Below are 144,179 nucleotides of genomic sequence, written 5' to 3' on the forward strand. Positions count from 1 at the left end.
GCACTTTAAAATTAGGAATGGAAAGGTTCATTAAGTCTTGTGTTAACAAAACAGACATGGAACTGAAAAAAAAAGAGTCACATTGTTTGTAACAATATGTGAACCAGTGTTGTAATCATCAGACAAATTTGGGGAAATGCAAACAATATGAGCATAGGATAAATGAGGTTGTGAATGAACAAATGGGCATATTGCAGCTGCAGATAATAAATCTCATACAAATGGTAAAGTTCCTTGTTTAATATGAGTTAAAAAACATAAATTTCCTGTTTCTCTAGCGGAGTCATCAAGGTATTTACTGCTGAAGTTAACTGGACTATATCATGTTACATAATAAATATTGTCTTAGTTGTTGATATTGTGTTCAATTTGTGCAAAGTGTTTCCATCGCCAACAGATTTTTTAGTAAAAAAGAAACCTATGTTTTTATGTAACCAGACAAAGAATTTTTCATAACTGTTGGAGCAAAAAGTCAGTATGTAAAGCTGTTGGCTTAACAGTTTAATTGTAAAGAATTAAACAAGAACAAACAGTTGTGCAGAAAAACTTTTCCACTGATATTAACTTTTGAGCAGGAAGAGTGTGAAGCAAAGTTGTCCCTAGTAAGTAAAATTCCAAATGACTGTGTGAAGAGAATATTGTAGCTTTAATTTGACGGTTGAATGTAGTTTCTAAAGAGGACGGACTGACAGTACTATGCAGGTAACAGGCCCCAAATGATGTGCTTATGAAAGGAGTTGGAAAATGTAAAGTGTGTGGCACAAGAGTCTTCATACAGACAGACAAAATTATATATACCACAACAACTAAGGAAGAAATGACAAAACATATAAATTTGGAAAAAGAACTAACATTTCCATGTTAGATTTAGATTTGCCCTTAGACCATATGGTTAGCCAACTCTGTGACTTGAAAGTTGTAGAGGAGAAAGGTTAAATGATTTAAAGAGAACCAGTAAATCGCTGATTTTGTAAAGAATCGAACACCCAAGTACAAAACAGCTCCAAACTTCTGATTATGGTGCTTTACAAATGAGTTAATGTGTTCAATATTTGATGTTAAGCATCTAAGCGAGGAAAAGGTTTGAAAATATTCTTGAAGTCCATCGCAAATTGCTAAGTGTTCTCATTCTTAAATACTAGATAAACGTAGACTGTGTGTGCCATGAGCTACACTGACTCAACGCATATACACATTTTCTAACTATAATACTTGTCCTACTGTGTTAGACTTTTTGCATGTCTTTTAATGGGTAACTAAGAAAGCATTTTCAATTTTTAAATTCGGTCAGTAATTATATGAAACACTTGAAAATCAAATTTTTGTAGTCCCCAGAATCTGTTAGATGGGCAACCTGCATTGGGACCAAATATCACGAACCGTGTTAGCTGCTAAGTAATATAGATGACTCAAAACAGCAGGAGGAGATGACACACTTGAGAAGCTTAACACATTTTTGTTACTACATAAGCAAGTATAACACTGGTTATACTGGTCGTATTCAAATGCTGCTGCAAACAGGGTTAATATTACAAAGATTGTTTTAAGGCAATATGGAACTAATTTGACATTGACTGCTCTGGAAAACATTTTGTTAGATGAAACCAATGTCCAGAAAAATATATTATCAAGACAACCTGTTAATAGAAATACTGGAAGGAGAATACTTTATTAAAGGAGTCCTCAGACTAAGACAAATGAGTATCTTTTAGAAATAGAATTAAATTTCAGAAAAAAAGTACTGTTATCCTGGGAGGGAGTATGTCACTGTGTCCTTTATAGGGACAACATTGTAATTTAAAACACTTACTGATGTAGTAATATATTCATTTGCAAAATAAAAAAAAGTAATCCACAATAAAGAATCAGATGAATCACTTTCTTTATGTGAGGTACCAAGCTGCATGTTTGTTAAGGATACTGTGCCCATCTACCTCAGCTGTTGTTTACATACATTTACTTTATTTAATTTCACATGACTGGTCAATTTTTAACAATGAAAGTGAGCACATGCAGTGCCTAACAACATGACAATAGTTTCTACAGTGGTTATTAGTGTAGTCAGTAAACATTCTACTTTAAATTTGACACTTTTTCACATTTGTGCTTGCTTTCAGAACTACCATGTTCCCTGCTAAATAATTTGATACTACAGCACTTTATAACGGTTTGTAGGTTTGAAATTGGTGAGCTTGTGAAATTAAATAAAATAAATAAGTGCAGACAACAGCCGACATGGATCCTTCAGAATGTCCTTCAAGAACCAGGTTAATTGACACTACTCTGAAGAGTAACGCCTATTTTCCCAAGGAAGGTGGTGGTATGTTCACAATGAAAAGCCAAATCCTGGAAACAATATACATTGAAGTGCCAAAGAAACTGGAATGGGCATGTGTATCCAAATACAGAGATATGTAAACAGGCAGAATATAGTGCTGCAGGCAGCAACACAGTTGTTAGATCACTTACTGCTGCTACAATAGCAGGTTATCAAGATTTAAGTGAGTTTCAACATGGTGCTACAGTCGGCACACGAGCGATCGGACACAGAATCTCCGAGGTAGCGATGAAGTGGGGATTTTCCCTGCATATTGTGAATATCGGGAACTCTGTAAAACATAAAATCTCCAACATCACTGCGGTTGGGAATAGACACTGCAAGAATGGGATCAACGACGACTGATGAGAATTGTTCAACCTGACAGAAGTGCAACGCAACCCTTCCGCAAATTGCTGTAGATTTCAATGCTGGCCATCAACAAATGTCAGCATGTGAAACATCATCAATATGGGCTTTTGCAACCGAAGGCGCAGTACCCTTGATGACTGCACGACAAAGCTTTATGCCTCGCCCAGGCCCTTCAACACCGACATTGGGCTGTTGATGACTGGAAACATGTTGCTTGGTCGGACAAGTCTCGTTTCAAATTGCATCAAACAGATGGGTGTGTACTGATATGGAGATAACCTCATGAATCCATGGACCCTGCATGTCAGCAGAGGACTATTCACACTGGTGGAGTCTCTGTAACGGTGTGTGGCATGTGCAGTTGGAGTGATATTGGACCCCTGATACAGCTAGGTATGACTCTGACAGGTGACAAGTACGTAAGCATCCTGCCTGATAACCTGCATCCATTCACATCCATTGTGAATTCCGACGGACTTAGACAATTCCAGCAGGACAATGTGACACCCCACACACCCAGAATTGCTACAGAGTGGCAGGTGTACCAGTTTCTTTGGCTCTTCAGCGTAGAAAGGAACTAATTTATGTGACATAAATAATCAAGGAAGTTCCTTAAATGATAAAGGAATGAGGAAGGAGACAGAATTAATGAAGTGAGGTACTTAGGCAATGAATAGGTAAGAAATGAAAAAGAACAAAAACCGTAAGAGATAGTGCTTGTGAAGGGTAATACACTAAGCTATTAGATGCCAATGAAGGGCTTAGGACACAGATTGAGACCATACAGGGAAAGGCTTCCCTACCCTCTGCACAGTCTCTTAAAAACAATGCACAAAGATAGGAAATAAGGAGATAAAAACCCTTCAATATTATGCCGCTTCTGCAGCAGGAGGGGTCTGATGGGAAAACTAACAACATTCCGGGACTGAGTGTCCAGAAGAAGTCAGTTACAAGTCAGAGTAGAAGTCTGAGACATTGAAAAGCAATCTTGGACAGATGCAGCCATATTTACAGGCTGGAGGCACTGAGTGACCTGCAAGGCTCTGCTGGTCTTTTATTTCAGTGAGTAGGCAAAAGTGGTAACAGTCACTGTCTCTTTAGAAGGAGAAATAATTCAAAAGCCAAGAACGCTTAAATACTGTTTACTGAATAACCGGCTTCAACACACTAAAGGTACCATCGTCGGATCTGTGAAGATATAACGTGACAGGTTTGAGGGAGGGCTTACATGAGTTACACTATATACATTACTATTAGTACAGCACCACGTACCTGAATGTAGATTAACATTTATAAACTATTTGGATATCACAATACATGAGGCAGACCAGCTGATATAAAATCATTGTCAAAAAAAATAAAAAACAACTGCTCTCATGGTCATTATATTTGGAACTTGACCGCTGCTCGACTAAATAACAACGGTCGGCATCACACTGCCCTATTCCGCGCAGGTTGACCTGTTGCAATTCTAGTGGTTCACAACCTGCTACTAAATAGCGCTGTCCAAGCAGTGCACACACAGTCCCATGGTATAGCCACTCATTACTACTACAATACAACTTTACTATTACTGCTAATCAAATACCTATGCAAAAAACACTTTCGCATACACTTACTGTACATACTATACATGCTGTGCATACTATACATACTAGTGCGTCAATTACAGAGTAAAAACATCTGAAGCACGGGCATTATCCATATTAGTGCCATACAAAACTACATATTATAATTTACCCTTATTCATACATGGAAGTCAGGAACTTACACAAAGTAAGCTGTTCGTAACACAACTTAGATACACTGTGACGAGTGATTAAAACCTATATGCTGGGCTTTACCTTCTGGGCACTTCCTTAATTTCATGTGCCTATGCAGGTTTTCATAGTTGGTCCGTACTACGTTCATAATGAGTGCATAGATGGTGAGAGCCTTTTATAGCACATTAGTACTTTTTTAGCGCTTACAATACCTAAGACCATAGTGCCCAGACAGGTAAAGCCCAGCATATAGGTTTTAATCACTCGTCACAGTGTATCTAAGTTGTGTTATGAACAGCTTACTATGTGTAAATTCCTGACTTCCATATATGAATTATGAATAAGGATAAATTATAATATGTAGTTTTGTATGGCACTAATATGGATAATGCCTGTGCTTCAGATGTTTTTACTCTGTAATTGATGTACTTATCAGTATGTGCAGTAAGTGTATGCAAAAGTGTTTTTTGCATGGGTATTTGATTAGCAGTAATAGTAAAGTTGTATTGCAGTAGTAATGAGGGGGACTGTGTGTGCACTGTTCGGACAGCGCTATCTAGTGGCCAGTTGTGAACCACTGGAATCGCAGCAGGTAAACCTGCGCGGAATAGGGCAGTGTGATGCCAACCGTTATTAGTTGAGCAGCGGTCATGTACCAAATGGTTTTAAATTGTGACTTCAGTTTTACATACCTTATGGAAAAGAATGACCATGAGAGCAGTTGTTTTTTATTTTTTTGTGACTGATTTTATATCAGCTGGTCTGCCACATGTATGGTGTATAAATGTTAATCTACATTCAGATATTTGGTACTGTACTAATAGTAATGTATATAGTGTAACTCATGTAAGCCCTCCCTCAAACCTGTCATGTTATATCTTCACAGATCCGATGATGCACGTTTAGTGTGTTGAAACCAGTTATCCAGTAAACAGTATTTAAGCAATCTTGGCTTTTGAATTATTTCTACAACAGAGTGATCGCCCCGCTACGCACTGTGTGTTCACTGCAAAAAAGTCTGTAGAAGGACTTGGCTACTATTGTGCTAGGGAGGTTAATTCTGTAACTGATATTCTAAATAAATATTGGATGTTAATTTTATTTTTTGAGTTTATTATTCTCCTCATCATCATCCTCCAGTCCACCTTACAGAATGTAAGCCAGCCAAGCAAGTCTCAAGTCTCCCTCTCACTTTGGTCTACCTATAGAATGCCCATTATCATGAATCCCGCTGCTCAATCTCTTGCAAAATCCACACTAGGCACCGCAAACATTCCCCTATGGTAAGTGTGAAGCTAATTGACATCTAATGATTTTGACACTCTTAAGGATGATGTACTAAGTTCTGTCTCCTAAGACCCGCTAATCTGAATCACAGAGCAGGTGTAGTTCTCTATCAGTTTGCATTTTCTCCTCTAGGCAACAGTACAAAACTGTACCAACATGTCTGGAAGTCAAGAAAGATTGCCTGGAAATAACTATTTCGAGACACTGAACTACTTGAACAGTTTCGCTCTATCACCATTTGTAGGATCGGTATCAATTCCTAGAGGTGGTTCAGAATCTCGAAACCAGTCATAACATGTAAGCATAAAATGTCATTGAAGTAAACCTATAGTCAGGAGCATCAATCTGATAATTCTTATTATAAATGGGAATGGCTTGTGTCACCTTGTTGTCACTTGAAACACTATTATTCCAGGAACCTATGACTGGTAGAACAGGAGCAAGTGCATTCATGTTATCTACATAGAATAGAACGATAGAATCTTATCATGCCCAGTCTCCTTTCCTGTGCTGAGCAATTATAGTAGCTTTTCTTATTCCATGAACAAATATCACAATATTTATTATTTCAGCACTTGTACAAAAACTGACACAGGAAATATAATGACTGTGCTATGAGAAAATTACAGAATTTAGTATTTTTGTCTTCTTTTGAGTCATCCTCCTCGGATGCAAGTATGATAGCTGAAGAACTGTTTAGACAATTTATATATGGCAATAACTTCTTAGAATTTTTCAACAGATCAGTAGACAATTCACTTAAAGTTTGTCCCATTTTGGCTTTTTATTTGTCATCAAGGTGTGGTGGTGTAACATCTATGACTGGAGGAAAGGAAGATCACTGGTCCGGACGGCAAGGTGAGTTAGTATACTCTGTATGCTTATAATGATTACATGAATTGTGCATATTATGCTCAGCAATAAATAGTGTGGAAATCATATCTCTGGCGTGTCACTATTCCAATTTCACACCTCTGGTATCCAATTTCCTTCAGCGGTGATTTTCCACATAACACCACGATTTTGCTGTTGGAGCCAAAAATCTGCCACGTCGGTTACACGATTGAGAATGCTGCCATTACTAACAGCACAACCTCACTGTTTCTTCAGCAATGTCGACAACATCTCTCAAGTGCTCATGAATTCCACATGCAAAATTGCTAAATATCCACCAAGGCTTGGACAATACTACAGTGCCAAACAACATAGCAACAATGTCTTCATTCTTCACCACATCTTCGGACCAACCTCGCATCAGCGCAGATGTCAAGCAGCGAACTGTGTCACGACAAGTGTAGAATTTACTGAGTGTGTTTGCAATAAACATTCCAGATTTGACACTGAGTGAGTCTATTCCTAGCACTTTAGACAAAAGTGCTGCAGAGAATCACAATAAACAATAACCGCTCACCTCCATAACATGTTAATCTAAGTGCCTTCGACATTCCACACAGGACAAAACATTGCGTTTTCCAGTGCTAGTGATTATGAGCGTGTATATGAATGTGTCGAGCATATTATCAGAAGAGACCTATCTTTAGATGAATTAATGATTCGATTATATACACAAAATAAAAGGCATAAATATGGCATGAAGATATATATGCTGAACATTCCAGTTGGTTTTATAAACGAGTGTGCTGTGTACAAATTACTTGGCGATATTGGTGGAAAATTTCACACTAAAAATGTTGTTTCACGCTTTTCAGAGAAGCTGCACATTGGCCATCATATTTACATGTACGATTATTACAATAGTCTTGTGTTTGCTGTGTCATTATTAAATCTGAAAATGCACTGCTGTGAAACACTAAAGTTAAATAGGAGGAATGCTCCTTAAGATGCAGTACCTAGAAAACCGAGCCAAGGAAACACAGTTGCTCGCTATCTGCAAGGTTGATCATTCAAAGTGGATGGAAGAGGTGATGTTAGTTTCATTCCACCAAATTTCAGAACAGACCGACACAAGTGATAAATTCGTGGCAGCAAATAATCTCAGAACCACTGCCAATTGTCAAATACATTACAAATATGTCTAGGACTAATAGGAAGGACTAGATGATGTTGACACGTTTCAGTTTGCAATCCCTTTACAACAAATACTTACAGAATAAAAAGAACAAATTTGTGCAAAAGCAGGAATCAACTGAAGGAAAAAAAACAAATCATGAGGAAGAGGTGTAAAATTGTGCCAAACAAGGCAAGTATACTGACAAAACTTATAAGTATAGAGACTGTCCGAGCAATCCTGGATTCTGCCTGGCATAACGTATGATAACATGATTAGTGAGAATATTTTTATAATGGATACTATGAACATTTCTAGAGAGAGCTGTTTCTTGTACGAATAACGTCAAAATGTATTTTGTGTAATATTTTACTGTTCAATGTTTTCAAGGTCAAACTTTTTCCCTTGTTTGTCAAAGATGCAAATTTGCTCATTGTTTGAATTGATACATTGCAGTGACAATAAATCAGAGGTGCTATTGAGATTTATTGAAATAATGTTCATGACACATACAATGTTATTACACAATCTAAGTGCAACTCATGCTTGTGTGTGTTAACTGTCAATTTCTAAAGTGAAGGACAAGAATTGCATAATGTTGCTTGAATAATATTTCAATCCATAGCACACACACAATTACCAGTCTCTGCCTTATAGATTGGTGGCTCATGCCTAACAGTTGTGAGGAGGAGCTGTGTCTCTCACGCATAATGTTTTAATATATTACTTCTTTACTACTAACTCTATTCACACCAAATTTTGCAGACAGTATCCATATACACTATTGAATGTGCCTGCAAGCTTATATCGTTGTTCAACAAATAGTTCAGGATATATGACATCTATGGCAATGGACCAGTACTCTTGTAAGATTCAGGCCCAACCAAAAAGTGTTAAGCCCACAGCAAACTTATTACCTGGTCCAGAACCAAAAGATCTGAAATTGCCCCAAGAAAGTTGCTTCAGGTAATTTAAGAAATTTAGTCAATGAAATTTGATAAACCAGAAAGTAAGTATCAACCTAAGGTGAAGTGCACAGCGTGCCATTTGGAGTAGATACTTTAAGTTTCACATGCAGTCAAAGATGGGCTTCATCACTGATAAGGAGGACTCAATGCACAACTGTTGAAACAGAGAACCACAGTTAAGAACAGCGTTGTGATGTAACAGAAAGCAATTGCAGTCAAATCCACGGCATTACTTCCACTTACCTTCCTAATTTGTGTCAATACATACTTTTTTTTACATTTATTATACACTGGTGTCCAAAATTAAAGCAACAAACAGAAATTTAGCATGGTTGTGTTTATTTTGCCACAAAACAGTATGAACAGGTGATAACAAAAGTAAAAACCAATGTGAAGAACACAAAATGTAAACAACTGCAACAGGCATAGTGGTAGACAAAAATGTTCTTCATTTTTTCCAACTTAATGGATTTGCACACACATTCCACCAACTTGTTAATGTGCTTAATATGGGGTGTGACCCCCTCTGACACCTATACAGGCCTGACAACAAGGGGGCATGCTATGAATTATGTCATCAGCCTCATGTTGAGGCAATAACACCCATCCTTGCTGCAGAGCTGCTCACAGTTTTCGAGAGTGGTTGGTGGATGCTGACTGATGGAAGCTACCTCCCTAGTGCATCCCAGACATGATCTCTGGGATTCAAATCGGGAGAGCGAGCAGGCCATGCCATGTCATGTGTGCAATATGTTCCATTACCAAGTAAACACCAACCACACATGCTCTATGAGGTGGAGCATTGTTGTCCATCAATACAAAGTCTGGACCCACAGCATCTCGTAACAACTGCACATGAGGTCCCAAGATCTTGTCACCATACCTGACAACAGTTGCTGTTTCACCCTTACAATTTCATGAAGGGGGGTTCAAGTGAAAAACATAATCTCTGCCCACATCATTAGGGATCTTCCTTGATATCGGTCTCTTTCTACAATGTTTGGGTCCCAAAATGATGTTCCATGTTCCCTCCAGACCCAAATCCATTGAGAATCACTCTCAAATCGGGACTCATCTGTTAAAACAACATTGGTCCACTGTTCGACCAAAACGGTGACATCTTGGTGACTCCAATCTAGACATTCCCTTCTGTGAAGACATGTCAGAGGTAGACAAGCAGCAGGTCTCCAACAGTAAAGGCCACTCTGCCAAAGTCTCTGCACACCATTTGCCTCGATACATGTCCAGGGTATGCTGCAAACTCCCATGCCACTTGCTGTGCAGTACTAAGGCAGTACTGTCGTGTCATTACAATCAAATAACGGTCCTCTCTTCTGAAGTTACAAGTGCTCAGTTACAGTGTCTTTGGGACACAGTTTCTGACTGTATACACTGTCGCTACATTCAAGAAATAACAATGATTCACACTAAGCCATCGGACCACATCAGTTTGCGAGTGTCCTACTTTCTTTCTCTGGTCCTCCACTGCAGAGAGTCTGTAGCATCATCTCTGTGCCATACTGCACTGTCTGTGACTGTGTACACAGCGACTGTGGATGTCTGGCTACCCAGCAAACACTACCTTGTTTCATAGGTGCCTGACATCATCACTGGCACAGTTGTCTGTTAACCAGAATGCCATCTTCTGTGCAGAACACGATGGTACGGAGGTCTTGTTTACAGTTTGTATGATTATATCGTGAATTAGACACAGGTCAGGAAAATAGCAGTTCATTAATTTTGGATACCAGTGTAGCAATATACTAATGTCACAAGCTGAAACCAAAAAACAGTGTACACTGTTTTGATGCGAGGTATGTGCCATTTTGATGGACAGAATAAGTTCTAAGATTGTGTTTTTTAATAGAAAAATAATTTTGAGAGAATCTTATAAAAATCTTTTATTAAACACTGCGCATATATTTCATAGATTAGCACACATTTATAGATTTTTCAATGTAATACAAATTCTCATGGCAAGAATCTAGTTCACATAGGACATCTTTCCCAAACATTTTTGTATCAGCATAAAGGAAGCACAATATAAATGACACAGTGAAAAAGAGGCACTTCACAAACTAACCTTACATACGTATATTTTCTTCCTGGCAGTGATAATTTTATGTCTTCTTCATGTTATCCATCCTCTCGAAGTTTAGCACCAGTAGTCTTACTATAACTATGTAAGAGATTACATAACTCCAACAAATTAATGGCCTGCAGAAGCGGATAACAGAAGCTGACAGCAGTAAGCTATTAGTGCACCTCAAACAATCATTTTATTAGTAATGATCTGTGAATGAAAAGAATATTGTAAACAAAATCTAATGAAACTAACTGCAATTCTGGCAGACCAGTGAAACAGTGATCACATTGGTAATACCATTTTAGTGGCCAATCATTATCTCATTAAATCATAGTTTTGGGATGCAAAGGGAATGGTCAACAGATGATTAATTATTTCTATATTAATTTGTATTTTAAATAATGGAAGGCAACTGTTATACATAGATTAATTACTTCTACATTAATTTGTATATTAAGTAATGGAAGAAAATTGTCACACATTGATTAATTATTCCACATTAATCTGTATATTAAGTAATGGAAGACAATTGTCACACATTGATTAATTATTCCACATTAATTTGTAATTTAAATAATGGAAGACAATTGTCACACATTGATTAATTACTTATACCTTAATTCATATTTTAAGTAATGGAAGGCACACGTCACACACAAATTACCAAAATCTTGTTTTAAACATAAATAAAAAATTACATGTAATGAAGTTAATTAAAACATATTGAATGTGTCTAACAATGTAGTAAGACAACATCAAACAATCTGAGATCAGAATTATCGGCACAGCAAGTAATTAACTTGCAAAAAGAGTTGTCAAACTCTTATCTAACCTATTAATTCTTATTTTCTATTCTCCTTTTTGTGATCTACTGTACATAAAAGTTGCAGATCAAGGGACTACTAAAACACACTGGTTACTCTACATAGACATATTGAAAAAACACACATTTCTGGAGAACAAAGGCACATAATGACTTAAACTAAGAACAGACATGCACTGTCCGGTTACAGAAGACAAGACACAAGTCAGCAAAAGGTAGGCTGTGGTTCTTTTGCTGATAGCAATGCTCCACAGGTGACATTTTTGTTAAATCTGTGGTGTCAAGCAAATATGAAGTTATGAGTTTTGAAACTGATGAAGACAATACTGTATTTAATGTTCCTGTTATGACAACCATTCATTTTCTGTTTACCGTGATTATAGTTAATCTCAACTAGTAAAGCTCTTGGCTTAACACCTTCGCTGCGGCTGACGCTTATAAGCGTCAAAACAAGCCACAAGCCAGTATGGCTGACGCTTATAAGCGTCCGCGCTCACTGTCTGATTACTCAGTCTAGTTGCAGCGTCTAAGCTAGCATAAGAGCGTGTACACCTTTGTGTGGTCCGTTATCGAACATATATTGTTCGTAATGGTGACTAATAAACAGACACCTGGACCTTCCAATGTGAAAAGGAGCAGGAAAAGTGTTAAACTGACAGAGGAACAGTTACTTAGTGTACTAGACGACATTGATTTTCTGTGTAGGGAGGACGAGGCATACCACGGAGCTTATCATTTAGAGGCTGCAGAAGAATTCCAGAGTGATGATAGCGTGGAAGCACAGCTTTCGAATCCGTTTCATGAAAGTACCTGCCGTTTCAGAGTGTTACCGGCCCACACTCGCACGTTGCCGGGCCGCACTGGAGAGTTGCGCACCTGCACCGATGCCGCAGCGGAAGTGTTAAGCTTATTTCTATGCTAGACAGTGATTGTCTCCAGTCTGCTTAACTTCAGCTCAAGTTTTTGTATTTTGTGAAAAGGTTATATAATACTCTGAGTGTTGATTTCAGATCCAAGTTGACAATATCTGGAAACAAGTTAGATTATTATTGACTTCTTGAAACACCTGACTGTAAAACAGATGAATAATAGACTATTTCTAAACAGGAAGGTTAACTAGTCATGAAAATTATTTCACAAAGAGTTATATGACAATGACTGATCACTGTAAAATAATATATAGCTAAAAAACATGTCGGTTATAAAGAAGTCTACATACCTTCAGGTCGAGCTTTCGGCTTAGCTAATCCCACATCTTGCATAAGTTCAAAGGCGAAGGCAACATTATGAACTTTTTGATCAAAATCTTGTGGTGTTAAATGAAAACTATATAAAGGCACAAAGAAACCTTCCAACAAGCCCATCAAAAGAGTTAGATAAACACCATCATGAAACTGTGTATCAAGATCAGTCACATCAAGATTTACTTTGTTCAGATGCTTGTTGACAAATGTAACCAAAGACTGTAAACAAAAGAATTCACTCAATTTTCTGACATCATTAATATTCAAGGCAAACTTTTAAATTAGTAACATACCTTTTTTACAACTTGCAGTTTGTCCGGTGCGTGGTCAAATAATGTATCGAAGGCATCTCTCTCACAGCGCATCCCGAGGTCATCATAGGTAGTTGTTATTTCTTCTAATACTGTCCGATGGCTCAGTGAACCATCCAGTTTCTAAAGCAATACAAATTCCTCAATACATTGTATGCTGAGTCCCATGAACTTTTTTTTTTAATACACAAAACAGATGATTAATGCTGCATGCTTTCCTTTTGCTAATGGCATTTTTATTTCATCTCGTGAAGTCTCTACATCAACCAGAACTGAATCAGGTATTTCCATACTCACTATATGGCAATACAATTACCTTCATTGAAAGAGTGTGTGTGTGTGTGTGTGTGTGTGTGTGTGTGTGTGTGTGTGTGTGTGTGTGAGCGCGCGCGCGCCCAGTTTCTATATAGATATAAGATTTTACACCGTTAACATTAAATACCACAAACCGATTTGTTCTGTTGGACAGTCTTTCATCGCATACGTACTTTCTCACCTGTCATGTGCAAACTAATCGAAAGAAGTTCAGTGAAGACTGACTGAATGTTATGCTACCTGTTTCAAAATAATAGTTGCGGTTAGTGCCCATTTTATGTAGTAGTTTCAAAACTCCTTTTTTTTGTAAAACAATCTACCTTTTTACATCCTGCAATACAGTACATCTTTATTTTACCCACATAATTTTTGCATTTGTTAAGAAAAAACATGTTCTGCTAGCCTCCTTTAATGCCGAAACTCTTTTTTTCCTCTTATGCATTTTATTACCGGTTTCCCTGCTAGTTTACCAATTTCTAAAGTAAATTATAAAAAAGTTAGCATATTAACTCTTCCAAACGCGCCTGAAGGGGCAAGTGAGGCGAAAGTGTAGCGAGACTGGCAGGAGGGCGAGGGGCAAGAACACATATTATATACATGTTTCAGAGAGAAGTTGTTAGTTATTGAAGGGCAATGCAGATGCCATAGTTGGAAAAAAAAAGCGTGTGTCATAACATTACACTGAACAAAAGGACTGGAATTATCTTGGAAAAGAGCTATTCATATAAGAAGGCACCTCACTCGAACATAATCCAAACAGAATGCTAGACAGTGATTGTAGCAAGATAACTGTAATGTCTGACTGCTTTTGAAGATAATGGTATGTGTGATGAGGCAGAAATGGAGTAGACAAGGAAAAGTGAGTGTTGTAATAAAGGAATAATATGTTTATGTAAATTGGACATGGGGCTGAATATTATGTATGAGAAAATAGGGAGAAGGGGGTGAGAGAGACAGTGTTTTAGATCTTGGAGATCTCGGCTAACAGTACTGTCACAGGAATGTAATGGCATGGAAGATTTATTTCTGCATGAAGTGAAAAGAAACATGTTTTCTGGAAATGGTTACTAAATGTTTACATCACACAGGCAGTGTTAGTCACACAAAGGATGTGGAGAAGTAGTCTGTGTGAAAGGCATTGCAGTTGTTTTTATTTGCATACTTACTTGCTGAACACATGGTCTACAATCCATGGCAACAAACAAGGAAAATGTCTGAGAACTGTGAATGCCAGTGCTAAGAAAAGGCTCTTTGGATAAAATATCAAACTACAAACCTGTGTCACAGTTAAATCCCTTCTCAAAAATTCTAGAGAAAATTGTTTTAGGGCATTATTTTATCCGTTTTCTTGTATGACATGCTTTTAAGTTTCATAAATAAATGTTCTCCTCTTGCCGTACAACATGGTTTTAAAAGTCTAAACCTACACAGACAGTGATTTTTGAATTCTTAGACTGTGCTTTAAAATCCCTTGATCAACATATATTTGCTGTAGGTATTTTTCTAGAACTATCAAAAACCTTTGACATCCTGGATCATAACAGTCTGCTCAAAAACTTAAAACGATGGCTAGTAAAGGTGTAGCACATAACTGGTTGTGTTCATATCTAAAAAATCACACGCAGAAGATATCACTTCAGTATAAATTCAACACTAAGAATTAAACAAGAAACAACTCCTTCCTTTCTAGTGGATTGCCAATAAAATATGGCATACTGCAGGGCTCAATCTCAGGTCCACTATTCTTCTTGATTTATGTGTGTGACTTTGTTGAATACATGAGTCCTCAAAAAACTAATCTATTTGCTGAAGACACCAGTATATTGCTTACTTAAAGTCAACAGAAAGCAAAACAACAGTGCTGCAGGCATACTGTGCACAGTTAAACTCATTCCTTCAATATGGAATCAGTTTCTGGCAACACTTAACTCACAGCATAAAGGTTTTTAGAATGCAATGAGCCCTAACAATAATTTGTGGCCATAAAAAGATGCAGTCTTGAAAACCTCATTTTCCGAGCTTGATGTTCTGAATGTTCCAAGTTTATTCATTTATGAAACTATCTTGTTCAACAGAGACTACCTCTTGGAAACAAACTACCACAGAACAAAGATGTACACAACTATTGTACGAGAGGGAAGTGAAATATACACCAAAAATATCACAGAAAAACAGCAAATCAGAGGAGCATAATTAACATTGGCGTAATACTATACAATAAAATATCAGAGGAAATAAAAATTGCTACATGTCCAATAATTTAAGTTAAACTAAACGCATTTCTTATAAAGTACTGTTACTAATCTGTAAAAGAATTTCTGAATATGTAGCAAAAAAGTTACTTAAAAACTAAATTATTTAACTGGATAGATAAAAAATCTACTCACCAAGCCACAGCAGAACACACACATAAAAGATGTGTTGCAATTGGCAAGCTTTTGGAGCCAGTGGCTCCTCCTTCAAGCAAAAGGGTTGATGGGGAAGGAAGAGGGGTGAAGGAAAAGGACTGGAGAGGTCTAGGACAAGGGGTAGATTTTGGGGAAAGTCGCCCAGAACCGTGGTTCAGGGGAGACTTACCTTACGGGATGAGAAGGAAAGACTGATTGTTGGGGTTTGCATCGGACGAGATTTGAACACCTAAGAGCTTAAAGGTGGAAGACAGGGTAATATGCAGATAGAAATTACTGCTTAAATATCATGCATGAGTTAATAAGAGTGAAAAGCTAAGTGCATTCTACATAACAGAGGTGGGAGGGGGTAGTGAAAAATAAATGGGAAAGACAATGAAAGATGTGGGAAACTAAAGTGAATTGAAGCAAATGTAGTTACAGTGAAGAAATGCTGAGTCGGAAGAAACTAACGTAAACTAAGGACAGGTGGGTGGGGAGAACCAAGGACATACTGTGCTACTAGTTAATTGTAAGAGTAGGTTGTTGTTTTTGTTGTTGTTGTTGTTCTTCTTCTTCTTCATGTGGTCTTCAGTCCAAAGACTGGTTTGATGCAGCTCTCCATGCTACTCTATCCTGTGTAAGCCTCTTCATCTCTGAGTAACTGCTGCAACATACATCCTTCTGAATCTACTTAGTGTATTCATCTCCTGGTCTCCTCCTACAGTTTTTATCCTCCATTCTTCCCTCCAATACTAAATTGGTAATCCCTTGATGCCTCAGAATGTGTCCCACCAACCAATCCTTTCTTCTAGTCAAGTTGGGCCACAAATTTCTTTCTCCCCAATCCTATTCAATACTTCCTCATTAGTTGCGTAATCTACCATCCAATATTCAGCATTTGTCTGTAGCACCACATTTCAAAAGCTTCTATTCTCTTGCTGTCTAAAGTGTTATCATCCACATTTTACTTCCATATATCATTACTCTCCAGACAAATACTTTCAAAAAGGACTTCCTGACACTTAAATCTATAACGATGTTAATAATTTCTCTTATTCAGAAACTCTTTTCTTACCATTGCCCATCTACATTTTATATCCTCCCTACTTCAACAATCATCATTTATTTTGCTCTCCAAATAGCAAAACTCTACTACTTCAAGTGTCTCATTTCCTCATCTAATACCCACAGCATCACCTGATTTAATTCGACTACATTCCATCACCTTCGTTTTGCTTTTTTGATGTTCATCTTACATCCTCCTTTTCAAAACACTGTCTATTCCATTCAATTGCTCTTCCAAGTCCTTTGTTGGCTCTGACAGGATTACAATGTCATCGGCAAACCTCAAATGTTTATTTCTCATCCCTGGACTTTAACGCCTACTCCAATTTTTTCTTTTGTTTCCTTTACTGCTTGCTCAATATACAGATTGAATAACATTGGGGGTAGGCTACAACCCTATCACACTCACTTCTCAACCACTGCTTCCCTTTCATGCCCCTTGACTCTTACAACTGCCATCTGGTTTCTGTACAAATTGTATATAGCCTTTTGCTCCCTGTATTTTGCTACTGCCATCTTTAGAATGTGAAAGAGAGTATGCCATTCAACACTGTCAAAAGCTTTCTCTAAGTCTACAAGTACCTATCTTCTATGAGAAGTGGTACAATCAGTATTGCTTCGCATGTTCCTGCTTTTCTCCGGAATCCAAACTGATCTTCCTCGAGGTCGGCTTCTATCAGTTTTTCCATTCTTCTGTAAGGGATTCATGTTAGCATTTTGCATCCGTGACTTATTAAACTGATTGTTTGGTAATTTTCGCGCTTGTCAGCACTTGCTTTCTTAGGAATTGGATTATTACATTCTTCTTGGAGTCTGAGGGTATTTCACCTGTCTCATGCATCTTGCTGGCCAGATGGAAGAGTTTTGTCATGGCTGGCTCTCCCAAGACTATCAGTAGTTCCAACGGAATGTTGTCAACTCCCAGGGCCTTCTTTCAACTTACATCCTTCAGTGCTCTGTCAAATTATTCATGCAGTATCTTATCTCCCATCTCATCTTCGTCTACTAATCTTCCATTTCCATAATGTTGCCCTCAAGTATACTGCACTTGTATAGACCCTGTATATATTCCTTTTATCTTTCTGCTTTCCCTTCTTTGCTCAGGACTGGTTTTCCATCTGAGCTCTTGATATTCATGCAGGTAGTTCTCTTTTCTCCAAAGGTCTCTTTAATTTTCCTACAGGCAGCAACTATCGTTTCCATAGTCTTTCATTTGTCCTGTAGCCATTCCTGCTTAGCCATTTTGCACTTCCCGTCAATCTCATTTTTGAGACATTTGTATTCCTTTTTGCCAGCTTCATTTACTGCATTTTTATATTTTCTCCTTTCATCAATTAAATTCAATATCTCTTGTGTTACCCATGGATTTCTACCAGCCCTTGTCTTTTTACCTACTTGATCCTCTGCTGCCTTCACTATTACATCTTGCAAAACTATCCATTCTTCTTCTACTGTATTCATTTCCCCTGCTCTTGTCAATAGTTCCCTAATGCTCCCTCTGAGACACTCTACAACCTCTGGTTCTTTCAGTTTATCCAGGTCCCATCTCCTTAAATTCCTACTTTTTTTGCGGTTTCTTCAGTTTTAATCTACAGTCCACAACCAATAAATTGTGGTCAGAGTCCACATCTGCCCCTGGAAATGTCTTACAATTTAAAACCTGGTTCGTAAATCTCTGTCTTACCATTATATAATCAACCCGAAACCTTCTGGTGTCTCCATCTCTCTTCCAAGTATACAACCTTCTCTAATGATTGTTAAACCAAGCGTCAGCTATGATTAAATTATGCTCTGAGCAAAATTCTACCAGGCAGCTTCCTCTTTCATTCCTTACTCCCAGTCCATATTCACCTACTGCTTTTCCTAACCTTTTTAATTTGCCTACTACTTGCTTATACTATGTATTATTGAACTTTTCTTTGACTTGTCCAATGTCACTTGTACAATTTGTGCTGTATGATAAAACGGGGCCAATAACACATCAATCAATCAGTCAATCAACAATCTGATCTTTACAAGCAAAGTGGTTGAGAAGGATGATCGTAACAGGCCATACAAGGTCCAATTCTTAATTACGTTTCACAGGATGCTGAAACATGATATCAGGTGCTAATTATGTACACTGATTCTTTATGGCGCAATTGTCTTACAACTAGATAGTACACCAAAGTGATACTGTGAGAAAAAGACAGCACTGGCCATAGAATATAATAGTTCGTGTAGGAGAGAAATGATCATATAAAAATGTTCAAAATGGACACAAGGAAAAAAATTCAATGGGCATCATTAACAATAATAATACTAAAAACAAAGCAGGGTGAAAAGAGAAAAGTGAGAAAAACAGACAAACTTAGGAACACCCACACCTACATTCCGAATTTCCAGCAAGAATTACTCCCTAGCTTATCTTTCTAAATAACATCCAGTATGTTAAACAGATAATGTTGTGAGGATCCCTTATCCTCCCACATAAGAATACCTGTTATATTTCAAGACATTTCTTGAGACCTTGGTGATCACTTTTACCACAGGGTGCGTGTTACATAACTGCAGCTACCACTGGTTTACCACGTCCAGCATTTAAGAATAATCTTTGCCCACTGACAATGCTTTCTGGTATAATGATTGTTGCTTAGTGCATGTGCTTGGCATAGCACTAAGGTGGCAAGTAGATAACTAGAATCTGCCGTCGTCATGTAGCCGCACTCACTACTGTATTCGGGATAATTATCCCCACTCTGTTCAGATGTGCTTACGGTTTCAGTGTTAAATGATTAATGTTGTATTGTGACATACAGAATCCTGCTAAAACAAAGTGTAGTTAAATTGGCTTTGAAGTGAGTAATAATTTTGATAATAAATTGTACAGAATGTGAGCCTGCATTAATTGTTATTAATCAAACCATTCATTGTCCGATTCCTAAAAGATATCAAGAAAATAAAATGCTTCATTAGATCACCGAGTTGAAGAGGAGAGAAGTATCATTGGTTAATACAGCATCACTGAGGGATACTCTTATGTATGGAGACCGGTGACAAGGACTTGACATCCTGCAATGATCTTCTGATCTGGAGCCCCAGCGCAGTGTCAACATATAATAAGTTAATTTGTCATTTTCAGTGGTACCTCCATTTCTCAAGCAACTTTGGACTGGAGGAAAGATGTAGATAGTGAACTGCTCTTCTGATTATAAATAACAGAATCTAGTCAAAGTGAGAAACAAGATGTAATTAATGAGGGCAGTGTTGATTTGGGTAGTTTGGACATGTCACTGATGAATCAGGACTAACTGACAAAATTCAAGTTGTAGAGATAGCTGAATATTACAGTTCAAAGTTGAGAACAGACACAAAATCGAAAGAGGCAGGAATAGGCAACAATCATGCTGATAATGTAGGAAAGCAGAATGTGTTAATGCAATTATTATAAAATCTGGGTGTAGATTTGGACAAGAAAATAGATGATAATAAGCATGAGTTGAAACAAATATGTTCTGTGGTTACTCATCTTTAAGAAAGAAAGTCATCACTGCTCAAAAACCTGCTGCAAGAGTAATATGTGGTGCACACACACAATCATTTTGACTACTGCTTCACACTATATTTGTTCCCTCATTAAATTTGTTATAAACAAAAGGAACAATGATGTACATAATTATAAACAGCAGAACAAAAAATGACATTCATTACTCAACATTAAGGTTGCCTTTACATGTTTGATATCAAGATGATAATTTTTTTCACTCTCATGTAAAACTAAATTTTTTGACAAGCAAGGTTGCTGTTCAACACTGTCGATCCAAAGAAAAAAAACCTCTGTAGATATTCGGCATGTAGCTATAGTTAAAAATTAATTTGTGTGATCCATGGAACATGAAACTCAGTAACTAACTGAAGGCTGATAATCAAAAATTAAGTGCATATGTAAACAAAAAAGCTCTATGAGCAAAATCAAAAATTGAAAATAGATTTGGATGGAATGTTGAATAAAAAAGTTATAAAAAATCATTATGACATGTAAGAGTTATTCAAGGATTTGAAAAATGAACTTATGTGATCAACAAATGCCAAGCAGGACAGTAAACAATGAGAAGAAGAGAGAGAATCCAAGGAGACTGAAGTTCAATCTCACGGCAACTCAGATTGTTGAACCAAATGCAATAGTTATCTATACCAATTTTGGTATGCAAAAATCATGTGACAAAAGCAATTCAGATTGCAAGAAGATTTCTGATGTATGACAACATTCTTCCAATCTTGAAATTAAAGTTAATTAGCTGGATCAATTGGACAAGATCAAAGAAAACTGCAATACTGATACTGGCTGAAGCTGGAAATGACAGGATATTGATTTGCTGATGCAAGAAAGCTCCAATGATAACTGCTACACTAACTTAATAATAACAGTGCTTAGCAATAATATTACTACTCTTAACTTAAGGATCAACTATTTTGCTACCGACGGACAATTTAGCATTTCGTTTTCACAAATTGCTGTTGATGTGCACTCTACTTGTAATGTTTGTGACTACATACGAGGTCAGTTCAAAAAAATTCTGGAACTTTTGAGCACAAAATTTTTCTATGCTTACATTTTACTTATTGTGTATGGTCACTTTCAAAATACTCTCCTCCACAATTGATACACGACTCCCAATGCCATTTGCACTTCTGGAAGCTGTTTTGGTACACCTCTTGCTGGACCGCACAGTGCCCCATCTGCAAATTTTCTTTTATCACATCTATTGCAAATCTTCAACCTTCCAATGGGGTTTTCACTTTGCAAATAAAATAAGTACCCGCAGGGGCTAGGTCTGGAAAGTACGGAGGGTGAGGCAGCACAGTGAATTCATTTTCTGTACAATAGTCACGCACCAACAGGGACGAATATGCAGGTGCATTATCATGATGTACGAGCTACGAAAATACCTCACCTGATTTCAGGCCGTTTCCTTCTCACATTTTCTTGCAGGTATCGCAACACATCCCGATAGCAACATTGATTAATACTTTGTTTTTGTGAATTCACAATGAACCAATTCTTCAAAGTCAAAGAAAACTATCAGCACGGCTTTGACATTTAACCTAACCTTTTCAGTTTTCTTTGGTCTTGGAGAACATCTCCCGACCCATTGTGAAGGCTGAACCCAGGTCTCAACATCATAACCATAGACTCACTTCTCATCACCATTTATGGTTCTCTTAAGGAAGATCTTGTTCTCATTTGCGTGATCCAAAAGCTCTTCACAGATTGTGAGGTGAAGGCCTTTCTTGTGCCATGGGATGAACTTGGCAGCAGCACGATGCATTCCAAGGTGCCACGTCAGGATCTCATGGCATGATCCGACTGAAATGTTACATTCTTCTACAATATCTCAGACAGTCAGTTTTCAATACACACACAATTTCATTGATGTTCCTGACATGAGCATATCAATGGATGTCGAAGGGCTTCCTGAATGAGAGTCATCTTTAAGTTCCGTCCAGTCATTTCTAAATCATATGAACCATTCGTAACACCATGCACAGCTTAAGCACTCATCACCGTAGGCTTCCTGCATCATTTGGTGTGTCTCTGTAAAGGTTTCTCGAGTTTCAAGCAAAATATAATGCAGACACGTTGCTTCTCTAACTACGTCACCTCAAAATTTGCAAACTGTGCGACGCAACGTTCTACTCAATACAGCACTGAACAATAATTAACAGAAATACAACAATGAAACTTCCGGCAGTTATACATCAAACACAGGCATGAGCCGGGATGGCAACTCAATTTCACTCCAACACAACACTGGCATGAAATTACAAATGTTTCAGAATTTTTTGAACATAACTCATATTGTGAGTTAGTGTGGAAAAATTTACAACACCTGCAGAGTTCAAAAGCACTTTCTCAGGTGTATGTTTGTGCAAAGATCAGCAAAACACTGTATATAATTTACTAATCCACGATGAGAACTGCAATTGGAATTTCACAACAAAGGAGAAATTCCACTGGAATGGTAGATCAAAAACAGTGTGAATAAAAAGATGATTGTAAACTAATTTTGGAAATAATAAGAGAAAAAGTAACTGAAAAGGGAAGAAGAAGAAATTTCAAGTTTACTGCTGAGAGATAACATGACGACTTTGACTTGTGTAGAAATTCATTAACAGGGTTTCAAACTGTTTTTTGTGTGTGACTATCATTTACACGTTCAATGGTGTGGGCAGCAAGTGTTTCATTTTTGTTTTCTTTACGTTTGAATGGTGTTGGTGCACAGCACATCATTTGAATGGTGTTGGTGCACAGCACATCACCCCCAAGCAATAAGGTGGCTCGCAGGAGGGGTCTGACATTACTTTGAATGACCCCAGGAGTTGGTGTATCTTCTGCTAAGTGGCACTACCAATCTACATTGGATAGCCCAGGCTGTGCACCAGTCGATCCACTGTGAGCAACATCAAAGCTGTTTGTTTATCAACATTTCCATTTGAGATGCAACAATAACATGAGCCTTTCATTGTGTGTAATGAATTAAATGTTACCCATGTTCTTTACAAAGCGGATACCTGCAAGGGCAGTGAATGACACAAATGAAATAATGTGATATTAAATGCGTTTAGTCTGGACACACAACAACTTTGATGCTAGTTACACGCAAATACATATTTACTTATGTGAACTGTGTGCCACAAATTATCTCTGCCTCTTTCTAATTTTCTTTCTTCATTTCTAAACGGGTTAGATTAACTTTGGAAGATAACACTTTTGTAGATACATTTTATACCTGATATGATTACTCTTGCTGCATGATTGTGTACTTAGTTAATGTTTGTCTACAATGACCGTCTCGTTAGAGGATTATTCTCTCTCAAAATACAATTTTCTGAACATAATGGATTTTGTTTAAAGAAAGACTAGAAGTAACAAAATAGGCTGGTGGAATATGTTGATCTGAACATTATTAATTCTTTCTGTGAAAGATATTTTTAAAAAATCTTTTTGGAGAAAAGACAATTCTTCGCTCTGTTGCAATTAGCAGACAATGGATTAATTTCATATACATCCTTTACTCGTTTTTCTAATTACATTACATAAATAATAACAGTTCTTAAAAGTATAAATAAGGATTTGTTTTATAAACAAGCAGTTCAGATTTTTTGCACTAAAGCATGTCCTCATATTAATTGTTGTAGTTCTAAATGATAGACAAATTCTGTAAATAATAGTATTTTTTCCAGTTTTTCCACTTACACTTCCTTTAATACCATATTTTGAATATTTTTTTCTAATATCTTTTATTTATTTTCTGAAGTTATGTTTTCATGTAATCAAATTCGTTAAGAGTATATAATTCATGTGACCTGTTGGTTTATATTATTTAATATTTAATTATGATTTCTTTGCTATCTGTTTGGGTCTTTCCTTTTTCATTGAATTCATGGTGAATAGAAGGCTACAGTCTGTTGTTGCCAATCGGCGGCCACCAACAATAATGTGTTAGCGCTAATTATCTTTGCACTTGCCCGCAAAAGGCAAAGGTCCAATTTCAAGTCTCGGTCTGGCACACAGTTTTAATTTGCCAGTATGTTTCACATCAGTGCACACTCTACTGCAGAGGGAAAATTTCACTCTGGAAATGTACCCTAGACTGTGGGTAAGCGATGTGTCCGCAATTGTCTTTCTTCCAGCAGTGCTAGTTCTGCAAGGTTCGCAGTAGAGCTTCTGAGAAGTTTGGAAGGTAGGAGATGAGTTACTGGCAGAATTAAAGCTGTGAGGACAGGTCGCGAATCATGTTTGTATAGCTCAGTCGGTAGAGCACTTACCCGCAAAAGGCAAAGGTCCTGAGTTCAAGTCTCAATCTTGCACACAGCTTAAATCTGCCAGGAAGTCTGTTGCTGTCATTTGGTGACCACCATCACTAATGTGTTAGCACTAATTATCTTTGCACTTGCTGGCAAAATGCAAAGGTCCAAGTTTGAGTCTCGGTCTGGCATACAGTTTTAATCTGCCAGGACGTTTCACATCAGTGCACACACCACTGCAGAGTGAAAATTTCATTCTGGAAATATCTGAGTCCCATTGGGACGCACTTAAAATTTCAGTGTGAAGTGATTAATGTCATTCTGTGCCATGTAGATGATGTTAAAACTGAGTGTACTTAAACTGATCTTGAAATGCGTAACAATTTAGATAATGGATTGTAGATTAACTGTTATCAATCGAGCCTTTCATTGTCTGCTTCTTAAAACCTATCAGCAAAAGAAAATATATCATTAGATCACACTTTAAGAGGAGAGAGAGGGGCAGCATAAAGTAATATGGTAGCACTCTACAGTCTGCTTTAGCTTCTCTCTTCAGATGTTTTATAAAGCTAATGATTGATTACATGGCTTCCCTTCTCAGTGGGATATATGTTTGTGCTTGTACTGATAGCAAATACTGTTAAGAGAAGGATTGGACATCTTGTTTTTTCAGCTGCTGTTTAAACACCTCTTCCACGAATGTAACTCCTCTTTGCTGCTTCAATTCTAAATTTTTTGTACACTGCCAAAGGAGGAGATGCTGCTCAGACCAAACTATGCAAAAACTTGAAATAGGAGAAAATTGTTAACCAGTCTCACTCTGTCTATTATATGAAGATTTTGTTGAGAATATGGTTAATCCAATTCTGTGTTAAAGAATAACAACAACAAGATATACATAAAGCACTGCAGAAATGTAACTAAGGAAAGCATCATAATAACTATTCTGAGAAAGGTAGCCACCATGCGTGCATTTTGTCAAACTAATAGTTACATACAAGGAAGAGACGAAATGAGAGTCAGCTACACTTCGCCAAAACACAGTATACAAGCTTTACTACACTCTACGTATATTATTCTTTAAATTATTTTTTTGCCTATCAATGTAACTGACTAAATTATTTACACTTCAATTGGCAAAAGAATGACATAAAACATTTAGTTCATAGTTCATACCTGTACAACAACAACATGGACAGCTACATTTTCAGGTAAGCGAACAGGTGCTCTGAAATGGCGGGCCAGAGCAACAAGCAAATGTAAAATTGCAACAATATTCTTTGAATGAATACTTTCAACACTCCATTTTTGTTGTGACCAACGGGGAAGTCCCAATACCTGCAAAATATTACAAATATATATAGCAACATAGTAAAAGCATGTGAAGTGAGATATTTTAGCAGGCTTTGGCTCATGAAATTCAACCATCTCACTATGATGACATGCTTCAGTGGCTCAGTTTAAAGAAGGTGTAAGTACTCCAAGTTACTGACTAACTTACTGCTTTACATTGCCACAAATGTTCAAAATAATATATTGCAGAACAGAGAAAACAGACTTTAAAGTACAACCCGACAAGACAAAGAGGAAATGCAGCAATAGCACGGACTAACACATTATTTAGTCACACTCCGATTAAAGTAATGTGTATTGTTATACCACAGTGCAGGAAAAGAAGTGAGTTCAAAAAATTCTTTGCAAACAGGCGAGATGGTTTGTGGTTAGCATGATTACATTTGTTGATGATTAGCAGAGAAGGGATTTATCATGCCAGTGGAGAAGGCAATGGAACATGCAGCCAAAACATTAAAGGTGAGCAAGAGGATGGTTTGCAAATTACGGAAGGAATGACACACATCAGAGCAGAGTGGAGTTCACATTCCTGCACCAAGGGAGAGGCAAGGTGTTCACAATAAGTATTACACTGATGATATAGATATATGTACTATCAGATAGCAATTTCAACAGTTATTGCGAACAATATAAAGACATACCAACTTTGCAAAACCTGCACAGCTTTTGTTACACAAAGCTGAACTTCAAGGCTAGCAATGGAACTCTTAGAAGAACTTTTCTGTGTATGAGACTGCGTTCTGAAAGGTGCCGAAATCAATGTGTTATGTGTGAAAGAAGAAGGGCATACTACGTTAGATTTTTTTGAAAGAATGAAGCATCAGAATCTAAGCTGCCAGTGGTTTACTTCTTAGGTGAAATGTGTTTCACACACATTAGCCTGTAAATAAATGTTGACAAAGTGACAGCACACAAGGATTATTGTCGAATAAAAGTGCCAGTCTGTGTTTAATTGTTGTGCATGCAGGCACTGACATGGGTTTCATTACGAGTTAATTTTTCATATGTGACTCAAAAATCAAAATATTTGACTACCACTCAGAAATGGACCATGAAATCTTTTCTTTATTTATTTGAAGAGGGTCATATTTTATCTTTCACAAAACAATACACAAAAAAGCTAAAATGTTTTCTAAATTAACAAAACTAATTGGCAACAACTGTATTATCCTTCATAGCATACAAATTTGAAAATAATTCTATCCACTTTCTCTTACTGGCAAACACTTTCATCTGCAATGCTAGTGACAAAACATTCAGTAACTCACAAGGGGAGGAGTGGGATCAACTTTTGAAAAAAAGTCATCTATTATGTGATGGACATGTAAAAATGTTAATACAATGGTTAAAATAACACGGCAAAGGTTAGAAGTAAAATAAACACAATAAATTTAATGAAACCAATGAATAAAGCCATTAAAGTAAATTTTTATAAATAAAATTTTATAAGCACCTGAAGGGATTCAAATTTACAACCTCTTGCTTGTCATAAATATGTCTTAACCTCTATGCTACACTACTGCTTGGAACAACATTAATAATTTTAAATACTCTAGAACACCATACAAAATACTTTCAGTTGATTACTCGCAATGACTTTATCCATGCGGGTAATACTGGAGTGTACACCAGTATTACTTCCCGCTCCCTATTTCTTTGGCATAAACATGATATTGCTGCCCCTGTGCCTAGATTTATAACTTAACTTTGCTGAGTAATACAGTTCACAGTTCTGCTTTGCAATTATTTCACTTTGGCTTATTAAAAATAAGCATCAGTTTCTTATCTTTTCTTTTCGGTGGGCAGTGTGAAATAAGCAACTGACTTAATACTATATATTATATATTAAGGATGACTCTAAACTTCAGGCAATGAACTCTTCAATTGTCACTATGTCGAGAGTAGATGGTTTGCCGGAAAATTGTTGCTGCCTTAGTCAACCGCCATGGGCAACAATGTGTAGTTTATAGGGGGCACTATCCACTGTCAGGGATTGTAAAAGTAGAAAGGAGGACTACATTACAACATATTTTTTGCCAATTCAATGCTGCATAACAACCACATGTGAGCAACCATACAATGAGAAGTGTCACCGTACTATGAGGTACAGAGGTCAAACATCTCTCCCAGCATACATGCTATGTATTCTAATACCGACAGTCTCTGTCAAGTAAAAACCAAACTGCTCCACAACATGACAATGGGTGCACTATATGTCTTCAACACAGTCGCTAACTCTAATTCAATTGCTATTTATCTTACAATAAATTGTAGAAATTTAAAAAAATACCAGTTTCAGTAGCAAAACAAAGGAGACTAACCTCAGTATTCATGTAGAGTGCAGTGATACAAACTAAAGGTACCAAGTGAACTTACCCTGTTGGTAGCAGCTAGAACAATTCCTAACTTCTGCTTCTGACCCTCTTCTGACTGTGTCACTTCAGGCACATCTAACTTTTCTCCACTAAGTTTCTCTAAAAATAAAAGAGAACAATATGATACAAAATTTTCTGTTCACATTAACAAATACCCAATATTTTCAAACTGATTGCTATCAATAATCAATATTAACTTTTGGACAGAAGGATTTTTTTGTGCAGCTTCCAGTATGTTTGCCTTAGTTACTCTATTTCTAATTACTGTTGAATAACAATATTAGAGAAGGAAAGTTGCTACTCACCATATGGCAGAGATGCTGAGTCGTGATAGGCACAACAAAAAGATTCACACAATTATAGCTTTTGGCCATTAAGGCCTTTGTCAGCAACACACACATAGTGTGTATGCTTTAGTATCTGTGTGCACTCTTACTAGCAAAAGAGCAAGAGCTCGAAAGCTACTGTTAACAGTTTTCTATTACGTGTTTCTGAGTGCCAGGCATCAGGCCTCTATAAGTAAGCAGTTGCTTTTCCCTCATTTTACATATGTTTCCATCCAGGAATTTCCATCATTTTATAACTTTACTCTCATCATTTATTCTGAGCCCCTTAGTCAATTGTCAAACTCTGTCATATGTTACATCTTACTTTGCTTTTACAAAACTTTTTACACCTCTCTGTTATTGATTCCTTGACACACAAACCAGTAACACCCTTCCTAAACACTCACTCACTCAGGCAACAGATGATCATAAAGTCTCACATTATATGTAAAATGAATACAGTAAGAAGGTTCAAATGTATGTAAGCTGCGGAGATCATTTGGAGATGAAAAGGCTTACACAGGATAGACTAGTGTGGAGAGCTGCTTCAACCAGTCATCAGACTGAAGACAACGACATCAACAACGATGATGATGATGACATCATCTCTGGTGTGCTTACTGGTGTGGGCTGAATAAATGCCCAGTGGGCAGGACATTTATAAATGGGTATTTGCCTGGAACAGGTTTAAATGCCCTAAATCTGGGCATTTATATAAATAAGTACTTCATAAAAAGTTTTAACTGTTATAAATATAATGGAAGGAAACATTCCATGTGGTAAAAATTATATATAAAAACAAAGATGAGGTGACTTACCGAACAAAACCGCTGGCAGGTCGATAGACACTAACTGTTATAATATATACTTTATCAAATACAACAAGAGATAGGACAATATTCCTGACATCACACGTTAGGAAATGTTTACACTTAACATATGTATGTTGTCCATTGGCTTTATTATTAAGAATGAAAAGAAAGAAAAGAGAGCCAAGGGTAGTGGTTTTTTATATATATATATATATATATATATATATATAATAGAGGGAAACATTCCACGTGGGAAAAATATATCTAAAAAGAAAGATGATGAAACTTACCAAACAAAAGCGCTGGCAGGTCGATAGGCACACAAACAAACACAAACATACACACAAAATTCTAGCTTTCGCAACCAATGGTTGCCTCGTCAGGAAAGAGGGAAGGAGAAGGAAAGACAAAAGGATATGGGTTTTAAGGGAGAGGGTAAGGAGTCATTCCAATCCCGGGAGCGGAAAGACTTACCTTAGGGGGAAAAAAGGACAGGTATACACTCGCACACACACACACATATCCATCCACACATACACAGACACAAGCAGACATGTCTGCTTGTGTCTGTGTATGTGTGGATGGATATGTGTGTGTGTGTGTGCGAGTGTATACCTGTCCTTTTTTCCCCCTAAGGTAAGTCTTTCCGCTCCCGGGATTGGAATGACTCCTTACCCTCTCCCTTAAAACCCATATCCTTTTGTCTTTCCTTCTCCTTCCCTCTTTCCTGACGAGGCAACCATTGGTTGCGAAAGCTAGAATTTTGTGTGTATGTTTGTGTTTGTTTGTGTGCCTATCGACCTGCCAGCGCTTATATATATATATATATATATATATATATATATATATATATATATATATATAACACACACACACACACACACACACACACACACACACACTTCTTTTACAATTTCCTTTTTCTTCTCCCATGGCTTTGTCAGGTTTGTGCTACACTCTAACCCTATCATCAGTTCTTTCAAACTGAAATCAGACTCATCAAACCAGGCCACAGTTTTACAATCTTCTAGGGGCCAATCGATATGTTTCCAGTAACCTAGGGTCCAATCGATATGTTCACAATTCCAGGGGAGGTGCCGCAGGAAATGTCATGCTGTTAGCAAGGCCCATAATGCCAAATTTTGCCGCACTGTCCTAACAGATATGTTCGTCATACATCCCACATTGATTTCGGCAGTTATTTCATGCAGTGTTACTTGTTTATTAGCACTGACAACTCTATGCATGTAGCTCGAACTATAATTCTGTGTTCAAAGTTTATTAATTCCCTTTGTGTGACCATAAACACATTGGAAATCTTTTCACTGAATCACCTGAGTACAAATGAGAACTCCGCCAATGCACTGCCGTTTTATACCTTGTGTACGCAATACTACCGCCATTTGTATGCGAGTTCATTCCTATCACATGACTTTCATTGTCTCAGTGTATTTAGTTAACTGGGCAACACAGCGGATCTGTGTCGAATGCCTACCAGAAGTTAAGGGACACATCAGCCAGAGTGCTTGCTCCTACTGCCTTCTTGGTATCATGGACAAACAGCGCAAGTGGGGTCTCACACCATCAATGTTTGCTGAATCCTATTAATTCATCAAGGGAATTTTCTGTCTCAAGAAAGCAAATAACATGTTTTTAAATTTGAAGAGACATTGGTATCAGCAATATAGACCTATAGTTATGTCCATCTGATTGACGAATCTGCTGAGCAAGTTTAATGGTGTTTCTATTCTCTAGTCACTCACCTCGATATCTGTCATTCTGGTGTTCATGCGATGACTGAAAGGAGGAAAAACAGTACAAAGTTCTTGAATGAAACAACTTTAGACAAATAAAATAAAGAATTTTGGCCTTCTCTCTGTCATCTTCCATTTCAGTGCCATTTCCTGACTTCAGCTAATAAGGAGAGGTCCCCAGTGGTGGTACTGACTCAGGGTGTATACGTGGACGAGGAAAAAAAAAAAAACTCCCAGATTTTTCCCGGTTAAAAGTACGTGTGTGTGTGTGTGTGTGTGTGTGTGTGTGTGTGTGTGTGTGTGGTTTGAGGTTTTCGGGCACTAAACAGCGTGGTCATCAGCGCCCAAACGCATAGAAACAGTAACACATGCGCTGAAGGGACGAAGACGGACAGCGAACAAGGAGAACGGCTAAAAGACACAGACCTGATGCAGTTCCAAATCCTCACATACAGAGGCAAAACAAGAGAAGAAGAAACACACTAAAAAGGAAAGGAAACACAAGGAAAAGAGAACAGAAATCGAAGTGAAACAAGTAGGTAATCGTGACTGGCGGACCTCTTACCTAAAACCTCGGTGAGCCAGTCACACAGCAGCACATTAAAATCCTCTCCTTAAAATCCGAGGCAACAAATTGGACAGGACACAAAACCGTAAGACCTTAACCACAGTCGTTGCGTCGTCTTGCAAAATAGAGGGCAAATCCGGTGGCAAGGAAACCGCCGCCCTCTGGTCAGAGAATAAAAGACAGTCAAGTAAAATGTGGCGGACAGTTATCTGGACACCACAAGCACTGCAGATTGGGGGGTCCTCCCGCCGGAGTAAAAAATCATGCGCTAAGGGACTGTGCCCGATGCGGAGGCGAGTGAGGAGAACCTCATCCCGCCTGCATGACTGGTAGGACGTACGCCATGGCCGCGTGGTGGCCTTGACCAGACGCAGCTTATTTCCACCGACTGCCAGCCACTCCTCTTCCCATTAACGCACAACACGAAAACACAAAAGGGAGGTAACAGCAGGGAGGGGGACAGTACATTCAACAACACGAGGGAGGGAACGTGCATCTTTGGCAGCCACATCCGCCAGTTCGTTTCCCCTAATACCCATGTGCCCCGGCACCCTGCAGAAAGAAACCTCCTTCCCCTGCCGTTGCAGGTGGAGTAGGACATCATGGATACGTGGGAAGACATCTGACGTGCACCAACATGTACACTGCACATTTTCATATTACAAAAGTATAAATATAATTCCACCAAACACCACATGTTACTTTCCGAAGCATTGAAATCGTCATTGTGATGCGCTTTTGTAAACCAGTCACAGCTCATGTCATGTGATCTCGCCAGCTGATGACAGTGGATATTCAGAACATAGGACACATGATGTAGTCTGCCAAAAGCAACATCACTGTTAGGTAACGCGAACACACAATATGGAAAGTTAATGGTTTAAATTAATATACGTAGTGTTGCTACAAGAAAAGAAAAGCTTCCACATATAATTTTGCCCCTTTTTTGCATGTGTTACACTTTAAGATACATCACACAAATGTGCCAGTAAAATGTCTAAGAACGACATAAATGTTAGATCGTCTGGGCTCGAAATTATTCTAAATCATCGTACTCAAAGAGTTGATTTTTAAATGAAGAGTCAAAAGCTCTGGGATTTATGAAATCCATCGTACATTCTCGCACGTAGTTCATCTTGCATAAAATGAAATTTACTTTGAAAGTAACGGTTTTCAAACCACCATTCACAATATTTTCCAGTGACCTGTTAGAAATAGGTTCATTTCAGTACTTGCCAGAGGGCGCCTGATAACAAGCGTCTTACATAATGTCATAAAAGAAACAAGACATTAGAGGATGCTCTAAAAGCACGGGTATTTTGTGAACCACACTAAAAATGCATAATTCGGCTTGAAGTGCACATTCGTATGTAAATATTCTTAGAGTACCAGTACTGTATTATCTCATGTTTGGTTCTTTATTATGGCATAATACCATACGTTCTAGAAGATGAAAACATGAACAGTTGAAACTAGCCAATAGTGTGGAATTAAACACTCCATTTCAAATAAATTGGCTGGTTCAGCAGAAAAGATTAATAAAAACCAAATTTCTTTAGCAAATCGACAGAAATAACTTCATTGTTCTGCAATGCGATTAATGTTTGACTATCAGAAAGGGGAAATAAAATAAAATCTGAAACTAATAACATATTTTAGCCTTCCGTAATTATGTAATTCACTTGATAGCTCCCTGTCACAGAAACCAGTTTTGTTTCATTTGACGTAAGAGCAATCAACAAAAAGAAAACAGCAAAATCACCAAACGTAAACACGGGTCACGTGAGACTACCCAATTACCCATTACAACTTAAGACTGCTCTGTAGACCTGCACCGGATCTACGATATTTCCGAACCGGGGCAATACTAGATAGTGCCCCCCCCCCCCCCCTCGAGCATTTGAGGTAGGCCACGAAAAAAAAAAAAAAAAAAATCGACTTTTCAAAAAATGTCCATTTTGTAGTGCACATCTTTCTGAAGATGTCTGATACATAAAATATATGTGTTAGAGGAAATGTAAGACATTGTTTGGTCTTAAATGTGCCCAAGTGCAGTCCCACACCTCTTCACACAGCATTCTGTCGTACGTCACTGTATTTCGTTCTGTGGAACTCAAAGATGTAACATTTTGTAATGGATGCCATCAAACTATATTCAGGACAGTGGAAATTAAAATTTCCTGAGGTGCCTCTCCTGCTCTCGATCGGCCAGTTTGACAACCTGCCCCCGTTTCGAAGAAACTCACAATAAATACTGGATGGGATTATTTGTAACCGGGAGAACAGTAACTTTTGAGAAAATTTGCACTCTTTATTGCCTGTTAGCTAATAACTTGAATGTTTTGTGTGACATAAAATTAAATATAGGATAAATGAAACCAGTAAAGACAATAGACAAGCAAGACAGTACACATTTCTTCAATCCTTAAGTCCTTGCATTGTTTTTATCACTAATCTTAGTACAGCTTTACATGGCGTGCTTTCCTTTTGGGTAAGAATCTATTAGCTCAACAAAGTTTGTCAAACGTTTTGCTACATGAAAAAACCAAATGTTGTCTAATACTGAAAATACTATTAATACGAATAGAACCCAAGACTAGCATGGTTTCTCAATCTGATTACGTGTATTTTGTCACGAAATAGGTCTGCCTAATATTGCAGCAATTGTAACAAACACTGAATAAACGACACTGTTTTGGCACAAATGGTCATTTTTATAACACGACAGAATATAATCAATGCCTATTAGGCCTACTACAAGCAAAAAGTTTCATGTTAAGAAATAGTTTCACATTTCATTCATACGCTCTAGCTTCTGAAGCAGTAGTACAAAATTTTTATATAAATTTGGAATCGTCATATTCTTCCAAAATTTGTGTGATGTCCCCGTTTCTTCTCCTTCCTCATTCTAACAATCTTGTCATCACTAATTCTGTGAATATTCCTGCAAGGGTTAAAACTTATTCTCTGGTTAACTTGTCTAATCCTGCCACAATCACCGTTTTAGTTATTCTGCGTTTTTTCTCTGGTTAGGTGTTATTACGTGTTCGCACAACGCGTTTTCCGCGCTGCTCCCACAATAGAACTTCAGCAGCTGCTAGCCGGGGACTGTACAACTGGCCTTTACCACTGTAGCGTTCTGGCAAAAAAGCTGCAGAAGGTACTACTCATACGCGACTCAACTGCGCATGCACATGAGCTTGCTAGCAACTGCTCAAACGAATCTCCTGTAAGCAGTTGTGACGTCACGCTAATCGGAGGCAATTTGCTGTTATGAAGCATTGCATCGTCTTCCTAAAGCCGTCGACACATTTTGCTGTTGGCAGACGCTTGTGTGAGCACTGTGTTTTGTTGCAGTATATGGCGCATTTCCTTGACAACTTTGTTTTATTATAATTTTTTCTCTCTCTCTCTCTCTCTCTCTCTCTCTCTCTCTCTCTCTTTCAAGTTTTACTGCAGCAGTATTATTCTGCAGTAGTGAAATACAGTAATATTCTTTGTTAGAGTATTGGTTCTTACCGGTCAATGTTACAAAAATTTAACTGAAAACTAAAACAATGAAAAATTCCTGGAATTCTAAAAAACTCCCGGGTTTTTCCCAGTTTTCTCCCGGATGAAAAAATTCCCAGGTTTTTCCCGGATCTCCCAGTTGTCCCGGGTCGTATACACCCTGTGACTTTTTGAAACCAAATACATGGGGATGTAGGTTAAGATCCAAGGTATCACAACCAGGAACCGTTCACACTGGTGAAACATTGTTTGTGACTAATTGACAAAAATATTACTGAATTCTGTGTGATCCTCAATAGCATTAAAAAAAGTCGTGTGGCCTACAATGAATAGGGTAAGGGTTTCACTTGCAGGAGGTTGTGGGTTTGAATCTTGTCAGAAGTATCATTTTCATTTTAAAAATCTTTATCGAAATGGTTTTTGATCATTATTTTTATTCGATTAAGTGGTTTACATTTGCTTTTTATTTCTTTACCTTTGTCACATCATTTTAATCACCATTTCTTTATCTCACTCTTTTTCCAGTCAAAATTTTTGTGTATGTGAATTTAATATATATAAAATTGAATTCACATTCACAAAAATTCTGAGTGGAAAAAGAGCAACATAAAGAAATAATGAAACGACGACGGGGAAGGGATAGCAGTATACAGATGGGGGGAGTGCAGTGTCAGGAGGTTTTGGGACAGGGAGGTGGGGAAAAGAGCAGTGAAAAAGGAGAGGAGAGGGGAAAGATGCACAGGCTCACTGGTAAAGGGCATAGAGGGCATCAAACAAAGAGGGTGGGAGACAAGAATGGGGAGGTGGTGATAGGGCATAGGGTTGAAACTGTTGGGTGGAGGGTGTGGGGACAGCATTTTACCGTAGGTTGAGACCGGGATAATTACAGAATCGGAGAATGTGTCTTAACGATAACTCCCATCCATGCAGTTCAGGAAAGCTGGTGGTGGAGGGGAGGATCCAGATGGCTTGGGTGGTGAAGCAGCCATTGAAATCAACCATGTTACATTCCACTGCACGTCGTGCCACAGGGTGGTCTACTTTGCTCTTGGCCATAGTTTGTTGGTGGCCGATCATCCTGGTGGACAGCTGGTTGGTAGTCATACCAATATAAAAAGCTGTGCAATGATTGTAGCAGAGCTGCTTCCACAGGCGACCCGGCCCCTGATTGAGTAGGTTAAACCTGCAACAGGACTGGAATACTAAGTGCTGGGTGGGTGGATTGGACAAATGTTGCACTTGGTCTTAGACACAGGTATGATCCTTGTGGCAAAGGATTGGGATTGGGCTGGTTCTTGGGGTTGGTGGGAAGATTGTGAGTGTGAGGGGAAATGACATGGTACATCTGTTTGCAGATTAAGTGTGAGGTATACCTGTCTGCGAAGGCCTTGGTGAGACCCTCAGCATAGTGAGCAAGGAGTTCTTATCATTCCAGATATGCCATCCCCAGGTGGCCAGACGGTAGGGGAGGAATTTTTTGGTGTGAAGGGGATGGCAGCTGTCGAAATCTGGAGCCAAAACATACTCCTAATTGTCAGCTCCAGAGAAGCCTCAGTCCTATCCAAGGGCCCTACCTTTAGTCCTACACCCAAATTTAACCTACTCTCCTTCCTGCCATAAGGCCTCTGCCAATTATCTGACTACTCTACCTCAGCCAATTATCTGATTACTCTACCTATAAACTTTGCCAGTGTGGTCCCATCCCAGAAGTCCAACACAACCTCCAATCCCTTCTTAGAGCCTTAGGCCTTCCCAGAACCTCTCCCTTGAATCTATTTTCCTCATCGCCCCTATGACACCCTGCACACCCACCTTCCACATGCTCCCCAAAATCCACAAAACCAACAATCCTAGACGCCCTACTGTGGCTGGTTACTGTGTCCCCACTGAAAGAATTCTGTCCCACATGAACCAACACCTTCAACCAATTGCGCATAATCTAGTCTCCCAGATCAAAGACACCAATCACTTTTTTTCACCAACTCCACTTATTTACCCCCTGAATCCCTACTCGTCACTGTTGACACCGGCTCCCTATACACCAACATCCCTCATGCCCATGTTTTTACCGCTATTGAACACTACCTTTCCCAACGTCTTTCAGACTCCAAACCCACTACTTTATTCATCATACACTTACTGACTTCTTCCTAAACCACAATTACTTCTCCTTTGAAGGGGAGGTATACGAACAAATCTGTGGCTCAGCCATGGGCAGCCCCATGGCCCTCTTCTATGCCATCTACACAAGGCCTTCCTAGCCTCCCAAATTGGCTAACCCTAGTCTGGTTCAGGTTCACTGATGATATCTTCATGACTCAGGGCCAAGATACCCTATCTTTGTTCCCTCACAACCTCAGCACCTTCTCTCCCATCCACTTCACCTGGTCCTCCTCAAACTAGCATGCCACCTTCCTAGACACTGACTTTCTCCTCTCTGATGGCTCCATCTGCACCTCTGTTCACATTAAATGCAATTACTAACAGTACCGGCATTTTGACAGCTGGCATCCCTTTCACAACAAAAAATCCCTCCCATACAGCTTGGACAGGACATCTGAGGATAGCATGTTTGCAGTGACAAGAAGTCCTTTGCTTAGTATGCTCTGGATCTCACCAAGGCCTTCTCAGACAGGCACTACCCCAGACCTAGTCTGCAAACAGATCTCCCATGCCATTTCCCCTCATATCCCCAATCCTCCCACCAGCCCCAATAACCAACCACAAAGGAGTGCCCCATTCATCACCCAGTACCACTCCACACTGGAACGAATGAACTACATCCTTCACTAGGGTTTTGATTATATATCATCATGCCCTGAAATGAGGGATATCCTACCAGAGATCCTTCCCAACCTCCTAAAGTGGTGTTCCACCACCCACCCAACCTCCACAACATCCTAGGCCATCCCTATGCCACTCCTAGTCCCAATCCCTTGCCACAAGGATCATATCCCTGTGGATGACCAAATACAAGACCTGCTCAATCGACTCACCCATCACTTACTATTCTATTCCATTTCAGTCACTGATTTATCCTACCCCATCAGGAGATGGGCCACCTGTTGAAGTAGCCATGCCATTTACCAACCCTCCTGCAAACATTACACAGCATTTTTTATTGATATGGCTACCAACCAACTGTCCACCAGGATGAACGGCCACCAACAAACTGTAGCCAAGAGCAAAGTAGACATGCAACGGAACATAACATAATTGATTTTAATGGCTGCTTCACCACCCAAGCCATCTGGATCCTCCCCTCCACACAATCAGCTTTTCTGAACTGCACAGCTGGCTGTTATCTTTACAACACATTCTCCGCTCCCATAATTATCCCAGCCTCAACCCACGGTAACATACTGTCCCCACACCCTCCACGCAATAGTTTCCACCCTCTCTGTAATATCATCTCCTACCAATTCTCATCCCTCACCCTCTTTGTTTGCTGCCCTCTGCCAATTCACCCGTCCATCATTCCCCGCTCCTCTCCTTTTTCTCTCCTTCTTCCCCACCTCCCTACCCCCAAAACCTCCTGACTCTGTGGCTGCTGGCATTCTGCGCACTCCGCGACACAGTGTTTGTCTCTCTCCCCATCCATACACTACTATCCCTTCCCCTTCCCTGTCCCCTCGAGATTGTTGCTTACATCCCAAGTGATAGTTGCATTCTGGCCCATGCCGCCACAGTTGGCGGACATGTGTGCATGAGGTGCGCTTGCCTGTGTGTATGAATGATGTGTTTTTCTCTTTTGCTGATGAAGGCTGTGGCTGAAAGCTGTAAGTAAGAGTCTTTTAATTGTGCTCATATGCAACTTAATGTCTTTTTATAGTAAGTAGCAATCTATATTTTCCTACATTGTTAATACTATATTAACATCTTATTTCTCTCATCTGCAATAATGAATGTTGTAAAAGTAACAGGGCTAATATTTCACCCACTCTGAAATCAGTAAATAATTTATCAGCCCTATGGAGAAGTTTCTCTATCCTAAAAAACCTATACAGGGATGTCAGGTCTCCTCCCCCCCCCCCCCCCCACCCCCCCCCCCCCCCGCACACGCACCCATTCCTATATGTAGTGTGCTCCTGATCTATTAAGGCGGTCCCACAATTCTGCTCCCAGTAGCACAGGTCAATGAATTCACATCTAGGATCACCACAGAATCACCAAGGCCTCTAATTTAGGACATCCACTCTGTTCCAAACCAGATGACTTTTTCAGTTCTGGGAAAAATGATGCAAAATGAAACTCAGCTTCCACTCCGTGTGTGAGGCTAGTTGTTTTCATCAATACATCCAGTTGCCTGTAGGAACCAAAGATCACCTCTGAACCCAGGTAGCAGGTGTCACTCATAACAATATGAACCACAATTCACAGCCATCTGTACCCAGTGCATTCAACTGTCCCTGGCTGAGCCCCTAAGTTCTGACAATTCCATGCAGCAAATATCCATTGGAAATGGGCAATATCGGTTTTTTAGGCCTAAAGGGGCAGCTGTTCCGCATTTATCCACTTTAGTGTTTCACCCAAAATACGCATGATCCCTCCATTGTTGACCGTTCACTCTTAGAAAAGCGTGAACCAGCCGGGTCAGGCAAATCAGAAGGCACTGCAACATCAGGGATTCCAGGTGATACTAAATGTCCACCAGAAGTGCCACATCTTTCATGGCAGGTGTCTAGACGACACCATGGCTTTAGGCAGCAGCTTTCAGTCAGCCGACCACGGCCAACACAGCTTCCAACTATTTACGGACATTGGTGAATTCCCCATCCAACAAAAGACATTGTCTCCATCCCTCTTCCCCTATATTCAACTATACAACAACAAACATACCACTACCCCAAGCAGAAACTAGATACAATCTGAGTACAGCCACACTACTCTTGGCATCACTACTAAAGTAAGTGTTGAACATGAACAAGAGATACTGCTGCTGACTGTGGTGGCTGGTTGCTGCTCCACATCTAAAGTACAACTGTGCCAGTACCTGTGCACATTAGGTAGTTATTAAAATACGTTCCAGAGAGACATCTAATTCCCCAACTTGCAAGAACAGCCAATGGTTTAAGTGTGGCGTAGCTTCATACATAACTATTCAAGAAACTTTTGCCACCATGAAGGAGTCACCAGACATGAATGCAATTTACTACACATAATATTTATAGTTTTACGAAGAAACACATGTATATACTACATTTACTTAAAAACTCATTGTTTGGTGAAGCCATGCTGTGATAATAGCCTGTACATGTCATAGCTTTTATTTAAATCCACAATTTTGATGCACTGATTACTGATGAGTAATTATGATGTAAGATCTCTCAGAACACAGGATTTACTGTCTATCTCTATGCTATTTATTCAAATCAATTGTCTTCCTCTTAAAGGAACAGAAAATGACAAACATGCACTTTAGCTACTATCTGGCTCTGAGCAAAAACAGAGGGCAAGTTTCCAGTCTGCCATAACACAAGACCAAACAAGAGAGTTAGGATCTGCCATTAGACAAAAAACTAGAGAACATAAACCACTGTAATGGAATTTAAAATAATTGTAAGAGAAGCATACTATTTCACTGTCTAACTACGAAAAGACTCAATTATTGACAATATAAATATCTAATCACATTATCAGGGTTGCCATAAGTTTCCCCAAGTGAAATTCCCTGATTTCCAGACAAGTTTTAGCTTTTTTCCCATGACAAATTTGGGATCTCAAGGGTGAGCTAAGACATACGTTGACAATCTGTCTTTGCAGCCATGGTACAAGAAATAATAGCGCAAACAAGGAAATATCCAAAAAACAAAAAAAACAAAAAGAAGAGACTTGCAAGCAGGTGAAGTTTCCTGATGTGAGCAAAAATCTTAAGTACTAACATCAACGTCTTTTGTAAGGAACTGTTTTTAGATGGAGAAAGCAAGACAAATGGTATGTGTTTCATTAAAACCACTGATGTTATTTTATTTCAATGAAGCAAAACACATTTGGTGACAAGAATACGCATTTCCTTAGAGTCGCATGACAGATTTAAAATACCTTCACTGCTTTCAGAAATAATCTCAAAAAAGTAGGCCTCTTGAAAGAAGGATATAAGTGGAAAAGAATTATGTAATCCAACACTGTAGGTGACCACCAATAAAATGTTGGTTCTACTATGTTCATTACTGTCTGTTATTACCCATGTGTTATATCTATTATTTTAGATGTATTATGTGATTTCTCTTTTGAGAAATATATGAGTACATAGTGTACAAACTGCCAGCGACTGACAATTTTCTTCTTCTTATCGTCCATACTCTATAACATATAAACTACTTTTGAAGTGCCAAAATGTACTAGAACAAATAAAATGTCTATAAAATGCCACACTGCACAATATACTTGCAGTGAGATAGTCGCATTTCCTGAAATCCATCGATCATGGCCTCTGGCCTGCTGAGGAGCACCACAGTCCTGGGTCCATGGATAAACCATGAAAGTCTGCTGCATTACACCAAACACAAACAGATCCAGCCTGCAGGTAGATCAGTGAGACTAGACCCAACAGGCAAGGCCTGCACATTAGGGGGAACCAAATGGCTTCAGATCGGCAGGTGCGATCCATTACAGATGCCCACAGAAACGGCCTGTGGTTTTGGCCTGGCATGGAAATTCACAAGCCACAGACAGCATCTTGTTGAAATGAGACCACAGTAATCAATCCATGTAACAGATAACTTGTTCAAATACTCTGAGCATGAATAATAATGAGGATAGGTAGCAACTCACTGTAAAGATGATTGTTGAGCCACAGACAGACACAGACAAGACAATCACACTCTCACAACTAAATTTTCAGCCATGGCTTTTGTCAGAAAATGAGAGCACACACACATTAACACAATTACTCAGACACAACTCATGCACACATGACCGCCATCTCCAGCTGGTGTGTCTACAGTCTCTGGAAATCAGATCCAAACAAACTACTACTCACACTTCCCCAACTCTCAGTGGCAGCTGCTGGGCTAATAGCAAGAAGTGGTAGCCGCTCTGACTGCAAGCTGAGGGAAGTGATAAGGGGAGAAGCAGTAAGAATGAGGGCAGTGCACATACTCAGCTACACCCAGCCAGCAACGATGCACGACACCTCAGTAAACAAACTATTTCATCTACTGAGACAAAAACGAGATCTTCCCTTTTTTTTCCAATTTCCCCTGCTATTTCCCTGACGTGTTTGAAATTCTGATTTCCAGAACCCATGGCAACCCTGATTATACTATTTCATTGGTGTGATGACAAAATAACCAAACATACGTTATTTAAAAACTTACCAGTGTGCTGTAAAGATTGATTAATCATAGTTTTGAGATTTTTGACCCTATTCCTCCATCCTGTATCTATAATTTTATAATATCCTGCTACTGAGTCTCTAAGCAATTTGAGTACAAATATCAAAGATATAACTCATTTAAAGACAGATCTTTACAACAGCCAGATATAATAAAGATTGGAAAAGGAGGATGTAGTATTACACATCCCATGGCATGCTATCCATAACCAGCATACTGTCTACAAGGTGGCCAATACTGAAGCCTGTTCCACTCTTTGACAATGGCCTTCCTGAGGTCATCCTCAAATTATGACAACAGCCCAAAATATGACTGATCCACTTCCTTGGTGAACTTGTCTTGAGACATGCACTGGCACCTGGCTGCTGTTCAACAACCACAAACTAGTGTCAGACAAATCCTGCTCTCATTGGTGACAAGAAACCATTCCAGATTTTCCCCATGCCAACTTTCTTTGAGCACCATGTTTGTTCTGTTGTTCACACTTGATACCTGCAGACTAAAACGGTCATGCAGAGATGATTGTATACCATCTAGGTCTGCAGAGCTCTCCCAGTTGCCTCTAAAAAGACAGTGCACTGTGTTGTTGCATTCTTATTAGAGTATCTGCGTGTCAATTTGCTGGTGGTGGTCAAAGGCTGGTGGTGTTGGGTGCAGGTGATTGTTATAAGGAAGAGCTTCAAAGCCTTGTTTGTCTAGATAGCAGCTGAATGTTTGGAGGAGGTCACTGTGGTGTGTGCCAAATATGGCAGGCAACTTCCTATGCTGACAATCCTTCTTGCCACAAATTGGCAGTGTGGACATGGCCTTAACTTGAAATGACATTTTGAAGCATGTTGACAAACTAAACAGTCCGTACAAGCTGCACCATCACATTCAAGATTAGACACACAGTATGTCTTATTACACTGCAATCAGAATGCAGGTGTATTTTCACCTCTGCTTAACAGGTGGCTATACAAAGGGAAATTTTGTGGTCAAAAACAGAAAATAGTATATAGTTAAGAGGTTTCTGACTGTAATAAACTATGCATATCTTAAGGATAGTGCAAAATCTTTTTTGAAGTGTTTCCTAAGTCAATGGGCAGTTCAGGGAAGACACCATATCCTTAATGCTTTGAAGAGTCTTTAAAAGTCCTTACGTCATACGGAGAAGTTATAAGAAACCAAATGGATACTGCTCTGGGCTCTTCAATCTATTTGATGTAATGGTCACTGCCAAGACCAGGTACACAGCCACAACTTCTTATGATATGCAATGCCACAACAGAATATTAAACCAAGTGTTCGTCTGATATGACACTGAACAATGATCTGGAAGATAATGTTCACTTCCCTACCAACTCCGTTATCACTCTGACTCATGGTAACTTTAACCTCCTCAGGAGTGGAGGAGGGAGAGGGAGACGGATGGAGGGAGAGAGAATTTGTTGCCTATTGACATGCTACTTTGAGAGTGGTACCATACTGTAAGACTATACAACAATTACATATTAGTGGTATAATGTTATATGACATCTTGATATATCAAGTTCTTGCATTCTCTATTAAATTGTGCTACACAAATTTTGAGATTTTCTTTAATTGCTTTATGTTTTCATTATAGGAGTAAAGTTACTATTATTTTAGGAACACTTACCCAATAGCTTCTGCAGTACCTGCCCATCATATAAATCTTCCTCAATATCTTTGACTATTATCCTCTGATCTGCCAGTTCATCATTTATCCATTCAATGAGCACTGCAATGAGTTCTTTCAGCTTTGGATCTTCAAAGGATCTTGGCTCTATCATTGACCGCTCCTCATTTTCCTCTAAGAGTACAAATATTGAGTGTCCATAATTGTTATTTTTGCAAAAAATGTTAGGCCAATTCCATTTCATGATATGGCAAGAAAAACATAATGACGATAATGTTATTATTTACCCAAAACTAATTACAGACATAAGATCACAATGCAGCCTGCAGAGCAACAGGAAGTAAATTGCAAAATAAACAATAATGTTAAACACAATGTGCTAATGCTGACAACTTTGAACAAAGCAACTGTACCACCATTCGAGGTGTCAGAAAACAGAAACAGACAGTTTTGAAATATGGTGAAAATACGCCCACAGTCAACACGAGGCAATACAGGGGAAACTAGTAGCCTCACTGTTTTCTGCATAACTCTGATGGTTTGCTGATTCGACCGACTCCTCTGTTAATATCACATGAATAAGGACATGAGTTAAGCTTCTTGCCTTGAAACACATGCAGAGCAGCCACCTAGACTCTAACTTGACACAATCACTATTATGCCTCTACGGGTGAACCACTGCATAATGGAAATTATGACAAGTTAGTTGCTGCACACACCTGCACATATACACTACAAATTTGTGAAGAACTACACTGTTAGTCGACAAGAAGTGAAAAGCACTTCCATAAATAATAATATGTATGACCGAAAATTAAATAAAGACAGGGATAAATATACTGAATAAGCAGAAAAACAAATAACCCTGATAGTCACAAAGGAAGATATCAATGATGAAAGTACAGGATAAAGCTGAAAGTAAGGTACAAGCAGTTAAAAATAATTGCAAACTATACAGAAGGGAATTATGCACTCGATATCTCTGTAACATCTATCACCATCTTGCAAAACTCAAGAGTTTGTGATAATGGCATTACATCATTTAGTTATGATCACTAAACTGTCACAATTTTTTTGCTTCCATCTGCTGCTTCTATTATTATATTTACCTGTGTAAAAATTCAGTGCTGTAATGCAATAATTATTTATAAGTGATGTCAAGCGGTTATTCTACTTGCTAAAGCACGGCTACAATCACCTATGAATTATCATATGCACCTCAGTGTATTGAACATTTGCATGTTTTATAACAATTTAATGTTAATGAAACTTGTTTAAATTATTTTTAAAAAGAATTTCTATTATTGTAATGAGTAAAAGATGGGAAGTAGGAATTACTAACTCATATCTGTAAGTTTTCAACAAAAAACTTATAAGTGTTCAGCATGTCCCCACATTTATAAATTAATTTGCGATGTGTGTGTAAAATTAGTCACATAATTACAATTTATCATGCAAAATGACCCATGGAACATGTTTTTAATTAAGTAACTTATTCTACATCTATGAGGACCATTTCACTAGGAATCAGTGAAAGATACATTAAAACATTTTATTTTCTTTGTACATATTTACTGTGTAATCTTTTTCTCTGAGATGTTCTACAACTTGGAGGATCTACTCACTATGCATCCATTAGAACAAAAAGTACTTCTAACCAAATCTATCTCAACTTGTGTAATTGACCAATGAACTGCCTGCATTATTAAATAGTTTAATTACAGGAAATACTGAGATATGGATCACATCAAGCACTATGGAATAAGGGTGAACTAAAAACGGCGTATGAACTTTGCCTGATAAATTAAACTATGGCCAGCATTGGTACTTGTAAGGATATGAAGAAACTAAGAGAAATTAAATTTAGTTTTTATCAAAATGAAAATTAGATACCAAAAAAATTTCTAAGACCATATGGTCTCAAACAAATAGGTGTAGGAAAGGTTCCAGCTGAAAAGATAACACTAATATAATTGTAGAGAAAAATGAGAAGGAATGTAGAGATCCAACTAACATCAGTGATATTTTTAATCAATATTATAATATTTTTTAATCAATAAAACTAAAATACCAGATTAAAATGCATTGAAAACACATATGTATTCAGAAATAAATTACAAGGTTATTTAGTCTCTCCATTTCTACATAGCTTAAAAGAATACCTACAAGCTAAACAGTAGAGAGGATCTCCATTTAAACAAGAAGTATCTATGTATATATAAACCAGGAGTCATGAATATACAATATATTACGTACGTACTTTATATAAGAACACTGCTGATTGTTCTCTCTCTCTCTTTTCTCTCAAGTGAGAATTGGACAGGTTTAGCACTACAAAATGAGGCTGCAAAAGTGTATGCTAGTGAAGATTAATTAGAGCATGGCATACAGTGCAAAAGTGAAATAGTGAAAGTGTATAATTGTAAAAATGTGAAGATGAGTGTGTAAATTTGTGCAGTATAAAAGTGAAATTAATAACATTTTTATCTTATCCAGATTGTATTAAAGCAATCTTAGATTTGTACTGGGTATTAATTTGAGGGTAATTAAAATAAGTTTAGAGTGAATTAAGGTACTCCAGTGTTACGTTATGTGCATAAACATACTTGATATTGTCCATGTCCTGACTGTTTATACAATGGGAATTGTAAACAGATCAATTAATGAGTAAATAAATAAATAACCAATTCTTATCTTGACATCTTGAGGTGTTGGGTGTTTTGCCAGATGTCAGCATCATACATGACAATATTTTGATGACAAATCATCAGGTGCTTCCTGCAGAGAATCCTGTAGCACCTGATGACAAAGATCCACGTTGTCGAAATATTGTGCATGGACGAAGCTGATGTCTGGCAGAACATGTCAACAGATCACCAAAGAAGTCTGAAGAATTGATTCTCATGTTATTGTTTTCCTTTAGTCGGAGTCACAAACGGAGGTGGCCAAGTTCAGGCAAGTTCTTTGCACTTGACAACACGCATTCTCTGACAGCCAATAAGCATTCAGTAGTTTTCTGAGCACTTTGCTGTGACTTCCGAAGCCAGCGTGAGCATTAAATGTGATCATAGTGAGTTACTTAGTGAATTTTTATTCTATTTGTTACGAGCTGTTGTGGCTAACAACAGGGGTAAGTGACAAATTCTATATGAACAAGCAAGAGACATAATTTACAGGATACATGCTTTTCGCAAGCATGCAGCAGAAGACAGAGGACACCATGCAGTAGAAAACAGAGGACACCACACCTATCACCTGCAAGCATGCAGCAGAAAACAGAGGACACCACACCTTTCATCTGCAAATGGCAATACTGCAATCGCCCTCTGTGGCTCTACCTGTGCAGACCACCTCCATCCACAACTCTGTCTATGTATGGTACCATAAATTTTATCATATGAATAATTCATAAAATATGCAGAAGTGAGCCATATATGTCAAAGTTGACAATCCAACATGAATATACAAGACATACTCTAAAAGCAAGGACCACCTGTTATTTAAAAAAAACAACCAAAGTCATTGTTTTGATTCTATAGTGGGTGAAAACAGACAACAAAAATTGTTGCTCCTGCCTGTAGTGACGTGTATGTTATATTGCTATTCAGTTTTTGTGTGCAGAAGGATCTATAAGTTTCCCAGATTCATCAGGAGTTGTACGTAGCTTATGCACTAGTAATGAGTGAAGGTAAGGTTAGACAACTGTGTCTATACTTTAAACAAGGTTATACAGGTTGACACAAATAAAAGTGGCCCAGAGGATAGAGTTCCAGGGTACAAAGAAACATAGTAGAGGAAAGGAGCTACAGTACTAACGTGACTATAGCAGATGTCGGAAGTGACCACCATTCATCTCTTGGTACTTTTGGGCTCTGGTCAGCACGTTGCTGAAGGAGGATCAGAGCTGGACTGTTGGAATAGCTGCAGTATCATCCAAAAAGTTCTGCTACAGTTCTTGAAGACTATGAAGGTTGTTGCAATATGCCTTAGACTTGAGGGCTCCCTACACAAAGTAATCGCACACTGACAGATCAGGTGACCTGGGCCGTGACCAGACTGAACTCTGCTAACAACTCTGTCAGGCATGAAGATTGCATAAATGTGCTACATGATTTGGTATGGATCACGTGGCAAGTGTACACGTGGCCTGCACGTCACGGGGTGTGGTTATAGGCATACATTCGCTTGCTGTCATAGCCATTTATCCGAGCCATTTTTATTTGCCCCATTCTGTACAAATGTGGATGATTAAGAGCAGAATGGGAGGCCCAGTATTCAGACCAATGAAATCATGCAATACTGGGTCAAAAATTGTAATTTGACTGACGAGTAGTGTTCTGGCTAATGAATTTCTTCATACTTGATGTTCCATCATTTACACAACTGATCACAGAAAAGATAAGCTATCAAAATTTGGGAAGATGGGTATTGTAAATGAAAGTAAGATTGGTTTAAAATCACAACCAAGTCATGGTCATCAGAGGTGGAGCACAAGATTGGATTGGGGAAGGACACTGGCTATGCCATTTCAAAGACGCCATACCAGCGTTTGTCTTAAGCAATTTAGGAATATCATGGAAAACCTAAATCTGGAAAGGTGGACAGGGATTTGAATAACTGCATTCTGACCATGAGTCAAGTGACTTACCACTTTGCTCTGTAGTACTAAAACTGCTTGGCAAGCAGTACAAACAACAAAGAATGTCAAACAGACAACTGTGTTTGAGCACTACCAACAAGATACAGATGATTTGCTTTCCACATTATTACAAGTGATGAGACAATTGCCACACCAACTCAGATTCAAAACAATAGTAAATCTAGTCCAACCATTCAACTTGGCTGAACCAAAAACATTCACAGTCTCCTTACTATAAGTGGAGAAATGATATTCATCATTTACGAGGACAAAAAGGAATTGCTTTAATTGAATTTGAGTCAACAGTTACAGCTGAAGTATACTGAGAAACAACTGCCAAACATTTGTCCAGGATGGTCCTCCTCCACGACAACATGCTTCCACAAACATCTGCCAGTACTACACATAAGATTCAGCATTTCCATTGGGAACTTCTCTACCATCCACTCTAAAGCCCTGACTTCATACCCACAGACTCTCTTCTTGCACTTCAAAGAATGAGGTTATGGACAACAACTGGAAGCTAATGAGGAACTCACGGCTACCACTGTCAACTGGTTCAGTTCTCAGGTGTAGAACTTTCATGCAGTGCAATGTAATGAAAAGTGCTTACAAGTGTATGATGATTGCGTCAAAAACTGAAGAAGTTTCTAGGGAATTAAAACGGCTAATAAAAGGTTTTGCTAACTCTTTTTTATGAGTGAACAGTTTTTACGTTCGAATTATGATATGTATACAAACTAATGTGATCAAAACCAAGAGATTTGGGATAATGTTCCACATTTTTAGCAGAAGGCTAACAAATCCGTAAAAGAGTGTTGTCTGAAATGTGTTTCAGTTACTCTTTATAATTTGTTGTGAATATTTCAAGAGACAAATCATCATTTTAACAAATTATCAGTACAGTACAAAGTTGTCTTTTTATGAAGACTAATACAAAGGCATTGTTCCTTTTATCAGGAGTAGGCTAACTTACCTAGTGCATATTCCTCTGGTGGTAAATCAGGGGCTGTAGGGTTTCCAGGTGAGTCAATAGCATATTTTCCTTCTTCTTGCACCTCTTGCACTGAAACATTAAATGCCCCAAAAAGTTTAGAACAAAGCTCAATCTGAAATGCAAGGAATAAAAACAAATATTTTTAAAACTTTGAACATGAAAACATAAAACACAAGGACTATTTAAAAACATCTGCTCTCGGCCAGGTATATAAAGGGAGCCTATTGGATTACAAAACTGTTATTTCTCAACATTAGTAAACTGTCTTGTATTTTTGTACATTCCACACTGTATCAGATACAAGCAAAATGTTGTTATGTTGCTATATCACAAAATGATTTGTAAACATTTCCAGTACAGTTTTGATATTTCTCGCTCAGCAATGAGATATCTGGGAGTGTATCCTCCAGAATTTCATTGAAAGCTCTTTCAGAACACACAGAACAATATGAAAGTTTTCCTTGTCACAATTATATGTTTCTATATTATCAATACCAGCTTCTTTTCTAGAACATAAAATAAATCCAAAGCTATTCCTCTAAACTCCCAATCTTTCCTAGTTATCTCTTTATGATTCACGAAACCAAATTCATCTGTCATTTTGCTGCAAAGCAAAAAAATTGAGAGAGAGAGAGAGAGAGAGAGAGAGAGAGAGAGAGAGAGAGAGTGATCAATGGTTGCCTGGGTACACAGATTGAAGTATGGGGAGAAGAGAAAACATTGTGACACTAGGAAGGGGGAAAGAACATCTTCACAATTAAAAAAAAAAAAAAAAAACTATTAAGACCCCCCCCCCCCCACAGCCTTGGCAGCTATGGCCACTGCATCTGATTTAAGAACTAGAGAGTTGTTCAAATATACCGATTACCTCACCAGATCCTTTGGATAAGTCAATACACTTTTCCAATATAAATCTGCCACCAAAGAGAACAAGTAACTGACCAGAATGTCACTTATCGCCCAAGTCTTGAGAAATCAACACATATCAATTAAAATACACTCTTCACCAAGGCTTCTCTCGCTCTCATTGTAGTCCAAGAAGAGTGGTACCCTAATCAAAGTCATTTCTTCACCTTTCAACATCTCCATCCCTATGCTACTCTTGCTCTCAATACAGACCTTCCTCCACTCCCCAAATCTACATGTAGATACAGCAGAGTCCCGCTAATCTGAACCCCGGTAATCATCCAAACTTTCAGTTAACCCGAACATGAAAAATGTTAGTCTAAGTATGGAAAACTGTGTGGTAAATGGCTGTACATACACACTATTTTAATTTACACAGTACAGTAAACACTTATTAGAAAAATTGGCAAGAAAACATTAGTTTTAAACAATACATAACAATGCAAGAAAAACTGTCAAACCTACTAAAATACAGTGGACATTTTATCCCTACTTTTCAGATGACAAAAACTCAGTCATTGTCCTTTGGCGTAATGAAGACAGTCTGTTATATGACACATAGTTGCGCTATCATCTCATACACATCAAATCAGCAGGTGTAGCAGTGGGCTGTTGCTCCAAATAGCATAGCGCGAGGTCAAGGGCTTCTGCTGCGTCACTGTGTGGCACCAGCTCTCCTGGCTCATTGTCACTTCCGTCACAGCAGTCCACTTCTTCCTGGTCTTGAGTCACAGCACCAACTAAATCAGTGTCAGTAAAGTTCTCCACACATGCCCCATCTGCTGCCATCCACACATTTACATCTCCTTCACTAGCTTTTTCACATCCAGGGATTGTCTATCATTTGTATCAGATTTTTCTCTTCATTTTCAACTAGGTTGTCCTGAAATTCAAGAGACGTCCACAGTTTTCTCCACGATTTTTTCAGCGTATTTTCTGAAATATTCTGCCATACCTCAGTGGCCCAATAAACAACATCCTTCACATTGGTCTTTTCTATTTTGTCCACTACAGGAATGCTATCACCATGGATCAGCATTCCTAAAAATTATTTTCTGTAAATCAGTTTTAATGTTTGCAGTACACGCTCATCCATCAGCTGTAGAAGTGTTGTAACATTTGGTGGCAAAAACTTCGCCACGATTTCTTCATCAGATAATTCCTCAGTGCTGGGGATTGCACGGGGAGACAAATGATTTTCCTTAGAAAACTGTTGAACAGAGGAAACAAACAGGCTGTGAAACCAACCATTCAACAGCTTACCATCCATCCATGCTTTTTTCTGGTTGCGATAATATACGGGCAGGGACTTAAGGTTGCATTTTTTAAAAGCTCTGGGCCTAGTAGGTTTGCCGTTCAGCATTAAAGGCAGCTTGTCATTACCAGCAGCATTGCTGCATGCTAGTGATCTTTGCACATTTTAAAACCAGGAGCATGGTCTTCTACTTTTGATGCCAGGTTTTTTTATTGGCTTCTTGTGTTTCCGTAGTCTTCAGTTTACTAACCTCCAAACTTAAAGACTGTACACAATTGGGCAAAATCGTTACTAACGGTAAAACACACATAAATCTGTATTTCCAAACAATTTTTGACGGCTCTAGTCGTTTAGGCTAATTCCCACTGTTAGAGTTGGCTGTGGTGACACTTGTAGCCAACACCAATGCACTAATGGCCTTATGGTCGAGATTGCTTTGCAAAACAGACCCTTTCAAATATTACTAGGACGTGTGCGTTGGATACACATTATTGTTGTGCATCTTTTTCACACCTTCGTTGACAATTACCGATTAAATATTTCACGAAGTGTAAAGGTTCACACACCCGAAATAGGCCCAATTATCAAAGGGCGTTAACTGCTATTAAACAAAAAACCTTTACAGAAATAATTTAACTATTAGGAACACAATCCGTTGCCGGTTTACGTCTTTTATACTAAGATTCTCCAATGGCATTCTTCACTGTATTGTAATATAACACTGACAGGAAACGGCTACGCCCATTTTCAAGGGCCAAATATGGTCTGTTCTTGTGGCCAATCTATTTCAGCACCCAGACACAGTAGCAGTACATTCGAAAGAGTTCTTATCTTACCTTCTTTAATGCGCTTCTTTCTTCCTAACGTGCCAATCTTTTCCCAGAAAGATTCTTCTTTCTCATCTTTCTTTGGCGTGGCCACAGCTGGCCTAGGAGACTTTGGCCTCGGGGACGCCATGCTTGATAAACCTGTGAAGTTCGGAACAAGAAAATGTAAACATTCCACAATGCTGATCCATTTCTAGATATTTGCTGACAAGACGAAAAATGCAGTGAGCTGAACGAAACGAAAAAATTAACGCGCGCGAACATTTTTATACACTTAATACAACTTGTAAAAAATTTATATCATAAGTCGAGTAAATCAGCGGAACATTACTTCCATACCAAATCATGCAACTAAGAGGTTATACTAACTTACAATTTCCTGCAACGGGAGATGAGCGGTGAAGATGCGGCTGCTTGTCTCAGTCCTACACTTAACAATGCGCACAGTAGGGACTAGCGCTCGTGGGCGACTTTTGTGACTGTGACATCATTCTTGTCCAGTCTGTGGCTATATATGTAGATGCATGCATATCGTGACAACGGGATAACACTTTTCTCCGCCGATCCATGAATATTTGACAAAATTATTACCGCGGCGCTACGTTTTTATTGCTGCGCGCGGACTGTTGACAAAATTGTCACTCTGAATGCCATACTCTCCGCTCCCCATTTCTTTTCTGACTAATAATAAAGTGGGACGCAATCACGATATCGCACTACATGGCTGAGCACGAAGACGATATCGATAATGATCTTAAAAAACACTAGCACTTTTCAACAAAAACTTAAACGAGTGTTCAGGCACAAATCTGAAAATTAAAGGATAGGTGGAAATCAGTTGACTAATATTTTCAAGTGCTTGGGACAACTTGTGTTCAGCTGGGATTGAAAATTTTATGTTCGTATTTTTTTATGATAAGGCAGGTGTAATTCAAAGTATTCATCAAAATTCTCAACAGTTATCCGAAAATGCTGGAAAAATTTCTTTTAATGTTGTCCAAGCAAAAAACTTCCTCACTAGCCTGTCGCTCCAAAGGGGGTATACCCACAAGAGGGTATATTTCTTTATATTTTCTTTTATATCTCATGAGTTCACCATGGAGTTCACAGTATCTGTATACCTTCTCCACACAGGAATTCTGCGATAAGCGCATAGCCGGTTGTTGCGCCGACAGACACTATCAGACAGCTCACGAGGAGTTTGTTAATTTCATGTGTTGATGTCAGCTGGTAATGTGTATAGTGTTACATTACGAAATAATGTTTGTAGCCTGTAGTGTGTGCAGTAACTGGGAATGAGAAATAAATGAACAATGTAGCATTTGTCTTCTACATTATTAAATAACTTCCTTATTAGGGATAAACTGAATCAGGTAGCACTGTTGTAAACAGACTGGTCTTGTGTTTGGGAGCGTGAAGGTTCTAATATTCACCTAGCCATCGTTTTTCACGTTTTCCATTGTTTATCTAATTAACTTCAGGCAAGCATCAGGATGTTCCTAAAGTAAGGCCACAGCCAACGACCTGTCTCATCTTTGTCAAACTAGACCTGTAAGTATGTAAATACCTGTATATATGCATTTTGTTATTGTTGTTGTTATTAATATGTAATACTGGTACTATCATAAGCCGATACCCCCGTAAAACTGATCTACAAATGAATAACTACTGCTACTACGACAACTACTACTACATTGGCAATAATAGTATCGCATGAGTCAATTCAATTGCACACACTTTCTGGTATATCAATTACTCCTATGAACTTCCAGAAGAAAGTATCAGAAAATTATAAGTGATTTAAGTTAGGTTACGTTAGTGTTGTTTTAACGTCCCGTCGACAACGAGGTCATTAGAGACGGAGCGCAAGCTCGGGTTAGTGAAGGATGGGGAAGGAAATCGGCCGTGCCCTTTCAAAGGAACCATCCCGGCATTTGCCTGAAACGATTTAGGGAAATCACGGAAAACCTAAATCAGGATGGCTGGAGACGGGATTGAACCGTCGTCCTCCCGAATGCGAGTCCAGTGTGCTAACCACTGCGCCACCTCGCTCGGTATAAGTGATTTAAGTAAACTGCCAACACTCTAGAGGCAAATTTTATGTGATAAAAGAAGAGCAGTGTTGAATACATTTCTAAAATGAAACATATTCCATACACAGGATGCCAGAAGGGTTAGAAAGGAAAGAAATGAAGATGGTGTTACTCATCTCATTGATGATGACAGAGCACAAGCTCTTGTTGTATAAGGATGGGCTGGAATCCCCATGACCTTCTCATTGGTATCATCTCGCCATTTACCTTACATTATTTAGGAAAATCTGCTGTGGAAGTCCAGAAATAAATTTGAACTTCACTCATCCTGGATGTGATTTCAGTGTTGTAGTCAAAACTTGTATCTGGAAGGTTCCAAAAAACGAATATAGATATGCAAAAACAATGGTATCACATGAGAATCTCTAAAAAAAATGACCACAAATCATTAAGTGATGGAAATTTTTATGGTCCTTAGGTTGACAGCACTGACTCAATACTAGCGTGTGTTATCAACTCTATTGTTCTTTTGCCTTCACTGTGTTGGTTTGGTGAATATCCCTATTTGCAGCAGTTTTAGAGCGTTTGATTGTGACAGACCCCTAATGCATATGGATCAAGGAAGAAATGAGAGGTGTGATTCGTTTACCTTTATTATGAAAGTACTACAGTTTCTATAATGCCTTTGCCTCATATTGGCAGAGTAGAGGTGTGGAAACATGCATCATGGACTACGGAAGCCTTATTACACTCCTAAAGGTGAAACAGTGAACAGCTACTATGAGGTTCTGTGAGGTCTGAAACCCAACATCAATACGAAAAGGAGAAGGAAGCTTACAAAAGGAATGATTTTGCTTCAGAGTACCTAGCTCCAAATAATTTCCATCTTTTCGATCCAGTAGGGGGGCAACTGTGTGAATCTAAGTTTTCGTAGAATGATGAGATTCTGAAGGTGACACAAGAGTGGTTATGTGCAATGTCTGTAACCTCCCCACAAAATTTCGAAAGACAATACTTAAATGTTAATGAGAATAGAACCTAGTGTAACCTGCCAGCAATAATGTATGTCAATTCAATAAAAAATGAGAGAACTAGCAATCTGACCCATGTGTAAGCTGCCCACAAAAATGTAAGACAATTCAATGATAATGAAATCTTAGTGACAATGAAAACGCAAATAGACCGAAATGTCGATCTTAGGCCCTGTTCACTAATTAAACTCAAATTGTTACCTCAGTAAAACTGCATCTGCTCTTATTTTTCGCCATAGCTTGGAGGAAATGCATCGCAAAATTCTTTGAACTTAAGTAAATTTTTTCTTTAAGGAAATGCATGGGAAATTATCTTTCAATAAAATGTTTGTTTTGTTAAAATGCTTGGTTTGAAAACAAAATTATTATTGGGGCGATTCTTGAACAAATTAATTACACTTAAGATGCATTACATTTTCAGATGAGCGCAATGCTGCTTCATTACCTTATTTAAAAAATATACCTCGTCCTGAATCTTGACCAGAGGCCCATGTCGACGCCCGCCGACTCCTCACACACAACTGCAACTATCTCGCGCGCTACTAGCACGAACGAACTACATGCTCTCGCGACTCGCTACGTACAACAACTGTCTCGCAACAGAACAGAACTCTCGCGCGGTCAAGCGCAGACTACTAACGATAAATAACCCTCTGGTCAGAGATTCTGCCATGCCTCGCCATCGCTGCTACATAACATACGTGTTTCATAACCCTCCACTGGGGGGGGGGGGGGGGGGCAAAAATTTGGCAGCGATGGTGAGTCATTTGGACTTGCCATGAGCAACAAATTTTTTCTCAACTAATTAACTTTACAATTACAGCATATATACAGATATAGAACATGAAGGAAATATGGTGCACATGCATCAAGTACAAAACATATTAGACAATGACAAAATGTGAGTACAAAACATATTAGCAAATCAGAAAAATGTGTATACAAATTATTTGATAGATAACAAAAGTGCACACACACTGAAAAACTCTTTAGCATTTTCATAACAAATAAACGCAATGGTAAAAAACCATGTTGACAAGTGACATAAGTGCACATGCACTGCAGTTGAGAATATATCAGCAAATCACAAAATGTATTAATAAATGGCAAAAGTGCACACGCACTGTAGTACAGAACATATCAGAAAACCACAGAATATATACGTAATGAGTACAAATGGCATAATGTGCACACGCACTGAAAAACTCTCTAATATTTTTACGACAAATAAAAATAATGAGTACAAATCATATTGACAAATGACAAAAGTGCACACGCACTGTAGTACTCTCTAGTATTTTTCTACAACAAACAAACAAATCAAGGAGTGTAATAAAGTGCACATGCACTATAGAAGTCTTTAGTAATTTCAGGATAACTGATCTTATTAACAAATGAAAGGAAGTGCACACGCACTGTATATGACTTTTTCATTTTACAAGAATTAGGGAAGGAATAGGAAGGATTGCGTCATGGTTGTAGCACTTAGGTTGCACGCAGCTGCACTGAAAGTCCATGTCTTTCCACAGAAATACAACACCAAGTGAGACAATTTGCAGTTCTTTTCCCAGAAGTATTTATCAGCGTATCCAAGACACTGAAATGTCGTAGTAGTATTCCCTGTTATCATTTTGGCAGTACATCAGGTACACCAAACAGTGGGACCATAATAACGTCTTCATCGCTCACGGTGGTGGACAGCATGTCGTGTCAACACCACGCTCTTACAAGGCACACCAACGTAGAATTAGTGCAAAAACCAAATATAGTGCTCCATGATCATGAGGATGGACAGGACAAATGGATATTGCAGTAATTCAGGGTAGTTAGCTCAGAAGGTGAAGGACATTAAGTCACATAGTAGTCTTCATTGAGAATTACAGTAGTAGTTTGCGGCATTCATAGTCCAGTTATTGAACATTTCTGTACCATGTATTTAGTATTACAGAATAATGTTCATAAAATGAACTGAATATAGCAATTAGTGGCATTATGGGTAATCGTATTACAATAAACAGTAGCAGTCCTTGGCCAGTTACAAAGCATATTTAGTATGACAGAATAATGTTCAGAAAATTAACTGATTATAGTGAATATAAACCATCAGAAGTCATCATTGAAAAGGAGAGTCAATTATTGGCCTAGCATTAACATAATTCATTTAGTTATACTAATCATTGGCACTCATTGGCCAGCAAGTATTGAATAGTACAAAACATTGTTCATCATTCAGTATTATTCAGAACTCTCTTAAATGGGTAGCATTATTTGGAACTGGTGATACATTTTTTTGTTAGCAATGCATTGCTTTGGGTAATTATAAGGGAAAGCAAGAAGAAAAAAGAAAAAAAATTGCTTCTGGGTTGTTCCTGTAAATGAAAGTGTGTAACGTCATTCGTCATGAGTCAGCGGTAACAAGGTTATGAAACAAGTAGAGTATATGTAATGACATAGATTTAATGAACAACTGCTTATAGCACATTAATTTCATAAATAATGTCTCCTGCAAAAATATATAAAAAAAATGGATTATTAAGCCGAAAGAAGAAATGCATTTTGTGCTGAAAAGTAGTGAACTTCGAATTAACAGGTAGTGAAATGTGTATAAAAAATGTGTTCCATAGCTGTCCTTTCCAAAACCTTCAGTCATTATACTATGCAATATAACACCTGCTGTCAAGGCGAACTGCAACAAATACTTAAATAACTACATAGCATAAATACATAACTTCAATATTATCCTCATCTGTAAAGAAAAAACTTCATTATCCATCACTTCATTATCCATATTATCATAACTTCATTATTATCATCACCTGTAAAGAAAAACTTCATTATTCATAGTAGCGTATTCTTCATCATTACTCTTCATCAGCATTCATTATCATCTGCAAAAAATCACTTCATTACTCATTACACAACTATTCCTTATCTCTAGAATATTTCATCACTAAAACTAAGATGTGTAGTTCTGTCTGACAGCCTGCATCAATCGCCTTGTATTCTGAAAGAAAAAATTAGTTAAGACTGCTATTCTATGATGTGTAGTATATTCTTGTTAATGCTTGTTAATTCTGATCCATTTACTCTTCCTCATAAGGTTTTTGCATCTTCTTTCGTCTATTCCGTAGTTGAAATTCCCATTTCTGTTTAATTTATTTACTTTACACGTTATTTCTTTCTGAAAATGATGAACAAAGATTAATGTCGTGCATTTACATCATATACTCACTAAATAATGACTGGTTTATAGTAACATAATTAAGCATACAGCATAACATGACAGAAAACGTAATATGTCAAAGACATTGACAGTGTTCAGATGCAAAAATGTACACAGAGTATCACAATGCAGCAGCAAAAAAATGTAAAACAGTCACGATGTTGAGATATCATAGGGCAAAAAAAAATGTCAAAGTCAACTGGTGTTTGCTATATCCTAACCATTTCATAGTGCATACAAACAAAACATGAAAACAATCGTACATACATAAAAAAGAAAAATGGAAAATGTGCACAGTCTGATGTGTAACGACAAGAAGAGCGATCTGCTAACCTTACCTTGCCGAGCACTTGTCAAGAAAAAATACGATAATCATCAATAATTAGTCATGTGAATATAATTGCATAAGTGGTCATAAAAATTAGTAAATGGCATCATAGCATGTTACATCATAAAGTGTCTTCATTCAGTAAAGGGTTTAATATTGGATATGTGTTGGTTTCCTTTCGATTTTCTGGTTCTCAGAGTTTCGACGTGTACAACATTGGGGTGAGGAATGCTGCGAATCCGATATGGACCTGCGTATAGAAGTTCAAATTTACTGCACTTACCTTTTATTCTGCTGGAGAAATAGTGTGTACGTACTAATATCTTATGTCCAATGTGAAAGTCTCGGCATGTACAAACCTGTTTTTGCTGTCTTCTCCGGCGCTCTGCGGCACGTTTGATGTTGTTCAGCGCAATGTCAATGATTTCGTGGTGTCGTAATCGACGAGATGTAGGAAAGTTTACTAATTCTTTAATTTTGTTTGGTGGTTCAATGTTTTTCAGTATAACAGACGGAGATAGCATAGTGGATTCATTTGGAATGGAATTAATTACATCTTGGAATGAGAATATGTGTGTGTCCCAATCAATATGTCTTTTGTGGCAGTATATTCTACACAGTTTACCAATTTCTTTCATTAATCGTTCACAGGGGTTCGAAGAAGCATGGTACTTGGATATATAGATCGTAGAAATGTTTCTAGCTCGTAACATGCGTGTCCATATAACAGAACGAAATTGTGATCCATTGTCAGAAATTACTTTCATCACATGCCCTACATGAAATAGAAAATGTTTTACAAATGCTTTCAAAACAGTTTTAGCAGTAGCTTTGCGTAACGGAGTGAAAGTAACAAATTTTGAAGTGAGCTCAACAGCGACAAATATGTAGCAAAAACCTCTATTAGTTCTCGGAATTGGACCAAAAATTCCTACAGCGGCCATATGTCTCAATTTAACAGGTACAATTGGATGTAATGGAGGAATGTGTGACGTTGTGTCTGACTTAGCTTTCTGGCAAATTTTACATAACGCTAAAACTCGTCGTATACGTTTTTCCATGTTGGTAAAATAACAGTTCTGTCTCAGTCTAAGAAAACATTTTCTGGCTCCGTAATGTGCGTAACTTAAATGAGTATACCATATTAATTTGTTAACCAGTTCGTCAGGAATGAATAGTAACCAATTATTGCTGTCAGGGTGAGAGCGGCGAAACAGAATGTCATTGCGTACAGTGTAATGGTTTCTAATCGTAACATTATTCTTATCTTGCCAAAGGTGTTTCATTTCTTTCCACACATTGTCTTTATTTTGCTCTTTTGCTATGTCCTGTAATGACGACGAAATAAAATTTTCAAATGCAACTTGCTGAATGTACATAACACTGAAATTTGCTTTGCAGAAGTTGATTGCGATGTCTTGCTGATTGTTGCTGAGAGAACGAGAAAGTGCGTCTGCTATAACATTTTGTGTGCCGGGAATGTGAACAATCGTAAAATTAAATTCCCGTAAATAAAGTTTCCATCTGCTTAATCTGTCGTGAGTGAATTTAGCCGAAAGTAAAAATTGTATAGCTCTGTGATCTGTGTAAACGGTGGTATGTCTGCCATAAAGAAAGTGCTGAAATCTCGTAAAAGCCCATACAACACATAATGTTTCCAATTCTGTAACGGAATAATTTCGTTCAGCTGGCGACAAGATGCGGCTTGCAAATGCGATGTTTTTAATTACTGTAGAGCCATCTTCTTCAATTTCCTGGAAAATATGTACGCCTAAAGCGGTGTTAGAACTGTCGGTGGCAATGGAAAAATTTCTGGTAAGATCTGGGTGCGATAAAAGTGGCGCATTCAACAAGGCATGTTTCAGGTTCACGAATTCAGAATGTGCTTGCTTATCCCACGACCAAATAGCATTTTTACCTGTTAATTGGCATAATCTAGGTGTGTCTAAAGCAGAGTGATGAATAAATTTGCGAAAAAAGTTAATTAAGCCCAAAAAACTGTGTAAGTGTTTCTTCGTCGTAGGAACAGTAATGTCACGTAGAGCTTGAAGTTTTTCCGGAACTGGCGCAATGCCTTCTGCTGAAATTACATGTCCAAGAAATTTTATAGAAGTTTTGCCAAAGTGCGATTTACTAAGATTAACTGTGAGTCCTTGTGCACAAAAAGTTTGCAACAGACGTTCTAAAATCAGATTGTGTTCAGACCAGTTAGCTTCTGCAATAAGAATGTCGTCTACGTACGTCGTGATAATATTTTTCATGCAAACGTGTGTCGGATGGCGTCAAAATTAATAGCATTTTTCGTGAACAAGATTCTGCGTGTCAAAATTATTGCTTACGTTACTGGAAGATGCAACCTGTACAGTCTCTAGTCAGATTCTATCTGACATGTTATTATTATCTGGAGGATGTTGTGGCATTTCTACTATTTGAACTGTTCTATTACTTCTTCCTGAAGTATTACGCTCTGGATAATACCTACTGTCGGGTTCATTCATGAGAATATGTTCTTGCGGATGATTTTGCTGTTGGAAAGACCGACTGTTATTATATGTACGCTGATAATTGTGCTCATCGTTTTTACGTCTGTCGTGATAGTCATTCCTATACGGTGCATTGCGATAGGAATTGTAATACTGTCTTCTCTGTACATAGTTATTTCCTTGCTGCCGTGCGTTACTATTTGTTGGATCTGGGACTATACGTGCACGCGGCGAAACATTAAAGCTTGGTTGACCTTGTGCATATCATTATTGGTTAGGTATGCTAACCGGCTCGTTTTGTTGCTGTTGTTGTGAAAAACCTCTATTGTTACTAATATGTGATTCCTGTTGCTGAAAATTTTGCCGATATTGATAATTAGAATTTTGTCTGTTATTAAAGTTCTGGTGGTTGTCGTTCCTAAAAAGTCTGTTACTTTTGCTATTGAAATTAAGTGCCTGATCATAATTACTGTAAGTTTGTTGGCCTTGGTTGTTATATGAAAAATTTTTGTTCACGAAGGAATAATCTGATTGCTGCACTTCTAAAAGTTGCAACAGATCTCTGAATGCTGAAATGTTTTCCTTCTGCTGACCCGTTAGAAGTGACACTCTTAATGACCATGGTAATTTAGAAATGCATAATTGAATGAGTGCAGATTCACTATATGGTTCACTTAGGTACTGGTTTTGTTGCACCATGTGCTCAAAAAATTGCGTCACACTGGGAAAATTTGAGTTCTCATAATTTGGTAAGCTAATTAACTGATCTTTAATTCCGCGCTGTGTCGTCTTCGACCAATGCGCTGACAGAAAAGCATTCTGAAATTCTTCTACTGAATAACATTGTCTCGCGATCGGTCTCATACGAGTTGCTGGTTCGCCTTCCAAAAAACTGCAAATAAATTCAAGTTTATGCGTAACGGGCCAAGTCGGTGGAAAAGCAAAGCTAAACTGTTGTATCCAATCCAGTGGGTGAACCTGTGTTCTGTCATTTTTAAACACTTTAAATTTTCTCACTGACAGAAAATGTTTATAATCAAATGTGCCGTCTCTGTATGATGGAACAGGTTCATGATTGTAAGAGAATCTATTTCTCAGTGTCTGTTCGGAATCTAAGTCGTATACTCTCTGTTGATTACCTAAATTATGCGCACTGCGTGAGTCTGACAAATGTTCGCAAAGTGGCGTCTGCTGTGATGTGTTATTAACTGAAATATTTTTCATCTCTGTTACTTCTTGCTGTAAACTTGACAATTTTCTACGCAACGTGTTATTAGACGAATCGATCTCATTAATTGTCTGCTGTAGATTTTGAAATTCAGGTGTGTGATTAAATGAAACCGGTGAAGTATCGTCTGATTTGCTGTCATTATTACTTTCAATAGCGTCAATACGACTGGCCAATTCATCACATTTTTCAGTCAGTATTTTTACCTGATCATCGCTTTTAGTGTCAGAAGTATTAATCTGTTTTTGTAATTTACGTGTGGTTTCGTTCAATTTTTTAATGTCAGCTTTGATGACATCGCAATCCTGTGTTATTTCTAATTGTTCAAATCTGTCTGTCACTGTCTGAATATCTGCTGTGTGTGTATCTGTTTTTGATTTAAGATCAGAAATTTCATCACGTAATTCCGCGTTCAACTGTTCGATGGTATTAATTTTGTCGGACACTGTAGCAATATTGTTGTCTATGTATCTTTTTGCTTTCGCAAACATTTTACGTTTGTCTTCCTGTCTCTGTGCAGTGATTGTTTCCATTACCTGACGTTTTACTTTATTTTGATCCTGAATAAATTTGCGGAAACGCGTATCACTGTTTTGTGAAGATTAAAACGTTCGTCAATCTGAGTGTTCTGTTGGTCGAATTTCGCGTCAATCTTTTCATCCATTGTGTGCGAAAGTTCTGCTGTCATTGCTTTAAACTCGTCGCGTAATTGTGTAGCCTTTTCAGAGCATTGTATAGCGGCTCCGCTAACTTCCTCTCTAAGTGTTTCTGTTGTAGCTGTTTGCATTTCCCTTAATTCTTGCGCAACAGATCTAATTTCTTCGCTACTTTTTCTTGAACAAGCCTCAATTTCCTCACGTAACTGTTCCTTAGTATCATGACACTGCGCGGCAACGGCTGTAATCTGCGCGCTAAGCTGTCTAGAATTGTTGTCTAATTTTTCATTAAGGCTGTCATGATTTTCATTAAGCTGTTTGATCTGTTCACAAAGCTGTCTGGAAATGTTGTCTTGTTTTTCACTAAGTTGTTTGAGATCTTCATTATTATTGTCTAGTTTCTCATTCTGTTGTTTGGCCTGTTCACTAAGTTGTTTGAAATCTTCACTCTGTTGTCTGAAACTTTCTTTAAATTGTTTGTTATCTTCGCTATTTTGTAGCAATATTGCCATAATTTGATCCGAAATAACATTACCTACTCCATTCTCTGTACTGTTTGACGGTGTATTTGCAATTGTCGCGTTTTGTGTGACCATTTGGTCATTCTGTAATTTACAAAAACGTTTATCAGTCGGATGTACACTGTCAGACACTATTTCGGAATTAAATAAATCCGTCGTACTTTCAGTACATTGTCCATTTTCATTAGAAAAATTTGTCTGTACATTATTTGAATTTTCCAAACCGAGTGTATTAAGCTGAGCAGCGCTCATTCCAACAGAACGCCCCACGTCATCAATTGTCGTCAAATTAACAGAGGCGACAATTGAGTTCGTTTGTTCATCAGTAAGATAATAATCATCATTAGTGGCTGGAACGCATTGATTGTCAGTGAACGCAGGATTGGCATCATTACACCGCGTGTCACAATTACTATGGGTCACGTTGTTTAAGTCGGTAATTTCATTCATAATACCTCGCGATACACTATTCATAGTCTTTCGCGGCATTTTTACAATAGTCACAATTATTCACAAATGAAATAAGCAAAAATGCAAAAAGCAACAAACACAAATACAACAGAGCAACGAATTGCCGATGATCTGAGGAAAGAAAGTCACAAAATTAGTAAAAGCGTTGCGCCAAATGCTAATTATATGTAAGCAAATAAGAGCAGATATCTGACTACGTTTCAGAAGATTCTCAACGAAATACGATCCTGGTTCGGGTGTCGCCAAGTGTAACCTCCCCACAAAATTTCGAAAGACAATACTTAAATGTTAATGAGAATAGAACCTAGTGTAACCTGCCAGCAATAATGTATGTCAATTCAATAAAAAATGAGAGAACTAGCAATCTGACCCATGTGTAAGCTGCCCACAAAAATGTAAGACAATTCAATGATAATGAAATCTTAGTGACAATGAAAACGCAAATAGACCGAAATGTCGATCTTAGGCCCTGTTCACTAATTAAACTCAAATTGTTACCTCAGTAAAACTGCATCTGCTCTTATTTTTCGCCATAGCTTGGAGGAAATGCATCGCAAAATTCTTTGAACTTAAGTAAATTTTTTCTTTAAGGAAATGCATGGGAAATTATCTTTCAATAAAATGTTTGTTTTGTTAAAATGCTTGGTTTGAAAACAAAATTATTATTGGGGCGATTCTTGAACAAATTAATTACACTTAAGATGCATTACATTTTCAGATGAGCGCAATGCTGCTTCATTACCTTATTTAAAAAATATACCTCGTCCTGAATCTTGACCAGAGGCCCATGTCGACGCCCGCCGACTCCTCACACACAACTGCAACTATCTCGCGCGCTACTAGCACGAACGAACTACATGCTCTCGCGATTCGCTACGTACAACAACTGTCTCGCAACAGAACAGAACTCTCGCGCGGTCAAGCGCAGACTACTAACGATAAATAACTCTCTGGTCAGAGATTCTGTCATGCCTCGCCATCGCTGCTACATAACATACGTGTTTCATGTCACAAAGCATCTTCCAAGATAAAGTTTGGAAGCTTGTCAAGAGGTGAACCAAGTGCCTAGTGGTTGACTGAGATAATGTAGAGAAATTATGTTACTTGCAACGTTGTTTACTCAATAATAAAATTTCTTTTCTTTAAAAGAACTGCCTTTATTTTTTACTTGTCTTTGAGACACAGTATATGTACATCACAATCTGCTAAACATGTTTGACAGTGTCTTGATACACTCATCATAAGATAGTGTAAGAATTCTACTTACAATCGATCCAATTCCTAGGAATGAGTGATACACATTAATGACACTTGTAGCATGTGGACCAATTTCTCAACAACTCAATAGATCGTTTGTGTGGAAGCTATAATTCCTGAGATAGCTATGAGCTCTCAAAACTAATATTTTGCAAATATTGCTGATTTTGTAGTGCAGTTAAATATTCTTGGTATACCTTTTACTGATATACCATGAACATTATATAAGCTACAGAACCATGCCTAAACCCTAAAAATTACACTTTGTGGCATATTCAACACAGCTGAAACTGTATACTGTGTCTGACCTAATTCAAGGGGTAAGAGTGCTCTATCTTACAAAATATTATCCAAATAATGTCTTTGAGGCTTTACATTGTGAACTCTACAGCAAAAGTGCAATCTAAACTAAAACTTTATGAGTTTGGTGAATTGCTGTGACTTTTCATTGGGCACCAATTTCAGTAAGGGAATAGTCCTTTCATACATACATTGCACAATTGGGAATGGTGGAAAAATTTACAGCAAATGCTCGCTTTTTCTCTTTCTATTTTTCTCCTGCTCTGGCTATGGTTAATTTTAAAACATGAATGTAAAACTGAATCACATGAAAGAATCCACCAACCATTTGTTTACTTTTTGTTCCTAAATCGTGAAAAAAAATCATTGTAATAATGTGCAGAACCAAGTAAATGATAGCCTATCTGCAATCTCATTAATCGTTATACTGCTTTCACAGGTTTTATTCTTGTTCAACAGCGTCACCCTTGTGCTTACTGTAAGTATTATAGTTAACAACAGTTGCGTTGAGAGAACAAATCGACTGGAAATACCTGGTAAAGACAACAGTAAACGATATTACAACATATGTCACCATTTTCATCTTCTGGAGATGATTTATTATATATATTGTTACAGCAGAATCAGTAGGAGCCTGATGATACTGTCATATTGACAATTCAGAGGAGACAAGATTAAAAGATACATTTAGCTAGCTCTTGGCTCTCGACTGTATGCTACAGATATTGCTCAAGTCAAGAAAATGGAAATTGCATACACAAGTTATGTGAACAGTTCCTAAAATAGCTGTTTAACTTCAACACTGAATATAATTCTGCTTCATAGAATATAACACATTTGAACAAGAAATTGATAACATTAAGAGTAAATGATTCATTGGTAACAAATGTGTGCAGTGTTGTAAACTTTCAACGAGCATTTTATAACGATTGCTGAATATATTGAGTTGTCAGCTTCAGCAGATGATTCCATGGGATACCTCAGAGAAATTATTGCAAACAGATTCATTAATATGAGTATGGCCTTCACTACACCAGTAGAAGTAATGTCCACCATAGAATCTCTAAAATTAAAACATATTGTGGTTATGATAAAATATCAATGAAGTTAAGTAAAGAGTGTGCTTCTTCGGGTAGTAACATATTAAGCTATCTGTGTAACCAGTCGTTTATCAGTCAAATATTTCCTGAATTTTTGAAATACAATGAAGTTTAGCTTTTGTTTTAAAAAATGAGGTAAAGAAATATAGTCAAATTTCCACTTAGTTTCACTTTTGTCAGCAGTCCCGAAAATTTTAGAAAAAGTAATATACAATCGGCTTTTTAACCATCTGACAGTAAATAATATATTGCCAAAGCCACTGTTTGTATTACTAAAGAATTATGATATTGAGAAGGCCATTTACACATATAGTGAGAATATAATCAATTCCTTTGACAATAAATTGCAGACTACTGGTATATTCTATGATCTGTCAAATTCATTTGACTGTGTAAATCACAATATGCTTTCAAGTAAATTAGAATATTGTGATGTAACAGGAAATGCTGCAAAGTGGTCATGTCCTATATCTCTGATAGGAAACATAGGATGTCATTAAGAAAAAGATATGTGTTATGCTATTTGCCCCACCCTCTTGGGCAGTTATTACATGTGGTAGCCCACAAGGTTCCATCTTAGGACCCTTACTTTTCCTTGTCTATGTCAATGACCTTTCATCTCTAACATTGCAAGATGCCATGTTTGTTTTATTTGCAGATGGTACAAACATTGCAATAAATAGCATATCAAATATCGTCATAGAAATATCAGTTAATGAAATTTTCATGGACATTAATAAGTGTTTCCTAACCAATTCTTTAAAACTAAACTTTGAAAAAACACATTACATGAAGTTCAGAACTTGTAAGAGGTTTGACGCCAGTATAAGCCTTAAGAATGATGACATATATAGAAATTGACAGTATTAAATTTCTGAGGTTACAGATTAATAATAAGTTCAACTGGGAGGAACACACCAAAGTGCTTAAACAAATCTCTACCTGCAATTGAAATGTTGTCAGACACAGGTGATATAAAAACAAAAATGTTGGCAAAATATGCTTACAGTAGTGCTGCTGCCTAGTGTTTCAGTAAAAGTCTTCAGTAAAAGAAATGAGTAGTAGCATAGAAGCTGCCGTGGAGCATTGGCAGCTGGTAGCCGTCAGTGTGGTGACGTGTGGGCCACAATGACAGACACACAAGGGAATTGCGAATCCAGGAGAGCTGAGCAAAACAGTAAATTGCACCACACAGTGGTAATGATGTAGCCAGCAGGTTGATCTCACCATACCAGGACAGGTAAATTATGGGCAATGTGACTAGGCGCGCTAGAGGTATATAAATAAGCCTGGAGTTTGAGGCAGGGATCACTTCTCGTCCTGAAAACCAGCAGCACCACCATGACACCAGAGCTATGCAAGACAGCAAGACAAATGGGCTCTGCCAGCAGCAGCCGTGAATTTGAGACTGAGCTGTGCATAGCACTGGCACTAAGTCTTGCACACTACTTGGTGCCACAGTCCTGCTGAACTGTCATTAGAGACTGCCGCCATAGACACTAAACTCTTAGAGGTACTCGGCACCACAACACCAGGTACTATCTGGCTCTGGTGCAACTGCAGTGGCTTGAACCCCTCTACAGCTGTGCACAGGGCCAAGGAGTCAGTCCCCAAATAGAACACTATTTCAGCACAATATGTCACACTGCTGACATCAATAGCCCTGGCCTCCATGGGCTACCAGCCTCAGCAGTTCCGGGCACCAGCTCAGCAGCTATGGGCAGAAACCACAACCCATTCATCGGCACCAGCCATGGGCTATGGGGAAAGGGGTGCTTGAATCATTACAATATGTATTGAAGTCAATAAAAGTCAATCTTAATTGTCAACAGTGTTTTCACTGATGACCCACCTTACATCTTTCGAGAATGGATTCAGTCACTCCTCAGAGGTGTCAGTAGTGCCGACATTGCCATTATCAGCAGTAGAAGGTTTGCAACCTTGCATCAGTGATATCCAAGCCAGAGCCTACACTGTCTTCATTTGGGTTGAATGGGACTGTTTTTCGTTCTTGTGTTGTCATGGGATTGAAACTTAGGGGGCGTGGTTATATGAGGGTTATCTTCAGGAGGCCAGAGGAACCAGCTGAAGGGAAAGTGTGGAGATGATGGTTAGTATGTGGAGCAACTTGCTTTGGCGTTCTACCACTTGTGCCAAATCAGTAACAGTTAATTGCTTTCCAAATAATCGTTTTGGGCACATGGTCAAACAATGTGGAAATGCAGGTGGCTAATATTAGGCAAAATAAGTAGGCTGGTAGAGTGCTCTGTGACTACCTGTTCTGTCTGGGTTATTAGTAGACTATTGCTTTGTGTTGTTTTGAGGTATTATTTCTGAGTTGCAAAGCTGAGTAAGCAGGAGGCAGTGGCAAAATCAGAGACAGAAGGAATCACCTATGAGGAGGCTGTAAAGTCGTGGTGAGACAGTTGGCTCAGTTAAGGGCAGATAAATTAGTGGCAGATAATAAGCTGGCAGAGAAAGATTAGGAAACAGATGTGTTAATGTCACAGACTCCAGGAGTGTATCTGACTGTCGCTAATCCTGTTTATCCCTTCTCTTGTAGAATGTCTGAGGATCTGTTGGCATTTGACAGAGTTGGTGAAGTCTTTTGTTAGGTGCCCAGATGTGCTACACAATGCACAGACTTTTAACCAATTCAGGCAGGGGCTACAGCAAAGGTACATGAAGCAGAACTGTGTCCTGTAGTAGTTGGTGTTAGAGCTGCACCTTATTTAAATTGAAGTCAGCTGATAGGTATACCTGCTTAAAGGAAGTCACTCTAAGGGCTCACCTTCTGAGGATGTAATGTTTCCAAGTAGAGAAGAAATCAGCATATTTCATCAAGAAGTATTAGAGATAAAGTTAGTGAACTGCTTATAGATGTTGACTCTGAAATTATTGGTATATCAGAGCACCACTTAAATAATTTGACAATTCAGAGGCTTCCTGTACCACTCTACAGATTAGCTGGCTGTTTCTCAAGGAGTTCCTTGCGGTGTGGGGGAGTGGCTATGTATGTAAAAAACAGTATTCCATATGAGTCCATAGACATACCACGACATTGCACTGAACAAATATTTGAATGTTGTGCAGGTGCAGTTGAATTTTGCGAAAGTAAAATTCTAATTTTTGTTGTTTATAGGTCCTATAACTCTGACTTCAGAGCATTTCTGCTCAAGCTACAGAGTGTTCTTGATTACTTTGTAGGAAGTACCAGAAATTAGTTATATGTGGTGGCTTCAATATAATTTTTTTATATGATGGTTCGAGAAAATAGGATATTGGTAGATCTCCTAAATTCATATGATATGATGCAGACTGCGTTTTCTCCAACTAGGGTGCAGGGGAACAGTAGCACAGGCATAGACAATATTTTTATTCATTCTTCATGATTAGATGGACATTCAGTTAGTAAAAGCATGAATGGCATTACAGACCATGAAGCACAAATGTTAACACTAAAAGGCTTTTGTACTCAAACCAATGTCATATTTAATTACAAACTACGAAGGAAAGTTAATCCAACAGCGATATAGAGTTTTTTAAATCTTGTCAAGGAACAAGAGTGGCAGGATGTTTATAGCGCTGGTAACATAGATGATAAATACAATGCTTTCCTCAACACATTTCTCATGCTCTTTGAGAGCTGCTTTCCATTAGAACATTCTAAATGGGGTACTAGCAGTAATGGGCAGCCCGGGTGGCTGGCTAGTGGGATAAGGATATCATGTAGAACAAAGCGAGAATTATATCAAAATGTTAGAAGTAGTCACAATCAAGCTACAGTATTGTGAGGTGCATGAAAATGTTGTTGAGAAGGCAAAGAGTATGTGGTATGCAAATACAATAGCTAATTCACAGAATAAAATTAAAACCATATGGTCAGTTGTCAAGGAAGTGTCTGGTTAGCAGCACAAGGTCGACGATATAAAGTCAGTTCGCAGTAAAAATATTTCTGTTACTGATAAATGAGATATATGTGTAGAGTGTTTAACAATTATTTTCTAAGCGTTTCTGGTGAATTACATAAAAATTTAGTTTCTACGGGAAATCATATAACTTTCTTGGCAAGTGCCTTTCCGAGATTAATGTCTGAAATACTCCTCTGTGATACAGACAAGAGGGAGATTGAGTCAATAATTAAATCATGGAAGACTAAGGACTCTCAAGGTAATGATGGAGTGTCTAGCAGAATATTAAAGTACTGTGCTGCACATGTTTGCCCTGTATTTAGCCATATTTGAAATTTTTCCTTTAGGAATGGTCAGTTTCCTGAGCGATTAAAGTACTCAGTAGTAAATGCGCTTTATAAAAAGGGAGAAAGGGATAATGTAGATAATTTGAGACCTATTTCTGTGCCATCAGTGTTCTCAAAAGTATTTGAAAAGGTTGTGTATGTAAGAACAATTGATCATCTTATAGCACACGATTTACTATCAAATGTACAGTTCGGCTTTAGAAGTCGCTTAACAACTGAAAATGCTATATTCTCTTTTCTCTGTGAGGTACTGGATGGGCTAAACAAAATGTTTCGAATGCTTGGCATATTTTTTGATTTAACTAAGGCATTTGATTGGGTTGATCACAAAACATTGCTCCAGAAGTTGGACCATTGCGGAATACGGGGAATACCTCACAATTGGTTCACCTCTTACTTTAGTAACAGGCAGCAAAAGGTCATTGTTCACGATGTTGATAACAGAATGATGTGGGGTTTAAGTGGGGTACTGTCAAGTGGGGGGTGCTCTAGGGATCAGTGTTGGGGACACTTCTGTTTCTTATTTATATAAATGATATGCCCTCAAGTATTCTAAAATATTTCTGTTTGCTGATGACACTAGCTTGGTAGTAAAGGATGTGTGCAACATTGGCTCGGTTTAAAATAGTGCAGTACATGACCTCAGTAAAAAAATAAAAATAGAAAATAAACTAACGTTAAATCACAGTAAGAGTCAGTTTTTACATTTTATAACACACAATTCAACAAAACCTGACGTTTTAATTTCACAGAATGGGCATATGATTAGTAAAACTGAACAGTTCAAATTTCTAGGTGTTCAGATAGATAGTGTACAGAGAGGGCCGATACTGAATGGATTTATTAGTAAAAAATTATGCCTGGCAGTAAGCTGCAGCGTCTCAGCCACGTTGCCCAGAACCAGATAGAACCACCCTGAAACTCATGTGTTGAACCATCAGCAGCTGAACTCACTTGTTGCTGATGAGGTAATTCTACCGAACTCTTAGGATCTGACTGACCAATAGGGAGGCTTGGAGGTGGTCAAGTGGGGGTAGAACTGCGACCAGCTGTCGGGGAGCGGACACGCCGTTTGCTCTCTTCTGCTAGCAGCTTCCAAACCGATCAGACGCCCTCCTCACCAGCTCTCTTGGGCTGCTGCCCATTCAGTCTCGGCGGCATCTCCAGGCCTGCCTTTTTTTACGACATTAAAACTTCATACAGTTTAAACTATGTTTTATTCTTCACCTTAACGGATGCCTACTGCTTTCCCCTCCTGTCCAATCTTGACGCATTGATAATAGTAAACTGTCGTGTAAAGCCCTCGTTCAGGACATTGTTCAAAGACTTAGGCTAATACTGCCATTTTTACTATTCGAACGGTATCAGAAGTGAGTGATCATTCGACACGAAAATTAGTCTACTTTGCTTATTTTCATTCGCTATTGTCGTATGGTATTGTATTTTGGGGTAACTCTTCCCATTCTAAAAGGATATTTTTGGCTCAGAAACGGGTGGTTCAGGCAATAAGTGGTTTGAGTTCACGAACCTCTTGTCGACCTCTGTTCACGAGTCTGGGTATTTTGACATTGGCGTCTCAATATGTATATTCTCATTGTCGTTTCTTGTTACCAATATTAGTTTATTCCCAAGAATAAGCAGCTTTCACTTGGTTAATACTCGGCAGAAATCAAACATGCATTTGGATCGGACTTCCTTAACTCTTGTGCAAAAAGGTGTGCAGTATACTGCTGCTGCATCCATTTCCAATAAGCTGCCACTCGAATTCAAAAATCTTAGATGTAATCCACGCACTTTCAAATCGAAACTGAAGAGTTTCCTCATGGGTCACTCGTTCTATTCTGTCACGGAGTTCCTTGAAAAATTTAGCTGTTTCTTATTGTTTACTTAAACTTATGGACTTTTTTCAGGTTCATGAACATCTATTTTTATCTCTTATTACTTTTATGTTGTAATTTCATGTACTGATACGTTCTACGACCTTGGAGATTTGCTCCTCAATTTGGTCCTACGGAACTTGACGTGTAAATAAAAAAAAATATTTTTTTTAGTGATTAGCTAAAGATGGTTTCCAGGAGGTATAATGAAGCAGTTGTAGAGTTCATGGATAATAGTAGTAAACTAAGCATACATACTTATGAGTTAATGCAGAGTGAGAATGTGAACAAAGGATTGTTACAAGAAACCAAGCAATGTTGGCTCGATGATTTTATGAGAGGATTGTCATGAGAGCTGCCTAGGATGCTGCACACTAGGGCGACGAAAGATCTCCATGCAGCGTTTAGGCTAGCATTAGAGTATGAGGAGATGTTTCCATAGGTATAAGAGATAAGAGAAGCATATTTTTGTCAAATGTTTAATTTTGGCCATGTAGGGCACATGCAAAGACAAAGCTACCAGTCACAGAGGGGTAACAGAGGCGGCGTGGACTCCAGACGATTTACTGGAAATAATAGTAGGTATTGCATGGACCATTGGCAGGGTTATAGGGGTAATGGAGGAGGTGGTCTGGTTGGTAAGAAGTACCAGTTAAACTCAAGGGAGAACCTCAGAGCTACTGGAAGGAATTCCTAGTAAAATTGAATGCAGTAAATACGAATGCAGAGGTGGACTGGTGATAGGGAATACAAAGTTTTCTTGGACACAGAGGCACCTGTATCGGTGGCCTCAAGGAATTTAGTAGGTGGAAGGTATTGGAACCCACCATATTACAATTTGTGTGGGATAGGGGATAGTGATATACTGCCTTTGGCGTGAGTAGTAATGAATTTTTCATTGGAGACAACCAAGTTTAATAAATTTGCGGAGCTGGTGTCTCATGTAAGATAGGGTTACAGTATGATCCTAAGATCAGACTTTCTGCACTAACATCATACCATAATTGACCTTCGATAACTTATAGTGGAACATAGTGGGAAGATATTCCTTCTAGGGGAAACTATTGTCAGTACTGATTCAGGCTTGATTCATATGACTATATGTTGGAGGCACTGGACTCGCATTCGGGAGGACGACGGTTCAATCCCGTCTCCAGCCATCCTGATTTAGGTTTTCCGTGATTTCCCTAAATCGTTTCAGGCAAATGCCAGGATGGTTCCTTTGAAAGGGCACGGCCGATTTCCTTCCCAATCCTTCCCTAACCCGAGCTTGCGCTCCGTCTCTAATGACCTCGTTGTCGACGGGACGTTAAACACTAACCACCACCACCACCACTGTGGCTATAAGTCAATGAGGAGCCTGACTCACCAGTTGATATGTTATGTGTAGTAGAACTGCTGGAAAGTAATGAAGTACTTGATATAGTGTGTTGTTTGATGAGATGTTGTACCGTACATTTACGAAATAAGGACCAAGATTAAGCAGTACACATCAATGTGGACAAGTTGGAGCTGACGGGGTTAAGTTGTTGAAGGGAATGTTACGAGTTGCATTACAATCGTGAAGCAATTAAAGGATATGGGAAGGATGTAGATGGACGATCTGTTGCTGGAATTTCAGAATCTGCTTTTTCACAAGGGCCATTGCCTGCTTCATTAGTAACACAACACGGAACTTCTACAGGGAAGGAAGCACTGTGTTATCACAGGCCATACAGGGTATCATAATCGCTCAGACACTTTTGGAGACTTTTATAAATCAATAATTGACTGATAGCATAACAGAACAGAGCAGTAGACCCAGGCAGGAATTGTGATCATGTGCAAGAAGTCTACAGATGGCTCAAAGAAGTATCACTACCATTGTAATTACTGACACTTGAATAGTAAGAGTACAGTAGACACTTACTCTGTTCCAAACATCACAGAGACGATAGTTAGTAAATCTCAGGAATTTGGAGTGGATACCATCAGTTGAAAATGGGTCCAAAGTGTAGACTGAAAATGGCGTTTTCTGCGCCCTGGGGACACCACTAATGTAGAAAGGTGTCTTTTGGCATGAAATGCATGATCCCATCTTATTGGGCCATGGGGCATGCTGATCAACAAATTGGTGAGAAGCTGAACAGTATTGGAAGGAAGAATGATGTTGATCAGTATGTCAGAAATTGTGTCGATTGTGCACAGTGTGCAGATTTAAATCAGAAGCGGGTACTGTTAAAGAGGCTGCGAGAAGCAACAGAACCATTGAGTTTCATTAGAGTGGACATGTTTGGCCCATTCATCTGAAAACTAGTAGGTGATCGTTTTGTGCTGACCATAATAAACCATTTCTCGTGTTACACAGATGTGGTACCAATGCCAGACCAGCAGGCAACCACAGTCACATGGACACTGGTTAATAAGTGCACATTAAAAGTTTAGGGTGCCAGAGACAATAATTATGGACCAAGGGATGAAATTCATGTCAGACCTGATGAAAGAATAGTGTCTGTTGCCAAAAAATTAAAAAAAAACTGAGAACAAGCACACTTCATCCACAAGCTAATGGAATGATGGAACGAGTTCCTCAGACAATTGAAAAGATGCTTAGTTTTTACGTGAATGTACACCATTAAGATTGGGACATAATCTATTATTCGTAGTGAGTGGATACAACTCTTAAGTATACACTAGCACAGGCCTGTCGCCTGTCGCCATTCAGGGTGGTATACGAAAAAAAAAAATGCTGCTGCCATTCCACATGATTAGCTAGAAAGTAGACAGGAAAGGAGAAATGGTCCAGGAGTTTGCAAGAATGATAGGGGAAGTGTGGGGGTAGGTCCAGCAAGCAAATACTATGATGTTGGAGTGGCAAGAGAAGGTGGTGAAGCGAGTGGGAACATTACCTTAGTATTGAGTAGGGCAGTTGGTGAGGTTGTCAAGCCAATATATTCCGAAGGGAAAGACGAAGAAGTTTGTAACATGGTGCTAGAGTCCTTACTAAGTAAGTGAAACTACATCACCAGTAAATGTGAAGCTGCAGCTGCCCACAAGTATAACAATTGTACATGTTGGGCATCTATGACTGCTCAAGGTTACACAGGAGGCATTCCCATGAGAGGTATTAGTGAAGGCTAGGAAGGAGGCAAAGAGGAGGAAGGGGAACGATGAACAACAGGAGAGAGAGGTACAGATACCTCACACTCGGTATGCACTGATGATAAGGAAGTAATTGATAGATATTGTGATTGTATAACTTTGGAACATTTCTCTACTGCATATAGTACAGGGCATTAATACGGTTTTAGAGACATATATTTATTTTGGGGAATGGTTTATTGTTAGTGTGTTAATACATGCTGTTCAGAGACAGTGGGTTTCTGAGGAGAGGGGATATGATAATGATCCTTGTCCTCAGGTTGCCATATAGGAGAAGGACTGGAAAAGAATAATGCTAGTTTTGGTAGGGCTGTACCTCTTCTCCAGGAGTGGAGTGATGGCGCCGCAAGATCAACGCCTGATTGGAGTTTTGTTCTCCAGGCAACCAGACGTGGTATTATCCAGTCACAGATGGTCATTAGGTTAGTTCTTAATGTGTGGGAGTTGTGGAATGAAATCAGATGACTGCAGAAGATGTTCTCAGGGACACAATAGTTATTAGTTAGTAGCAGGAGGCTAAGAGAGGTCCCAAAAGGGCACAGGAAATTGCTCAGAGAATACATACAACTGAAGAAGCAGATGCTGAAAGTGGTTAGAGTGGTGCTGCACGAATCCAGGAGAGAGAAGAGGGGACAGAATACTGAAAACTATTTTTGGGACGACAGATGCAGGTGACATAAACCAATTGAATGAAACAGCAGATGTCACAAAGGTATTAGCGGAGGCTAATAACGTTACTGTAGAGTGGCATTCCAAATAGATTGTGAACTTGGAGAGCAGTAGAGTAGACCGAGGGGAAATGTCTATTGGGGGGGTGAGATGCGTAAAGCTGGCATTTCCGCCGGCTCTCAACAGTTGCGACACCAACCTGCTAGCTGTAGTATGGGGCGAAGGCAGCTCCGTGTATCGCCGTGGTAATTGTTTCTCCGCTTTGGGAGCAACAAATACAAGGTAAGAGCTAAAACTGACGCCTTCTTAATAGTGCACAGCTATTTTCAAGAGCGTATAACCGGTTGAATAATGTAGTAGAGCCAAATGCTGCACATGTTGAGCATGGAAGAGACTTTTTAGTTTAAGTTGCCTTCCGCCGTTGCCACACAACGGCCATGTTGTGCCACTCACGGTAAGTGGCATCCCACTCCGATCCTCGCAAGAAACGCCACTATTTTCTCGGGGTAAGATGCCGAATCGTATACCTCAGGTACACAGACTTTCTTTTCGTTGGAAATGGCTCGAACGTATGTTAGAACATCAAACAGGGGTCAGTGGTCTGAATAATCCCTACAAATGGCTATGGAACACGTAAGGACTGGTGGAATGAATTGTTTTAGAGCTTCCCAAGATTGTGGGATCCCATATAGAACTCTGAAAGGACGTCTGTTGAAGAAAGATGAAAGGAAGCATGTCATGGGCCCACAAAATAAACAGTATTCTATTAATTATAATGTTTTCTTTGATTATAATGTTTTCTTTGACTATGGAGCAAAATCAGAATAATTTCTAACTGAAGTATTAATTCATTTAAAAATTAATGATTGAATTACACTTTTTTAATTCCTCAAACTTTTCTCAGTGATGAATAACTGTCAGATTATAATTATTGTTATTATTTATAGGTAGCCTTGGTGAAGAGAATGAGAAACAATTGCTCACTTACATAGGACAGTTGCAATTGTGTGGATTTCCACCAACTGGAGAAACTCTTCGTAGGCTGGTATTCCAGAATGCGGAAAGAAATGGAATTACTCATAGATTTTCTAAAGAAAATCAAATGGCAGGTGGGGACTGGCTACAGACCTTTCTGAAACGTAACCCACAGCTAGCTACGAAGAAGCTACAAGGTCTCTCTATTGATATGTCTATGGGAATGAATAGAGAAACTATTGCAACATATTTTTCTTTAGTTCTGGATGTCTTAACAGCAAATTCTTTACTGGATAAGCGTGGCCGCCTGGACAACATGGACGAAACTGGGTTTCAGATGAATCCTAGGCCAGACAAAGTGATAACAGAAAAAGGTTCTTCTTCTCTGTATCAAGAAACTCTCCAAGAAAAAGGGAAAACCATAATGGTAATCACTTGCTGCAACGCTGAACGCAACTTCATTCCTCCAGCGTGCGTTTTAAAAGGTAAAAGAAAGAAGTCTGAACGGGAGGATGGATTTCCGAATGATTCGATTGTATTTATGAATGAGAGATCAAGGTATGTCAACTATGATATATTCATGAGTTGGATGAAAGACCACTTTATTCCCAGAAAACTATGGAAAGTAGTTCTGCTTCTCGATGGGCACATCTCACATTCTACTGATCCAGATATGCTTCATCTTGCAACAGAAAATGATGTTATCTTTATTTATTTACCTCCACATTCAACATACTACCTTCAGCCTCTTGACAGGTGTGTTTTCAAATCACTGAAACAAGCTTTTTACAGGACAATGCGAAACTGGACATTGTGTCATCCTGGACGTAAACTCCAGTTCCCAGTATTCCTCAGCGAAGCCTGGAAGAAAGCTACAGTTCCATCCAATGCTCAATCTGGATTTGAAGCTTGTGGCTTGTATCCATACAACCTGGAAAGAATTCCAGAGGGGGGATTTCAAATTTCTGATCTGGTTGCTACTGGTGTGGCAGTCAAGAATGAAGGATATAACACCGACTGTAGAGGATGTGCTCAGGTTGTTCTCCCACAGAAAGACAATAGAAGACTTGAAACACAGGTTGATGATTAGCCGATGCCAGGAACATCATTCGAAGAAATTACTCCTTTGCCTGTCTAGTATGCACTGCCATCGAAGCGCAGAAAGAAAACTGCTGAAGTTCTCACAGAAAGGAGTCGAAAAGAAGCAGCAAGAGCTAGGTCACAGCGAACTAAAAGCAAAAAATCAACTCCAGGTCAGTCTAAGTCTAGCAAACCAAGTAACTCAGCAAAAGACGTTGATTATTGTGCTGAGTATGCCAAGAATTACTATGATAAAAATGGACCACAGGTGGATTGGATTCAGCATGTCATTTGCAATAAATGGTTGCAAGAAACCCCCCATGAACCATGGACCTTGCCGTTGGTGGGGAGGCTTGCGTGCCTCAGCGATACAGATAGCCGTACCGTAGGTGCAACCACAACGGAGGGGTATCTGTTGAGAGGCCAGACAAACGTGTGGTTCCTGAAGAGGTGCAGCAGCCTTTTCAGTAGTTGCAGGGGCAACAGTCTGGATGATTGACTGATCTGGTCTTGTAACACTAACCAAAACGGCCTTGCTGTGCTGGTACTGCGAATGGCTGAAAGCAAGGGGAAACTACGGCTGTAATTTTTCCCGAGGGCATGCAGCTTTACTGTATGGTTAAATGATGACGGCGTCCTCTTGGGTAAAATATTCCGGAGGTAAAATAGTCCCCCATTCGGATCTCCGGGCGGGGACTACTCAAGAGGATGTCGTTATCAGGAGAAAGAAAACTGGTGTTCTACGGATCGGAGCGTGGAATGTCAGATCCCTTAATTGGGCAGGTAGGTTAGAAAATTTAAAAAGGGAAATGGATAGGTTAAAGTTAGATATAGTGCGAATTAGTGAAGTTCGGTGGAAGGAGGAACAAGACTTCTGTTCAGGTGACTACAGGGCTATAAACACAAAATCTAGTAGGGGTAATGCAGGAGTAGGTTTAATAATGAATAGGAAAATAGGAATGCGGGTAAGCTACTACAAACAGCATAGTGAACGCATTATTGTGGCCAAGATAGATACGAAGCCCATGCCTACTACAGTAGTACAAGTTTATATGCCAACTAGCTCTGCAGATGACGAAGAAATTGAAGAAATGTATGATGAAATAAAAGAAATTATTCAGATTGTGAAGGGAGACGAAAATTTAATAGTCATGGGTGACTGGAATATGGCAGTAGGAAAAGGGAGAGAAGGAAACGTAGTAGGTGAATATGGATTGGGCGTAAGAAATGAAAGAGGAAGCCGCCTGGTAGAATTTTGCACAGAGTACAACTTAATCATAGCTAACACTTGGTTCAAGAATCATGAAAGAAGGCTGTATACATGGAAGAAGCCTGGAGATACTGACAGGTTTCAAATTGATTATATAATGGTAAGAGAGAGATTTAGGAACCAGGTTTTAAATTGTAAGACATTCCCAGGGGCAGATATGGATTCTGACCACAATCTATTGGGTGTGACCTGTAGATTAAAATTGAAGAAACTGCAAAAAGGTGGCAATTTAAGGAGATGGGACCTGGATAAACTGACTAAACCAGAGGTTGTACAAAGTTTCAGGCAGAGCATAAGGGAACAATTGACAGGAATGGGGGAAAGAAATACAGTAGAAGAAGAATGGGTAGCTTTGAGGGATGAAGTAGTGAAGGCAGCAGAGGATCAAGTAGGTAAAAAGACGAGGGCTAGTAGAAATCCGTGGGTGACAGAAGAAATACTGAATTTAATTGATGAAATCAGAAAATATAAAAATGCAGTAAATGAAGTAGTGAAGGCAGCAGAGGATCAAGTAGGTAAAAAGACGAGGGCTAGTAGAAATCCGTGGGTGACAGAAGAAATACTGAATTTAATTGATGAAATGAGAAAATATAAAAATGCAGTAAATGAAGCAGGCAAAAAGGAATACCAACGTCTCAAAAATGAGATCGACAGGAAGTGATGGCTAGAGGACAAATGTATGGATGTAGAGGCTTATCTCACTAGGGGTAAGATAGATACAGCCTACAGGAAAATTAAAGAGACCTTTGGAGAAAAGAGAACCAGTTGTATGAATATCAAAAGCTCAGATGGAAACCCAGTTTTAAACAAAGAAGGGAAAGCAGAAAGGTGGAAGGAGTATATAGAGGGGGTATACAAGGGCGATGTACTTGAGGACAATATTATGGAAATGGAAGAGAATGTAGATGAAGATGAAATGGGAGATATGATACTGCGTGAAGAGTTTGACAGAGCACTGAAAGACCTGAGTCGAAACAAGGCCCGGGAGTAGACAACATTCCATTATAACTACTGACAGCCTTGGGAGAGCCAGTCCTGACGAAACTGTACCATCTGGTGAGCAAGATTTATGAAACAGGCGAAATACCCTCAGACTTCAAGAAGAATATAATAATTCCAATCCCAGAGAAAGCAGGTGTTGGCAAATGTGAAAATTACCGAACTATCGGTTTAAGAAGTCACGGCTGCAAAATACTAACGCGGTTTCTTTAAAGACGAATGGAAAATGACTTAAGCCCTCGTAAGCTCAACTCGATTTATAAACTGAAGGAAACACTTCACAGCATTCCCCCCAGAACTGCTATAAATTCGTCGGGCAATAGACCGCGCCACTCGAACTGTCAACACAAATGGCACTGCTAAGAGTATCCTACGACTTCCACATCGCTGGCAACAGGTTATACACAATGCTGGGACTACGCTGAAGGTCAGTAAAACTTCGAAACACTTATCTATTTTATACGAGCTGTAAGTAAATAGTTGCCACTATTAAAGTTCCAACCCTTGTAATATTCTAAGTGTAGTAAATGATAATTATTAGCAATAACTGCTAAAATTGAAAAAGTATTAGTTTTGGCTACATGTGCCGGTAACAGATAAATTTTCTGCGATGAATAATGGACGATTCTTTAACGTGATGCCTGTGCAGTTTATTCTTATTAGATTGATTGGAAAAATTATGAAACTCCCAAATGTTGGTGGAATTTTCATTACAAATGATTACTTCGGTTAATTCAAAATACTAGGGAAATGCCATCGATCTACAAAGGGGATTGCTTTAAAAACAGTTTTGTGACTCACCCTACAATATTGCTCAAGGGGGGGGGGGGGGGGTTCGATACCATATAGGACTAACAGGGGATTTTGAATGTGTATAGAAAGAAGGGCCTGACGGATTGTCACAATTTTGTTTGCTTCATGGGAGAGCGTCAAAGAGAGGCTACTGAAAATTCTAAACTGGTAAACTCTTGAAGCTAGCCGCAAACTATCCTGTGACAGCCTACTTACAAAGTCTCAAGGACCATTTTCAAGTGCCTTATCTAGGAATATGTTGCAGCCTACTAGGTATCGCGCACGTGTGGATCATAAAGACACTGACTGCACAGAGGCATTGAAACACTCACCCTTCTCTAGCTCATACGCGATTAGCTGGTACCGGTACGTTGGGATAAACCTTCTGCATGTATTTCACAGTGGACTGCAGACTACAGATGTAGATACGCAAGACGGTGACTTGTAAAATAAGTGTAACGACTTCAGAACGTCATGATTTCTAAATGACGCGAAAGTAATCGTTACAGCAACGAACTCAGAATGGCGAAGGCAACAGGCTGCGATTCACAGGGAGCAGCGGACCTTGACAGATGTTTCCAAGCCAGCGGAGCAGCGCACTTTCCGAGAGTACTGCAGCGGAACGGGAGCATGTCAGCAAAGCTTCAGGCGGGAGACTTGTACAGCCACACGCCAGATGGCGTGACGGCCCTGCCAAGCAGAGGTCTTCACGCGAATTGATTGTGGAGCTCCAGCTGTTAGAGAATGCCACTCGAAGGTGCTTGTACGCGCTGGTCTCCAGGTTGTAGTTAGGAAAGAAACAATTTGTCGCTAATATCTGCGGATTTTACACCCATCCTAATCTACAATACCTGGTATTCTAAATTTCTGGCGAAGAGTACTTGTGCATAAATCGCCGAGATTCTACTGTATTACTACAGAATTGAAATTTGATCTAGATATTGAGAGTTCGTGTGGAAAAACTAATTCAACTTTATTATCACTTATGCTATAATCAGTGCTTTTTTTTCTAAAAATAAGTTTGAGGGTACTCTGACATTGGATATAATGCAGCGAAAATGACTTATAACTGAAGCATGGAATACTACCCATCTGCTTTTAGTCATGACGTCATCAACATGTCGAACTACAAATAAAAATAAAAAAAATTATGAGATATCGGACTCTTCAATTGACTTTACGCAAATAAACCATTTCTTCTTCTCTGTAACCACCTGAAGATGACAGATACTGTAGCCTAAGGCTGTGCAATGTTCATGCCCTGTTTATTTCTTTCTATGACTAAACTTCCTAATTCCTTGCAAAATCTGCTGCCAAGTTTCTTGTTTGAAACGTTCAACCAGTCATTTTTCTAACAAAATTCGATTTCTTGTTTCAAAGTTCAACAGTCTGTACGATCATTTAATTTTCTATCATGCACACGTTCGTTCACTGCATTTTCACACGTAGGTTCAGTGCTCAGGTTTACAGTTTCACTTTCGTCATCCACTGATGTTGAACTTCCTGGCTTTTCACTCGCACACGAATTATTGACAGTTTTTCTTTTTTTAGATGCAGAAGAACAAGTAAAATAGTTTGTTAGTTTTCTGCTCATCTCTCACCTCCAACTTAACTTAGAAGTTGCAACGAAAGACAGAACACACTGTAAAACTTCGCACAACCGACAAGAACAGAGCAGCAAACGCAAACGAATAAAGAACAACAAAATAAAGATGACAATGAATCGCGAAGTATCATGGTAGCGGAACCATAGAGACATCTATCGGTAGCTCGGCGTTTGAGGTTACGCATATCCATTTAGCACTACCATCGCCCACTATTAGCGGTCGGGGGCCCTACATGCTTGTCGAACTGGCTGCCAGCGATCCAGTTGTCGAGAACGGTTGCCGCAGCTTCGAAATGCTTGAAACAGTTAATGACATCGTTTTTCCCACAAAAAACTGCTCTGGTATCGTTCGTACAGTAAAACCTCGATTAACCGTCACTCTTTAAACCGTCAGTTTCTGTTAACCGTCACTGTTGTAACAGCATAATATTACTGTAACAACAGAATGCTCTAAGGTGCAGTGATGCGTTCGCTTTGTTTATTTACTCTATTTTAATGGGAAGTGAATGTACCCGCCCGCCGTAGAATGGTACATAAAATATGACCTTCAGTTGACGTGCTAACACATCTCCCCCTTTTCTTGTCTTTGTCTCACTTGTGAGTCAACAATCATCACTGGATTGGTTTCCAGTTGTGGCGAGAAGACTAATTGTCGCAGTGTGTCTAGCGGGCTGTGCCCTGTTACGTGTTTTCCACTTGAATAAGTTTTATTGACTAATATTTTACACTACCGTATTTAGTGCAGGTGTGTGTGATGCAGTGACTTGATAAAATGTCTGAAAAACGTTAACGTGTTGTTTTAGGACTTAGTCAAAAACTTGAAATTATAAAACGCTTAAGAAAGGGCGAAACTGAGACAAGTGTAGCGCTGATTTATGGTATTGGAAGAACAACAGTTAACGATATAAAACGTGATGCTGATAAAATAGAACAACATGTGTCAACAATGCAAAGCATGAATGGAGATGTGCGAACAAGAAAGACAATGAAACCTGCAAAATATGATGAATTGGACTCTGCAATGTACTGATGGTTTATACAGCAAGAAGTCAGGGGATTCCACTTTCAGGGCCTATAATAATGGCCAAGGCTGTTGAAATGAACAACAAACCTGATGGTGACTCGTCTTTTAAAGCAAGTATCGGATGGCTCAACAAGTTTAAATTTCGTCATGGCATTCGCCAACTTGATATCAGTGGAGAAAAACTCAGCGCGGATAGCTTTTTTGCTGAGTTCCGGGAACAATTTAAAGAAAAAATGGCTGAACTGAATCTTGTTAGGGAGCAAGTATACAATTGTGATGAAACTGGGCTTCATTGGAAGGCTTTACCACAAAAGACATTAGCATCACTCTCTGAAAAAGCTGCTCCAGGTTTCAAAGTACAAAAAGATCGCATCACTGCTATGGTTTGCGCAAATGCGACCGGCAATCATAGGCTACCCCTACTTGTGATTGGGAAATCAAGAAAACCTCGTGCATTCAAGAATTTGAATTTGAATGCTCTCCCTGCACAATACTATGCCCAGAAGAGTGCTTGGATGGATCAATCAATTTTTTCTGACTGGTTTCACAAACAATTTGTACCTCAAGTTAGAGCACATTTGGCTGAAAAAAATTGCCACAGAAAGCGCTATTGCTATTAGACAATGCCCCAACGCACCCTACTTGTGAAATGAAAAGTGATGACGGCAACATAACATGTCTCTTCCTTCCAGCAAACACAACTTCAGTTATACAGCCAATGGATCAGGGAATCATCGAAAACATGAAACGTCGTTATAGAAAAATATTTATCGAAAGTCAGCTCTCATCTGATGAATCAACATCTGTAAAACAGTTTTGGAGGTCTTACAGTATTAAAGATGCCATTTTCAATTTTGCCAGTGCATGGAGTGATTTGTCAGTGTCAAATCACAAGAACGGCTGGAATAAACTTTGGCCTCAACCTAGAAGTGAAGAATCGGAGGAACCTGAGTGTGTGACAGTTGACGAGATGGTCAATTTGTGCAATAATTTAGAAATCAGCACAAATTTGACGTCAGAAGAAGTATCAGAGTGGTTAGAGTGTGACAAAGTGGACGGGGGTTTTCAAATTTTGAGTGATGACGAAATTGTTGCCAGCGTAAGTGCCACGAAAGAAGAAGAAGAAGAAGGGGCTGATGAAGACGAGTGTTCAAACCATGAAGAAAAACAAACTATTAGCCATTCAGAGACCGAAACAATGCTGTCCAAGTGTATAGAATGGTTTGAAAGCCAAGAAGAGGCTAATGCAACGCAGGCACTACTGCTCCGAAAAATACGAAATATTGCCGCGGTGAAAGCTCGAACATCAAAAAGGCAGAAGAAATTGACTGACTATTTCCAAGCTAGATAAAATATTTCACCTGTAACTTTATAGTACAGTACAGTACTGTACATTACGTATTTTGCAACTTTTATAGCCACTGTACGGATGTTTTTATCATAGTTTTATTTGCTATCACAACCGTGTTTAATTTGTTTTCGCTTTTTATTATATTACTGTGAGAGTGATATGTGTCTATACATAAAATAACTGATTGAGGTTATGTTTTGGAGGAATCCAGTGTTTCTGTTATCCGTCTATTCGCTCAGCTGTCACGACCACGGTTCCGAAGATGACGGTTAATCGAGTTTCCACTGTATTGCAGTTACCAACACGAAAAAATGAAACAAAAAATTTTCGTCCGTGAAATAAATCTTTGGCACTCTTCCAAGTTCTCAACATCGTAAAAAAATTACTTTGTCGACGAAAAAGTTTAGGGGTACGCATCCACCAGCGTTCCCCCAGAAAAACAGCTCTGGCTATAATTATACATTCTGTTTTCGGGCAAAACAGTGCCATGAGGCGCAGTAGCAATCGATAAATGAGACATTTTATTAGTCAAATCTATTAGTATGTGCATTTCAAAGGATCATGCGACCAAAGCATACAGACGCTATCGTCTCTCAGACAAGCCACCACTGCAAAAAATTACGAATGAAATATGCAGGTATTCAGTAAGAACAAACTGATATTAAAATGTACAAGGGCACCTAGTTTTCAGACTCAAGCGAAATATATTTTTAAATACTCAACATGACATTATGTATTGAGTTTCGAGGAAGTATCTGCACTTCTGAATACTACATGTGACCTATTCCGACAACAGAGAAACGTGAAACGTGTCTACATTATGGATTTCGAGACTGGTGTTGTAAACCCCTATCAGTTTCCTGCAGAATATACACAGTAAATGTACCTTCACAATTTTAGTAAGTGCCTGTCTATCACATTTGTAGCCCAGCTATCACGTTGGACCATATAAATGACAGAAATACAGAGTGTTTTTAAAAAAGTCACATATTCCTACTGCAGGTAGTATTGGTCAGAACTAGAAGAAAATTTCCTGTGACGATATCTCCGGAAGCCAATAAGTAGTGATACACGAGGCGATCTGTCTTCTCATGTCCATCTTTCTGTACCGAGCGAGATGGCGCAGTGGTTAGCACACTGGACTCCCAGGACTCGCATTCGGGAGGTTCAAATCCGAGTCTGGCCATCCTCATTCCGTACATGACTTCAACCAAACTCCAGGATGGTTCCCACCTTCCCTCATCCAATGACCTCGCTGTTTGGTCCCCTCCTCCCACATTAACCACCCAAGTAACCATCTTTATATTTAATATAAGTAGATACTGCACACAATGCTGCATGTTGGTTACCACGTATCTTGACACATCATTTTCGCAATGAACTCGTACTCTTTCATTACACTTGGCTCCATTCACTCTGCAGCGCACTCTCCTGTAATGTTTGTACAACGTCATGTGTTGGGCATGCCCCAATGTGTTCAATGTCCATATAGCCAGAGTCCAATGAACTGACGTCCGGCGAAAGTGAGGCCTGCTACCAGATCATCTCAACCAATCCGTCGTCAACGAAACATTGCGTTGAGATACTGTCGTACTGTTCATAGAAAATGCAGTGGTACTTTGTCGTGCATTAACGACAATAGTTGTCTTTCTGCAAGCGTCGTGTTCTCCAGCAGCGCTGGTAATTCGTCGTGCATAAACCGGTGATACACAGCACCTGTTAATCTGTCTGGTATATGGCCCTAATTCTGTCACTGACGATTGCTGCTCATACAAGTACAGTGTATAAGACTGAAACATGCTCGTATGATAGCATAAAAAAGCGAATATGTCCTGAACAGAGTTGGGGATGTAAAAAAAGGAAACTAGCCTTTCGACTTACCTGGCAGCTTCAAAGACATTTAAATCAAAACATCTTTACATATTCGCGGTTTTTTAATTGTTAGTATTAGTACATCACGTAATGCAAAGTAATGTTGTACAACATGACACATGCCATCATGTCATCCCACATGGCATTATGACACAACGTGTGATTGAGGTTTAGGATGCATGCATCCCCACTCTGCGATACTTCCTATATGCTATATAGGTATGGTATATAGATGCTATGCTATGCTATGTAGATATGCTATATAGGTGCTCCCTCACTCTAGGATACTTCCTATTACAGATGCATACCATGCTCTAGAAGCACATAAATTTGTGTCTATTTGTTCTTACACCCATAACAATACATACAACAAGGGGGGATGTGGGAGAGAAATGATCCCCTTGGGGAAAAAATCAACCTCCCCAAACCCAGATAAAAAAATTTAGCATTCCACCTAAGAAAAAATCCATCCATAAACGTTACAACCCCCCCCAAAAAAAAAAATTTTTTTAGCTATCGCATGTATGCTCCTCAGCCATGTGATGTAAGATATTGTTTACTATGGCTCGTGAATCTTCTGGAGTTTGAGCACAAGATCAAGGACGTTAGGCTACAAATTACAATATGCACTCTGCCAACACCTTGCAGGTAAGAGAGTTCACTGCGCAGGGGAAGAAGGGCTAACTGACAAAAAAAGCGCAAATATGTCACTATGTCTTGATTTAAATGTCTTTAAGCTGCCAGATAAGGCGAAAAGCTAGTTACCTTCTTTTACAATCCCAACCTTGCCCAGGGCATATTCGTCATTTTTTGCGCTATGATAGGAGCAATTTTTCATTCCGCTTCCCAACTTTTACTCCACCATAATTTTGAATCAGATAGTTTGGCACCTGATATAGATTTTTGTTGACTCGGGCGACGACATCCAGTATAATTTTTTTAATTGCCTTTCGAACCATGTTGCTTATATCGTGGCAACGGATAGAGCTTTCATAAGACAACTGTTAATTACATGTATTTGTCTATTCATTTACAAAATTTGAACCGATTCGCACAAGTCTGAAACATAGAAGTGCCGAGCAGAAAAAACTCTCAAAACTGTGTTTAAGCACGAAAAATCCGAATGAAGCTGAATGTTTGAAAGTGAGTTTTCAAATTTATCGTAAGAATGCATTTTTATTTATTTGATCCAGTTTAAACCGTTTCTGAGCATTCAGTTCATGTAAGAATGAACTTTACGTGCTGCAATTAGCTCGATTTTAAATCATCGTATCTCGACAACGGATAAAGACTACTGGATTAAAATTATCGTTTTGACTTTATCTATTTACCTACTTCGTGCACAGTTTGAACCGTCCTGTATAAGTTTAAAGTATAGAAGTTGCGCTCTTCAAAAATTTCCCTGAAAAACCTGTATGTTGTACATAAAATCCAAAGGAAGCAAAATTTTTTCAAATGGTTAAAACTTGTCTTAGACGAAAGCGCGGAACACCAATGGAACAAATACAAACCATCATCCTCGCTCCAGTCAGGAGTTATTTAAGGGTGACTATTTCTGCACTTAATATCCGAACGAGTGTGACTGTTTTTGCACGCAAACGTGAACAGTGCACATACAAATGGTGCCATCAGCCGAGTATTAATTTCATCCCAATCAAAATCTTTTGCAAAAGGCATTTGTTTTGGCACCAGCTCGGGCTCGTCGTACATACATTGCTTCATATACTGTAACATAGACACTGTAAGACAGATGTTTGAATGGCTGTACTAATGGCCGCTGGTCTGGGCTAAGCCAAAAACTTTTTGCCCCACGTTACTAGCTCAAACAGGAACGGATCACTAATAGGAGGGGTCCTCAGCAGTGGAATCGACTTTTTGAAACCAAATATATGATGATGTAGGTTAAGATACCAGGTTTCACACACTGCAGCCATTCATCCTGGTGGGCCATGACTTGCATGTAATTTACGAAAATACATTTCTGAATTTTGTGTGATGCTCCATAACGTTTAAAAGCCATATTGCATAGTCTGGTTCCGTGGAGTAATGGATAGGATAGTAGCTTCATTTTCACCATATTGTGGGATCGAATTTCGTCAGGTACAGCACTCTTTTTTAATTTTTAAATCTTTATCGAAATCCCACCGCGGGGGACATCTCCTTGTAAGACCGGCTGTAACGATACTGGAGCGACCCTGATGCCTCATCTCTATGATTGGTCAAGGACTTGCATCTCCATAATTGTGCATAAGGTTGTACATATTACATAACGCTATGACGGCCTACACTACCGAAAGCTACACATTACTTGCCATAATTAAAACGACACATATTCCAACAGATATTAGTTTCCGAACATACAGCTATAGCAAGGACATAGCCAAAAGTGAGGGGGTGGGGGATGTCCAATGGGTCCCTAGTCCCCCCTGTCACCCTAATGAAATTACACACGACTTAGGTGAACATTTTGATTTTTCAGCCTACTTTAGCCAAGAAAAACTGTTTGTCTTGCTTGAGCTCGGTTGTTGATTTGTTAATGAGTTCAGTTCTTACTTGCAGTTGAAGGTAAGTGCTACTGTTCATTGTTTTTGTGATGTGTACTACTGTGGAAGATTCTAATTGTGGATAAGTCTGTGACAAGTAAGAGGAGAAAAATCGATTCTGATTCGTGCTCTGGCGTTATGGTAAATTACAAATATGTACACAATACTACAACAGCCTAATGACCTATCTATAGCAGTTTAATGTTAGCACTGGAGTCTTTAACTGGAGGCTGATAGAATTTTGGGCGTCAATATTTCAGCTTTTCGTAAGAAGCGGAGCGTTAAACACATTATAAATAATATTAAATCAATATCAGTGCATAAAGATACACTTAGATTTGTCGTTTCTAGAGAACTGCACCCTGCATCTCACCCTCCCTCTTCTGTCCAAAATGTATTTACGCTCTTGTAATACTGTAATAACAGAAGCCAGCAATTTTATGCACAATTAAATCTTAAAATATGAGTGCATTCGTGCACTATCAAGTCACTACACATGCACAATTAGAAGAAAAACTTGCATTGTCAGAATACAATCTTTTGCTGTGATGCATTTTATTTTATTTTAAAACAATGTTCAAGAGCCGTTTTTTCCAAATTCTCCACAGGCTTCGGGTAGCTGTGCTCCCTCGCTTTGGGAGAGGGGGTGATTCGAATCCAGCTGCCGGCAAAACTGAAAGTGGTTTCCTCTGTTTTTCCATATTCAGATTAGACAAACGCTGGGGATGGTTCCTTACTATAGGCCGCAACCTATTCCTTCGGAATACCATTGTTTCCATAAAAGATGTAGCCCCTCTGCTTAAATGAAAAGAGCTGCATCGAAAACGAGCCGAGCATCTCTTTTAGAGATTCTCAGCACTAAGAGCTGTATGATAAATAAGTAACAGTGCAAATTCTCCTCACTGAGGCCCATGCATTTGTCCACCAAGATATTCTTCAATGTAAACAATGGTCTTTCTTACATTGTGAGAAGTGACAGATGCATACTTAAATAGGGAAATTTGGAGAATTGATAAGTTGAGTAATTCCAGATCCTTTGGATTTTCGCCACCAAAAATTATTCTTGCTTCTCTATCGAACAGAGATCTCTTTATTCCAAAAGCCCTGTCGCTAATAATCATGATGTCCCAAAAATTAGTACTCATGCATTTCTGATCACTTCCTCAGCGCAAATCTAGACAGAAAGAAGATGAGTGTAAAATGGCCTTGGAGAGTGAAGGGAGATTGGAGCACGACTGCTTCTTAGTAGTTTGCCAAATACTGCACTCTTAAGTATCGAGGTTAGACCTACTCTTGGTGAAAACTCTGAGATTTTTATCGAATAAAAGGGTTTATCGTTCTTTACGAAAATTTTCAGAATAAATGAAAAACAAGAGTCTTAAACTCCTCTTTAACAGATCGGATCCTTCTTGGCAAAATCTTGCCTGCGTCTTTGTTTATAGGAACTTTCTTTCTAGTTTTGACCAATACTGTCTCGTGGAGGAATATATGATACTTCTTTTCAAACAACCTCTATGTTACTGCTGTGGTTCTGATGTGGTTTTGTAATTGTCCATGTACTTTTTTTTACTTGGACACTGGTTGTACTTGCCTGATATTTGAACTAGCAGCTGTACTTATGCCTGTGTTGACATCAGTATTTGAAACTTCTGCCTGAGCATGAATAGTAACACTAGACATTGCAACCACAATAAATTTAAAAAATCTATTTGACAGCCTTTAGCAGAAGCAACCATGTATGAGTGTAATAAGTCATCTATAATTTCTGTTCCAATTTCCAGGTATAAAACAAAAACTGGATCCTAAAATTCATAGTTTATGTGAAAGAAGGAATTACGACACCTTTCTGAAACTTTTTTTTACAAAAAGTGTTTGGTGGCGGTCTTAGTTTCCTATCAATCTACTTCCTTTCCTACGTTATTTCCATTCACTTCTAAATATTTTTCGTACCATTGCATTAGATTATTCAACCCTTTTGTACTCAAGTCCTCTGTCTAGCAATCCAGACAACTGGCAAAGGCTGTCTAAAGTAGCGCCTCACAGTGATTAACCTCACAGTAACTGTCTTGATGTTGAGTGTGTCAAGTGGATTAGAAACACACACATGAATCAAGGTTTCCTTAAAAAAAAAAAAAAAAAAAAAAAAAAAAAAAAAAAAAAAAAAAAAAAACTTAAAATTTGTCCTACTACCCCATTCCTTTAAATGGCACAAAATACATATATTATACCTATAGATTTATTTATTCCTATTCAAGATTTCATCTATGGTATAGAATGAATTGTTGTGGAGATAAGATTTCAATTTATTTTCGAAACTATTACTGCTGTTTGAAGACTTATTTCATCTGGTAATTTATCGAAAAGTTTTATAGCAGTATATTTTTCCCCTTTCTGTGCCAAAGATGGGTTAAGTAGAGGATAGTGTACGTCTTTCTTTCTTGTGGTATTATAATCATGAATGTCACTGTTGTTTTTTAAATGGTCCATGTAGTTGTGAGCAGTTTCCTTACTAAGTAAATGTAGTGTGAGGCTGTGCCTACAACTTGTGCAAGTATGAGCCCCATAAATTATTCTAACAACTATCTTTTGAGCAGAGAATACTTTTTGCCTAAAGGTTCAGATACCCCAAAATATTATTCCATATGACATCAGAGAGTGAAAGCATCCAAAGTATGTTAGCTTACTAATTTCTATATCCTCAAAATTGGCAATTATTCTGACTGCAAAAGTTGCTGAACCTAGTCTCTTTAGGAGATCCAAAATACGAATTTTCCATGTAGATTCTCATCTACATGTACACCCAAAAGTTTAGTATGCTCTACCCTGGCTACTGACTAGTGTTGCTGTGTTATATTTATTGTAGGAACTGTACTCCTTGAAGCAAAAAATTGAATGTTCTATGTCTTTTCAAAATTTAGAGCGATTCCATTCGCAGAAAATCGATTAGTAACTTTTCCAAAGACATTATTTGTATCATTTTCTATTGGAATTTCTTTTACTGGAATAATAATGACGCTTGTATCATCAGCTAACAATGTCAGATTAGAGTCTTGTTTCAGATAAGAAGGAAGGTCATTCACATATATCAAGAACAGAACAGGACCCACGATCAAACCCTGTGGAACACCTAATGTGATTTCACCCCAATTAGATGAAGTGGCAAACTTTCTTAAATCACTTAAACCACATAAAAAAACTTTTTGCTTCCCGTTCTGTAGATATGACTTAAACTACTCACATGCTGTTCCATTTATACCACAGAGTTGCAATTTCTGTAACACAATCAAATTCTTTGGATAGGTCACAGAAAATTCCTATTGGTGACATTTTACTATTTAAAGACTCTGTTATGTGGGCAGTGAAATTGTATGCTGTCTCAGTGGAACAGCATTTTTGAAATCCAGGCTGTGAATTACTAAGTATCCCATTACTATTGAGATGGCTAACCACTCTTGAGTACATTTGAATACATTGTGGGAGTGACAGTGATTAATGTGTTACAAATATTTACTATCAAAAACAGTCTTGATCACGATTTATTTATTAAGGTGACCAGTTTCGACCACTACTGTGGTCATCTTCAGACCATTGAGTAGGAACCTCTTTCTGCTGGAGAATCACTACTTCTGCAGCAGAAAGAGGTTCCTACTCAATGGTCTGAAGATGACCACAGTAGTGGTCGAAACCAGTCACTTTAATAAATAAATCGTGATCAAGACTTTTTTTTATAGTAAAAAAACTCTTGAATACACTGCTTTCTCAATGATTTTTGAAAATGCTGTAGGCAAGGATACTGTCTGGTAATTATTGACATCTGTGGTGTCCCTTTTTTGTAGAGTCATGACAATAGCATATTTTAACCTGTCTGGGAAAATACCTTGAGTTAGTGATACATTATATGTGTGGCTTAGAACATCAGTTGTAACTGCTCCACATTGTTTTAATATCTTGTTAGAGATGTCATCTACTCCATCAGAACATTTATTTTTAAAAGATTTAATGACTGTCCTTATTTCACAAGAGGTAGTTAGGCGAAAATTAATCTGACTAAGAGTTCCATTTACTGCTCGGGATTCTCTTTTGAGCTATTCTCCCCAATTTTTTCACCTACACTTAAGAAATTGTTGTTGAATACATTAGCTTCTTGTGTACTGTTGATTAAGGTGGTCTCATTATCTTTAATACTAATACTAACTACCCCAGTGCTTACATTTCCTGTCTCCCTTCTAACAACATTCCATATTAATTTGATTTTATTGCCTAAGTTGTTAATTTCATCTTTAAAATATATATTTCTTGATTTTATGACAAGTTTTCTCACTAAGTTACAATAATTGTTATAGTTTAAAATTACTTCTGGGCCTTTACGAATTTTTGCTGTCTCATACAGTTTTATTTTTCTTTCTGAAGAAACTTTAGTACCTGTAATAATCTGATATTTCTTTCAAAACTGTTTGGTGTTACATTTAGTAATTTTTTTGGGCAACAGTGTTCAAAAAGAGGAACAAATTTATCAAGAAATATGGTGCATATATCATTAGCATTTGGCTCAGTATATACATCTTCCCAGTTCACATTTCTTAAATTTTCTCTGAAGTGCTCTATGGATATCAGTTTGAGTGATCTTACACTTTTACTTAATGGTTTCTTAACTGTACACCCTGCTATGTTTTGTATGTTAATCTATTATGCATCATGGTCTTATAATACATTTATCACGGGGAAAGCAAACTAAATCTTTGACGTGTTGGTTTATCAGTCTTTGTTATGCGGACTGTTGTGGAGAAAGATGACAGGCTCCCAAACCCTGCATGGTATGTATTAAGTTTGGCCAATGTTTCGCAGCAAGGTGGGGCAACAAAGGCCAATTAACTACGGCCAATGGATTCAGCCGAACGTTGATCGCCAAGGCATTGGTGTTTGGCCTTTCATCCTCACCAAACCAATGGATTAGGGCCAAGGATTTGCCCATGTGGAGTCACAGTTGGCTCTGATAACCCAGCGATGTTGCTCATTTTTGTTATAAAGTAGCATTTTAATTACTATTTCAGCATTCTATATTATAAGGGAAGTAAATAATCCAGAAGTTTTCGTATGTGCAACATTTATTTTATTCTGATCAGTTCTTTTATTCTGATCATCAGAAAAAGAAGAAGAAATGGCACTGGTGGATGACCTCGCATTTAAAATGTAGGGAACAGTGTGGTGGGACGATGTTAATGTCTCACTGTAAAGCTGAATTGGAATATGGGCTGTCTCATAATTTGTTTTTGAATGAAAGTTACAAATTTCAATACACGGTCCATTTCCTTTTCTTGTTATGTACAACACATTCCAACATCTCACTTAATTCCCTCCAACAGTTTAATCTTTTCAATTTGTTTTTATAATTGCAGTTCGTAGGATTCCCTAAACATTCCCGTTCACGAAAAAAACTACCAGCTTTAATGCTGTCTCTCTGTTCCACTCCATATTTCAGCATTTTTAAGCAATATAAATACATATCCGGTTAACAGACACGGTAAATCGTTACTTAGCCAACGATGTTTCGACCTGGCGTCCATACTAGCACATTTTAATGTTACCACTGGCAATCCGAACAGCAACCAAGGCCAACCGCTTCGTGGGTTTCTATTTGCCACCCGTACGCGCAAAGGAAATCTCGGCCAACTAAATGGCTGGTTGTCATTCATTGGCTCTGTGTGTGCGTGCCTGTACATGTCAGCTATAACTCTTGATCCACGTTTCTTCAAAGCAATGAAAAGAACTCCATTCTCTTCTTTGAAAACTTTACCTATAATTTTTTTATCTGAAACAAGAAGACTGATAGATTTTTTCGGCAAAGTTGAATGACACTAGTGCATGGTTTGCGGCTTTAATTTTGTGTTTTTGTAGGATACCCACATATCATCGCCTGTAACAGCTGGAAAAACAACAGCTGGAAAAACAAATCATCTCTGTCTTGTGGATGTCGTCCAAAAACGCTCGTTCACAGTCGACAACAGTACAGCTTCACCAATACTGCTACAGCCTGCACTGTTGCCAGGTTTCCGATAACGTCATCCTATGACCTTACCTGATGATGTGCAAAATTGCCAGATTCCACTAACTTCTCTGACGCCAGACTCCAAGATGGCGAATATAGGTTGGTTGGTTTGGGGAAGGAGACCAGACAGCATGGTCATCGGTCTCATCGGATTAGGGATGGATTGGGAAGGAAGTCGGCCGTGCCCTTTCAGAGGAACCATCCCGGCATTTGTCTGGAGTGATTTAGGGAAATCACGGCGAATATAGGCCACTTGTCATTTTTAAAATCGCAGGAAATTCAAAAGTGGTGGGAAATTCGAAAAAGTTGGAAAAATCTGGGCTCGCAGACCTAGGTCACTCATGCTGAGCATAAAATCCAAGAAACCATTTTAAATTGCTAGGAAATTCGCAGGAAATTAGAAAGCACAATAAAATAGGAGGGAATTCAAAACATGTGTGGAAATTCAGAAATCTTGAATTTCCACCCACACTTTTGAGATCACAATCCAAACTTGTGCGAAGTTTATTAAGTTTAGAATCCAAAAGCCCAGTTGTCCTAAGCGGGATATTAAAAAAACCTGCGTTTTCCCCACCCCTCTGATGTCACAGCTAATATACTTACGTTGCAAACTGTATAAGCACATACAAAAATTTCTAGGGTGAAAGGAATGGAAGGAAACAGGATGGAAAAGAGCTAGGTAGGAAATACTGGCTTCCAGCCACGCAGGGCATTGAAGCAATGCAATGGCGATAGCTGAAAACTTGTGCTGGACTGGGACTCAATCCAGGATGCTCTGCTTCTCTAGGAAGATTGCCTTAATCGCCTCAGTCACTCGTACACACTTTCCATTTGACACAAATTCTCTACTTCCTGCTTGCGGCACCACAACAACTCTCACCCAACCCTCTACTCACAGTAGTTCGACATTTGTTGTATGTCCACACAGAAACTTTTTCATCAAACTGCCATTGAGCCCATAGAATTATAGATATGAGTGGTGTCCATTCTGTGAGACATGTCCAACAGAACAGACACCACTCACAATGAGGCAGCTGTGACATATACAAGAATATTTGGGGTGAAAGGAATGGAAAGGAAATTCAATGGGGAAAAGATAGGAAGAAAATAATGACTTCCAGCTGCACAGGGCTTTCAGACAATGCAACAGCAAGAGTTTAAAATTTGTACTGGAATGGGACGCAAACCCAGACGTTCTGCTTCTCTAGAATGTCTGCTTGAATCACCTCAGGCATAAGGGCACATATTCCCTCAGACCAACTTCCGGCAGACCGTGCACGCCTAGAATTAGAGTGGTGCATTTTCATAGTATATATATATATATATGGAGTATGGAGTAAATCAACTAAAACCTGCACTGCAAATATTGCGAAAATTTGAAAATGGAAAGTGCTATTCATGTGCCGTTTCCACAGGACAGAGTGGTTGTCAGGAGCTTGTATGGTTCGCCAACCAACAGATTGTAATAATACTTAGAAAGTGTATTTTTTGTGCAAACATACACTTTTTAAGTGCAACAGTGCCTATCGACGTTAACAGACTAAAAATAGTGTAAATCAGAATGTTAGTGGTGTTTGTTGCAGGATCCTAATACGAGTCATTTACGAGATATTGTATTTTGAAAGGTCCCTACATCAACACTTGTACAGTACCTGTGGCTAAAGAATAGTACAAGCGCATACACTAGTTATGTGGATACTGACCAGTACAGAAAAAATTGACCATCACAGGTTGTGATCAAAATGACCATCGGCAGCAGCAATACACGCTTCCAGTCTAGTATGGAAAGACAGCTGCACATGTGATAGCATTCCAGCAGAGATGTAACAGCAGGTTTCAGTAATACGTCGTTGCATGTCATTGGGTACAGTTGGTATGTCCTTTTAGACAGCGTCCTTCATATTTCCGCACAGAAAAAAAGTCTGCTGGCGTCAAATTCAGAAAATGGACTGGCCAAGCTACAGGTCCTCTGCATCCAATCCAACGGTTTGGAGACAAAAAAAAATGGTTCAAATGGCCCTGAGCACTATGCGACTGAACTGCTGAGATCATCAGTCGCCTAGAACGTAGAACTAATTAAACCTAACTAACCTAAGGACAGTACACACATTCATGCCCGAGGCTGGATTCGAACCTGCGACCGTAGCGGTCGCTCGGCTCCAGACTGTAGCGCCTAGAATCCAACGGCCACTCCGGCCGGCATTTGGAGACAATTCGTGAAAACATGCTGTAGGACTTCATGCACTATGGGCTGTAAAGTCATCATGTTAGTACCACAGGTCCCTCCTAGTCTGCAGAGGAACATTTTCTAGCATCTATGGAAGACAGTCTGTTAGGAGGTGCATTCAGTGTTCGGTCTCTGGAAAAAGGGCTTATGAGCTGACTGTTCACCACCTCACTCCACACGTTTACACTCCATGGACGCTGATGTTCCAATTGACAAAGCCGACAGGGACAGTCAACAGACCAATAGTGCACATTTCAGAGGTTTACCTGGCCATGATTGGTAAATGTGGCTTCGTCGTTAAACAAGATACATGATACATCTGGAGTATCTCGTCTTAATGCCCATGTACAGAAGTTAACACGATTCTCATACACCTTTCCATACAGCTCTTGATGGAGAGAGATGTGGTAAGGATGGAATATATGTCGATGGAGTATGTGTAGGACACTTGTCTAACTCGTACCACTTCCTCTTGTGAATGCACCGAAGCTAACATGTGTCGGCAGCAGCAACAACATTAATTTACCGCTCTCCTGTCGTCACTCGTTTCCTTCTGCTACGTTGTCTAGGTTTTACACTACCACTTTCATAACTGTTTGAAGAGGTTCATAAATAATTTTCTAGATGGTTGACGTCTATTGGGATATCTTGCTGCATACACTGTACAAGAACGAACTGCATTCTTCCTACACTCTCCATACACCAATAGCTTGTTGGCTTTCTCCACATTAGCAAATTCCATCGCCCAGTCACGACCTACTGCTTGTACTATCACTCACTAACTGACTAGCAAGTCCTAATCCACTCAAGGAACACACAAGCATGCAGTAAACAAACATAGCAATATCGTACATAGCAACTATACAGGCTAAATGGCACAAAAAAGTGATGGTGTGGAAACTTTACAAAATTAGATATCTCGTAAACGACTCGCACTAGAATCCTGCAACAAACACCATTGACGTTCTAATTCATTCCACTTCCTTTAGTTTGTTAAAATCAATAGACACTGTTCCATTTAACAAAAGCGCATATCTCCACAAAAAATTCGCTTTCTAAGTATTATTAGTCCGTTGACTGCCTAACAACATGAGCCCCTGACTGCCAATCTGTTCCAAATATATATATATAATCAATTTAGAGTGAAGAAATTTCCAGAAATTATTTGTCTAGGTAAAATGTTTAAGTGATTAACATTGTAATAATACAGGTTAATGTAAGTGCAAAGTGAACCATTGCAAATGTGTAATGCTGGTGCATTAATAACTGGTGTAACTGCAAGAACGTTAAATGCAAGAACGCAACGTACACGAATTGTATTGTACAGGTTCTGGATGTCAGTTTGTGGGATGGAGTTACATGCCGGTTGCACTTGGTCAGTCAATACAGGGACGGTTAATGCTGGTTGTGGATGACGCTGGAGTTGACGTCCGATAATGTCGCATATGTGCTCGATTGGAGATCTGGCGAATGAGAAGACCAAGTCAACATGTCGTCAAGGCAACATGTAGAGCAAGTTGAGTTACAACATCAGTATGTGGGCGAGCATTATCCTGTTGGGAAACACACCCTGGAGTGCTGTTCGTGAATGGCAGCATGACAAGTCGAGTCACCAGACTGATGTACAAATTTGCAGTCAGGATGCGTGGGATAACACCGAGACTACTGCTGTCATACGAAATCGCACCCCAGATCATAACTCCAGGAGTAGGCTCAGAGTTTCGAGCACACAGACATGTTGGTTGCAGCCCCTCAACTGGTCTCCTTATAACCAATACACGGCCATCACTGGCACCAGGACAGAAACAGCTTTCAACAGCAAACATAAAAGACCTCCATCCTGTCTTCCGATGAGCTTTCGCTTGACACCACTGAAGTTGCAATTGGCTGTGGTTTGGGGTGAGTGGAAAGCAGGCTGCAGGGTGTCTGGCTCAGAGCTGTCCTTCAAGCGATTTGTAACAGTTCGTTGTGTCACCAGGTTGCCAACTTCTGCTCAGATTGCTGCTACAGATGCAACATTCTCCTGACCACCGCTGCCAGCAGTCATGTACAGATCCTACATTCCTGCCAAGTCTTTCTGAAATATCGCTGAAGAAACATCCAGCTTCCTGAATGAGATTTTCACTCTGCAGCGGAGTGTGCGCCGACATGAAACTTCTTGGCTGCAGAGTGAAAATCTCATTCTGGAAACATCCCCCAGGTTGTGTCTAAGCCATGTCTCCGCAATATCCTTTCTTTCAGGAGTGCTAGTTCTGCATGTTTCGCAGGAGAGCTTCTGTAAAGTTTGGAAGGTAGGAGACGAGGTACTGGCAGAAGTAAAGCCGTGAGGACGTGGCGTGAGTCGTGCTTGGGTAGCTCAATTGGTAGAGCACTTGCCCGCGAAAGGCAAAGGTCCCGAGTTCGAGTCTCGGTCCGGCACACAGTTTTAATCTGCCAAGAAGTTTCATATCGACGCACACTCCGCTACAGAGTGAAAATCTCATTCTGGAAACATCCCCCAGGCTGTGGCTAAGCCATGTCTCCGCAATATCCTTTCTTTCAGGAGTGCTAGAACTGCATGTTTCGCAGGAGAGCTTCTGTAAAGTTTGGAAGGTAGGAGACGAGGTACTGGCAGAATTAAAGCCGTGAGGACGGGGCATGAGTCGTGCTTGGGTAGCTCAGATGGTAGAGCACTTGCCCGCGAGAGGCAAAGGTCCCGAGTTCGAGTCTCGGTCCGGCACACAGTTTTAATCTGCCAAGAAGTTTCAAACATCCAGCTCTTTGTAGACCTATTACACGACCTCGTCCAATCTCAGTGAGGTGTTGATAATAGCGTCCTTGTTGCCTTAAAGGCATTCTTGACTAACATCAAGTCACCACGTCTAATCTCAAAACATCTAACGCTCACCATATTTACAGCGTATATTTAAAGCAAACATGATTTGCATCCGCATAGTAGTGCTACTAGCGACTCTCTTATATTACCGTCGCAAAACTGGAATGGACGTCCAGACGTCATCTTTCAGATGTAGAAACATGCCTACCAACATTTGTCCATATCGCACACTTTATTCGTTGTGTAGTAATTTTTTTGGCTGAAAAGTACCTACAATCTTCCTCTGTAACTACCCGCACTGCTACATCATCCTCGTGCTCGGCGATACTTCAAACAGCAAGATGTCGACACGTGAGAAAAATAGAACAGAGCTCATAAGTTCATGTGAGGTGTAAGATGTTTTAATGAACTCACATTAGCACAATTCTGGCCAACGTCACCATGGACATGTTACATGATGGAAAGCTGGTAGAAACCACTGTGCCTATATATACATCTGTCTCCACGTGGATACTCTGCAAAGCACATTTAAGTGCCTGGCAGAGGTTTCATCTAACCACCTTCACAGATCTCTATTATTCCAATCTCTTACAGTGCACGGAAAGAACGAACAACTATATCTTTCCGTACGAGCTCTGATTTCCGTTATTTTATCATGGTGATCGTTTCTCCCTATGTAGGTCAGCACCAACAAAATATTTTCGCATTCGGAGCAGAAAGTTGGTGATTGGAATTTCGTAAGAAAATTCCTCCGCAACGTAAAACGCCTTCATTTTAATTATGTCCATCCCAAATTCTGTATCATTTCAGTGACACTCTATCACCTATTTCGCTATAATACAAAATGTGCTGCCCTTCTTTGAACTTTTCCGTGTACTCTGTCAGTTCTATCTGGTAAGGATCCGATACTGTGCAGAAGTGTTTTAAAGGAGGATGGACAAACATAGTGTATGCATAGTATATGTGTAACATTTTTGAAGTGTCCTGCCAATAAAATGCAGTCTTTGGTTACCCTACCTCACAACATTTTCTAAGTGTTCCTTCCAATTTAAGTTGTTCGTAATTGTGTAAGTAAGCTGTTTAGGTTTTTATGTTGGTAACGCCACGTAGTGCTCTGTATGAAAACCACTGACTGTGCTGTGTGCAGTCTGTGGCTGGTTGGCATTGTTGGAATATTCGCTATTGTAGTGTTGGGCAGTTGGCTGTTAACAGCGCGTAGTGTTGTGCAGTTGGAGGTGAGCTGCCACCAGTGGTGGATGTGGGTGGAGAGATGCCAGAGTTTCGAGTGGATGATCTGGACGTGTGTCCATCAGAAAAGGAAATTTGTTTAATTGGATGTCACAAAATTATACATATATCATGACTTTTGAACGCTATTAAGGTAAATACTTTGTTTGTTCTCTATCAAAATCTTTCATTTGCTAACTATGCCTATCAGTAGTTAGTGCCTTCAGTAGTTAGAATCTTTTATTTAGCTGGTAGTATTGGCGCTCGCTGTATTGCAGTAGTTCGAGTAACGAAAATTTTTGTGAGGTAAGTGATTCATGAAAGGTATAGGTTATTGTTAGTCAGGGCCATGCTTTTGTAGGGATTACTGAAAGTCAGATTGCGTTGCGCTAAAAATATTGCGTGTCAGTTTAGTGTTGATTAGAATAAGTAAATAGAGAAATATCTGAGTACGTTTAGTTTTACTCAGTTGTTTCTCTATCAAATAACGTAAGAGGTTTTCCAGCACTGTCGTTCATAATTTTTCAAAGGGGAAGTTTATATGTCGACCCTTAGCCAGGGATACCTCACTGGAATCTTTTGATTTTTTTTCTTGTAGTTTGACAATTAGTGTAGTTATTGTTTATTGCTAGCGTGTAGTTGTAGAGATAATCTCCTTTGTAGCTGTAGTTTTTCATTGTTGTACAGTAACACAGTTGTATCATGCATGTAGATCTGCACCAAGTATTTCGCAGCCACACTTGCAATTATTTAGATACTATTTTCAGGGCTATATTAATGTGTTTTCTTATTTTGCTCTTCAAATTGTGCTTTTCTATGCTATCGTGTGAAATGTTTTGACGATTATGGCATGTGAAAAACGTAACACTAGGCTGCAAAGTAAATTGAGAAATGACAGTGAAGACGAGAGTAGTGTGTTAGTGCCTCCGTGTGATGAATTAACAAATATTCAGAATAGTAATTTGGTAACTGTGATTAGGGAAATGGACCAGGCAGTAAATAATGGTGTAGAAAGTGAAACAATTAGTGAACAGGGTTAGGTTAGTGGTGTTTAACGTCCCGTCGACAACGAGGTCATTAGAGACGGAGCGCAAGCTCGGGCTAGGGAAGGATGGGGAAAGAAATCGGCCGTGCCCTTTCAAAGGAACCATCCCGGCATTTGCGCCTGAAACGATTTTAGGGAAATCACGGAAAACCTAAATCAGGATGGCCGGAGACGGGATTGAACCGTCGTCCTCCCGAATGCGAGTCCAGTGTAGTGAACAGGGAAGCATTGTCGATCGGTCGGTCGGCAACAGGACAAAATCTTGCAAATACTGTAGATTCAGGTTTTGCGTCCTCACCTTTTTCTCAATTAAGTCAAGACACATTTTCTGCCTTTCAATATGCGAATGTTGCTGGTGCAAATGCACTGCAGAAAAGCATAGAGGAACAGGTTCCAGACACTAGTACATTATTATTGCAATTATTGCAACAAATGGAACAAAATCGAAAACAATCACAGCAAAAAATGGAACAAAATCAGAAACAAATGAAGAAACACTTCAACAAACATGTGAAGATTTAACTTCTGAGTTGCATAACATCGAATCGAAATGTCAAAAAGTCTGTAATGACGTAAAAACACAAATCTGTGAGCATTTTCAACCTATATTTTTGCGGCATGAAAATGCATTAAAGGATCATGAAGCAGCCAAAAAAGAACTGCAAACCATTGTTCATGAAAATCACGAAACCTTGCGGGTTAAAATTGACTTAGTTGCATCTACCGATTCGGTTACGCAACTTGCAAAAACTCAGGAAAACTTAAAGGGCACAGTAAATAAATGGACACTCTGAAACTTGGTTCAGAAAGACACACGGAGGAAATCAGTTCATTATCAGATAAAGTAGTCGAACTTTTGGATCAGCTAAATAATTTATCTACAAAGGCAGATAATAAAATTCTACAAAGGTAGATGACACAGAAGAGTGCGAACAAATTAGGAAATTCAAACAAAAACAGAATCAAATTAATACGCAACACAAAAGAGAAATCCGGGAAGTACAAGATCAGTTGGCACAGGTAATACAAGAATTACATATTTCAGAGGACGCTCGCGTTCCAATACGGGAAGAGCGACTTAGAAATACGGAAAAGCCACAAAGTAATAACACAGGCCATTTCGAAAATTATGAAAGAAATTGTCAAGGTACACCGAATTTTGAGATGGAACCGCCGACACGACGTAACAATGACCGATATGCGACTCGCCGTCATGATGACTTTGACTATAAGCTGTTCATTACTACACGTAAATTCAAAACATTTAAGAATTCCGGCAACGACATTCATCCACAAGCATGGCTTCATCAATTCTCTCATTGTTTTCCTCCCAAATGGTCATTAGAGCACAGATTAAAATTTATGTGTGGCTACTTAGAGAATGAACCAGCTGTAAGAATGCGATCGGTCATTCACGATTATCACAGTGAAGGAGAATTTTATCATGCTTTCCTCTCAGCATATAGGTCTCAAGCTACTCAAGATCGCGTAAAACATAGCATCATAATCATGAAACATTTCGAGCAATCTGAAATTCCCAGTCCACTAAAATATTTTGAAGACATGTTGCACAAAAATCAGTATTTGACAAATCCGTACAGCCCCTCAGAACTTATTTGCATTTGGTTAATTAAATTGCCTGAACATTTATGACCTATTATTTTTACAGGACGTTGCAAAGACGACATTGAAGCTTTTCAGGGACTCTTACAAGAATTGGAAATTGACACTGACAATCGCGGGACGCGAAACCAGGAAACCAACAATTACATGTCACATCTGTCACAATTCCATAACAACAGAAATAATAACTGGACACGACAAGACTACTCTTACAACGCAAATCGTGACCAAAACAGACATCACCCGTATGACAACCGTTGGTAGAGTAATAATAATTACAGGGAAAGGTCACATCTCCGCCGTAATGACTATGACAGAGACAATCAGAGAAACAGACAATATGGGAACCAAAATAATTGTTATCAAGGGAGACAGAATAACTTCAGACGCAACGGTTCACCGCACAGTTATGACTCAGGGAGAAACTCTCCACCACGTAACTGACAAGAAAGAAACTACCGACATAACGACAGACGATATAATCATAACGACAGACCTGAATTTCATCAGAACTGGCGGGATTCAAACAGGGCAAGGCCCTATCGGCAAGGTGAATTTGTAGAAGTTAGATATCCAAACCCCAGTAACAATGCGCGACAACAAAGAGACAGTAGACAATGACTCGTGCCGCAGGCAGCCACATGCGCCGGCTGGCCCAAAGAAAAATAACATAGGCGCTGACTTTGAGAAAAATTTTATCGTTCTTTACCGATGTGTACAACATGATTCCAGAATGAGATTTTCACTCTGCAGCGGAGTGTGCGCTGATATGAAACTTCCTGGCAGATTAAAACTGTGTGCCCGACCGAGACTCGAACTCGGGACCTTTGCCTTTCGCGGGCTCTGCTGCAGAGTGAAAATCTCATTCTGGAAACATCCCCCAGGCTGTGGCTAAGCCATGTCTCCGCAATATCCTTTCTTTCAGGAGTGCTAGTTCTGCAAGGTTTGCAGGAGAGCTTCTGTAAAGTTTGGAGGGTAGGAGACGAGATACTGGCAGAAGTAAAGCTGTGAGACCGGGCGTGAGTCGTGCTTCGGTAGCTCAGTTGGTAGAGCACTTGCCCGCGAAAGGCAAAGGTCCCGAGTTCGAGTCTCAGTCGGGCACACAGTTTTAATCTGCGAGGAAGTTTTATACAACATGATAATTGCGTTGGAGTTGAAACTCTGCGTACTTGGAGGAGTAAAGATTTACACCACATTTCACATGTAAAACCGTTTATTGAGAGATAATCTGCTTTTTAACTTAGTCTTTGCCATAAAATTTTTGACTTCATGTACTTCACGTACACTTTTTCACACTTAGAAACTGGTAATATGCAACAATGTTTTGAACTTAACTATCCAGGCAAGAACCTAGGGAACTTATTTAGATAGTAATTACGAATGCGTTGTTATAGTATTATTGTGTGTACGTTCTTGCTTATTGGTTGCACGTTTATGTAACGACTATAAGGCTTACATACTTAGAACATATACTGCTAATGAGACTTTAATGCAACATTTTGGTTTACTTGAAAAGACATTCTTTATTTAAAGTACTTTCTGAGAGATTACAGATGACTTAGCATTTGGTTTGTTTGACAGCTACACAATTATATCACGATGTTACTAATGAGTGACACAATTTATATTATTGCTTTTACGCTGTATCTGTTTTTTATCTGCACAGTTTTTCTGTATCCTTTTGGAAAGTGAAACAAGTTTTAGTAGTTACTTTTGTGTTATAGCTACAATGTGACAGCCTTTTCCATAGCACAATACATTACAGCACTTTCTTGATCACGGCAATGAGTGTAATAACTACGATATCTATACGCATAGCATTTCACTTTCGCTTATAATGTGGTAAGGACATTGACTTTTGCAGAACTTTCCATGTGTACAACGGCAACTACGACACGTGGCACATTTTTACCGTTAACCAATGACAGAAATTATCTTACAGCAAGATGCACAGTTTGGCGATACAGGAAACGTATTTGAGTGATTAATTTTTGTACTTAAAACATTTTTTTGAAAGATTCTCTAATTACGAATATACAAGGATGCTTTTCAGTGATACATTTCATTCGATTGCTGTGATCTGTTACACCCGAGGGTATAATTACATTAATCCTCAGGGGGTACACGTTTACTTTGTGTACTAAGCGTGTGGCAAGCGCTAGGAGCCCTAGCTAATGTGGTATTTGCTTATACAACTTTACACATCGGTATCATATTTCTCTAGCACAGAATTACACAGCTATCTGATTATTTAACAAAGAGACAAACGTTTTTTTTACTATGTCAGTGACACATACGTATGTAATTACACAGTTAAATTTATTCACACTTATGAAATTGTATTTTTACTTTGTGAACTGTTCATATTTTTTGGAACCATTGTGATACTATGAGAGCTTTGAATGCTATATTTTATATGGGATCATGATCTTTGAAGTATGTTTGAGGTAGATGACTTCATTGAAACGAACAGAGAGCATTTTTTTAAGGTTTTGTGATAATTGAAGAAAGCTACGACGTTTTTGAGATTTGATTGAGGTGTTATGATATTATTGCGACAACGATGTGTATTGTGATGGCGAGGTGTGGTTGTGATCATTATGAAGGGTGAGTGTGTGCTTGACTATGAGTGCCACTATGCTAACAGAAATTTTGGCCATTTTTATATGAGACTGTCACTGTAGCAGAAACTGCTATTGTAAATATTTCAGTAAAGAAGTTAGGTGACCTTGACGTAATGCGTTGTGGGTGCCCAGCTGCACGACAGTTGCCTGGAGAAAAAGCCACTAGTGTGGGCCGTTCAGAGGCACAGGTGGAGAAAAACGAAGCCATTAACCTCGATATTGACATTCCTTTGTAGAAATCATCCCAAATACAACACGCTCATACTTGAAAACACACGATTACAGTTTGGAGCTCGTACTTTCTGATATTTTCTGAAATGCCTAATGAAATGATGAGAAATATTTTACGTCTATACACCTGATTATGACTGTCTGTCTTGTTGAGAGATTTTTTCACTGCCTTAGGAGATGCTATATAGCTAGTGAATGACGTTTCATGCTTTGCTTTATATATATATATATATATATATATATATATATATATATATATATATATATGGCTATTTTGTTTAATATCTAGTTTCTAGCTGCACTGTAGCATTGTTTAAAATAAAATTTAATATATGTACAAATAGAAATGTTTTCTGTCTACAGACCCAGTAAATAATAATTTTCTGATCTACTTTCTTTAAAAAAGGGAGCACAAATAGACATCTCTCTTCACAGGAAATGCATACATAATTTTTTCAACGATTTGGTAACTTGTTTGGTAGAGTAAGTTATTGTGATGTATCACTCTAGTGTTAAGATGTGACATAGGTATTAAGGTATAAATAGACATTTCCTTTATCTTTACTGTAATATTTTTTCTGCTTGAGCTTTGTCATGTTTAGGTATAAGTTATTGCATTTGCTGCTGCTGTTTGCCTGGCATAATTGTACTGTATTTCACTTTGTATTACTATGCTAAGCCAGTTTTACTACTGATTTATTTGTCTTATTGCTGCACATTCCCTTATATTAGTTGTAACATTGCATTTGCTTTGGTAATTTATATTTGTTGCTGCTTGCTTTGCCACTTTGCATTTTTTCCTCATTCTTGTTTGCGTTAATTGTTTTGTACTGCTGCATTGCCTCATTCTCTAGTATATATCTCTGAGCTCAGTAGATTTAAGTTAGCTTAAGAGGGGGATACTATATAAGAAACTAAGTATGAAGAATTGGGAAAGACTGCATTGAGAAGATATAAGAAAAAAGTTTGGCCAAAAAGGTAGTGTACAATGAAGAATAATTAGTTTGAAAGAGGATATGAATAGCATACAGAAATCATGCATAGATAGGACTTTTTGGAATAATGATGAACTAAGGGAGATCTCCGAAAAGCAAAGAAAATTTTGTTTGCAAATCAAATACTATGAATATTGCAGTACCAAATGTTGTACTGAAAAATAAACCTGCCCTTTCCTTTTGTGTTATTCCGCTATGTGTCTGTGTACCCTTGTGTATTTGTGTTCTTCCTGTCTTTATGTGTTTATCTGATAAGAGTTATGTTGTAGAATTTTTCTAATACTAAGCTACATTCACTGTGATGAGGAATACTGTTATCCTCAAATACTTTGGAAAAATGTTTAGATTTTATTTACTCTGTTATGTTTTCCTTTAATGATCATATGACAAATTACTCTTTGAGTATTCTCATTTATTTACTTATGTCATAATTCCTGTAACACTGATGTATCTGCTTATTTCTATTCTTTTGTAACGCTACAAATGGTATCTGTATTATTATGTTCTTTAATGATGTATTTTGTACCATTTTAACTGTATTCTCATGTCATAAAATTGAATAACGCCAGTTCCTCAAATTAAGTATATAGTAAGGTTACTGCACTCGTTTCTGTTGGTCACAGTATATGCACAATATGTGAGAAAAAAGGGGGACTGTTAGTGCTCGCACATGTGTTGATAATTCAGCAAGGGACTGGTTGACAGAACTACTGGTTCTAAGGACATTCCAAAAAGTATGTGAATGCACAAGTGGTGGTTTATGGACTTGCTATATTATCCACAAGACTCGTCGATGGTGATTGTGAAACCACACAGTCGTAATGAATGGCTGCTGGCCATCTCTACAAGAACTACAGTGGGTCTGCTCTGTGATGACCTACCTACCAATATTCTTCAAAACTTCGACTGACTCTGCTATGGGTTCGCTTTGTTGTGGCCCATTACCTGTCTGCATGTCAAGAGTCAGCACTGTCTTTCTGTTGTAAGGACAACACTGCTTCTTCAAGACTGGATGGAAATCCACTACTTCCGTGTGCATTTTCTTTTACTGCTTATATGTTGTACTAGTGTGATGAATGATCAGGACTGTCTTTATCGGCTGTGAGGACAAGTTTTGACCAACAGTGTATCAATAAGTGTGTGCATTTGATATATTTATTACCGTTAATATAAAAAAATTAGCAAATATGTAGTGGCCATTGCCCAAAACAATTCGTAAATTTTTGTGGGGAACATGGGGGCTATATAAGTAAGCTGTTTAGATTTTTATGTTGGTAACACCCCATAGTGCTCTGTATGAAAATCACTGACTGTGCTGTATGCAGTCTGTAGCTGGTTGGCATTGTTGGAATATTCGCTATTGTAGTGTTGGGCAGTTGGATGTGAACAGCACATAGTGTTGGGCAGTTGGACAGGAGCTGCCACCAGTGGTGGATGTGGGGGGAGAGACAGAAGTTTAATGGATTCCTTTTAGCACTCATGTGGATGACCTCACACTTTTAGTTATTTAGGGTCAACTGCCAATTTTCGTACCATACAGATATCTTTTCTAAATCTTTTTGCAATTTGTTTTGATCTTCTGATGTCTTAACTAGCCAATAAACGACAGGGTCATCTGCAAACAATCTAAGATAGCTGCTCAGATTGTCTCCCAAATCGTTTATATAGATAAGGAACAGCAAAGGGCCTATAACACTACCTTGGGGAACGCCAGAAATCACTTCTGTTTTACTTTATGACTCCGTCAATTTCTACAAACTGTGACCTCTCTGACAGGAATTCACGAATCCAGTCACATAACTGAAACGATATTCCATAAGTACGCAACTTCACTACAAGCTGCTTGTGTGGTACAGTATCAAAAGCCTTCCGGAAATCCAGAAATACGGAATCAATTTGAAATCCCTTGTCAATAGCACTCAACACTTCATGCGAGTAAGGAGCTAGCTGTGTGTCACAAGAAAGATGTTTTCTAAATCTGTATTGACTGCCTGTCAATAGATCGTTTTCTTCGAGGTAATTCATAATTTTCGATCACACTATATGTTCCAAGATTCTGCTGCATATCGATGTTAATGATATGGGCCTGTAATTTAGTGGATTACCCCTACTACCTTTCCTGAATATTGGTGTGACCTGAGCAACTTTCCAGTCTTTGTGCACGGATCTTTCGTCGAGCGAACGGTTGTATATGATTTAACTATCATGGAGCTATTCCATCAGCATACTCTGAAAGGAAACTAACTGGTAAACAATCTGGACCAGAAGACTTGCTTGTACTTATACCTGCGTCTCACACCCTCTGCAGTGGAGGCCAGAACAGCGATACTCAACGTTGAAATCACATGGATTTCTTACAGATGACGCAGTAAAGCATTTCAGACACACCACCGCTAACAATCGGCACGAAAAGGCCTTAGGAGATGGCATAAAGGGCGTCAATGAAACCATGCTTTCTCTTGGGGCGTTCATTACCACACATTTGGCTGTCGAAAAATGAACGTTCGCACAACAGGACGAAGTTCTTCACAACCTTGGACACTGTTGACACGACCTCCCAGACGATTCAGTCCTTCTCTCAGGACATGCTGGGGCTGCAACCCACTGAATGTGGTCTGTCCCGTTTCGAGTGTAGCCTGACCACAATTTTACTTAAAAATGAACATGAATAGTCCTAACTACAATAAACTTCCTTTTTTTATAGGATTACCATTTTCATTCTGTTTTAGACCATCTTCAGGCTTGACACCAAGATGGGAGACGGTGACTGTGAACGAAGCAGGCGCCAAACTCCAAGAACGCTAACTGAGCAGCCTTTGTGGAGTCTAGCGCCGGCTCCGTTCTGCCATCTTGGTGTCAGATCTGAAGATTGTCTAAAACAGACCGAAACCGGTAACTTCACAAAGAGAAGCTTCTTGCAGTTTTGACTGTTCATGTTCATTTTTAAGTAATAAAGAAACCGTTGTGCTCCAGGAGAAATGTTCTAAAAAATTAGTGACCACAATTTTTGCTCTTGTATATAGTGTGGAAACACTAATGACCAAACAAAATAATTTCTCGAAATCTGACTGTGAGCAGAAATAGCAAAGGGTGTTTATGCTCTTTCAGCCCTTCTGTATTGTTCTCTCCTGGGACGTATGCACTTAGGGGTGCAACACGGAAATGAGCGTGAATAAAACAGCAATGGAGCTCTTGAAGACCCCCGGTTCACCTATACATAAGCATCGGCGGGTCAGGCAGCCCTTTCGACACCCATCAGCATTCGTATGTGACCAGCAGTGTAAAAAAGATTGTGAAGCACGTCATCCAGGTACTCATTGCACTGCGCACTACCGTTTTCGACTGAAATGTATGGGAATGAACGCCCCAAAGGAACTTTAAGCCACCCATTGAGGCCTTTTTGTGTCGATTCTGAGAGATGGTGTGTATGAAACGTTTTCCTGGGCCACAGTTCTGTTCCCTATCGCAGAAACTTCACGAGAAGAGGTGAGATGTGACTAATTGGGAGGGAGGGGGGGGGGGGGTGACGACCTTCCCGTCGTGTGACACGTCCACAGTGACATTGGGTGAAATAGTGGTGAAATTTCGTACATATGTGACATCATTAACCCACATCACACGAACTTCTGAGCTCTGGCCTTTTTTTCATGTGTGTCGACAACTCACTGTATGAAGGGCCGCCGACTGAGTGCGGAACAACTTTTTATCATAAAACTTGTTCCACGTTGGGAATTGGATGTACAATAATTCACCAGATAAAGTTAAAAGAATGAAAATTCCAAAAGCTTTGAAATATAAACTCAATTTTTTTCTTGGAGCAAAGCTTTCACACAATAAACCATTTTTTTGAAAAAAGTCCATAAGTGTCAACTAAACTCTTAATAAAAATTCAGTTATGACTATGTGGACCTAGGGTGGTCTTGGAGGGACTAAAAGGAGGAAAAATCTCTATCTGTGGCTTGATCTGGGAATTCCTTGGTCAGAGTCTAGTGCTCCGTTTGCTCGACCACCATAACCACATATGTTTATAAAAGCAGATAAAAGTTCACTTGACACCTTCCTAAGAGGCAGTCTCCGTTCCTTTCAAACTATCTATGTAAGTGTACCCAAGATGTGGCTTAAATTCGAAGAAATAGTATTGACAGCAGTTGAGAGATTCATGCCAAATAAATTAATTAGAGACGAAACAGATCTCCCATGGTATACAAAACAAGTCAGGACAATGTCGCAGAAGAAACGAGAAACAATAACAAATTTAAATGCATGCAATATCTCCAAGATATCCTGTGTCACATAGAAGCTCGAAATCTGATGTACAACCAGCTTAATATCTGGAATGAGATTTTCACTCTGCAGCGGAGTGTACGGTGGTATGAAACTTCCTGGCAGATTAAAACTGTGTGCTGGACCGAGACTCGAACTCGGGATCTTTGCCTTTCGCGGGAAAGTGCTCAACCATCTGAGCTACCCCTGCACTACTCACACCCCGTCCTCACAGCTTTACTTCTGCCAGTTCCTCGTCTCCTACCTTCCAAACGTCTCCTGCGAACGTTGCAGAAGTATCACTCCTGAAAGAAAGGATATTGAGGAGACATGGCTTAGCCAAAACCTTGCGGATGTTTCCAGAATGAGATTGTCACTCTGCAGCGGAGTGTGCGCTGATATGAAACTTCCTGGCAGGTTAAAACTGTGTGCCGGACCGAGACTCGAACTCGGGACCTTTGCCTTTCGCAGGCAGTGCTCTAACATCCGAGCTACCCATGCACGTCTCACACCCCCTCCTCACAGCTTTACTTCTGCCAGTATCTCGTCTCCTACTTTCCAAACTTTACAGAAGCTCTCCTGTGAACCTTGCAGAACTAGCACTCCTGAAAGAAAGGGTATTGCGGAGACATGGCTTAGCTGGAAATATCCCCAAGGCTTCAGCCAAATACTTGTTTCTAGAAACATGACCTTATCTGCAACAGACAGTTTGGATTCTAACATGGTAAAAGTATTGCAAACGCTATCACTGAAGTTGTTAACCAGGTGTTAACTGCATTTGAAAATAAGGATCTGGTATCTGTTGCACTTTGTGATCTCAGCAAAGACATGTTTTTTGCAAAACTAGAATTTATGGCATAAGAAACCCATCTTTAGCTCTAATCTTGTCATATTTAAGGAATAGTAGACACGTTAGTCTCAATTAAAAATAGATACTCTTCGTTGAAGGAAGCTTCAGACTTGAGTGCCACGGAGGTGTCTCTGTTCCAGTACTTTCATCATTACAGTTAACGATTTACCATACTAGGTATGAGGCAATTCAGTAGTGTATTATGCAGGTGACACACTACTCAATACACACCATGACATCAGGCAACATACGAAAAGTTAGAACTAGAACTGAATTGATTTTCTTCTAATCAATGTGTCTGTGATCCTAATAAAACACTTGTACTAATTCAGGGGTAAACTAAAGCTGTAAAAAATAAACCATTAATATTTTTAGGTTGTCATATTGATTTCAAATTATAGAGGTAGGGACATATTAGCCATGTCTGCAAATGAATAGCAAGAGTGTGCGTCTCAATTGGAAACTGGGAGCCGTAGTCACTTATGGGTACCTGAAAGTGGACTATTGTAGACTATTTCAGTCACATGTTTCCTATGGCCTTCTGATGTAGGATGTTCCTGTTATTTCACTAAAATTCTGAAAATTAAAAAAAAAACTAATCAAAATAATGCCAAGTGAAACCTAAGGAGCACAAACTACCCCACTTTATCAAGCTCAACATATTGATTGTTTTAATCATCATCATCATCATCATCATTTAAGACTGATTATGCTTTTCAGCGTTCAGTCTGGAGCATAGCACCTTTATAAAATTCCTCCATGATCCCCTATTCAGTGCTAACATTGGTGCCTCTTCTGATGTTAAACCTATTACTTCAAAATCATTCTTAATCGAATCCAGGTACCTTCTCCTTGGTTTGCCCCGACTCCTCCTACCATCTACTGCTGAACCCATGAGTCTCTTGGGTAACCTTGCTTCTCCCATGCGTGTAACATGACCCCACCATCTAAGCCTGTTCGCCCTGACTGCTACATCTATAGAGTTCATTCCCAGTTTTTCTTTGATTTCCTCATTGTGGACACCCTCCTGCCATTGTTCCCATCTACTAGTATCTGCAATCATCCTAGCTACTTTCATATCTGTAACCTCAACCGTGTTGATAAGGTAACCTGAATCCACCCAGCTTTCACTCCCATACAGCAAAGTTGGTCGAAAGATTGAACGGTGCACAGATAACTTAGTCTTGGTACCGACTTCCTTCTTGCAGAAGAGAGTAGATCGTAGCTGAGCGCTCATTGCATTAGCTTTGCTACACCTTGCTTCCAGTTCTTTCACTATGTTGCCATCCTGTGAGAATATGCATCCTAAGTACTTGAAACCATCCACCTGTTCTAACTTTGTTCCTCTTATTTGACACTCAAGCCGTTTATATTTCCTTCCCACTCACATTACTTTCGTTTTGGAGATGCTAATCTTCATGCCATAGTCCTTACATTTCTGATCTAGCTCTGAAATATTACTCTGCAAACTTTCAATCGAATCTGCCATCACAACTAAGTCATCCGCATATGCAAGACTGCTTATTTTGTGTTCACATATCTTAATCTCACCCAGCCAGACTATTGTTTTCAACATAAGATCCATAAATAATATGAACAACAGTTTTGTCTTACCCCTGAAACTACTCTGAACCATGAACTCAATTTACTGTCAACTCTAACTGCTGCCTGACTATCCATATAAAGACCTTTAATTGCTTGCAAAAGTTTGCCTCCTATTCCATAATCTCATAGAACAGACAATAACTTCCACCTAGGAACCCGGTCATATGCCTTTTCTAGATGTATAAAGCATTTTGCTCTGATTGTTGCCAGCATCATATTTATAGTACCAGGGAAGCAGGTTGCTAGTCTTACTTGCCCCGAGTCCCATTGGGTTTTACCCCTAACGGTTGAGAGACTAACCGGTGGATTTGGTAGCCTTTGCCGTATGAGCACAAAGGTGACCACGACTCAGAATATGCCCGAGATGCCCAGCCTTATTCCAAAGTAACTGGTACCCTGACTGTCGGGACCACTTACTTGGCCACTCATACGTTGCCCGTGGTTCATGAACTAGGACATGACTACAGGAACCCACACCATGAACCACACTGTTAAATGTATACATTTATATACAGCTTTGCTTTATATCAAAAGCAACTTAAATGAGAATATACAAAGAGAATGTATACCTTCACAACACAGGACAGAAACAGGATTTTTCATATACCATGACACAGACTGACAAAGGCTGCAACCACACACAAAATAAGCACTTCCTATATGTAGCTGATCCTTGTCCTGTAATATAATGAAAGTGCGGATTTATGACTCGTTACTGAAAGACGCATTTTACAAGAAAGTAGAACTATCTGAGATAAACATTATCAACGCTAGTTTACAAGAATATTTCTAAAAGAAGTGGAATTAAATTATAAGGATTTTTCTGTAAAAATTGTTATTAATTGTATAGTTATGTCTTAACACATTTCGCTGCAAGTGGTCAATATTGACCAAAGGATTGAACTAAATTTCTTTTGGAGTATACTGTTGTAAGAACTCCATATTTAATAATCACATACAAATGCTCACTCAATGATGTGTACCTAAGGACTGGAAAGTGGTACAGGTCAATCTAACACGCAAGGTCAAGGTCAGGGATGTAAAGTGGAAACAGTACCTTTCCATTTTCGAAAAAAAATTTGACTCTCTAACACAGTTATGTTTATTGTCAAAAGTACAATTGAATGGGGTATCAAGTGAAATTTCGATTAGATTGAGGGTTTCTTGGTAGGGAGGAAGTGGCATGTTATCTTGGTTGGAGAGTCATTGACAAATGTAAAAATAACTTTAATGTGTCCCAGAGAAGTGTGCAGAGACCCTTGCTGTTTGTGTTTATGTTGTTGGTCTTGTGGATAATGTTAACAATAACTTCAAACTTTTTGCAAACGATGTAGTTATTTGTAATGAAGCACTATCTGAAAAAATCCGGATAAATATTCAGTGGATTCTTGAAAAAATTTCAAAGTAGTCAAGGATTGGAAATTTTCCTTAAATATTCAGAAATCTAAAACTGTGTGCTTTTTAAAACTAAGAAACGTAGTTTCCTATGAGCACAGTTTATAAGAGTCACTATTGGGATCGGTCTACTCATACAAATACCTGGATGTAGCCCTTTCTAGGTATATGACATGGAAAGATCACACTGGTTCACTTGTAGGTAAAGCAGGTGGCAATCTTCGCTTTATTGATAAAACTAGGGAAATGCAATCAGTCCACAAAGAAAATTGCTTACAAATCACTTGTGTGACTTTCCTAGAATACTGCTCAAGTTTGTAGTATCCATACCAAATAGGACTAACAGGGTCTGCTGAACACACACAAAGAAAGATTGCACATATGGTCTCTGGTTTGTCTGACCAATGGGAAAGTGTCACAGATGCTGAAGAAGCTTAACTGCCTGACACTGAAGATAGACGGGAAACCTCCAGAGAAAGTCTACATCCAAATTTCAAGAAACTATTTTAAATGATGAAAAATAGAAATAGACTACAACCTCCATGTATCCATCTCGTAGCGATTGTGAAGATAAGATTAGATTAATTACAGCACACATGGACTCATTTATACAGTCATTCTTCTCGCACATCACGCTTGAAGTGAATGGGTCGAAGTCCTATTAACTGTATAATGAGGTGTACCCTCTTTCATGTGCTTCAGAGTTCTTTGCAGAAAATGGCTGTAGATCCAGAAGAAAGGAAATAGAAGTGATCTGCTAAGTTATAGATTCATATCACTGGCATCAGTTCGCAGTACGATTTAGAAACACACACTGTGTTTGAACATTATGAAATCCTCTATGAAAACCATCTAGACATCATAGACAACAAGGATTCAGTAAATATCGTTTGTAATGAAACACAGCTGGCTCTCTATTCACACAAACTAATGAATGCTATCGCCAGTGGATCCCAAGTTGATTCTATATTTCTAAATTTTTCGAAGGTTTTTGCAAGTTCCTCACAAGCAGCTTCTAACGAAATTTCCTGACTGTAGAGCATCGTCACAGTTGTGTGGCTGGATTGTGGTTTTCTGTCAGAAAGGTATAGTTTATTGTAACTGATGAAAAATCATCGAGTGAAACGGAAGTTATATCTGGCGTTCCCCAAGGTAGTGTTATTTTGCTGTTCCCAGTCTATATAAACGATTTAGGATGTGATCTGAGCAGCCCTCTTAGATTGTTTGCACATGATACTGTCGTTTATCGTCCAGCCTAAAGTCGCCAGAAGAACAAAACCAACTGCAAAATGGTTTAGACGAAAAACGTGTATGGTGCGAAAAGTGGCAACTGAACATAAACAACAAAAAGTGTGATACCTTCCACATGAGTACCAAAAATAACCACAACGTTTCAGTTACATAATGAATCACGCAAATTTAAAGGTTGTCTATTTAAATAAATAGCTAGGAATTACGATCACTAACAACTTAAACAGGAACCATGACACGGAAAATGTTGTGGGAAAGGCAAACCAAGGACTACGTTTTATTGGCAGAACACTTTAGAGATGCAACAAATCTACTAAAGAGACTGTGTACACCTCCCTTTTCGTCCTCTTTTGGTGTATTGCGCACGGTATGGGATCCTTACCAGATAGGCTTGGTGGAAGACATCAGAAAAGTTCAAAGAAGGGCACACGTTTTACATTATCGCGAAAGAAGGATGAGAGTGTCGTAAATATGATACTTGATTTGGGGTGGCAATCATTAAAGCAAAGGCGTTTTTCTTGCCAGTGGGATTTTTTCACGAAATTTCAATCGTCAGCTTTCTCCTCCGAACGAGTACGCCCCGATAGCTCAGTGGTCACCGGCACGGAATGCCGTCCTATGGGCCCGGGTTCGATTCCTGGCTGGGTCGGAGATTTTCTCCGCTCAGGGACTGGGTGTTGTGTTGTCTTCATCATCATTTCATCCCCATTCGTCGCGCAGGTCGCCCAATGTGGCTTAGAACGTAATAAGACCTGCACCAAGGCGGCCGTACCTGCCCCGCAAGGGGCCTCCCGGTCAATGACGCCAAACGCTCATTTTCATTTTCCTCCGAATGAGAAAATATGTTGTTGACTCCCACCTACCTATGGAACTATGACCGTCGTAGTACAATGACTGAAATCAGAGCTTACACGGAAAGATTTAGGTACTTGATTTTCCCACGTGCTATTCGAAAGTGAAACGGTAGTGATACTGTCTGAATTTTGTTCGTTGAACCCTCGGCCAAACACTGAAGTGTGAATCGCAGAGTAGTCATTTAGATGTAAATGTATCTCAGATATAAAATATTATTTGTAAAGATAAATACAGCAAAGACAAATTGCTCTAGTGGTATTAATTCACACATGATTTTCTCGTTATCATATATGAGCCTCAATAACATTGGAAAAATCTATGTAAAAAATAGCTTTGCTGCATTACGCTGTAATAGAAAGCACGAAAACAAGTAAGTTTCCTAGAAATAACACAAAGAAAGATAACAGGAAGAGTGCATATAACATGCACATGAATAGATGTAATCTTAGATGTTAGTCCGTTCTACCTACAAACGAGACGCATCTAGATACTGCACAAATCGGAGCTTGTCGTAAAGGAGATAGTGGGTAATGCATTTTAATGTAATAACTCCACATGTCAAACATTCGGAAGAATTTTGTTATTTATCACGTTTCGACAGATCACTGCAGCGTAAGACATAGCATGAGACATAGTCACCACTGGCAGCCATATTGATTTTTTTTAATAATGTAGTACAGACTAAGAAACACGTAGAAACATTTACACAACGTATAGTGTAATATTAATTCCTGAAGCTTCATCTACTGCTAGCAGAATGTTTACATTTTTGCATAGTTAACGTCAAACACGTCAATTACACCATATGAAATGAAGATTTACCGATATGCTCATTACTTATGATTCACATACCTTTCAGTGTCCCAACTGATTCGCAGTGACTGTTTCTGTATTTTGAATTTTCTTTCTCGTCGGATTTCTGTGCTCGTTCTGGTGCCTCCTTATCTTCCTTTTGTTCAGGCTTCTCTTCCACGTCACTTCTAACTGCCAGTACGACATAATCAGGTTCTTCTGTCTCACTGCTTGGAGCTTGTTCTTGCGTACTGTTGACTTCTGACGGTGTGGTTTCATCCGAGCTTTTCTTAAGTTTGAACTTTTCGTTTTCATCTTGCACTACTTGCTGTGTATGACCCTGTGTTTCACACTGTTTGTTTTGGAGAATTTTAGGAGTAACGTCTATTACACGAGGCGGCTGCGGCTTGTCATCTTCGCCTTCATCCTCGTATTCAGAAGCTGTGGGAGAAGCTGGCTGGACGCGCATTTCAATGGACGACTGACGGTACAGTGTCCGAGATACGGGCATTTCCAGTTCACCCTCCATAGCGCTCAACGTAATCAGCGCGACTGGTACAGCAGTTTATCTGCGTGTGTCATACAGGAAGAGAACCGATATAGGCGGCCGCAGCTTCCGCGACGCCCATATTAGGAGTCCATGGAAACAATATATACAAAACTTCACAAGAGACATACATTTTGAGTATTATCGGTAGTACAGATTCATCATACTACACTGCTTTAGTGAAATTATACCAAAGTCATTGAAACTGGCGCAAAAGTAGAAAAAATGCGATCAATTAAGGGAATGCCGTCTGTACCATCGACTGTTGCCTGGCGAACTTCTAGTTACAGCGACAATGGACTATATCTTTGACATATGATACAGTAATCCACTAACTATTGTGACAATCTAATGTTACCAAAGTGCATCAAATATAAATGAAAATACATTAGCTTTTAAATCGCGCCTTACTTTTTCAGTTAGAAGGTTAAAATTGAGAAAATCGTTAAACATCAAAGGTTACATGTGTATCTCCCTCAGTAGAGGATCATTTGAATACAGAGTTCAGTATTTATGTTTATTTTTTTTTTATACACCCTCAATTTCGGTTCCTGTTTCATCTATGACTGCCAGGACACCAACTCTGCTGCCACTTACATCGTCTACATATAACCAGTATTTCTTTGGGTTTTGTGAGGAATCTTTTGATAATGCTCTGCTGTGTTAGTCATGGAAGGTTTCACCCATTGCCCTCTTGACACCCAAACACGTTTCATTCAGCATGTCTTTATCCACGGTCCTATGCTTTGTTTTCTGCTCATTATGCAGAAGGTACTGTTTCTTTAGAAGTTACTTTATAATAACTATATACCATGGACTATTTCCTCCCTTCCCCCACCCCCTCCCCGACCATTACGAACTACACACATATCTATCCAGTTTATGGTCAATTTATTCCTTTCAATTTGAACTATAGTTCTTCTAGGTACTCCTGCCACAAGATACGTGGTAAATATTTTGAGATCCTCTTGAAGATGTGACAGGACTGCCTCTTTGTGTAACTTACTAAATCTGAAAATCTTCCTACATGTTTTAGTTACCCAATGTAATTTTATAATCATTGTTGCTACACTGTCTTGCAGTCACTAATATCTGTTTTGCATCTGCATCTATACACCGCAAGCCATCTGACAGTATGTGGTGAAAGGTACTTCTGGTATTACTTACTGACCTCCACTTCGCTGGGGCGTGGGAAGAATGGCTGTGGGTAAACCTCTGCATTAGATCTAGTTTCTCGAATTTTACCGTTGTGGCATTTCACGAGACATATGTTGAAGGAAGTAATATGTTGCACGACTCTTCCTGGAACGCACTCTAGGATTCTATAACAACACTATCTGTTGTGTCGGGGGCGTCTTGTTGCGAGCTCTGCTAAAATAAAGTGATAGCATAAAGTAGCGGAAACCTGTTGTATCTGTCGTAATCACCCTATCAATGTGTGGTTTCAATGAGAGGGTGGGGTCCATAATGAGGCCTAAATAGTTTGCGGATTCTCTGTCAGTGATGACAGTATGAAAGAGGAACATTTGTGCCAGCGAACTGAGGTGGGCTCTAAATTTTTCAGTTACATCTGGGAGTGAATCTGGTGGACAATAGAGAGATTTTCTCACGTCATAACCACAGTGAAGTCCAAATGCGAAAATTGGTTCGTCAATAAAATACAGCACTTTTCACTGGAAGCATATTTGTTATGGACATGAAAGAACAGATAGAATGGAACTGACTTCCTGGCCAGAGAGTGACGCTATATACACAAACATTTTGTGTTGTTGTTGTTGTTGTCTTCGGTCCTGAGACTGGTTTGATGCAGCTCTCCATGCTACTCTATCCTGTGCAAGCTTCTTCATCTCCCAGTACTTACTGTAACCTAGATCCTTCTGAATCTGCTTAATGTATTCATCTCTTGGTCTCCCTCTACGATTTTTACCCTCCACGCTGTCCTCCAATGCTAAATTTGTGATCCCTTGATGCCTCAGAACATGTCCTACCAACCGGTCCCTTCTTCTTGTCAAGTTGTGCCACAAACTCCTCTTCCCCCCAATTCTACTCAATACCTCCTCATTAGTTATGTGATCTACCCATCTAATCTATACTCGATGTTAACAAATTTCTCTTCTTCAGAAACGCTTTCCTTGCCATTGCCAGTCTACATTTTATATCCTCTCTACTTCGACCATCATCAGTTATTTTGCTCCCCAAATAGCAAAACTCCTTTACTTCTTTAAGTGTCTCATTTCCTAATCTAGTTAACTCAGCATCACCCAACTTAATTCAACTACATTCCAATATCCTCGTTTTGCTTTTGTTGATGTTCATCTTATATCCTCCTTTCAAGACACTGTCCATTCCGTTCAACTGCTCTACCAAGTCCTTTGCTGTCACTGACAGAATTACAATGTCATCGGGAACCTCAACGTTTTTATTTCTTCTCCATGGACTTTGATACCTACTCCGAATTTTTCTTTTGTTTCCTTTACTGCTTGCTCAATATACAGGTTGAATAACATCGGGGACAGGCTACAACCCTGTCTCACTCCCTTCCCAACCGCTGCTTCCGTTTCATGCCCCTCGACTCTTATAACTGCCGTCTGGTTTCTGTACAAATTGAAAATAGCCTTTCGCTCCCTGTATTTTACCCCTGCCACCAGTAGAATTTGAAAGAGAGTATTCCAGTCAACATTGTCAAAAGCTTTCTCTAAGCCTACAAATGCTAGAAATGTAGGTTTGCCTTTCATTAATCTATTTTCTAAGATAAGTCGTAGGGTCAGTATTGCCTCACGTGTTCCAACATTTCTGCGGAATCCAAACTGATCTTCGCCGAGGTCGTCTTCTACCAGTTTTTCTATTCGTCTGTAAAGAAATCGCGTTAGTATTTTGCAGCTGTGACTTATTAAACTGATAGTTCGGTAATTTTCACATCTGTCAACACCTGCTTTCTTTGGGATTGGAATTATTATATTCTTCTTGAAGTCTGAGGGTATTTCGCCTGTCTCATACATATTGCTCACCAGATGGTAGAGTTTTGTCAGGACTGGCTCTCCCAAGGCCGTCAGTAGTTCCAATGGAATGTTGTCTACTCCTGGGGCCTTGTTTCGACTCAGATCTTTCAGTGCTCTGTCAAAATCTTCACGCAGTATCGTATCTCCCATTTCATCTTCATCTACATCCTCTTCCATTTCCATAATATTGTCCTCAAGTACATCGCCCTTGTATAGACCCTCTATATACTCCTTCCACCTTTCTGCTTTCCCTTCTTTGCTTAGAACTGGGTTTCCAACTGAGCTCTTGATATTCATACAAGTGGCTCTCTTTTCTCCAAAGGTCTCTTTAATTTTCCTGTAGGCAGTATCTATCTTACCCCTAGTGAGATAAGTCTCTACATCCTTACATTTGTCCTCTAGCCATCCCTGCTTAGCCATTTTGTACTTCCTGTCGATCTCATTTTTGAGACTTTTGTATTCCCTTTTGCCTGCTTCATTTACTGCGTTTTTATATTTTCTCCTTTCATCAATTAAATTCAATACTTCTTCTGTTACCCAAGGATTTCTACTAGCCCTCGTCTTTTTACCTACTTGATCGTCTGCTGCTTTCACTACTTCATCCCTCAGAGCTACCCATTCTTTTTCTACTGTATTTCTTTCCCCCATTCCTGTCAATTGTTCCCTTATGCTCTCCCTGAAACTCTGTATAACCTCTGGTTTAGTCAGTTTATCCAGGTCCCATCTCCCTAAATTCCCACCTTTTTGCAGTTTCTTCAGTTCTAATCTACAGTTCATAACCAATAGATTGTGGTCAGAGTCCACATCTGCCCCTGGAAATGTCTTACAATTTAAAACCTGGTTCCTAAATCTCTGTCTTACCATTATATAATCTATCTGATACCTTCTAGTATCTCCAGGATTCTTCCATGTATACAACCTTCTTTTATGATTCTTGAACCAAGTGTTAGCTATGATTAAGTTATGCTCTGTGCAAGATTCTACCAGATGGCTTCCTCTTTCATTTCTCTCCCCCAATCCATATTCACCTACTATGTTTCCTTCTCTCCCTTTTCCTACTCTCGAGTTCCAGTCACCCATGACTATTAAATTTTCGTCTCCCTTCACTACCTGAATAATTTCTTTTATCTCATCATACATTTCATCAATTTCTTCATCATCTGCAGAGCTAGTTGGCATATAAACTTGTACTACTGTAGTAGGCATGGGCTTCGTGTCTATCTTGGCCACAATAATGCATTCACTATGCTGTTGGTAGTAGCTTACCTGCACTCCTACTTTTTTATTCATTATTAAACCTACTACTGCATTACCCCTATTTGATATTGTATTTATAACCCTGTATTCACCTGACCAAAAGTCTTGTTCTTCCTGCCACCGAATTTCACTAATTCCCACTGTATCTAACTTCAACCTATCCATTTCCCTTTTTAAATATTCTAACCTACCTGCCCGATTAAGGGACCTGACATTCCACGCTCCGATCCGTAGAACACCAGTTTTCTTTCTCCTGATCACGACGTCCTCTTGAGTAGTCCCCTCCCGGAGGTCTGAATGGGGGACTATTTTACCTCCGGAATATTTTACCCAAGAGGACGCCATCATCATTTAACCATACAGTAAAGCTACATGCCCTCGGGAAAAATTACGGCTGTAGTTTCCCCTTGCTTTCAGCCGTTCGCAGTACCAGCACAGCAAGGCCGTTTTGGTTAGTGTTGCAAGGCCAGATCAGTCAATCATCCAGACTGTTGCCCCTGCAACTACTGAAAAGGCTACTGCCTCTCTTCAGGAAGCACACATTTGTCTGGCCTCTCAACAGATACCCCTCCATTGTGGTTGCACCTATGGTATGGCCATCTGTATTGCTGAGGCATGCCAGCCTCCCCACCAATGGCAAGGTCCATGGTTCATGGGGGTAGGAAACATTCTATATTAAAAAAAAAGGTAGGTATTACAAACATGAGAAATATCAAAACTAAACCCACTCATATTATATAGATGGATTGAAATATGTGTGTGTATGCATGTATGTACCACATCTCTCCCTAAATCGCTGGACAGATTGCAACCATACTAGGTACATATATCCCTTACTGTCAGGCAACAATCGTTGTAGCAGTAAGAGCCACCTACCTATCATAGTTCAGGAGATATGACGTCATAAACAATGAGATGGAAGGAAAACTTCTGCATCATGCATGACATTTAAATTTATATTACTTCTGTGCTACTAACTCTATTCGCATTAAAGAAATTTCGCAGGCGTATACACATATGCCGCTAAATACACATACAAAATTATATCATGGTACCACACATAGTTCAGGAGATATGACTTCATAAACACGGATATGCATGGTAGACTGCCGCATTGTGCAAGACGTTTAAATTTATTACTTATTTGCTACTAACTATGTCCACAACATATTTTCCAGACAGTATGCCGCTGGATGAATGTTCCTACATAAATATATCCCTGTGATGCATAGTTTAAGAGATATGACGCCATGAGGTGCGTTAAAAGAATGTCGCATCACACATGAAGTTTACTACCAAGACATTTTTACAGTCGAGTCAAGTTCAGGAAATCCATGGCAGCGCTTTTGACAGTTTTGAACAGCTAAGATCGAATGGCTGCAGTGAAAACAATAGCTGCCTATAGAGCTATGAAGAAGCATTACCATAGAGACGTTTTACCTAGTTGCCTTGTGCACATACGAAGCAAATCGCCCAGTGTACAGAAATTGTCCGGTATCATCTCAACTGTCCAGTATCATCTCACACCAAGTGTGCCGAATAATTTCAAAGGAGTTTCACTAATACATGGAAAAATCAATTTTTTTACATATAACACTACAAGTACAGTTCATTTTTTTGTTTTCCTTTCTAATAGATAATTGGCAAAATGAATACCCAGACAAAGCCGAACTTTTCAGCTAGCAACAAATAATTTCTGCTAACCTGACCTAACCTAACCTAACCGCACGCTAACTAGCGATATCAACTGCTATACCATGTTGCATGCACCTCAGCTCATGGCACTGCTGCTTCTCCTGGAGAACAGTGACCAGCTGTTTCAGAAGTTCTCACTGGGGTGTTTTACAGCATTTCGGATATAGGTCTTGGTAGTGGTCCTCTGAATGGCAGCGCTGGCGGATCCTCACTTTCTGATCGTGTTGTCACATCCTTTGTACAGGCTCACCCGTAAGCTCGTCGTCACAGATATTTGCAGTCACGATTTTCTGTGGGTCAATAAGGGATCGAGACGTGCATCACGAGAGGTGCTTTGACAGCACACCTTTCAAGTACTTTGGCTTTCTCGAAGGCATTGAAAGATGTGTCTGCTGTCAAGCTATTCGTCGTGACTGCAACACACATTCTAGCAGACGAATTAAAGCCGAAGTTCTTTATATTTTCAGCTGGTTCACTCATTACAAATTTTGAAACTATTGCTATCTTTTCTTTGTTTGAAAGTGACAACCTGCCAAAAGCATACTCGTTATTTATATTGCGGTACATAGTACGAATAAGTGTGCTGGTTATGTGAAGTGTGTTCCAATTTACCCTAAAAATGTCGCTCTGAGGAAATTAAATTTATTCCTTTGCTCTTGAAAATAACAGAAACAACTAGAAAAAACACCACTGGAAATATACCTGCATGAGTAACAGAATATATTTCTTCTGCATATGTACTCAGTTTGAAAATTTACTCGTTTGGAAAAGAAGTCTCCTAAAACAACTGACTTGAAATTTTTCTTTTATACTTTATAGACAGCTGACAGTGAATGTAAGTGACCTTTTAACACTTTCTCCCATATTTCAGTCTTTTTTATTCTGGCGATGAGTGGTAGTTTGCTCTTTCCAGATAATAAACTTGTTTTGAATAGTGACTAGCATTTCCATGTTTCATGCTTCATTTGGAAATTATTGACAATGTCAAGTCCCACAAGCTTTCTGAAATGTGAAGGTGAATAAATAAATTTTGTGCAGATGACAGGACACGAACCATACTTACCATACTTGCAGTTCCATCTTCTCACTCACTGTTTGCGATGTCACCCACTTCATCACGGTGATGATGTGCAGCTAGTAACTTTGTCCTCTGCCATATACCTCCTAAAACCTTCAAATGGCATTAACGCATTATCTGACATTTAATATCGATAAAATGTAACTTTATGAAACATCCTCAATGTCCTAGTGTTTTGGAACATTTATTTATAGGACATAAGTTACAATATGGATGGTTGTAATACACTGAAGCGCCAAAGAAACTAGTATAGGCATGTGTAATCAAATACAGACATAAATAAAAAGGCAGAATACGGCGCTGTGGTCGGCAACGCCTATAGTATAACACAAGTGTGTCGCGCAGTTGTTAGATCGCTTACTGCTGCTACAATGGCAGGTTATCAACGTTTAAGTGAGTGTCAACGTGGTGTTATAGTCGGCACACGAGTGATGGGACATAGCATGTCCGAGGTAGCGATGAAGTCGGGATTCCGTAATTCCATTTGACGAGTGCACCGTGAATAACAGGAATCCGGTAAAACATAATTGCTGCTAACCTAACCTAACCGGTAAATCACTAAGTCTGGAAAAAGATTCTGCAAGAATGGGACCAACGACGACTGAAGAGAATTGTTCAACGTGACAGAAGTGCAACCCTTCCGCAAATTGCTACAGATTTCAATGCTGGGGCATCAACAAGTGTCAGTGTGTGAAGCATTCAACGAAACATCATCAGTATGGGTTTTCAGAGCTGAAGGCCCATTTGTGTAACCTTGATGACTGCACGACACAAAGCTTTATCCCTTGCCTGGGCCTGTCAACATCGAGATTGGACTACTGATGACTGGAAAAATGTCGGACGAGTTTCATTTCAAATTTTATTGACCAGATGTTGAAAGGTGGCTACACTGAGCCACTGCGCCAGAGATTGCGCCAAAGAGTATTATTAAGCCGCCTCCACAGTGCTTGGAGAGAGCTCGTGGAAGTCAGTGCCTGTTAAGAACTCGTAGAAGTCAGTGCTTGGAGAGAGCTCGTAGTAGTGAGTGCCTGTCAAGGTCTCGTGGTAGTCTGTGCTGAGATGTTGTAGCAGAGAGTGTTTGTTGAGATGTGCTATTAGGCAGTGCTTGCTGAGATGTGATATTGGAGAGTTCTGGTTGAGATATAATGTAAGGATTAGAATGATTTTCATCAATATAAATGAGGTAATTAACTCAGTTTGTTTTTATTTTAGTGTCCTAAATAATGCGTCATTACAGGTTCAGTCAACAAAGCATCTGGCGTGTGTTCTTGTATTAGGGTGTAATTCTGCTTTCCTTACGCAATTATCGTATTTCTAATTTTCTTTTATCACGTCAGTAAAATTGGTATTTAAAAATTCTTGTCTTGTTGAAGAAGAACTGTGCCAGATGTCCGTTGAGTCATACTTCCACAGAACAGTTATACTTATGCTTTGGTTTCGTAGGTTTCATAGTTGCTGGGGACTTAATTAATTAATTGTGTTAACGAAAAATTTCATTTCATTCTTGTTGTTGTTCTTTGCAGTCAGATAGCGTAATAATACTAGTCAGGGCCAACCGATTACGAGACACAGCGTAATCGGACCTACAGCTACTAAAAAACAAAAAGTATTTTCAATCATATTTAATTAAGCCCCCATGCACGTGGCGACCGCTGCTTCGGATCGTCCCTTGGATTCTTCTGATTGTAAAAATAGTAGACCGTAGTATTGTTGTAGTAATTTGAGTTTAGTAATTGTAGTCTGTATTGCATGTGTAGATTTGGTAATTGTCATTTTTCTAATGGTATTTTTCAAAATTTAAATTGTTGTCTTGTCTACGGGTTTGACAATTTAGTGCAATTATTTCAATTGTTCGATTAATCGTGTTTGAGGGAAACTTTTCATGTAAATGGTATTGTTGGAGATAATGAGTCATTGTGTGTAATTTTCGTACAGTGACGAATTTTTTTATGTTTTGTAAATGATTACGCGATCAATGAAAAAGGCGAAAATGATGAATACTGAGAATGACGAAATTGTTGACATGGCGAACTCGCCAACACAGGACAACACTATGATGAATAATGAAGTGGAAAACAATTTAATAAGTCGGGAAAATAGTCCGGAACCATTTCAAAATTTTTCTCAATCAGAAAATTCACAGAATACGAGATTAACGATAGAAGATTCTGGAATAGTATCGAACACAGATAGCTTTACAGCTATGACGAAGGAAACTGGTTTTGTGGGAAATGTCAGGGGCGAAAAGAATTTAGAACAAGTTAGTACGGAGTAGTTGATGAGTGCAATATTAAATTTGGGATCACAGTTACGATCTGAATTAAAAACAGAGATGGGAACTTTGGCAACACGGTTAGACTCACAAATGGGAACAATGGAAACACAGATGGAAACAATGGAAACTCGGTTAGGATCTGAATTTAAAACAGAGATGGGAACTTTGGAAACACGGTTAGATTCACGAATAGGGACATGTTTCAAAAATATGAAAGATTAATTAAAGAAAGAAATCAGAGAAGAAGTACAACCGATTTTGAATGCTCACAATAATAGATTAATTGCAGTAGAAATCAGACAAAGGGAACAGGATAGAGTACAGGAAGAAAGAGATCGCGTGATAGTACAGAAATTTTCAGAGTTAAATTTACAACGTGCACACGATAAGAAAGAAATATTTGAGAGAATCGAGGAATCCGTACCAAATGACAGAATAAATAATCTAACACAACAATATGAACAGTTAACTACCAAATGTGTCAATACTGAAACCCGAGTTGCGACACTTACGGAAGACATAAAAAAACAGAAAGAAAAAATATGTGACTTATCGGAAAGGGTTGAGGAAATTTTAGATAAACTGACAAATCTTAGTTTACATGGGGACAGAGATTCGGATGATACAGCTCCATTACCATTTGCAGAAACCGAAGAGTACCAGAACATAAATGAGCATGTTGAAAATCAGGGAAAATTTAATGAACGCGTGAAAAGGGAATTTGAGGCATTACGAAAGCAAGTCAAACAAATTGAAGGCGAAATAGTAGGAAAGGACAGTAGAAGAAACTTAGAATCACAGATAGCAGAGGGGTATGAAGAAAATAATTTGTTTCATTTACAGGATGCGACAAGAGAGCGCCAGGCGCGCGAACTTTACACTACGTACGCCTGGAAGACATGAGAGACATTTTGCTAGACGAAAAGGAAAATAATGTAGACGCAGTTTTACATCCTGTTATTGAAGTATGTGTGGGTAGGAATAAGTTCACTGCAGTTTTAGATTCTGGGAGCCCATTGAATGTCATTAGTGAATCAGTTTTTCGTATATGTGAAAGAACTATTGCTTGTCCTGTGTTACCTATTTCTAAAACTACAATTCGAGGAGCGATTTCTGGAAAAAGTGTGGAAGTCAAACAACAGACCAATTTAAATTTCATTTGTCAAGAATACGAATTTTCTGCTAATTTTATTATTGTTCCATTACTCAGTACACAAATTATATTAGGTATGGAATTTCTTAACGCACATAAGGCAATTTTGAACTTTAAAGAAGGAAGTGTGAATTTGACTGTTGCCGGAATGCCGAAATGTTTGAAATTTTTCGAGTGTTTAACAAGATCTGAGACAGATACAAAATGTTTAAGGTTTCTTACTTCTGATGTTTTCGTTGAGCATTATGACGACAGTGTGTTTATTCATCACAATGACAATAGATACAGAGACACGATGGATGATATAATTAATAGCGAAGAATTAATTAATGAAAAGGTTAAGAAAGCTGAAGTGCCAGATGACGTTGCAAGAGAAGAGCTGCACCACATTTTGACTTCACATGCTACAGTGTTTAGTCATCACACAGGAACTATACAAGGCTTACAATATTTATTTAAAGTAAAAGAACACACACCATTTCGCGGGAAAACATACGCTATTCCTTTGGCTTACAGAGACAAGGTTAAAAATGAACTTCAGTACATGTTAGATCAGGGCATTATTGAGCCTGCAGTCAGTCCTTATACTAGCCCATTACACGTTGTTCTTAAAAAGGATGGATCAATTCGTTTGGTTCTGGATTCCAGACAGATAAATAACATCATCGTTCCTGAAACTGACCGCCCACAAAATTTAGATGAACTTCTTCAACATTTCCATGGAATCAAAGTTTTATCCACGATTGATATGCGCGCAAGTTTTTGGCAAATAGAACTCCACCCTGATTGTAGAAAATATACTGCCTTTTTAGCCTTTGGTAACTGTTACCAGTTTCAGAAGTTACTGTTTGGACTTACTGTACCTTCAGCAGCATTCATTCATAGCTTAAATGAAATTTTACCTGTTTATCTTCGTGACAATATTACTTCATATGTTGACGACATTCTTATTGCTAAACATTCTTGGAGTGAGCACTACAAAATTTTGGATTCATTATTACGTATTTTTGCAAGAGTTGGCATTAAAGTAAACTTGGAAAAATCTGAATTTGGTCGTTCTCAGGTGAAATTTCTCGGTCACGTTATTTCTACAGAAGGTATTCTTCCTGATCCAGAGAAATTAGACGCTATTCGTAACTATGCTGTTCCTACTACAAAACGTGATGTTCGTAGTTTCCTTGGTGTCTGTAATTTTCTTCGACGCTTTGTTAGATTGGACGATTTGGCCACACCTCGTTTATGTGAACTACACTCCTGGAAATGGAAAAAAGAACACATTGACACCGGTGTGTCAGACCCACCATACTTGCTCCGGACACTGCGAGAGGGCTGTACAAGCAATGATCACACGCGCGGCACAGCGGACACACCAGGAACCGCGGTGTTGGCCGTCGAATGGCGCTAGCTGCGCAGCATTTGTGCACCGCCGCCGTCAGTGTCAGCCAGTTTGCCGTGGCATACGGAGCTCCATCGCAGTCTTTAACACTGGTAGCATGCCGCGACAGCGTGGACGTGAACCGTATGTGCAGTTGACGGACTTTGAGCGAGGGCGTATAGTGGGCATGCGGGAGGCCGGGTGGACGTACCGCCGAATTGCTCAACACGTGGGGCGTGAGGTCTCCACAGTACATCGATGTTGTCGCCAGTGGTCGGCGGAAGGTGCACGTGCCCGTCGACCTGGGACCGGACCGCAGCGACGCACGGATGCACGCCAAGACCGTAGGATCCTACGCAGTGCCGTAGGGGACTGCACCGCCACTTCCCAGCAAATTAGGGACACTGTTGCTCCTGGGGTATCGGCGACGACCATTCGCAACAGTCTCCATGAAGCTGGGCTACGGTCCCGCACACCGTTAGGCCGTCTTCCGCTCACGCCCCAACATCGTGCAGCCCGCCTCCAGTGGTGTCGCGACAGGCGTGAATGGAGGGACGAACGGAGACGTGTCGTCTTCAGCGATGAGAGTCGCTTCTGCCTTGGTGCCAATGATGGTCGTATGCGTGTTTGGCGCCGTGCAGGTGAGCGCCACAATCAGGACTGCATACGACCGAGGCACACAGGGCCAACACCCAGCATCATGGTGTGGGGAGCGATCTCCTACACTGGCCGTACACCACTGGTGATCGTCGAGGGGACACTGAATAGTGCACGGTACATCCAAACCGTCATCGAACCCATCGTTCTACCATTCCTAGACCGGCAAGGGAACTTGCTGTTCCAACAGGACAATGCACGTCCGCATGTATCCCGTGCCACCCAACGTGCTCTAGAAGGTGTAAGTCAACTACCCTGGCCAGTAAGATCTCCAGATCTGTCCCCCATTGAGCATGTTTGGGACTGGATGAAGCGTCGTCTCACGCGGTCTGCACGTCCAGCACGAACGCTGGTGCAACTGAGGCGCCAGGTGGAAATGCCATGGCAAGCCGTTCCACAGGACTACATCCAGCATCTCTACGATCGTCTCCATGGGAGAATACCAGCCTGCATTGCTGCGAAAGGTGGATATACACTGTACTAGTGCCGACATTGTGCATCCTCTGTTGCCTGTGTCTATGTGCCTGTGGTTCTGTCAGTGTGATCATGTGATGTATCTGACCCCAGGAATGTGTCAATAAAGTTTCCCCTTCCTGGGACAATGAATTCACGGTGTTCTTATTTCAATTTCCAGGAGTGTATCTGGAAAGAAATCTAATTGGTGTTGGGATGAGGAAGCTCAGTCAGAATTGGAACAGCGTGATGCTTTAGTTGCTGCTCCACTTCTTTCACATCCGGATTTATCTAAAGAGTTTTGTTTGGCGACGGACTCATCATACAAGGGCCTAGGGGCACACTTATTTCAAGAGATAGAAGAAAACGCCGTTGTAGTACAGAAAACTATTGCATTTGGAAGTCGCGTCCTCTCTAATTCAGAAAAGAATTATTCGATAACGGAACTTGAAGCTTTGGCGGTTGTTTGGGCTTTCACAAAATTTCGCACATTTTTGTTTGGCAGACATACTAAGGTTTACACCGATCATCGAGCTCTGGAATTTCTTATGTCCACAAAATTAACTCATGGCAGATTGTCACGATGGGCGTTGTACCTACAGGAATTTGATTTTAGTATTGTTTGCTTACAGGGTTCTTCAAATATTGTTGCTGATGCTTTATCACGTGCACCTGTGGGTTTGAAACAAAGTGCTGAAGAGGACTGCATAGAAAACAATTATTGTTTGATGTATATTCAAGGTGTTGCGTTTGAGAACTTTATTTCGTCTTCGCTCCAGGACATCGCTAAGGAGCAAAATAAGGATCCAATCTGGAAGGACATTAAGGAGAAGTGGAGGAGAAAGGAAAGCGTAGCGATTAGACAGCATTATTTAGTTCGCAATGACATTCTTTTTAAACGAAAATCGGTCGACAACTCTGTTTGGTTAGTTTGTATTCCTGATGAGTGGGTCAATAAATTGATTTGGTATACGCATTTCAGTTATGCACACTTTGGTCCCAGAAAATGCTTTCACAAATTACGAGAAAATTGTTATTTCAGTAATATGGAAAAACGTATTCGATCTGTTCTGGCCAAATGCAAATTATGTCAAAAGGCTAAGCCGCCAACAGTTTCTCACAGAGCACCGTTGTTTCCTATCACTCCAGCGAAATTAAAGGAGATGGCTGCAGTCGATTTGTTCGGTCCAGTGGTTCGTTCTACTAATGGTTTTGCGTACATTTTCGTAGCAGTGGAGTTGACGTCAAAATATGTGTGTTTTACACCTTTACGCAAAGCAACAGCTCGTTCAGTATCTAACGCTTTCATAAAACATTTTCTTAAAGAAGTTGGTCATGTTGATAAGGTTATATCAGATGGATCACAGTTTCGTTCTAAAATTTGGCTTAGTACTCTACAGCGTCGTAAAATTAAACCGATCTTCATTTCACTTTTTCACCCTCAATCTAACGCTTCAGAGAGATGGATGAAGGAAATCAATAAATTGTGTCGTCTTTATTGTCATCAGAATCACAGAACGTGGGATCAGTATCTTCATATTTTTCAAAACATTCTGAATGAACTCCCTAATGATTCAACTTCTTTACCGCCTATATTGATATTAAAAAACAAAGCACCGACAAATCGCATTTCTGAAATAGTTCCTTTTCCGCCTTCACGGAAACTGCGGCATTCTGAAGTTGTCAACCTGGCTCTACGAAATATTGCATCTGCGGCTGCTAGAAGAGAGAGATCAGCTAAACGTCCTGGTCGTTTAAAAATCTTGTCAGTTGGTCAGAAGGTGTTAATTAAGTCCCACCGTTTGTCTCACAAAGGAAAAGGCTTGTGTCGCAAATTTTTTCTGCTTTATAACGGTCCATATAGAATTCGCAAAATTATTCATGATAACACTGTCGAAGTAGAAACTCTTAAATCTCGACGCTCTAAAGGAATACATCATATATCTAACGTAAAAATTTTTGTGGAATGACATACTTTTGAGAAACCAACAGCTAGATGTAAACATGCGGAGAGTACAAGGATACCGCGCTGTGTTTTGGCGGCGGCACATACTCAAAGCAACAGTCAAGTCTGCGCGCCGCACAAGGCAGTCGTTGACCGCGAACAATTGCTTCCTACGTCACGCGCCTACAGCTGATCGAGCGCTCAGTGCGAATGCACTGACAGCCGTAAACAAATACACAGTTTAATTTCTCCGATTAAATTCAGTGTAAAGCTATAGTGACTTGATGAATTAAGTTATTAACATTCAGTATTTTTCAGGATACGGTTGTATAAAATATTTAAGAACTTCAGGTAAATTCTGTGTGTCTCCGACGTTAAGAGGACTTGCTATCGAGAAATTTTCAGGAAGAATGTAATTTCGAAGAAGAAACTAATAAACTAAAAAGGGTAACTATTAATTGAGTTCATTTTTCAGGTAACATATTTCCACTTAGGTACGTACTTTAGACGTAATTTGCTGCTCGCTATTACGTGATTCATACTTTGTGCTAATTTCATGTTCTATGAATTTACGTGTGAAGCGACGTGCTTGCGTACATTTTCTGATTTTTGTCAATGTTTTATTAATGAACTGGGTTGTAACTTGTGTATATTATGCATCGCTTGGCTGCTATGCTTTTTCACTGATGTCATATTTTTTTTAATTATGTGCCTGCTGTGCTTATTTATTTAAATTATAATTGTAACCTGATTAATTGTGCTGACTGTGATTATGTATCTAAGTTATACTTTGTGATTTATCTGCTTGCGCCTTCATGTTTACTTATTAAGATGACATATGAACATTTATTTGCTTATGCTGATATGATGCTAATGACATGTTTACTGCTTTGCGTATGGATTGCATATTTATACATATCTGTTGTTGTCATAACTACTCTTTAGTTTGGTATATAGAAATGCTGATATACTGTGTATGAACATAGAGTTTAGGTCACGCTATTGGATTAATTATAGATTGTTCGCTTGGCAGAGCCTCGTTGTAAGGATTGTGCTGCATCCACTTTTTGACATTCTGTTCCCTACTGGTATATTTACTCGCTATTGCTTGTTTGCTTACGCTAAGTGCCTTATATTTTTAAGATAAGAAAATGTACTGCTATAATTCGACGAACGACATTAGTACAAGAAACTTCATAGAAGTCACATGAGCTGGAGGTTTTATGGAAGCTGTATAACTTTATGCTAATAGGAAGGAAGCTAACGACATGACATACCAAAACTAGGTTTAGACCATTGACAATTATTACGCTGCATTTTTCGTGAGGAATTGAAATAGGAAGTGACACTTGACACAAGAAATACTCCACATGTTTGCTTCTGTTTGCCATAATTCTTGAAGTGGTGTGCACACTGTGAAATATTGTGATCATTCACATTCCGTAATCGTACTTAATTACCGAGAGTTATTCGAACTAAGTCTGTTAGAGGTCATGTATGCATTTCTTTGTTTATAATTCATAATGAGCAGAAGATTTGGGTCACATGGATTACACAGAGGTTGTGTGTTGGCAATGTGTCTTCAGATTGTATGGGATGATGAACTGAAGTTTGCATTAGGATTTTATCTGTACTTGTTCGAGGAGACTGACTAGAGGAAAGAGTTGTTATGGAAGTGAAATGAGATTGGTAATAAGGTTTATATGTATCGACGCATTGAAGAGGTATTATTGAGGTATTATTGAGATTGTGTGAAGTTGATGATTATTGGAGTTTTGGTGGATAAGAGGTAAAGTAAGTGAGATGCATATTTTTTTTTGTTGGTCTTATGGAACAAGGAGGATGAAGATAGCAGACTAGAACACTAAAGTAGAAGGAAGATAGTCTATACACACACTTTGTTAAATCACTAATCAGTATATACTTTTTTTTGAAGAGAGGAAGTATTTGCATATCTTGGCTCACTGACAGTTGTTCAACAACAGTACATTTGATCTGGCTTGGCAAACATTGGTCTTGACATGATGACTATGACGTTGACCTAACTATTATTGACTGTTATACATTGCTGCCACTACTACTTGATACACATGATGAACATCAGATTTTGACAGAATTGCATTTACACAGTTAACACCATTCAATTACACAGTAGTACTTAATGTGGATGAAAGATGAATGAGTGTGTTTTGTGTGTTTTCCTTTCCTAATCCTACCCACCTATCTCGTAAATATTATTTTATTTGTTTGTAGTGGCTTGCACTGACACCCATAAATATTATAGGTTTACTGATATTTGAGTATTTGTAATAGTTAATATGAAAATTATCTGACATCATTTGAGTGTTTGTTATGATTTGTATGTTTAGTGTAAAAGCATTTGTATGTGCATTCAAACTATTGTTCATGCCTGAACTGTCTGATTAGTGATGGTAAATATTATGAACTGTTACCTGCACTTTTCAACATGATGTGTGTCACTAGGACATGTTTAATTTCTGCTGATGAACTGTGTGATCAGTGATAATGAATATCATGGACTGCTCTCTGGACCTGCTCATCATTGCTGGGTGCAACTGATGGACTGCTTCTACTGAAATGATGTCACTTGTTGCTGTCTGCACCTGCTCAACTTTACTGGGTGCCACTGATGAACTGCTTCTACTGAAATAATGTCACTTGTTGCTGTGTGTACCTGCTCAACACTACTGGGTGCCACAGATGGAACTGCTTCTACTGAAATAATGTCACTTGTTGCTGTGTGTACCTGCTCAACACTACTGGGTGCCACTGATGAACTGCTTCTACTGAAATAATGTCACCTGTTGCTGTGTGTTCCTGCTCAACACTACTGGGTGCCACAGATGGAACTGCTTCTACTGAAATAATGTCACTTGTTGCTGTGTGTACCTGCTCAACACTACTGGGTGCCACAGATGGAACTGCTTCTACTGAAATGATGTCACTTGTTGGTGTCTGCACCTGCTCAACATTGCTGGGTGCAACTGATGGAATGCTTCTACTGAAATGATGTCACTTGTTGGTGTCTGCACCTGCTCAACATTGCTGGGTGCAACTGGGACTGCTTCTACTGAAATGATGTCACTTGTCGGTGTCTGCACCTGCTCAACATTGCTGGGTGCAACTGATGGACTGCTTCTACTGAAATGATGTCACTTGTTGGTGTCTTCACCTACTCAACATTGCTGGGTGCAACTGATGGACTGCTTCTGCTGAAACGATGTCACTTGTTGGTGTTTGCACCTGTTGACCATTGCTGGGCTGGAATTATCAACTATTTGTTTTTTTTTTTGAACAATTAAAAGTATTTTATGTGAACATTTGTATAAACTGATTTTTTGTGTATTGTGTAAACTATTATGTAAAGCCACATGTATGAAAAGAATTTGTATTGCCTACTGTATTTTATATATTAGGTTATTGAAAGGTCAGTGCAAAGCCAAAATTTTAACTAATTATGTGATATTTAGGTATTAATATTATCTTTTATTTTTGTCTGTATTTTTGTGGACGAATTTGGTGGTATTTTCACCACCAATGCTGGCAAAAATACCATCAAATTCTGGCCTGTGGAGGAGGGGCATATGAAAGGTGGCTACACTGAGCCACTGCGCCAGAGATTGCGCCAAAGAGTATTATTAAGGCGCCTCCACAGTGCTTGGAGAGAGCTCGCGGAAGTCAGTGCCTGTTAAGAACTCGTAGAAGTCAGTGCTTGGAGAGAGCTCGTAGTAGTGAGTGCCTGTCAAGGTCTCGTGGTAGTCTGTGCTGGGATGTTGTAGCAGAGAGTGTTTGTTGAGATGTGCTATTAGGCAGTGCTTGCTGAGATATGATATTGGAGAGTTGTGGTTGAGATATAATGTAAGGATTAGAATGATTTTCATCAATATAAATGAGGTAATTAACTCAGTTTGTTTTTATTTTAGTGTCCTAAATAATGCGTCATTACAGGTTCAGTCAACAAAGCATCTGGCGTGTGTTCTTGTATTAGAGTGTAATTCTGCTTTCCTTACGCAATTATCGTATTTCTAATTTTCTTTTATCACGTCAGTAAAATTGGTATTTAAAAATTCTTGTCTTGTTGAAGAAGAACCGTGCCAGATGTCCATTGAGTCATACTTCCACATACAGAACAGTTATACTTATGCTTTGGTTTCGTAGGTTTCATAGTTGCTGGGGACTTAATTAATTAATTGTGTTAACGAAAAATTTCATTTCATTCTTGTTGTTGTTCTTTGCAGTCAGATAGCGTAATAATACTAGTCAGGGCCAACCGATTACGAGACACAGCGTAATTGGACCTACAGCTACTAAAAAACAAAAAGTATTTTCAATCATATTTAATTAAGCCCCCATGCAATGTATGTGTATACATATGGAGACAACCTCATGAATCCATGTACCCTGCATGTCAGTAGGGGACTGTTCAAGCTGGTAGAGGCTCTGTTATGGTGTGGCATGTGTGCAGTTGGAATATGATCCATGATACTTCTGGATAGGACTGTGGCAGATGACACATACATAAGCAACCTGTCTGATCACATGCATCCATTCATGTCCATTGTACATTCTGATGGACTTGTGCGATTCCAGCAGGACAATGCAACACCCTACACGTCCAGAATTGCTACAGAAGGGCTCCAGGAGCACTATTCTGAGGTTAACCAGACATGAACATTATTGAGCATAGGTGGGATTCCTTGTAACATGCTGTTTACCCCCTCGTACTCTTGCGTATTTATGGACAGCCCTGCAGGATTCAAGGTGTCATTCCCCACCAGCACTACTTCAGACATTAGTCGAGTCCATACCACATCGTGTTGCGTCAGTTCTGCACGCTCACAGGGGCTCTACACGATATTAGGCAGGTTTACCAGTTTCTTTGGCTCTTAAGTGTTTTTTTTTATTTATTTTTATTTATTTAGTCCTTCAAATCCTATATGTATAGAATATATACAAGGATATTGGACATGGTTAGGTATTTACAAGATAAAATAGTTTGTATTGCAATCCTAAGGACTAGATATTGAAGTAATTTAGCACAGATTCATAAATACAACAAACATTACAGGCAACATACAAATTAGAATATTAATAATGCATCTTTATTTTTGTTGTTTGGCTTTTATATATTCTGTCAGACTGTAAAAGCAATGATCAATTAAATATGCCTTTACTTCAGCCTTAAAACCACAGAGTTTACCTATTGATTTAATATGTTTAGGTAGATTATTGAAGATCTTTATCCCAGTATGTAGTGTGCCTTTTTGGCACAATGATGTTCTCACCCGTTTCACATGAAGGTCAGATTTTTGCCTTGTATTGTGTGCATGTATATATTCATTTTTTAATAAGATATCTGGGTGTCTATTGATATATTGTTTGATGAAAACTGATGTTTCATAGATAAAAATGCAAGGAAGAGGAAGAACTGACAGTTTTTTGAATATGGGTCTGCACGATTTCGTATTGTTTACCCCTTCAATAATTCTTAGTATTCTCTTTTGCATCCTGAAAAGTTTAATATTTGTTGTTGTATTGCCCCAGAAGATTATGCCATATTTAATTACAGAATGCACATAGGAGTAGTATACATTTAACAGGCTGGCTTTGCTGCAACAAGTTTTTAAGATCCGTATCATGTAACAGGTTTTGCTTAGTTTTCTTTGCAAATATTCAATATGTACCGCCCATTTTGTGTTGTTCTGGAGCCAGAGTCCCAGAAATTTAGTGCTGTCAACACTTTCAAGAACTCTGTCCCTAAGTTCTATTTCTATGTTTGGGTGGTGTCTTCCTTTTACATTATAGAAATTCAGTGCTACTGTCTTTTCTTTGTTTATAATTAGCTTGTTGTAGCTGAACCACTGTTCTACACTGTTCATTGTTTGGATAGCGGAGTCTTTAAGTTTTTCTTCTGTTTTACCACTAATAAGGAAGCTTGTATCATCTGCAAATTGGAGGGTAGTTTGGCAATACTTGTTGTACATAATATCATTGACATAGAGGAGAAACAGAATGGGTCCTAATACTGATCCTTGAGGGACACCATATTTCACATTTTTCATATCCTGAATAGTAGTAGCTGATTTTGTTATGGTCAGTATATTGCACTTCAACCACCTGTTTGCGACCACATAGGTATGTCTTGAGCCACTCATTGGATATACCTCTAATTCCTAACTGGTCAAGCTTCTGCAGTAGGGCACTATGGTCAATGACGTCAAAAGCTTTAGATAAATCAAGACATATGCCTGTCACAAACTCACCTGCATCCAGTTTAGTATAGATTTCATTAAGAAATTCAAATATTGCACTTTCAGTTGAATAGCCTTTCCTGTATGCTGAAACTGTTTTCTGTAGGTGTTCTTGAGAAGTCAGTGACATGTGAGGGTGCTGCTGTCAACATTTAGAAATTGAAAAATCTTGGATGCTCACTGAATCTGGAAAATTTTGCCCCTTACTTCAAGCATCCTGCCAGTGACAGCTATGTTCATGCAATTCTTGATCCATGCCATATGCTGAAATTAGTTCATAATAATTTAGCTGAAAACAAAATTATTGAATGTGAAGCTGGAGATGTGAAGTGGGACTATCTTTTGAAGTTACATTATCTGCACGAGTGTGAATTTGCCAATTCACTGTCTGCTTCTCATGGGAATTTCTGTAACAAGAACATGAATGTCTCTTTAGCAGCCCAGACATTCAGCTCCAGTGTTACTGATGCCATTGAGTTTCTGCCATTCAGTTTCTAGAGAGCTCCCAGCACCAAGATTCTCAGGGCACGTCTGCCACTGAGAATACTTCAGAATTACTGATAAACTGTTTGACGTGGGCAACTCTAGGAGTGTTCATGCTAAAGTCTTTAAACAACCATAATTACTGGACTGAATTTCTTTGTTATGCAGAAAACGTCCTTCAAACATTAAGGATTGATGGTGTGTGTGTGTGTGTGTGTGTGTGTGTGTGTGTGTGTGTGTGTGTGTGTGTGTCTTATTACATTCATGAAAAACATTTGTGCTGGGGTTTCTGTTTCTGTTTTGGGATACTAAACCTCTAAGGTATTTTTTAACCCTTAACTCAAGAGGTGTGGTCTCTCATACCCTGCCAGAATTTTCCAAATCACTCTCGTAGGTCAATTATGGCGGAACGTTTTTATACACCACCTACCTCTTTTAATCGCCAACCCTACAAATTATTATTGTCTGTTGCGTTATCGCCTTATTTGATTGTTGTTGACATATGATGGGGTCTCCTAGACTGCGCCTCATGAACTAAGCACCTGCTTTCGTCAGTTCAGTACAAAATGTGTTAGCAACTATATGACAATTTTACATTCTCTAAGTTCGATGAAATTTTTAGTCAGTGGATGGAGAATGATGTCAATGATATGGAAGAAGAAGTAGATGAAGAAGACAGCGATTTTTCAGTGGCCAGTGATCACAATTCTGCTAACACACAAGAGGACCATTCAGAGGAAGAACTTCAGGACAATGGTGATAAGGACTTTTCTGTTTCTCGAACAAAATACTGAGTGTTTGTTAAAATTATATGTGTTCTGAGTGGTGGTAAAGAGAGATATAGATCACAGTACTGAATGTTAATTTTGCAGCCTTTCTTTTTCTGGCAATTGAGTTCAGTTTTTATATGCAAGTTTAAACCCTGGAAATTAGTTTTATGCGAACGTTTGCTTTCTACTGAGACACCGTAATTTTTCAGAACGTAAAATTCAGTTCTCTAACAGTTCGTTTTGTGTACTATTG

The 144,179-nt window shown here is 39.0% G+C and overlaps 2 protein-coding genes across 4 annotated transcripts in view; one reads left to right on the forward strand and one right to left on the reverse strand.

Moving 5' to 3' along the window:
• Window positions 1-6,903, forward strand: part of LOC124795044 — a 24,956-nt gene extending 18,053 nt beyond the window's left edge. Inside the window, exons 3-4 of the mRNA XM_047258828.1 lie at window positions 6,539-6,597; window positions 6,735-6,903. Coding sequence (XP_047114784.1) covers window positions 6,539-6,597; window positions 6,735-6,903 — 228 coding nt within the window. The remainder of the gene's footprint in view (window positions 1-6,538; window positions 6,598-6,734) is intronic.
• Window positions 6,904-10,601: 3,698 nt separating this feature from the next.
• Window positions 10,602-121,510, reverse strand: LOC124794678 (beta-parvin). Of its 3 annotated transcripts, none has more exons than XM_047258213.1 (9): window positions 121,028-121,510; window positions 53,045-53,176; window positions 50,027-50,116; window positions 44,412-44,585; window positions 28,467-28,564; window positions 25,914-26,075; window positions 13,162-13,302; window positions 12,844-13,087; window positions 10,602-12,651 (listed from the first exon to the last, which is right to left on the reverse strand). In XM_047258213.1, the coding sequence occupies exons 1-9, from the start codon at window positions 121,494-121,496 to the stop codon at window positions 12,575-12,577; spliced, it is 1,587 nt and encodes a 528-aa protein (XP_047114169.1). In that variant the 5' UTR covers window positions 121,497-121,510; the 3' UTR covers window positions 10,602-12,574. The 3 variants fall into 3 exon arrangements, with proteins under 3 accessions (XP_047114169.1, XP_047114170.1, XP_047114172.1); XM_047258214.1 differs by lacking the exon at window positions 121,028-121,510 and adding an exon at window positions 53,409-53,753; XM_047258216.1 differs by lacking the exon at window positions 121,028-121,510 and adding an exon at window positions 53,405-53,753.
• Window positions 121,511-144,179: the final 22,669 nt, after the last annotated feature.

This window comes from Schistocerca piceifrons, chromosome 4, assembly GCF_021461385.2.
Source record: "Schistocerca piceifrons isolate TAMUIC-IGC-003096 chromosome 4, iqSchPice1.1, whole genome shotgun sequence".
NCBI classification, from domain to species: Eukaryota; Metazoa; Arthropoda; class Insecta; order Orthoptera; family Acrididae; genus Schistocerca; species Schistocerca piceifrons.

Excerpts from the sequence above, each read along its gene's own strand:
- LOC124794678 (XM_047258213.1), bottom strand. The coding sequence starts at position 121,496 with ATGGAGGGTGAACTGGAAATGCCCGTATCTCGGACACTGTACCGTCAG. Across the intron at positions 53,177-121,027 it reads ATCAGTTGGGACACTGAAAG|GTTTATCAAGCATGGCGTCC; the intron begins GTATGTGAATCA and ends CGAACTTCACAG. Across the intron at positions 44,586-50,026 it reads ACCAGAGGAATATGCACTAG|AGGAAAATGAGGAGCGGTCA; the intron begins GTAAGTTAGCCT and ends TTGTACTCTTAG.